The sequence below is a fragment of the Thunnus albacares genome, chromosome 2 (assembly GCF_914725855.1).
Source record: "Thunnus albacares chromosome 2, fThuAlb1.1, whole genome shotgun sequence".
In the NCBI taxonomy this organism is placed as follows: domain Eukaryota; kingdom Metazoa; phylum Chordata; class Actinopteri; order Scombriformes; family Scombridae; genus Thunnus; species Thunnus albacares.
Genome location: NC_058107.1, coordinates 32438877 through 32583055, shown reverse-complemented (window position 1 = coordinate 32583055; position 144179 = coordinate 32438877). Strand labels below are relative to the sequence as shown.

Here is a 144179-nt window from a genome sequence, read left to right as displayed (position 1 = left end):
AGAAAAGACATTCACTGTCATTTATTATTATCACAGAAAAAAAGTCACTGAAAAATATGTTGACATATGTCATGATGTTTATAAATATCATAAAGGTGAATCAGAAATTAACAAATATGGAGAAACTGTGCAACCTGCAACCAGCTCAATTCATCTGATGTGACTGACTTTATTCTGTTATTTAAAACAACAGCATGAAACTGGGAGTCTTACTGACACTCTGCTCTCTGGTGGAAGATTTAAGAATAGAAAGTTAAAGAGACAGAAGATTCAACCGTCTCTAAATCTCTGTTTCTTCATATCTTCTGTTTAACTATTTTAACAATGAACTTCAAACTGTTGATATTAGCAAATCTACAATTAACATTAAAACCTTCCTGATCACAGTATTATATTTAAAGTCATCCTGTTAAAGTTGCACCTCTTCCTTGTTTTTATGGTTCCAGCTTCACTTCAGAGATGATCCAGTTGAGACTGGTGACACTGGCTGCACTGTTCTGCTCTCTTCTTAGTGCTGATGGAGGGAAAGTCCTTGTTTTCCCTGTGGATGGAAGCCACTGGGTCAACATGAAAGTCCTCATCCAAGAGCTCCACTCCAGAGGTCACAACATCACAGTGATCCGGCCTGAAAACAGCTGGTATATCAAAGCAGAGTCCCATCACTACCAGTCAATCACCCTCGATGTTGCTCCTGGATTTGATGTGAACAACATGAATAATTTTACAGCAAGAATGCTGCAACTCCGGCGTGAGGTCCATAGTTCAACTTCAGCTTTCATCAAAGCTGGAGAGGAATTTATGGTGATGATGGATCGTGTTCACAAAGCCGTGGTTGATAAATTGCAGAAGATTTTTGAGGATGCTAAATTGATGCAGTTCTTCCAAGAGGCCAAGTACGATGTTGTTCTGACTGACCCCTTCCTTGGCGGAGGGGTTCTTCTGGCTCATCGGTTGGGTCTGCCTCTGGTCTTCAATGTACGATGGACAGTCATGGAAGACGGACATCACACAGTTGCTCCCTCACCGCTCTCATACGTTCCCATACCAGGCAGTGAACTGACTGATAGGATGAGTTTTTGGCAAAGGGTGAAAAATGTTTTCTTCTCATTAATGGTACTTCATGTCCGGGTGATAATAGAAGACTCTCACTACACACCATTTGTCCACCGTCACTTCGGTCCTGACGTCCACTATGATGAGCTTGTTCAGGCAGCAGATGTTTGGCTGATGAGAACTGACTTCACCTTTGAGTTCCCTCGTCCCACCATGCCCAATGTTGTCTACATGGGCGGGTTTCAGTGTAAACCCTCCAAAGCGCTTTCTCAAGATCTGGAGGACTTTGTCCAGAGCTCTGCAGAGCACGGTGTCATTATTATGAGCTTGGGGACCTTGGTGGGGAATCTCCCTGAGGATATAGCAGAACATGTGGCTGCTGCTTTTGCACAGTTGCCTCAGAAGGTCATCTGGAGGCATACCGGGAAGAGACCGTCCACCCTGGGAAACAACACCCTGCTGCTGGACTGGCTGCCCCAAAATGACCTCTTAGGACATCCAAAGACCAGAGTGTTTGTGGCTCATGGAGGCACCAATGGACTTCAAGAGGCCATCTACCACGGAGTTCCCATCGTCGGCATTCCTCTGATGTTTGACCAGGATGATAACCTGTTCAGGATGAGAGCGAGGGGCGTTGCCAAAGTGCTGGACATCAACACGTTACACAAAGACAACTTCCTGGAGGCGGTGAAGGAGGTGCTTCACCAGCCGTCCTACAGGGAGAACATGCAGGAGCTCTCCAGGCTGCACAGAGACCAGCCCCTGAAACCTCTGGACCGAGCCATGTTCTGGATCGAGTTTGTCATGAGACACAAGGGAGCAGCTCACTTAAAGACTGACTCCTACAAGATGTCTTGGATTCAGTACCACTCCATCGATGTAATCACACTGTTGCTAGTGTCAGTCACGCTGATGTCCCTGATTTGCATTTTAATAGTGAAATGTTTGTGGTGTAAAGTGTTTGGTAGGAAGAAAAAAAACCCCAAATAATATAGATACACTATCCTCTCAGTTGAGTGGAGGTTTTCTGCAACACAGGGAGAAAGATGATGAAGATGTATTAAACTCAGTACTAATCTGTGTCTTGGACAACTGAGTTTTAACAATAATATGCATTGAAAAAAGTGACAAACTGGAAATAAAATATCCAGTGTTCAAAATGACTGTGAACAAAACGTGTAATTTGTCTCCATCTTGTGGCGTTCACAAGAAGAACAATTTGCAGAACAATTTAGGCTCTTCTTGATGTTTACTAGACACCACTACTAGTTTATTCTGTCTTTTTTCTGTCTCAGATGATACAAAGTTCTGTCTCCCAGCAAAGGAGTCAGCTAACTGCAGTGCAAAGTCCACTCTTGGATAATTCTTTTAGGATTTTCTTTTACAAATGGGACATTATTTCTTTGTAGCTAATTCCCTGAATTTATGCAGGCAGCTTGAACAGAAACTATGGTTGCAGCTCAGAGACACAGAATCTCTGAAAGTCTCTCAACATAAACTGTAAAAAAGGATTTTAGCTACTCCAGAGGTTTTACCCTTTATGGCAGCTTTTGCTGCACTACTAACAGTCACAATTAACCTAGGAACATTGTTCCTCAATATAACCACTTAGACTCAAATATTTTACACAAAGTGTGCAGGAAGTGTAGTATTTTATAATATTATATTTAGCAATTTTAGTCTTTGAAAAGATACTTATGAAGTTGTGTGAAGGCATTTTTTTCAGCTGTGACAAGGTCATCTCATGTTATCTTTCTTTTATCCCACACATTGAAGTTTACAGTGGTTGCATCAATGTGACTGTTGCTGTAGCAGATAATGTCATATTCTGATGTCTGCCTATAACCTGCAAACAGAGAAGTTTTAAAGGACAAGTATTTTTAATATGTCTACTGTAATATCATGTATTAAAATGTTTTAAATATTTTAATTATCTAATATTTTATTATTACCACTACTACAATTGTTACTCCTACTTGTACGTATGTCATCAGTATGTCTTCCTTGGACACATGAATTGGATGTTAATAATGTGCTTTTCCTGCTATGACAAGGGTAAAATTTTACTTTAAGTCCCCCTATTTAACTTTTATAAGCAGTTTGATTGATTGAAGTTATGGGAAGACAAACAATATTAACAGCTTCTTAACTTACATGATAAAATATGAATAAAATGTACACTAATAAATGTGAATCAATACAATGAAACAATAACATTATTTCTGTTGTGATTTATTTTTTATCATCATCATTATCAGGCATCATTACAGTCATAAACATCATGAGGCAAGTTGCTCTGGTGCAGTGCTGTGATAGAGGTTGACCAGGATACTCAGAGACAGGTGGGTGTTTTTCACTCTTCTCAGCAGGTAGAGCTCCTGTCGTGCCTTCTTGGAGGAGTTGCATGTCCGGGAGAGGTCTTCTGAGATTTAGACACCCAGAAACCCGATGAAGACGGGGTTGTGTCTGCAGCATTCATTGTCTTCTGGGTGTTTTGGGTCAGGTTGCTGCTCTCTGCAGGCCATCTTGTATTTGTTGCTGATGAGGACTTTCACTGCAGTGTCACCTGTAAACTTGATAATGGCTTTCGAACACCTGATTTTACAAACTTTTGAGACAAAGTTAGCTCACTTAAAGAAAAACATTTTTCACTTCCAATGTGTTGAATATCAGAAAACTGTCTTGTGAAGCCGTTTCATGAAAAATGGACAATCTTCAGCCATCGTATTAGGTAAGAAAATAATGTAACTGACATTCAGATACTAGTTCTAAATAGTGTAACTAAAAATCTTTGCCTACGAGGTAAGCTTGATTTAATATACCACATATCAACATAACAAAACTTAAGCTCGAGGGCTAACGTGAAATTTTGGCTCTGGCAGTGGGCATTAAGGTGGTCACAGCAAAACATTAACATTTCTGAGACGAGGCTTCAATGTACTGACAGCATGGAGGAAAAGAGCAATAGATCATCTGGGTTTTTCACAGTTAGTTAAGGCCATGCTTTGGTTATGGTTTCAGCAGGAAACAGGGACAACAGGTTTTTAGAGATGGAGCGGAGCTTAAGGATGCCACAGTCAATCAAAAGACTGATGAACAGCAGTGGAGCAGTGGAGACACAGGACTACTTCTTAAATATTATTTGTTTGTTTAACTCATAGTTTTCAGAAACGGCCTGCTTGATATAAACTAGAGCTTTGCTACATGGTTTCAGCAGGATAGACAGAGTGCAGCCTTTGCTGGGTTTAGGAGGAGTTCAAGTAGGCTACAGCTAGTTAGAATACATGAGAGCAAGAGGCAGGGCTTTGTTGAACATGTTTTCAGCAGAAGAGGAGAACTACTAACAGACAGGCACTGTATGAGCAGACCAGAAAGACTGCAGCTTCTTTTGAATAGGCAAAGCTGGAGGACTCAGTTGGAGTTTTGGAGGTAGTCAGTGCAAAATTAACATTTCTGCAGATATAATTAAGCAGTGGAAGGAACATTTGAATAATTAAGATGCAATCAGTGAAAAAGGCAGAGCTGGAGAGCTCAGAGGTAGTACAAAGTGGCAAGGCAACAGGAATATTTATGCCTATTTTTGGATTTTTATTGTTTTTTTTTTGCTTAAAAACATTTTCAGGAATTGCCTACTTGATATAAACCATAGAGGAGGTTTTTCTATGGTGATAGTAGGTTGGAAGGACTGCAGCTTCTGTAATTGCAAAAACAAAAGGTGCGGTGTTGGAGGAGCTTGGGGAGGCTACACTCAGGATCAGGTCATCTGTCAAATGACTGAGTGGGAGGCAGGGCTTAGTTGGTGTAAAAGAAAAACTGAATGACAACATGCCTTCTTTGGAATAGGCAGAAGTGGAGGACTCAGTCTCAGTTTTGGCTCTGGCAGTGGCCGTTAAGGTAGTTAGTGCAAAATATCAACATTGCTCAGGGGAGCCTTCACTGTACTAACAGGAAGGAGGAACAGAGCAATAGATGATCAGGGTTTTCACAGCTAGTTAAGGCCATGCTTTAATGATGGTTTCAGCAGGGAACAAGGTAAACAGCTTTTGGTGAGTTTGGGAGGAACTTGAGGATACCAAAGTCAGTCAGAAGACTGATTTACAAGAGGCAGGGCTTTGTCTCGGCTGTACTGTACAGAGGAATAGAACTAGCAACGGACAAATATCAGCAGAACAGAAGAACTATAGCTTCTGTCGTTGCCGGAGTGAAAGCTGGATTGCAAGAGGAGCTCAAGGAGGACACTAACAGGTTCTGGTGAATGACTGAGGAGTAGGAGACAGGGTCATGTTGAGGCTAAGCTCAGTAGGGGAGGAAAACCACTGACATCAACTACAGATATGGACAAGGAAGAACTATGTCTAATGAGCAGGATGATGATTTCATGTCAGAAGTGGTCAGCATAAGATTTGGTAAGAATTGCATAGTCACCAGGAATACAGAGAGTAAATCATTTAATTTGCTCACAAAGTTATGCAGAAAATCTTAACATTTCTCAGTGGAGGCTTCAAGGTAGTGACAGCAGGGAAGGAGATAATCAGGTCTTTACAACGACACAGTTTTGTCAGCACTCTTTGCTGATAGATAAAATCATTTTTCAGAGGCAATGGAGACACAGGGATATTTATTAAACATTTTTTGTTTGTTTAACCCCTTTTTTCAGAAATAGCCTGCTCGATCTAAATTGGAGAAGACCTTTTCTGTGCTTTCAGCAGGCTACAGCTTTTTCTGGCTTCGGGAGGAGTTTGAGATTGCTACAGTCAGCCAGAATACATAAGAACAAGTGTCAAGGTTTTGTCTAGGATGCTTTTAGCAGAAGAGAACTACTATATTTTTAAAGATTCACCTGCTAAACCAGAGCAGAGTTTTGCTATGGTTTCAGTGTGAGGAATGCAGCTTTTGTTAGGGTTTAGAGGAGTTTGAGGAGGCTACAGTCAGTCAGAATACTTAAGAACAAGAGACGGGGCTTTATCGAGGATGTTTTCAGCGGAAGAGAAGAACTACAGATAGTTATTGGCAGACTACAGGGACTACAGCTGGGAAGAGGAGGACAGTTTGGCAGAAGCTTGACTTGATTCAAGCAGGTTGTTAAATCACCTCTCAGAAGACTGAGAAAGGACAGGCAGGGCTTTGTCTAGGCTGTACTCAACAGAGGAGGAGAGCTATTGGCTTTAACTGCAGATATAATCGAGCAGTGGAAGGAACATTTCAAAGGCCAACATGCCGTCAGTGGACAAGGCAGAGGTGGAGGGCTCAGAGGTAGTGCACAGTGACAACATTTTAAAAAATCCTTTTCAGGAATGGCCTTCTTGATCTAAGCCATAAGAGAGGTTTACTATGGTCATAGCAGGTTAGAAGGACAGCAGCTCCTGTGGTTGAAGAACCAAAAGGTTAGACAATAGAGGAGCTTTGGGAGGCTACAAACAGGATCAGGTAAACTCTCAAATGACTGGGTAGTGGGAGGCACGGCTTGGTTGGTCCAAGGAAAAACTGAAGGACAACATGCCTTCTTTGGAAAAGGCAAAGCTGGAGGACTCAGTCTCATTTTTGGCTCTGGTAGTGGTCATTAAGGTAATCAGTGCAAAATTATCATTTCTCAGAGGAGGCTTCAATGTACTGACAGGAGGGAGGAACAGAGCAATAGATAATCAGGACTTTTACAGTTAGTTAAGGCCATGTTTTGGTTATGATATCAGTCAGAGGACTGATGAACAAGAGGCAGGGCTTTGTCCAGGCTGTTCTCAACAGAGCAGGAGAACTGGCAACACGCAAGGATCAGCAGAATTGGAGGACTGATAGGTAAAATCAATTCTGAGAGGCCATGCAGTCACATAGCTATTTCTTAAATATTTTTTGTGTGTTTAACACATATTTTTGACAAATGGCCTGATTGATCTAAATTGGAGCAGACCTTTTCATAAGGCTACAGCTTTTTGCTGGATTTCGGAGGAGTTAGAGGAGGTTACGGTTTGTCAAGAACAAGAGGCAGGGCTTTGTCGAGGATGTTTTCAGCAGAAGAGGAGAACTACTAACAGACAGGTATGAGCAGACCAGAAGGACTGCAGCTGGGAAGAGGAGGTAGAAGCTTGACTTGATTCAAGCTGGTTGTGTCAAATCACCTCTCAGAAGACTGAGAAAGGACAGGCAGGGCTGTCTAGGCTGTACTCAACAGAGGAGGAGAGCTACTGGCTTTAACTGCAGATATAATCGAGCAGTGGAAGGAACATTTCAAAGGCCAACATGCCGTCAGTGGACAAGGCAGAGGTGGAGGGCTCAGAGGTAGTACACAGTGACAACATTTTAAAAAATCCTTTTCAGGAATGGCCTTCTTGATCTAAGCCATAAGAGAGGTTTACTATGGTCATAGCAGGTTAGAAGGACAGCAGCTCCTGTGGTTGAAGAACCACAAGGTTAGACAATAGAGGAGCTTGGGGAGGCTACAAACAGGATCAGGTAAACTCTCAAACGACTGGGTAGTGGGAGGCAGGGCTTGGTTGGTCCAAGGAAAAACTGAAGGACAACATGCCTTCTTTGGAAAATGCAAAGCTGGAGGATTCTAGGCTGCACAGAGGAGGAGAACTTTTGGCTGCAACTGCAGATATAATAAGGCAGCCAAAGGAACATTTGAATGACTGAAATTACATCAGTGGACAAGGAAAAGGCTGGAGGGCTCAGAGGTAGTACACAGTGACAAGGCACCAGGGATGTTGATACCTGATTTTTGGCCTTATTTTGTTTGTCAGGAATTGTGTGCTCGATCTAAACCATAGGGTTGTTTTTCTATGGTGATCGCAAGTTGTAGCTGGTTGCAGAAGCAAATGCTGGGAGGACAAACGGGAACAGGTAAACCGTCAAATGACTGAGGAGTGGGAGACAGGGCTTTGTTGAGGCTGAGCTCAGATGGTGAGGAGAACTACTGACCTCAACCACAGATATAGTCAGGCAAGAACTATGTCTAATGAGCAGGATGATGATTTCATATCAGAGGTGGTATTTTCTAAAGTGAGCCTGAACTCAGTGGAGACTTCAATGTACTGACAGGAGGGATGGAGAGAGCAAAAGATAATCAGGGGTTTTACAGTTGGTTAAGGCCATGCTTTGGTTATGACATCAGCAGGCAACAAGGACTACAGCTTCTGTTGATGTGGAGAGGAGCTTGAGGATGCCACAGTCAATCAGAAGACTGATGAACAAGAGGCAGGGCTTTGTCCAGGGTGTTCTCAACAGAGGAGAAGTGGCAACAGACAAGCATCAGAAAAACAGGACTGAAGCTTCTGTTTCCAAAGTAAAAGCTGTGGCATAACAGGAGTTCAAGGAGGACACAAACAAGTTCTAGGGGATGACTGAGGAGAGGGAGACAGGGCTTTGTTGAGGCTGAGCTCAGATGGTGAGGAGAACTACTGACCTCAACCACAGATATAGTCAGGCAAGAACTATGTCTAATGAGCAGGATGATGATTTCATATCAGAGGTGGTATTTTCTGAAGTGAGCCTGAACTCAGTGGAGACTTCAATGTACTGACAGGAGGGATGGAGAGAGCAAAAGATAATCAGGGGTTTTACAGTTGGTTAAGGCCATGCTTTGGTTATGACATCAGCAGGCAACAAGGACTACAGCTTCTGTTGATGTGGAGAGGAGCTTGAGGATGCCACAGTCAATCAGAAGACTGATGAACAAGAGGCAGGGCTTTGTCCAGGGTGTTCTCAACAGAGGAGAAGTGGCAACAGACAAGCATCAGAAAAACAGGACTGAAGCTTCTGTTTTCAAAGTAAAAGCTGTGGCATAACAGGAGTTCAAGGAGGACACAAACAAGTTCTAGGAGATGACTGAGGAGAGGGAGACAGGGTTTTGTCGAGGCTGAACTCAGTAGTGGAGGAGAACTACTGACCTCAACCACAGATATAGTCAAGCAAGAACTATGTCTAATGAGCAGGATGATGATTTCATATCAGAGGTGGTATTTTCTGAAGTGAGCCTGAACTCAGTGGAGACTTCAATGTACTGACAGGAGGGATGGAGAGAGCAAAAGATAATCAGGGGTTTTACAGTTAGTTAAGGCCATGCTTTCCGCTCGATTTTCAGGAGCAGTGGAAATACAGGGCTGTTTCTTGAATAGTGTTTGTTGGTTTAACACGTGTTTAAGGAATGGCCTGCTTGATCTAAATCAGAGCAGAGTTTCCCTATGTTTTCAGCAGATTAGGAGGAATGCAGTTTTTGCTGAATTTAGGAAGAGTTCGAGGAGGCTACAGTTAGTTAAAATACATAAGGGCTTTGTCAGGTCTGTTCGCAGCAGGTGAGAACTACAAACATACAGGTATGAGGAGACCAGAAGGACTGCAGCTGGGAAGAGGAGCACAGTGTGGCAGAAGCTTGACTTTACTCAAGCAGGTTGTGGCAACCAATCATAAGACTGAGAAAGGAGGATCAGCAGTGAGCCGTAGAGGAGGCTGCTCAGAGATTTGACTAAAAGATAATTATGGCAGATAGTTATGGCAGCAACTCAAGAACATGATGGTTGACACCAGCATTGGAGGAGGCCTTGAGGTTGAGGAGGGAGGTCTATTGAGCAAAGTTAGTCGAGAGGACTAATCAATCAGGCTCAAGGAACGTTGTTTCTTTGTTTTTAGAGGCAAAAGGTTCAGTATGGGAGGAGGCTGAGAAGGCCTGAGAAGGCCTGAAGAAAGTAAACCATCACAAGATTGAGGAAGGAGAGGCAAACGAGAAGCAGAAGAGAACGACTGACATGTATCAGCAAACAGGAAGAACTGCAGCTTCTGAGAAGTAAAAGCTGCTGTGTAGCAGAAGTTCAAGGAGGCCACGAACAGGTTCTGTCAAGACTGACTTCAGATGTAGTCAGTCGGTAGAAGTAAGATTTGAATAATCCTTTTTTCTTCTGTGGAGGAGGCAGTGCTGGAGGGCTCAGAGGAAGCTTTGCCCACTGTCCGGTGAAGGTCACTCAGATAGTACAAAGTGACAAGGCATCGCTTGTGCCTTGCAACCAACCCCATTTAGCAACCACCTACCTTACAAACCACCCAAAACAGTGTAACAAACCCGAGCAACAAGCAACTCTTGTTGTGTCAGCATACACACATAAAATGCCAATTGGTCAGTTATTTTAGTTAGTGTTAGCAGAGATAATACAGACATTACTAGACTGCAATTTTGAGTGAGAGCACCGAGCATAATAATTAAACATTTCCCATTTAAATTGCCCTATTCATCATCACAACCACCTATTACTGCTTTGACAACCACCTGAAACCCCCTGGCAACACAGTTTCTAGTTAGTTAACTACTTTTCTGATGAGTTCTCACAATTTGTGTCCTACCAACCGTCTGGTTTCTTTTAGCCTTGACTGCAAACCTTCCCTAACCTTAACCTGCAATTTTCGGGGATCCTTTCCTAACCTGTTGGTTATACTGAACCAAACCCGCCTTACCTATAGAAGTGGGAGATCTGAAAATGTTCAGACAGTATGAATAATTTTTGAAGCACTACTATCTGTCTTCTTAGGAGTCACTGACAAACAACCTGTTTTGACATGTATGAGAAGTTGTTGGGCATATGCTGCTGACCGGGTTGCCAGATCAGAAAATGCATTATCATATTGGTCTATTTTTTATTTAACTGAATCTAATTCAAAATTGTTTTCCTTTTCATTTCTTTTGCTCAATTTTTCATCTTTATTCCTCCTTTTTCTCATTCTGTTTTATTTTTTTTTAATGTTTTGTGTTTTTTATTTCTTTTATGTTTTTAAAAAAAATGTTTTTATGTTTTTTAAAAAAAATGTTTTTATGTTTTTATTTTCTTTTTTTATATATTTTTCTCTTTCCTCTCTTGGTGGGGGTTGTTTTACTTCTAGTAGTTATGTACCGTTTCAGAAAAATCCATCTGTATACAGTATGTTCCTCTCTTATCTGTGATAGAGTGTTCACTCAGTGTGCCTTAATCCTTTGCAGCATTGCCTGCATGTGCATCTGGAGCACCTGGTTTGTGTCACATCACCAGTTTATATTGTTCACTTTTGGAAGTTTTGTGAGTGGCTGCAATGTACTACTACTAAATAATATATATTATCATATAAATGATTGTCAGGTGTCTGCCTTGATGGTCTGCATGTTGTGAAAATTTGGAAAATTGAATTGAAATTGTTTTTTAAAAGCTTACCTTTCACTGAGATTTTTAACATTTATTTATTTCAGTACGGTAAAGGGCAGCTAGTATCACTTCAATATATATAGTATACCAGTGGTAGTATCAGAAGTAGCAATAATAATGGCAACAAATAATTAGAATAAGTTGCAGTTGTGATCAGGATCGATAAAGAACAATGTAAAGACGGATATGACTAATTATGAGATAGCAGGTTACACCCATGAGGAGGATGTGCATGTCAGATATTCAGATGTGGTTACGTCTGGTCTAAGTGGTGTATTTACATGTAACTATACTTTTTTTTAGAGGTGTCATGGTGTTCAGTCTCAGGTCTGTCCATTTATCTCTGTTTTCCTACTTTTGGGGAGGCATCAGACCCTGAAGATAGTGTATTAGAGGTCAGTGATGGGGTGTCTCTCTGAGTCCCATGTATCAATAAACATGCACCACCCAAGCGTAGAGCACAGCTCATCCTCTTCAAAACTGTATCATTGTGCTCTTCAGGATTTTATCAGTATTAATTCTTGTGTTCTTGCACACTCTACAAGAACTCAAGTTAGGGTTTTCCTGCACACTGTGCCTGCTCACAGTGACATCAAGGTCAAGTACTCGTGACTGTGCCTGCCTTAGGTTGTCCCAAGGTTTTGCAGGGGGATCTTACCCGTCATAGGCGAACCAGTCTTCCATACTTGCCTGTTTGTTTTTTAAAATGTTTTTCCTAATGTTTTTCTGCATCTTTCTATTTCCCGTGTTCTTGCACTCTGTACAAAAACACCATTCACGATGGTCTCGCTCACTGTGCCTGCTCACAATGGCGTTTAGGTCAAGTACTCGTGGCTGTACCTGTCTTAGGTTGTCCCTAGGTTTTGCAGGGGGATCTTACCCGTCATCGGTTAAACAGTCTTCCATACTTGACCCTTTCTTATATGTGACATGACTTTATCAATTGGGAACATATAAACACCAGTCCAGCTTGAAGGTGAATCTCAGTGTGCCTGACTTGATCGGTGCAGAATCAATACTTATGGGACTCAGGATTCTCCCCAGTGGCCTCATTTACTTTCTTCAGGTCAGGTATGTGCATTGTTTTGTTTAATCTTTAGCTTCTTATAGGACCATGTGTGTGTATATCATGTTGAGAGTTACAGTAGGTCTAGTGTACTGCTCAAAGACACTTCAACATGTGGAAAAGGATAAAACTACCAAATCAGCTGCAGCCGCTCTTTAACAGAATAGATAAACTTTACATTGGAATTAGACCTGGACAGGTAAAGAGGATGAAAGAAGAGGAAATGACTCCTAACTGAAACATGATACTGACATGCAAATCTCCCAGCAGGATTAGAACTGGCTCTTTTCAGTAGAGTCGTTGTGGTTAGTCATATTTTCTTTGCATGTATTCTTTTACTTCTGATCCAAGATGTTACTGCAACTCTAATCTATCTCTAATCTAATCTAAGTAACGTTACTACTGATACTACCAAGGTCCGAATAACTTTTTTTTGTACTAGCATCAAAATGAACTCAACTTAGTTTTAAAAACTGAAATATAAATTTTAAAGTCAGCATTTACAGCTGAGGAACAACCACAGTGTTTCACGAGAGTGTGCAAATAACTCACTCCCAGATTAAGATGGTGAGGAATAATAATCTGTAATTGCAACAACCTCATTGGGCCATTAGACCATGTTAGGTGAATTTCAGTTCTGTTCTATTTCCTTTGATGTAATTGATACCTGAACACTTTATCCAGCTGTGTGACAGATCGAAACATCTGTCTCAATTATGTTGGGTGGTGTTGTATGACTGCACAGTAGGTTGTAGAGAAATGTGTCTGATTGTCTTTAGCTGTGCTGCTCAGTCAGTTTAGTGTAGTGTAGTGTAGTGTAGTTTAGTTTAGTTTAGTTTAGTTTAGTTTAGTTTAGTTTAGTTTAGGTCAGGTCAGTATATTGTAGTGTAGTTTAGTTTAAGTTAGTTTAGTTTAGGTCAGGTCAGTGTAGTGTAGTGTAGTGTAGTGTAGTGTAGTGTAGTGTAGTGTAGTTTAGTGTAGTGTAGTTTAGTTTAAGTTAGTTTAGTTTAGGTCAGGTCAGTATATTGTAGTGTAGTTTAGTTTAAGTTAGTTTAGTTTAGGTCAGGTCAGTATATTGTAGTGTAGATTAGTTTAAGTTAGTTTAGTTTAGGTCAGGTCAGTATATTGTAGTGTAGTTTAGTTTAAGTTAGTTTAGTTTAGTTCAGGTCAGGTTAGTTCAGTGTAGTGTAGTTTAAGTTAGTTTAGTTTAGTGTAGTGTAGTGTAGTTTAGTTTAAGTTAGTTTAGTTTAGGTCAGGTCAGTATATTGTAGTGTAGTTTAGTTTAAGTTAGTTTAGTTTAAGTTAGTTTAGTTTAGGTCAGGTCAGTATATTGTAGTGTAGTTTAGTTTAAGTTAGTTTAGGTCAGGTCAGTGTAGTTTAGTCTAGTTTAGTTTAAGTTAGTTTAGTTCAGGTCAGGTTAGTTTAGTGTAGTGTAGTGTAGTGTAGTGTAGTGTAGTGTAGTGTAGTGCAGTGTAGTGTAGTGTAGTTTAGTGTAGTTTAGTCTAGTTAAGATTAGTTAAGGTTAGGGTGGAGTTAGTTAGGTTAGGGGACTGTAAATACCAATAGGTATCTGGAAAAGCTCTGGCTCAAGTCATCTTCTGGGAGAAACCCATAAAACCAGAAAAAAAACAAAGAAAAAAACAAGTCAAACTGAAAAATACAATGAAAAAGAAAACTAATTTGGGCTTAGAATATCTCTCCTGGTGGCAGAGTGGTGCCACCTCTGGGCCAAGGACCAGGAGAACCCCGGCTCAAATCCCAGGGGGGACAGCCCAACAACACCCCCAAACAAATAAAACTGAAATTTAGCCTCCACTCTTTTTAGTGTTAGGGCTAGGTTAGGGGACAAAAAATTAGGTTAGGTCAGGTCAGGTTAGGTTAGGTTAGGTTTAGGTTTAGGTTAGGTCAGGCTAGGTTATGTTAGGTCAGGTTAGGTTTAGGTTAGGTCAGGTTAGGTTTAGGTTAGGTCAGGTTAGGGTTAGGTTAGGTTAGGTTAGATTAGGTTAGGTTAGGTCAGGCTAGGTTAGGTCAGGTCAGGTTAGGTTTTGTTTAGGTTAGGTCAGGTTAGGTTTAGGTTAGGTTAGGTCAGGTCAGGTTAGGTTAGGTTAGGTCAGGTTAGGTTAGGTTTAGGTTAGGTCAGGCTAGGTTATGTTAGGTCAGGTTAGGTTTAGGTTAGGTCAGGTCAGGTTAGGTTTAGGTTAGGTCAGGCTAGGTTAGGTTAGGTCAGGTTAGGTTAGGTTTAGGTTAAGTTAGGTTAGGTAAGGTTAGGTTAGGTTAGGTCAGGTTAGGTTAGGTTACGTTAGGTTAGGTTAGGTTAGGTCAGGTTAGGTTAGGTCAGGTTAGGTTTAGGTTAGGTTAGGTTAGGTCAGGTTAGATTTAGGTTAGGTTAGGTTAGGTTAGGTTAGGTTAGGTTAGGTTAGGTTAGGTTAGGTCAGGCTAGGTTAGGTTAGACCAGCGGTTTTCAAAGTGTGAGGCATGCCTCCCCTGAGGGGGGGCCAGAGGACTTCAGGGGATGTGCAGCGTGACAAAAAATAAACAACTGATAACACCCTTGATGCTGATTTAACAATTCAATTAAATAATAGCATTATGCATTGTCCTACACTAAGATAACCTTAACTAATGTAAGGCTATAGTGTAACCCAGGGGTTTTCAAAGTCTGGGAAAGTGAGACTCCCCTCAGAGAACATAATGGTAATAAAAGTGTCCTACTGACTTTGATGTGTTCAAAAATTCTTTGACAGGTAAAATTGCACAAATAAGCCTTAAAATATATTTGAGGTTATTTTAGTAGGGCTATTGTTGAGTCTATTTTCAATTTAGTTATTGGACTGTGGAGGATTAATTGTTAAATAATTTTATGTAAGGGTTGCCTGCAATTTAAGCATGAATGTGGGAGAAAATCAAAAGATGTAAAAAAAAAGATAGATGTTTAAAATGTTTAAAAAAGATGTTGAAAAAATAAAGATGTTTCCAACATTTGTTGTTATTATGCTCAAGTAGAATATATAGCATAGCAAGAGCAATAATAGTAATAATACCAATAATAATTACTGTGTGTGTGTAATTAATTGAATTAAAATTTTTAAAGCCAGCATCAAGGGTGTTATGAGATGGCTGCTGGGGCATTACTAGGTGGTTGCTCAGGTGATGTTAATAATTTGATATTCATCTATGTCTGTGTATATTTGTTTCCGTGACCTGAACACCTTTTGTATCCTGGTCCATACTGACTTGTTGCTTTGTTTGTGGCTTACTTTTAAGTTGTTCTTCATCTCCCTCTTCCGTCTTTGTTTCTCCTCTTCCTGTGCCTTCTCATTTTCCAGTGTTCGTTTTAACCTGAGCAGCTCGCTCCTCCTACGCCACTCCCTCAATATCTTAATCTCCTGTTGTCTGACCGTGTCGCCTGAAACTAAAAATATATGAAAGGTAAGTCTGGAGTTCAGATGTACACCTGCACCCCTCCCCACAGAAAAGAGTCAACAGGTCACATTTATATATTTTTGTTTTGTTGAAGCTTGTTACAGTGACACTGTCTCACTAAGTGAGATCCAGTAGTCTGAATTGGAAAACCCAGACTTAACTGAACAAGTTAACTGAACTGAACAGCTGCACCAGCTGTTCCTAAGTTAACACTTTAATTTCAATGTCAGTGTTATTTATACTACAGGAAAGAGCAATAAGAATGATAAATGGCAGTAAGTATCGACTGATACTGACATTCCCACGTTGTCGATTATAATTTTGGACTGATTATGTTCAGAGCCTATAAAACTCACTACTAGAAAAGATACAAAACATGTTTGCTACCAGAGTAAGTCGTTACAACCTCAAAGGAAGCTGCATGTTCAAGAAACCAAAAATCAGAACAGATATAAAAGGGAGACGGTAAAAGGAGTTAATTTATGGAATAACTTGCAAACTGAAATAAAACTGTGTAATACAATCATAAAATTAAAAAATGTATAAAAAGAATGTGAAAGGAAATAACATATTTAAATCTTGTGTTATGAATATGATCATTGTATTCTGATCTTCTTCATGCGCTACATGTACAGGGGCAATGACATTTTTTATTTCATTTCTTTTTCTGTGAAAATGTTTATATGAGTCTAAAAGGGTAGACGTAATAAGTTTAGGTTTCAGCCTATACTTTTCTGCCATTTAAAGACACTGTTTCTGGAGTTAATCATTATAAGAACTTATGCATTGAATGTTTTCTTCTATGTATGTTAAGCATAATATTTTGTATATGTGTAAATGGTGTAAATATGGTTTGGTATGTTTTATATGTTTTCTTATGGACTGGAATAAACACATGAAATGAAATGAGAACAAAACCTGAAGTAGAAACTGTCTCTTCACTAAATAACTAGTTATTACATGAAGATCAGATGCTACTAAACTTTATGTGACAGAATGTAAATGGACTTACGACTAAGTGCGATGAACCACTCCCTCTCATAGGTCCTGTTGATGGCCCTGGTGATGTTCCTTCTCCCGGAGTTGATACACCAGATGTTCAGTCTGGAGAGGAGGCCACCTTTTGGAGCCGTTCTTTGTGTTTCCTCCTCTTCTTGTCCTTTCCACCCTTGGCTTTCTATTTCCTCTTCCCCCCTTTCTCGTTCCTTCTCCACACCTGTCACCCCCATCTCTTCCCCCTTTCTTTTTTCTTTCTCTGCCTGCTTTTGTCTTTTTCTCTCCTCCCCTGCCTGCTTTTCTAACTCTTCCCTCTCCCTTTTCCCTCGTTTTCTCTCCTCCCTCACCTGCTTTTTTAACTCCTCTCTCTCCCTTTTCCCTCGTTTTCTCTCCTCCCTCACCTGCTTTTTTAACTCCTCTCTCTCCCTTTTCTCTCGTTTTCTCTCCTCCCTCGCCTGCTTTTCTAACTCTTCCCTCTCCCTTTTCTCTCGTTTTCTTTCCTTCTTCTCCTGCCTTTCCCTCTCTTTTCTTTCCCTTTTCTCTCGTTTTCTATCCTCCTTCTCCTGCCTTTCCCTCTCCTTCCTCTCCCTTTTCTCTTGTTCCCTCACCTTCCTCTCCTGTCTATCTCTCTCTTTTTTCTCCCTCCTCTGTTTTTCTTTTTCCATCATCTCCTGTCTTTTTCTCTCCTCTTTCTTCCTCTTCTGCATTTCTTTCTCCTCCCTTTTCTTTCTTTCTCTCTCCCACCTCTCCTGTCTTATTCTTTCCTTCCTCTCCCACCACTCCTGTCTTGCTCTTTCCCTCCTCTCCCACTTCTCCTGTATTTCACTCTCCTCCTTTGTCAAGGTCCATGCCTTGACCGCTCTCCCCTTACCTTTCTCCTCCATCCCACTGACACTCTCCCCCTGCTCCTCTATTTCTATCTGTTTATCTGCCTGTCTTTCCCTCTCCTCCTTTCTCCTGGCCCACTCCTGGAACTGCGCCATCGTCCTCTTCCTTCGCTCCTCTGGCTCCTCTGGCTCCTCTGGCTCTTCTGGCTCCTCTGGCTCCTCTGGCTCCTCTGGCTCCTCTGGCTCTTCTGGCTCCTCTGGCTCCTCTGGCTCCTCTAGCTCCTCTAGCTCCACTAGCTCCTCTAGCTCCACTAGCTCCACTAGCTCCTCTAGCTCCCCCGGCTCCTCTCTTCCTTTCTGTTTATCCACCTGTGTTTCCTTCTCCTTCTTTGCAAAGATCCATGGCTTGACCACTATCCTCTTCACTCTCTCCATCCCACTGTCATTCTTCTCCTGCTCCTCTCTTTCTTTCTGTTCATCCACCTGTCTCTCCCTCTCCTCCTTTCTCCTGCCCCTCTCCTGGAACTGGGCCATCGTCCTCTTCCTTCGCTCCTCTGGCTCCTGTCTTCCTCTGTCCGTGTCGATATCTCCTGGAGACCAAAGTCTCGTAAAGGAGTCTTCAAAGTCTCCACGACTGGATTTATTCATACTCTCAATGACAATGACTCAATGATGTGTGTCGACGTTGTTGAACTGCAGAGACAAACACACGGAGCGATTATTTCACTGACAGATTATTTTTTTTAAAACAGCACATTGAACACATTTTTCTTACTAAACTGACTTTCTTAAAAGAAAAGCAAGAGAGATTTCAAGACTGCAATGACGTTCAAATCAAGTATTAATGTGTGTCAGACATATAATACATCCAAAATTATTATATTCATTGAAAATGTATTGCAGTATTGTTGTATTGAAACATTTAATTAAGACAGTTATCTAAAGAATGAGGGAAATAAACTTTTAGGGTAAACTTTAGGCTTGTAGCATTTCTTTTCTCTCTCTTTTTTAAAAAGAATTTCCTTTTATCAAGTGCAGTCATACAGTACAGTTACATGTTCAGAGACATAACACAGGTATAAATGTCTTAGGGGGCAGTCCATGGATTTCAGCATCCCCTCAATGTCCATATATAGTTCCCATTCTCAGAAAAAAAGGGGGATGGATAGTGACATTTGTCCACAAACACAGAGAAAACAAATAAATAATGAAAAAACATATAGTGTTCACGTTTAAATGATGAGAAAAGAAATCTCCAGCAATGTATGTATGTTTTAATCTTTGATATATCTTGTAATGCCATATGAAATTGGCCAATTTTTGACATGACATGGAAATAAACAATAATAATATATTAACAACAAATGATACTAAACTTTCACTGCCACCAAACATGGTAAAATACTACTACTACTACTACTACTACTACTACTACTACTACTACTACTACTACTACTACTACTACTAATAATAATAATAATAATAATAATAGTAATGATAATGATAATAATAATAAGAATAAAACTACTATTGGTAATAATGATAAAAAAACATAATTGAAACAGAGCAAGCACTCAGTGCAACAATGAAAGCAAAGCGTATGATTAGCTCATGATGAGTCTTTTCTGTAACATGATAAAAAAACTTTAAGATCAACAACAAGTGCACAGAATTTAACAAAAATATTTTAAAAAAGGAATTAGGAGTCATATTTACTAAAATGCCTTGTAAATAATCTTTAATTAAAATGGCATTTTTGAAAAAAATGCAAAAGTGCATGTAATTACAAATGCAACCCACACATGCAATTTGCACACATGCAATTAAGGCAACATAAAAAAAGTTTACAAAATATAATATATGATTATATAATTTTACATGATATAAAATATAATTATGTTATGCAACACAAAAAGTAGACTTGCACTTAAAGATTACAGGAAAAGATGCAAATCTTAGTGTTATTATTTTGCATGTAACTAATGAGAAAAATAATTTTCTTGACAGAATAATGCAATGAAAATTAATTTACTTTTTTCTCAACACAAAACATAATTATCAAATAGAAATAGCTATTTTTAAAAGCTGGTTTTTCCCTGCTAAAAAGCGGTCTTACCTCTTCAAAGGTTGGATTGGAAATGACTGTAGAATTCTTAGAACCTGCATTTATGCAAATGTTGTGGAACTCTTCCATTATGATGTTGGTGTTCTCACATAGAACAGAACATCAGCATTGTGATCCACATGACCAAAACCAAAAGAAAACACTGATCATAACAATATATATACATCTATGTAGTTTAGGTAACATGTTTTTATGGTCAAAATTTCACATAAATTGTGCACCAATTATCAAAGGAGAGAAAATAAATGCTACAAGCCTAAAGTTTATCCTAAAAGTGGATTTTGTTCCTCAGGCTTTAGGCAACTGGCTAAATTAAATGTTTCATTCAGTCTTTGTGCTTCATCCATGTTTAAAAAATCGATTTGTTTATATGTCTATATGTTTGTATATTGCTTAAGTATTGTATTAAAAGGACAAAGAAAGCTCATTTTATGCATTACTGAGACTGTATGAGAAAGTTTCTCATAACTATCTATCTATAAATATCGTTCTCATGAGAGAAGAACACTTTGGTGCTGTCTGTCTAGTAAAACTGGACTAAAATTCATTTGTAAATAAAATTGTAAGTGCATTATGAAGGGATCTTCTAATGGCCAGTATGAGGAGGAATGATTACAGCAAGAAAAACCAATTTCAATGTTCATTTGGGCTCCTGACTGTTGTTTTAAGACAGACTTGGACATTTGTGAACCCGTCCATTACATTTTTTATTGATTCATGCATTTAAAAGAGAGGTTCACAATTTTTCAGATCTGTCTTAAAACAACAGTCAGGTGCCCAAATTAACATTGAAATAGTTTTTTTCTTGCCGTAATCATTCTTCCTGTTCATACTGGCCATTAGAAGATCCCTTCATAATGCACTTACAATGTAAGTGATTGGGGACAAAAATATATTTAAAAGTTTATCTGAAGCTAATATGAAGCTTCAGCATTTAAATGTGTCAAATCAAGTAGATATCTTTCAACACTACAGTCTTTTTAGTGCCAAAGTCCCTCTTTTTGTTACTATTCTTCCACTACAGCTCAACAGGGAAACACAAAGAGGGAATTTGATGCTAAAAAGACTGTAAATGTGGCAGATATCCACTTGATGTGACTAACTTAGACTGCTGAAGCCTCATATAAGCTTCATATCAACTTTTGCACACACACACACACACACACACACACACACACACACACACACACACACACACACACACACACACGGTACACTAGCACCTCTTAAAATCATGGTGAGAAGAGTACAGTTTTAGTTTTGCAATATGTAGAAGGACACTTCCACCTGTCATAGTCCAGCTGGAGTGTGATCCTCTGGAGACTCTTCTTCTCTGTGACAGTCTCACCAAAACCATTATTGTATTTTCCACAGCCATGCTGTAAGCATCAGTGTCCGTTTTGCGTGGCATATAAATATCTCTTCCTGTCAGCTGACCCTGTAGCCAAACCCATGTTCCCATAAAAGCCATAAAACACTTGTTTCCAAAGAATAAAACAACAGATTCACAACTGAAATAACTCATCAAAAGACCCAAAAATATAAAAATCTAAATCTGATGACTGAAACTGTCACAAAACAGAATCAATCAAAGCATTCAGTACAGTGGATATATACTACTGTACAATGTTGTTTGACTGAAAACAAGATGCTGATAACCAGGATAATTAACAGCTTTGATTTGTAAAGTTTGTCTCTTGATGATGTGAAACAGTTTCAGCATTTTGTATCCATATTTTCTTGTGAATTCATCTTTATTTTAAGAGGCGACAAAACTAACTTACACACTAAATCTATTTTTTGAAAGCCAAGAAAGCAGAATCAGAGTATTTAACAACATAAGTAAATATTCTGTTCAAATCCATTTAACAGTAAACATAATATCAACAGCAGGAGTTCAAATCATTATGACATTTTGTCCAAACAGAAAATAACTAAATCCTGAACGGCTCAACATCTTTCAAAAATTCAGATGAGAACAATGGTTTATGTTTTCATGTTGTTGCATGAAAACAAGAAAAAACAATATCTGTGACCCTCAACAACAAATCAGTTCTGTTGAAGAACAAAAGAACAAGTAATAATAAATCAGAGCCAGAATGATTTTTGATACACTGAACCACTGAGACTCTGAGTTTAAAGTGTAAAAAACTGAAATTAAAACATGATCAAACATAAAATAACTTTAATTACTATGAAAGTTTAAAAAGCTCATAAACTGTAGTATTTTGTACAGTCATTACAGTGTTTATTATATCTATATTATATTGTGGTCTGATTAAAAACAAGATGCTACTAACCAGAATAAAAAGTTATAATAAAAACAGCTTTGATTTGTATCTGTATAAAAATTCACCTCAGATGATGATATAATACAGTCTCAGTATTTTGTTGATTTTTTTTCTGGATCAAACTTTATTTACCTTGATTTTTTTTGTGTATTATTTTTATTGTAACATTATACATAGCAACATATAAACCACATAGAACTCAATACCCAAAACCCAACTTAAACCTGAGGAATACAAGTAAAGTAAATAAGAAAAGTTCATCCTTGCCACATGTTGAGGACACAAAAGCACATAACAACACATATCATCCACAAGTGACTTTCAATTACAGCCCCACAAAATTAAAAAAAAAAAAAACAAATACAAATACATACAAATAAGGTTAAATTGAGTCCAGATATTGCAAAAAACAGACCCCAAGATTCTTCCCATTTATGTAGACCTTTTAGATTTTTAAATCGCAGCTTCTCCATGTGGATAACCAAAGCAAGCTCATGCAGCCAGTTTCTAAAACATGGTGGAGTTGGTGTCTTCCAGTCTTTGAGAATAAGTTTTTTCTGCTAATACTGTGCCCATCAATAAAGCTGTTTGAATGTGTAAAGGGAGAGTCAATGAGTCCTCTGAGCATCCAAAGAGAACCAAGTCCCTGTCAGGTGAGAGGGTTCTGTGGTAAACCTCAGAAAAAAAAGAAAAAACTCTTGACCAAAATGGATAAATTAACGGATAGTCCCAAAATAAATGCAACAATGTACCGTCATTCAATTTACATTTATCACAAATTGTGGAAACAGAGAGGTAATATTTATGTAACATGACCTTAGAGTAATGAAAATGGTGTATCACTTTGAACTGAATTAACCTGTATCTGCTGTTTATTGAATATGAACTACTGATATGGAAAAGTGCAGTCCTCCATACTTTGTCAGTCAACACAACACTGAGTTCCCTCTCCCAAGCCCTCTTGATAGAGTTGACAGATACAGAGTCCAACTCACAAATTTAGTTATAAGTTTCTCACTTCCCGGTGAAAGAGAAAGCAATTCCAAAATAGTATGTGAGTAGTAGAGTGAGGTAGATTGTACTTTAAGCTTAACTGAGCAAAAGATGCAAACGTGTTGTCTAAATAGAAGTCCTTTATGCTCTTAAGCCCTTTTACACACCATGTAGCAAAAGTGTTATCTAGCAAAGCTGGAGTAAAGGCATGGTTATGGTGTATATATCAAAATATTAGGGACTTTGTACATATGTTTGATTTGAGTAAGAATCTTCAGTGAATTTCTGACAACAAAACTGTGACTTACTGATTTAATAGCACATATATGATTCTTAAAAAGTTAGGAAGACAATGAAGCATACGGTTTTATTAAGGACCTCAGCTCTAATTTTAGCCTCAAGGGGGCAAATTTGAGTAATTCATGATATGGAGAACCCCATTTCCAGTATACCAGTGCCCTACCATTAGCTGCCCAATAGTAATATTTAAATACTGGAAGACCCAGACCTCCATCCAAAGTAGGCCTAAATAAATGTTGTTTTGATAATCTATGTTTTTTATGACCCTAAATAAATTCTAAAATAATGGTGTCTAACTTTTTAAAAAGAGTCAGCTGAAATCCATATAAGCAGGTTTTGAAAAAGCTATAAAAACTTTGGTAAAGATACCATCTTAATGGCATTTACTCTGCCAATCATAGATAGGGGTAAAGCCCTCCAGTATTCTATGCTGCGTTTTAATTTATCAATACCTTCTAACAAATTTAATTTGAGCAAAGGTTTCAGATTTTGGGGGATTTTAAGTCCTAAATATGTGATATACTCATCCACAACCTTAACGGGGCAATCCTGTAAAATTGTATGTTCTCCAATAAACATGAGCTCACTTTTAGCCGAGTTTATTGTATAATCAGAAATATTACTGAATGATTTAATACATTGAAAAAGATGAGAAATACTCACTTCAGGATTGATTAAGGTAACAAAAGTATTTACCTTGATAATGTGATCTAAATATATATTGAAGTCAGAATATATACATAAAAGTTTTAAAAGTAAAGTAAATTATTTATTGAAAACAATTATTGAGGTGTACATGTGTCTGTTTTGTACATGTTTTGTACATGAAAACCACTTTGGATCGTTTGTTTCAATGAGCAAAAAAAAATTCAGTGACCCTTAACACAAAATCCAATCTGCTTAAGATAAAAGAAAAAATAATAGAAAAGTAAAACCAAAATGCTGAAAACAGTTTGACAGATTTTGATATCAGTGGTTTTAGCATCACCAGCTGGTCCAATATGAAAATAAGGGAAGAGTTTCTCAGTGAAAGTGTCTCTGTGAGTGCAGATGTGAGTCCTGTCTTCAGGGTCATAGAAGGACACCTCCCCTCTGTCATAGTCCAGCTGGACTCTGATCCTTTGGAGACTCTTCTTCACACTGACAGTCTTACCAAGACCATTAGTGTATTTGCGATACACCAAACACCAGATTCCACATTTTGGTGAGACAGATCTCACTCCCTTCCTGTCAACTGAGCAGACTTCAGTGGACGTTTTAGTTTCATCATACATGAGAAATAAAAGGTGAAATGGCTACATTCTATCATCTTTTTCTTCCTTAATAATAAAAATAAAAACATTACAGCTCATATAATTTCTACAAACCTGAAACTTTAGTCCTCCAGTGAGGAGTGAACACTTCAGCTTTCACATAGCATGTTGGTACAGGGTGAACTTATCTTATTTAGCCTTCATTTGACCTTTTCTGTCTTGTACAGCTTGCTGCTGCCGTCTATTGCACAACTCAAATGTTACCCTGCAATAAAGGAATAGAAGTGGAATAACAAGTGACAGTTTATATGTTTATGTGTGTCCAACTGGCAAAAAGTACTTAACATGAGTAATTTTTAAACAAAATGAAGCAAAATTCTGTACTATTTGGTTCATTTTCATCCTTTTACCAACAGTATATGTTCAAACAACACTAGTGATACACAAACAGAATTTAGAAAATATAACATGTGGAGGCTGCTTTTCTCAATCATGATGATATCACTGATTTGTATTTTTACAGTGAAATATTTGTGGCATAAAGTGTTTGGCAGGAGGCAAAATATATTTGTGACTAATTTTTGATCTCTTCTGTTTCTGTTTCAACAGCTCAGAAAAATCCTATAAACATGAAACAAGGAGAGGTTGGTGCTTTCGTCTTCCAGTGAGGAGTGAACATTTCAAAAGGCTGACTGACACTAAAACCGTTTTTCAACGTTTTTATTTTATGTAACTGCGACAGGAAACATGTTCTGCTAACATGTCTGTATGATTGGGTTTATTTCATCCAGCTTCATTAAATATTTGGCATTGATCGACAATGTAGGTACGAGGTCCAAATTATTAATGAAACCCACATTTGACCTTTCTGATCTTGTACAAAACAAAAGTTTAATTTTTCATATTTCATTCCCCACGTATTATCTATATATTAACAACTGTTAAAAAACAAAGCAAATAAAGATTTTTAGCTGAAAACAACACATAAATGTTCTGTCAATGTCTTTTACAATCTTTTGAATCTAAAAATATAATAACTTAAAGAGAAATTAGAGGTCTGTGGTCTGTTTTATGAGTGTGTTATGAGAGAAAGTCACTTCTGAACAATGAACTTTGATCAGGATATTACACAACATTCAATGTAAGACTTTTCAGTCACAAAGCAGTGAAAAGTGTAGATCTGCTGTCGACTCTGAGACAAACTGACTGTTAATCTGCTGTACAACACCTCTCCACTGTAAGTAAAACATGAATTATTGTCTTTGAATCAAGACGTTGTCACTCAGATTGCATCACATATTCACAACAAGGTGCAAACTGAACTTGTTGCTAAGTGTTAAACCTTCAGCCTTTCAGACTGCAGGTATCCCAACATGTACAGACACACAAACTGATGTTTGACTTATTTATCTCTCTGCAGAAGAAATAGAAGAGTTGTGAGGAACGTGTGCATGTAGGTGTGGATTCATTTCATATCAGAGTACTGGAGCAAACATGTCAGATATGACAGATGTTCAGTCCAGTAAAATGTAATTTGAAGTCAATAGATATAAGAGTTTTTTATTGGAATGAACTGAACTAAGTGAAGCGATTTCTCATCTTGTTAACATTTATTGTGTCTGATAGTTTAAAGTTCCTTTAAATGAAAATCTGTTGATGTGATTGAAAAAATAAAGCAATTGTTGAGGCATCCAAGAATTTCAAAATGTGATCAAATGTTCAAGAAAAGACATTCACTGTTATGTGATCATTATCAGTGTTGGGCAATTTACTGAAACTTAGCAATTAGTTACAGTTACCAGTTACTTCTCCCAAAAAGTAATTGAATTACTTAACCAATTACAGAAAATAAAGTAATTAGTTACTAGGGAAAGTTACTTTCGCATTACTTTTAATGCAAAAGTGTAACTTTTCTCCAAAACCCCAAATCAGTTCAGTTCAATCCAGTTTCACAAACATAAGAGAGTTTTACCGCAGATCCAAAACTCAAACCAGAAACAGCAGCAGCAGTTCAGTAACAGATATTATTTACAATATATAAAAGTAACAAGTAACAAGCCCATATAAATTTCAATAATTGTAATTGCGTCATTTTATTTTGAAAGTATTGTATTGTTTTGAAGTAATCAGTTACGTTACCGCAAAAAGTAGTAGAATTACAACACTGATCATTATCACAGTTAAATATGTTGACTGTTTCATTCTCAGATGACATGATGTTTATAAATATCATAAACGTGAAGCAGAAATCAACAAACATAGAGAAACTGTGCAACCTGCAACCATCTCACTTCATCTGATGTGACTGACTTTATTCTGTTATTTAAAACAACAGCATGAAACTGGGAGTCTTACTGACACTCTGCTGTCTGGTGGAAGATTTATGAATAGAAAGTTAAAGAGACAGAGGGTTCAACCAAAAAGGTTCTTCAAATCTCTGTTTTTTCTTACTATTGACTGACTGTAACTATTTTAACAATGAACTCTAAACTGTGTTGGATCAGAAAACTGTTAAAAAGAACATTAGCAAATCTATAGTGAACATTAAAACCTTCCTGACACAGTATTATATATGAAGTCATCCTATTAATTTTGCACCTCTTCTCTGTTTTTATGGTTCCAGCTTCACTTCAGAGATGATCCAGTTGAGACTGGTGACACTGGCTGCACTGCTCTGCGCTCTTCTCAGTGCTGATGGAGGGAAAGTCCTTGTTTTTCCTGTGGATGGAAGCCACTGGATCAACATGAATGTCCTCATCCAAGAGCTCCACTCTAGAGGTCACAACATCACAGTGATCCGGCCCGAAAAAAGCTGGTACATCAAAGCAGAGTCCCATCACTACCAGTCAATCACCCTCAACGTTCTCCCTGGATTTGATGTGAACAACATGAATTATTTTACAACAAGAATGCTGCAGCTTAGGCATGAGGCCCACACTTCGACTTTAGCTTATTTGAAAGGTGGAGAGGAGTTAATGAAGATGGTGGATCATGTTCACAAAGTCGAGGTTGATAAAATTCAGAAGATTTTTGAGGATGCTAAACTGATGCAGTTCTTCCAAGAGGCCGAGTACGATGTTGTTCTGACTGACCCCTCCTTCGGCGGAGGGGTTCTTCTGGCTCATCGGTTGGGTCTGCCTATGGTCTTCAATGTACGATGGACAATCATGGAAGACGGACATCACACAGTTGCCCCCTCACCGCTCTCATACGTTCCCATACCAGGCACTGAACTGACTGATCGGATGAGTTTTTGGCAAAGGGTGAAAAATGTTTTCTTCTCGTTAATGGTACGTAATATCCGGGTGATGATAAAAGACTCTCACTACACACCATTTGTCCAACGTCACTTCGGTCCTGACGTCCACTATGATGAGCTTGTTCAGGCAGCAGATATTTGGCTGATGAGAACTGACTTCACCTTTGAGTTCCCTCGTCCCACCATGCCCAACGTTGTCTACATGGGCGGGTTTCAGTGTAAACCCTCCAAAGCGCTTCCTCAAGATCTGGAGGACTTTGTCCAGAGCTCTGCAGAGCACGGTGTCATTATTATGAGCTTGGGGACCTTGGTGGGGAATCTCCCTGAGGATATAGCAGAACATGTGGCTGCCGCTTTTGCACAGTTGCCTCAGAAGGTCATCTGGAGGCATACTGGGAAGAGACCGTCCACCCTGGGAAACAACACCCTGCTGCTGGACTGGTTGCCTCAAAATGACCTCTTAGGACACCCAAAGACCAGAGTGTTTGTGGCTCACGGAGGCACCAACGGACTTCAAGAGGCCATCTACCACGGAGTTCCCATCGTTGGCATTCCTCTGATGTTTGACCAGGATGATAACCTGTTCAGGATGAGAGCGAGGGGCATTGCCAAAGTGCTGGACATTGGCATATTAAACAAAGACAACTTCCTGGAGGCGGTGAAGGAGGTGCTTCACCAGCCATCCTACAGGGAGAACATGCAGGAGCTCTCCAGGCTGCACAGAGACCAGCCCATGAAGCCTCTGGACCGAGCCGTGTTCTGGATCGAGTTTGTCATGAGACACAAGGGAGCAGCTCACTTAAAGACCGACTCCTACAAGATGTCTTGGATTCAGTACCACTCCATCGATGTAATCACACTGTTGCTAGTGTCAGTCACGCTGATGTCACTGATTTGCATTTTAACAGTGAAATGTTTGTGGCGTAAAGTGTTTGGTGGGAAGAAAAAAACCTCAAAATAATATAGATACTATCCTCTCAGTTGAGTGGAGTTTTTCTGCAACACAGAGAGAAAGATGATGAAGATGTATTAAACTCAGTACTAATCTGTATCTTGGACAACTGAGTTTTAATGATGATGGTACAACAGCACAGAGGATGTGAGCCTCTTCAGAGCAGAAAAGACTTGTGTCAGAGATATAATCCAGTCTGAAGATTTGTTTTTATTTAAAATTGAAATTGATGCTTTATTGAACAAACCATGTAGATGGCAGTTTATCAATCCATGTTTTCAAGATTTTGTTACAGAGTTGATACTATTGATTAAACAATAATGTGCATGGAAAAAAGTGACAAAGTGGAAATAAAATATCTAGTGTTCAAAATGACCAGAATGTGTTGTTGTGGGAAATCTTTAGATGGGCCAATAAATCTTCAGGTCACCCACAACTTAGTATTAAACTTAAAACTTATAAGAGAAAGACTCAAAGAAATACACCACAGTGTATTTTGTTTCCATCTTGTGGCGTTCACAGGAAGAACAATATATCCATGTTATTACATTCTGTACTCACGGTACAGTGCTGACTGACTAAACCTGCTTAAAGAATCAAATCTTCAGTGAAAATCTTAATTCTGCTGAAGAGTAGAATAATTTTAGAGTCCAATCACTTCAGCTCTTCCTACACAAACCCTCAGTGCTTCCTCTCTCCAATGAGTCGGTCTATAACAGACTGTTACAATACTTCACAACAGCAGCAATATTTTTTGTTTGTTTGTTTACAAAATAAAAACTGTAATATTTAACTGTCCCTTGGAGCATTTAATCATGCAGTTGGTTAAGTTAAGTTAAGTCAGAGGGAAACATTTTACTATCTCTGGATTTAATTCTCATTTCTAATGCTCAGAACACACTGATTTGTATTTTTACAGTGAAATATTTGTGGTATAAAGTGTTTGGCAGGAGGCAAATATATTTGTGACTCATTTTTAAAGATTCACATCTCTAGCAGGAACCAATGTGTTTGGGACTGAGTGTCAGACAGGCTGGGGACAGGAAGTGTTGAAGGACAGACATTTGATCTGTTCATGACATTTGATGACAGTAAGAAAAATAGAAGATCTCCAGCCTCATCCTTTAATTTAAAGTGAACATTGTTCAACAGAACATCAAGTGATGAGGAACCAGCAGGATTATAAAGTGTTTTACTTTTGACATCATGTCACAGAACAAAGTCTTCTCATCATGAGTGAACTGCTGCTACTTACTGCTGAACCAGACTGAATGAAAAAATACACAACGTCAAGTTTTTCAGTTGAATCTTTCAAGTTAAAATGATGAACGCCGACATACAAATAACCTTTACACAACACTTAAATCACAATCCTTATCAACACCTTAAATGAAGAAATACAAAGTCTCAAACTGAAAATAGATATATTTCTGGAGGAAACTGTTGTAAATGATTTCTTTTAAATTGAACAGCCTCTTTTAGAGTTTATGTTCATGTCTTGAAGTAGTGGAGGGTAAACACACATACATTCAGTTTTATCATCTGAGGATTTGTTTAATAAAGTTTTCCCTCCTTTTCTGACTATTTCAATATTTGACACACACAGCGAGGTGCAGACCAACGTGAGAATTAACACGACTCCATTAAAATAAACAGGTTGCACAACTATTCTCTAATATGTCACGCTTTATTACTCACATGTTTTGTCTATTTAGCATCATCAGGGTGGTATGAGGTTGTTTCAGGTTTCTTTCTATACAATCAGTTAATTTGTCATGTGACTTTACAAAAGGAAACATTAACTAAATAAGTTCAGACTGTCCATAAATGTTGAAGAGGTGACACAAAGATTATGAGACTGTGTTCTGAAAACTGAAGTTGAAACAGTTTCAGTAAGAAATTTGTTGTTTTGAAAATAAGAAATTGAGATTTAAACCATTAATAAAATAAAATATTGCATTTTGCATAAACTGGTTGTATAATTGTTTTGTGAGATTTCACCTTTTGTAAAGTCACATGACTATTTGATAGATGTTTGTAAAGAAAGTGAAACAACCTGTATCTCCTTTTCTGACTGACACACATTTGGAATAAAAACTGCTGGTGATTTAATTACACATCATGACAAGCAGCATCCATCAGATAAACATTTTATAAAATATAGTTGATTCAGAAAAATTAAACCGAATTGTTTTGGTCGGTTTTGTTTATTTTATGCTGATCATCATCTCAACATTGCAGTTCATCAATCCATGTATACACCACCAAAATGACACACACAGTATGCAGAAGCACTGTCAGAATTAAACACTGAATTAAAATAAAACTATATTAAAACACTTGTTTCCAAAGAATAAAACAACAGATTCACAACTGAAATAACTCATCAAAAGACCCCAAAATATAAAAATCTAAATCTGACGACTAAAACTGTCACCAAACTGAATCAATCAAAGCATTCGGTACAGTGGATATATACTACTATACAATGTTGTTTGACTAAAAACAAGATGCTGATAACCAGGATAATTAACAGCTTTGATTTGTAAAGTTTGTCTCTTGATGATGTGAAACAGTTTCAGCATTTTGTATCCATATTTTCTTGTGAATTCAACTTTATTTTAAGAGGCGACAAAACTAACTTACACACTGAATCTATCTTTGAAAGCCAAGAAAGCAGAATCAGAGTATTTAACAACATAAGTAAATATTCTGTTGAAATACATAAACATAACGGAGTTACCATCTTTAATAAATTCATTCTAAATATAAAACAACTAAATCCTGAACGGCTCAACGTCTTTCAAAAATTCAGATGAGAACAACGGTTTAGGTTTTCATGTTGTTGCATGAAAACAAGAAAAAAACAATATCTGTGACCCTCAACAACAAATCAGTTCTGTTGAAGAACAAAAGAACAAATAATAATCAATCAGAGCCAGAATGATTTTTGATACACTGAACCACTGAGACTCTGAGTTTAAAGTGAAATCAAATCTGAAATAAATCATCGGAAGATCCAGAAATCTTACAAACTAAAATTGATGAAGATTAAAAAATAGAATCACTTAACTTGAACAAAAACTGAGATCTAACAAACAGCCTTAATTATCTGTTTAAATGTTCATCACTTGATGACGTGAAATATATGTATGATGTGTACCCCTTAAACACACACACACACATACACATACACGCACACATGCACACACACACACACATATACACACACACACACATACACGCACACATGCACACACACACACATACACGCACACACACACACACACACACATACACGCACACACGCACACACACACACACACATGCACACACACACACACACACACACACACACACACACACACGCACGCACACACACACACACACACACACACACACACACACACACACACACACACACAAACCTTCCTGAACATCACAGAAAAATCTCAGTTGAACAGATTTTGATATCAGTGGTTTTAGCTTCACCAGCTGGACAAATACAGAAATAAGGGAAGAGTTTCTCAGTGAAAGTGTCTCTGTGAGTGCAGATGTGAGTCATGTCTTCAGGGTCGTAGAAGGACACCTCCCCCCTGTCATAGTCCAGCTGGACTCTGATTCTCTGGGGACTCTTCTTCACACTGACAGTCTTACCAAGACCATTATCGTATTTTCCACTGCGATGCAGTAAACACCAGATTCCATATTCTGCTGTAGCAAATAACTTTCCCTTCCTGTCAACTGACTCTTTAGCTAAACCCACATTCCAGCGAGGATGGTCTCCCACCTCCACCTCCCAGCTGTGTTTCCCTGAGCTGAAGCCCTCAGAGCCCAGAACATCTGCAGAATAAGTGTTTCTCTCTGGATTATCAGGGAGCTGCTGCTCTGTGTTTCCACATCTCACACTGGTCAGATCATCAGACAGATAGAGCCAGGGGTTTGCAGTGTTTGGGTCCAGAATGACAGGACTGAAGTGGACCTTCTCCTTCATCTTCCCCCAGACTCTGAAGGACAGGTTGCCCAGGTGTTTGGCCACATCTATCAGTGCTCCTGAGACCAGCTGTGGATCTGACAGTGAGCACTGGTCTCTGGCTCTGGTCTGAGTGGGTTTATAACTGCTGAGGAATGACACGTTGTGTTTCTGCAGGTCTTCTTCAACAGCAGAGATACTGTCTGACAGAGAGGAGATCTGCTCCTGAATCCTCTTCATCTCTCTGCTGATAGTCTTCCCCTTCTGCTCCTCTTCCTCCCTCAGAGCTGCCAGTCTGGACTCCTCTTCCTCTTTCAGGAACTGGTGAAGCTTGTTGAACTCTGCTCTGATCTGCTCCTCTGTGGACAACAGCTGCTTCTCGGAGTGTTGAATCACTTCATTGTATGTTTTCTCCACTTGTTTGTATTTGTTCCTCTTGTCCTGTAGAGACTTTAAGTCAGATTTCAGCTGGTCCTTCAGGTCACTGACTGCTTGTTCTACAGGAACCACCTTGTGACTCTGGTGGAGAGAAAACTCACAGACAGAACACACAGCTCTCTGTTCATCCTCACAGAACAGTTTAGTCTCATCTTGATGTTTGCCACACACCACCTCCTCTTTCTTTCCTCCTTTTTCTGTCTCAGATGATCCAGCTTTCTGTCTCCCAGCAAAAGAGTCAGCTAGTTCCTTCAGTGCAAAGTCCACTACTGGAAATTCTTTTGAGGATTTTCTTTTACAAATGGGACAGTTTTTGTTTTTAGCTTGTTCCCAGAATTTTTGCAGACAGCTTGAACAAAATCTGTGGTTGCAGCTCAAAGACACAGGATCTCTGAAAGTGTCTGAACACACATGGCAACTCAAATAACATTCAAGAACAGCTCTCTCAGCCATTTGCTTTGATGTCTAAATGATCTTTCAGTAGTCTTACTTTTCCTTCACTTGATCACTTGAAATCCTTCAAATGAGTGTTTTCCAGCAGAGATCTCTCACCCTGTAATGGCGTCTCAGCTCTGATCCACAATGTCAAAATTCACTTTCAATTTTACTTACAACTGTCACATGGTAAATTATTAACAGCAGGAAATGCTGTAATGTAGTTTTGTCATCAGCAGATGGTGATGTCAGGACGTCTTTCAGAGGTACATTTTTAACTCTTCATCCATTACAGTAAAAAGTCCTTATACAGGCATCTGTAGACTAAATAAATTAAACTGTTCATGTCTTAACGTTTTGATCTCTTTTGTTTCTTTTTCTGCAGCTCAGAAAAATCTTATAAACATGAAACAAGGAGACGTTGGTGCTTTCATCTTCCAGTGAGGAGTGAACATTTCAAAAGACTGACTGACACTGAAACAGTTTTTCAACATTTTTAATTTATATAACTGCAACAGGAAACATGTTCTGCTGACACATCAATATGATTGTGTTTATGTCATCCAGCTTCATTAAATATTTGGCATTCACAGAAAATGTGAAACTTATTAATTAAACCCCCATTTGACCTTTCTAGTCTTGTACAAAATGCCTAAAATTAAGGTTTGCAAAGTTTAATTTTTCATTTTTCTTTTCTCCACTTGTTCTCTTTTGTAGCTGTTTCTTCATTCACCCACTCACAATCTTTAACCTCTTATTTCTGTTCAAAGTGTCACATCATACCTGGACTTTCTGTTTGTTTTTTGGACTCTTTGTGTTTTTGTTCGTTTGGGTTTTCTGTGTTGCACTTATGTTGCCTGGATTTGGATTTTTCTGGTTTCCCTGTGTTTTCTCCTCCTGTGTTCATGTGCTCCTCCTCTCACCTGCCCTGCATCACCTCATTGGCCCTGCCCTACTTCCTGTGTTTCCCTTAGCCAATCACTCCCAGCCTGCCCATGTGTCTTGTCACCTGTTCCCTGATTATTATCATAAGATTACCAACTGCAAAAAAACCCAACAAATAAATATTCTTAGTTGAAAACAACATATAAATGTTCTTACAATGTCTTTACTTTCTTTTGAATGTAAAAATATAATAACTTCAAGGTTTAGATATTAATTTGCTTCTTTTTTTGTAGCAGATTTTTTTTTTCAAACAATCCAGACTAAACATTGAAATAACATAAGAGACCCATATAAATACAAAAACACACAATACGAGTAAGAGAAATATAGTTCAGGCCAAAGTTCTTTAATAGTAAAATATTTATAAACTTTCTAATCACACACTACATGATTATGATATGTCTATAACAGAGAAACTTGAGGTGTGAACATTACAGTCTTTGAGCTCTCTGGTTTGTTGTAACTCCTCCAACATGGCAGCATGTCTCTTATAACCATCAGGAAATGTTCTTCAAATTCTCACTAACATTTCTCTGTTTGATCATTTGTTTCAATAAACGCTCTGAAATGTAAAAACTGCAGTGACAGTGATCTGTTTCATGAGTCTGTTCAGAGAGAAAGTCACTTCTGAACCACAAACTTTGATCAGGATATTACACAACATTCAATGTAAGACTTTTCAGTCGCACAACAATAAAAAGTGTAGATCTGCTGTTGACTCTGAGACAAACAGACTGTTAATCTGCTGTACAACACCTTTCCACTGTAAGTAAAACATGAATTATTGTCTTTGAATCAAGACGTTGTCACTCAGGTTGCATCACATATTCACAACAAGGTGCAAACTGAGCTTGTTGATAAATGTTAAACCTTCAGCCTTTCAGACTGCAGGTATCCCAACATGTACAGAAGCACAAACTGATGTTAGACTTATTTATCTCTCTGCGGAAGAAATAGAAGAGTTGTGAGGAACGTGTGCATGTAGGAGTGGATTCATTTCATATCAGAGTACTGGAGCAAATATGTCAGATATGACAGATGTTCAGTCCAGTAAAATGTCATTTGAAGTCAATAGATACAAGAGTTTTTTATTGGAATGAACTGAACTAAGTGAAGTGATTTCTCATCTTGTTAACATTTATTGTGTCTGATAGTTTAAAGTTCCTTTAAATGAAAATCTGTTGATGTGATTGAAAAAATAAAGCAATTGTTGAGGCATCCAAGAATTTCAAAATGTGATCAAATGTTCAAGAAAAGACATTCACTGTTATGTAATCATTATCAGTGTTGGACAAGTTATTGAAAGTAGTAATTGAATTACTTAATCAATTACTGCATATAAAGTGATTAGTTACTAGGGAAAGTAACTTTTGCGTTTGTTTTAATGCAAAAGTATAACTCGTCCCAAAATCTCAGAGTTCAATCCACTCGGTAAAGAATCCGTTTTGTTTTCCCCAAAACTCCAAATCAGTTCAGTTCAATCCAGTTTAACAAACATAAGAGAAAGACAATTAAAAATCCGCTCCGCGTTTTACCGCAGATCCAAAACTCAAACCAGAAACAGCAGCAGCAGAAGTTCAGTAACAGATATTATTTACAATATATAACGTTATAACTCCAGAGACAAAGCTTATGTTTTACTACGAGTTGAATACAATGACGTGACTTTACAACGCTGCTCTGAGACACGGTAAAGGTCAGATGATGTGTTTGTGTTGTGTTGTGTGTGCGTTTGTCTGCTATCCTCTGCAGTTGTCCACTATTTTCACGTAAGACAAAAGTAACAAGTAACGAGCCCATATCAATTTCAATAATTGTAATTGCGTTATTTTATTTTGAAAGCATTGTATTGTTTTGAAGTAATAAGTTACGTTACCGCAAAAAGTAGTAGAATTACAACACTGATCATTATCACAGTTAAATATGTTGACTGTTTCATTCTCAGATGACATGATGTTTATAAATATCATAAACGTGAAGCAGAAATTAACAAACATAGAGAAACTGTGCAACCTGCAACCATCTCACTTCATCTGATGTGACTGACTTTATTCTGTTATTTAAAACAACAGCATGAAACTGGGAGTCTTACTGACACTCTGCTCTCTGATTGAAGATTTATGAATAGAAAGTTAAAGAGACAGAAGGTTCAACCGTCTCCAAATCTCTGTTTTTTCTTACTATTGACTGTCTGCAACTATTTTAACAATGAACTCCAAACTGTGTTGGATCAGAAAACCGTTCAAAAGAATATTAGCAAATCTATAGTGAACATTAAAACCTTCCTGACACAGTATTATATATGAAGTCATCCTGTTAAAGTTGCACCTCTTCTTTGTTTTTATGATTCCAGCTTCACTTCAGAGATGATCCAGTTGAGACTGGTGACACTGGCTGCACTGCTCTGCTCTCTTCTCAGTGCTGATGGAGGGAAAGTCCTTGTTTTCCCTGCGGAGGGAAGCCACTGGATCAACATGAAGGTCCTCATCCAAGAGCTCCACTCCAGAGGTCACAACATCACAGTGATCCGGCCTGAAAAAAGCTGGTACATCAAAGCAGAGTCCCATCACTACCAGTCAATCACCCTCGATGTTGTTCCTGGATTTGATGTGAACAACATGAATTATTTTACAACAAGACTGCTGCAGCTCCGGCGTGAGCTCCACACTTCACCTTCAGCTTTAATCAAAGCTTGGGAGGAGTTTATGAAGATGATGCATCATGTTCACAAAGCTGTGGTTGATAAAATGCAGAAGATTTTTGAGGATGCTAAACTGATGCAGTTCTTCCAAGAGGCCGAGTACGATGTTGTTCTGACTGACCCCTGCTTCGGCGGAGGGGTTCTTCTGGCTCATCGGTTGGGTCTGCCTCTGGTCCTCAATGTACGATGGGCAATCATGGAAGACGGACATCACACAGTTGCCCCCTCACCGCTCTCATACGTTCCCATACCAGGCACTGAACTGACCGATCGGATGAGTTTTTGGCAAAGGGTGAAAAATGTTATCTTCTCATTAATGGTACTTAATGTCCGGGTGATAATAAAAGACTCTCACTACACACCATTTGTCCACCGTCACTTCGGTCCAGACGTCCACTATGATGAGCTTGTTCAGGCAGCAGATATTTGGCTGATGAGAACTGACTTCACCTTTGAGTTCCCTCGTCCCACCATGCCCAACGTTGTCTACATGGGCGGGTTTCAGTGTAAACCCTCCAAAGCGCTTCCTCAAGATCTGGAGGACTTTGTCCAGAGCTCTGCAGAGCACGGTGTCATTATTATGAGCTTGGGGACCTTGGTGGGGAATTTCCCTGAGGATATAACAGAACATGTGGCTGCCGCTTTTGCACAGTTGCCTCAGAAGGTCATCTGGAGGCATACCGGGAAGAGACCGTCCACCCTGGGAAACAACACCCTGCTGCTGGACTGGTTGCCTCAAAATGACCTCTTAGGACACCCAAAGACCAGAGTTTTTGTGACCCACGGAGGCACCAACGGACTTCACAAGGCCATCTACCACGGAGTTCCCATCGTTGGCCTTCCTCTGATGTTTGACCAGGATGATAACCTGTTCAAGATGAGAGTGAGGAGCGTTGCCAAAGTGCTGGACATCGGCACATTAAACAAAGACAACTTCCTGGAGGCGGTGAAGGAGGTGCTTCACCAGCCGTCCTACAGGGAGAACATGCAGGAGCTCTCCAGGCTGCACAGAGACCAGCCCATGAAACCTCTGGACCGAGCCGTGTTCTGGATCGAGTTTGTCATGAGACACAAGGGAGCAGCTCACTTAAAGACCGACTCCTACAAGATGTCTTGGATTCAGTACCACTCCATCGATGTAATCACACTGTTGCTGGTGTCAGTCACGCTGATGTCACTGATTTGCATTTTAACAGTGAAATGTTTGTGGCGTAAAGTGTTTGGTGGGAAGAAAAAAACCTCAAAATAATATAGATACTATCCTCTCAGTTGAGTGGAGTTTTTCTGCAACACAGGGAGAAAGATGAAGATGTATTAAACTCAGTACTAATCTGTATCTTGGACAACTGAGTTTTAATGATGATGGTACAAGAGCACAGAGGATGTGAGCCTCTTCAGAGCAGAAAAGACTTGTGTCAGAGATATAATCCAGTCTGAAGATTTGTTTTTATTTAAAATTGAAATTGATGCTTTATTGAACAAACCATGTAGATGGCAGTTTATCAATCCATGTTTTCAAGATTTTGTTACAGAGTTGATACTATTGATTAAACAATAATGTGCATGGAGAAAAGTGACAAAGTGTAAATAAAATATCTAGTGTTCAAAATGACCAGAATGTGTTGTTGTGGGAAATCTTTAGATGGGCCAATAAATCTTCAGGTCACCCACAACTTAGTATTAAACTTAAAACTTATAAGAGAAAGACTCAAAGAAATACACCACAGTGTATTTTGTTTCCATCTTGTGGCGTTCACAGGAAGAACAATATATCCATGTTATTACATTCTGTACTCACGGTACAGTGCTGACTGACTAAACCTGCTTAAAGAATCAAATCTTGAGTGAAAATCTTAATTCTGCTGAAGAGTAGAATAATTTTAGAGTCCAATCACTTCAGCTCTTCCTACACAAACCCTCAGTGCTTCCTCTCTCCAATGAGTCGGTCTATAACAGACTGTTACAATACTTCACAGCAGCAGCAATATTTTTTGTTTGTTTTTTACAAAATAAAAACTGTAATATTTAACTGTCCCTTTGAGCATTTAATCATGCAGTTGGTTAAGTTAAGTTAAGTTAAGTCAGAGGGAAATATTTGTGGCATAAAGTGTTTGGCAGGAGGCAAATATATTTGTGACTCATTTTTAAAGATTCACATCTCCAGTAGGAACCAATGTGTTTGGGACTGAGTGTCAGACAGGCTGGGGACAGGAAGTGTTGAAGGACAGACATTTGATCTGTTCATGAAATCTAATGACTGTAAGAAAAATAGAAGATCTCCAGCCTCATCCTTTAATTTAAAGTGAATATTGTTCAACAGAACATCAAGTGATGAGGAACCAGCAGGATTATAAAGTGTTTTACCTTTGACATCATGTCACAGAACAAAGTCTTCTCATCATGAGTGAACTGCTGCTACTTACTGCTGAACCAGACTGAATGAAAAAATACACAACTTCAAGTTTTTCAGTTTAATCTTTCAAGTTAAAATGATGAACGCCAACATACAAATAACCTTTACACAACACTTAAATCACAATCATTATCAACACCTTAAATGAAGAAATACAAAGTCTCAAACTGAAAATAGATATATTTCTGGAGGAAACTGTTGTAAATGATTTCTTTGAAATTGAACAGCCTCTTTTAGAGTTTATGTTCATGTCTTGAAGTAGTGGAGGGTAAACACACACACATTCAGTTTTATCATCTGAGGATTTGTTTAATAAAGTTTTCCCTCCTTTTCTGACTGTTTCAATATTTGACACACACAGCGAGGTGCAGACCAGTGTGAGAATTAACACGACTCCATTAAAATAAACAGGTTGCACAACTATTTTCTAATATGTCACGCTTTATTACTCACATGTTTTGTCTATTTAGCATCATCAGGGTGGTATGAGGTTGTTTCAGGTTTCTTTCTCTACAATCAGTTAATTTGTCATGTGACTTTACAAAAGGAAATATTAACTAAATAAGTTCAGACTGTCCATAAATGTTGAAGAGGTGACACAAAGATTATGAGACTGTGTTCTGAAAACTGAAGTTAAAACAGTTTCAGTAAAAAATGTGTTGTTTTGAAAATAAGAAATTGAGATTTGAACCATTAATGGGTTTAAATGAAAATATTGTATTTTGCATAAACTGGTTGTATAATTCTTTTGTGAGATTTTACCTTTTGAAAAGTCACATGACTATTTGATAAATGTTTGTAAAGAAAGTGAAACAACCTGTATCTCCTTTTCTGACTGACATACATTTGGAATAAAAACTGCTGATGATTTAATTACACATCATGACAAGCAGCATCCATCAGATGTACATTTTATAAAATATAGTTGACTCAGAAAACACGAATTGAACTCAATTGTTTTGGTGTTTGTTTTTTTTATGCTGATCATCATCTCAACATTGCAGTTCATCAATCCATGTATACACCACCAAAATGACACACACAGTATGCAGAAGCACTGTCAGAATTAAACACTGAATTAAAATAAAACTATATTAAAACACTTGTTTCCAAAGAATAAAATAACAGATTCACAACTGAAATAACTCACCAAAAGACCCAAAAATATAAAAATCTAAATCTGACAACTGAAACAAAACTGAATCAATCAGAGCATTCGATACAGTGGATATATACTACTATACAATGTTGTTTGACTGAAAACAAGATGCTGATAACCAGGATAATTAACAGCTTTGATTTGTAAAGTTTGTCTCTTGATGATGTGAAACAGTTTCAGCATTTTGTATCCATATTTTCTCTGAGACTCTGAGTTTAAAGTGTAAAAACTGAAATTAAAACATGATCAACACTGAAATAACTTAATTGTGAATTAATTTAACTATGATGAAAGTTTAAAAATCTCCCCAACTGTAGTATTTTGTACAGTCGTTACAGTGTTTATTATATCTATATTATATTGTGGTCTGATTAAAAACAAGATGCTACTAACCAGGATAAAAAGTTATAATAAAAACAGCTTTGATTTGTATTTGTATAAAAGTTCACCTCAGATGACAGATCAACATTTATTTTTCCTTGATAATGTGATCTAAATAGATATCGAAGTCAGAATATATATGTAAAAGTTTTACGGTGAATTCTCTGTTAAAAACAATTATTGAGGTGAACATGTGTCTGTTTTGTACGTGAAAACCACTTTGGATAATTTGTTTCAATGAGCAAAAACATCAATTGACCCTCAACACCAAATCAAATTTGCTTCAGATAAAAGAAAAAATAATAGAAAAGTAAAACCAAAATGCTGAAAACACAAACCTTCCTGAACATCACAGAGAAATCTCAGTTTGACAGATTTTGATATCAGTGGTTTTAGCATCACCAGCTGGACAAATACAGAAATAAGGGAAGAGTTTCTCAGTGAAAGTGTCTCTGTGAGTGTAGATGTGAGTCATGTCTTCAGGGTCGTAGAAGGACACCTCCCCCCTGTCATAGTCCAGCTGGACTCTGATCCTCTGGAGACTCTTCTTCACACTGACAGTCTCACCACGACCATTATTGTACTTTCCATTCTCATGCAGTAAACACCAGATTCCATATTCTGGTGAAGCATGTCGCTTTCCCTTCCTGTCAACTGACTCTTTAGCCAAACCCACATTCCAGCGAGGATGGTCTCCCACCTCCACCTCCCAGCTGTGTTTCCCTGAGCTGAAGCCCTCAGAGCCCAGAATATTGGTATAATTAGTGTGTCTCTCTGGATTATCAGGCAGCTGTTGCTTTGTGTCTCCACGTCTCACACTGGTCAGATCATCAGACAGATAGAGACGGGGGTCTGCAGTGTTTGGGTCCAGAATGACAGGACTGAAGTGGACCTTCTCCTTCATCTTCTCCCAGACTCTGAAGGACAGGTTGCCCAGGTGTTTGGCCACATCTATCAGCGCTCCTGAGACCAGCTGTGGATCTGACAGTGAGCACTGGTCTCTGGCTCTGGTCTGAGTGGGTTTATAACTGCTGAGGAATGACACCTTGTGTTTCTGCAGGTCTTCTTCAACAGCAGAGATACTGTCTGACAGAGAGGAGATCTGCTCCTGAATCCTCTTCATCTCTCTGCTGATAGTCTTCCCCTTCTGCTCCTCTTCCTCCCTCAGAGCTGCCAGTCTGGACTCCTCTTCCTCTTTCAGGAACTGGTGGAGCTTGTTGAACTCTGCTCTGATCTTCCTCTCTGTGGACAACAGCTGCTTCTTGGAGTGTTGAATCACTTCATTGTATGTTTTCTCCACTTGTTTGTATTTGTTCCTCTTGTCCTGTAGAGACTTTAAGTCAGATTTCAGCTGGTCCTTCAGGTCACTGACTGCTTGTTCTATAGGAACCAACTTGTGACCTTGATGGAGAGAAAACTCACAGACAGGACACACAGCTCTCTGTTCATCCTCACAGAACAATTTAGGCTCTTCTTGATGTTTGCTACACACCACCTCCTTTTCTCCTTTTTCTGTCTCAGATGATCCAGCTTTCTGTCTTCCTGCAAATGAGTCAGCTAGTTCCCTCAGTGCAAAGTTCACATGTAGCTGATCCTTTGAGGATTTTCTTTTACAAATGGGACAGTTTTTGTTTTCAGCTTGTTCCCAGAATTTTTGCAGACAGCTTGAACAGAAGCTGTGGTTGCAGGTCAGAGACACAGGATCTCTGAAAGTCTCTGAACAAACATGGCAACTCAGGAAACTTTCAACAAGAGCAATTTTCTCAGCCATTTGCTTTGGTGTCTAAATGATCTTTCAATAGTCAGACTCACCAAGTTACTTTTCCTTCACTTGATCACTTAAAATCCTTCAAATTAGTGTTTTCCAGCAGAGATCTCACACCCTGTAATGGCGTCTCAGCTCTGATCCACAATGTCAAAATTTACTTCCACTTCTACTTACAACTGTCACAGGAAAAAATATTAACAGAAGGAAACGCTGACACTTAGTTTTGTCATCAGCAGATGGTGATGTCAGGACGTCTTTCAAAGTTACATTTTTAGTTCCTCATTCTAAACAAAGTAAAGTGCTCATGTCTTAACATTTTGATCTCTTTTGTTTCTATTTCTACAGCTCAGAAAAATCCTATAAACATGAAACAAGGAGAGGTTGGTGCTTTCATCTTCCAGTGAGGAGTGAACATTTCAAAAGACTGACTGACACTAAAACCGTTTTTCAACATTTTTACTTTATGTAACTTTAACAGGAAACATGTTCTGCTGACACGTCGGTATGATTGTGTTTATTTCATCCAGTTTCATTGAATATTTGGTATATCCTGAAAATACAGGTACAAGGATAAAATTATTAATTAAATCCCAATTTGACCTGTCTAATCTTGTACAAAAAGCCTAAAATTAAGGCTTGCAAAGTATAATTTTTCATATTTTTTCCCCCTCACTTATTCTCTTTTATATAGGTGTTTATTCATTCACCCACTCATAATCTTTAACCTTTTATTCTTGTTCATAGTATTAGGATGAGTTGTGTCTATCCCATCATACATTGGTTGGAATGATTATCATATCAATTAAAGACTTAGTTGAAAACAACACATAAATGTTCTGTCAATGTCTTTACAATCTTTTGAATGTAAAAAATATAATAACTTCAAGGTTTACATCTTCATTTGCTTCTTTTTTGTAGCAGTTTTTTTTTTTTTATAAAATCAATCCAGACTAAACATTAAAATAACAAGAGATCCATTTAAATACAAAAACACACAGAGTGAGAAAAATGTAATTCAGGCCAAAGTTGTTTAATAGTAAAATATTTATAAACTTTCTAATCACACACTACAGGATTATGATATGTCTATAACAGAGAAACTAGAGGTGTCAACATTACAGTCTTTGAGCTCTCTGGTTTTGTTGTAACTCCTCCAACATGGAAGCATGTCTCTTATAACCATCAGGAAATGTTCTTCAAACTCTCACTAACATTTCTCTGTTTGGTTCAATAAATGCTCTGAAATGTAAAAACTGAAGTGACAGTGATCTGTTTCATGAGTCTGTTCAGAGAGAAAGTCACTTCTGAACGATGAACTTTGATCAGGATATTACACAACATTCAATGTAAGACTTTTCAGTCGCACAACAATAAAAAGTGTAGATCTGCTGTCGACTCTGAGACAAACAGACTGTTAATCTGCTGTACAACACCTTTCCACTGTAAGTAAAACATGAATTATTGTCATTGAATCAAGATGTTGTCACTCAGGTTGCATCACATATTCACAACAAGGTGCAAACTGAGCTTGTTGATAAGTGTTAAACCTTCAGCCTTTCAGACTGCAGGTATCCCAACATGTACAGAAGCACAAACTGATGTTTGACTTATTTATCTCTCTGCAGAAGAAATAGAAGAGTTGTGAGGAACGTGTGCATGTAGGAGTGGATTCATTTCATATCAGAATACTGGAGCAAATATGTCAGATATGACAGATGTTCAGTCCAGTAAAATGTAATTTGAAGTCAATAGATTCAAGAGTTTTTTATTGGAATGAACTGAACTAAGTGAAGTGATTTCTCATCTTGTTAACATGATTTGTGTCTGATAGTTTAAAGTTCCTTTAAATGAAAATCTGTTTATGTGAAAATAAAGCAATTGTTAAGGCATCCAAGAATTTCAAAATGTGATCAAATGTTCAAGAAAAGACATTCACTGTTATTTAATCATTATCAGTGTTGGGCAAGTTATTGAAAGTAGTAATTGAATCACTTAACCAATCACTGCATATAAAGTGATTAGTTACTAGGGAAAGTAACTTTTGCGTTTGTTTTATTGCAAAAGTATAACTCGTCCCAAAATCTCAGAGTTCAATCCACTCGGTAAAGAATCCGTTTTGTTTTCCCCAAAACTCCAAATCAGTTCAGTTCAATCCAGTTTGACAAACATAAGAGAAAGACAATTAAAACTCCGCTCCGCGTTTTACCGCAGATCCAAAACTCAAACCAGGAACAGCAGAAGTTCAGTAACAGATATTATTTACAATATATAACGTTATAACTCCAGAGACAAAGCTTATGTTTTACCATGAGTTGACTTTGACGTGACATTACAACGCTGCTCTGAGACACGGTAAAGGTCAGATGATGTGTTTGTGTTGTGTTGTGTGTGCGTTTGTCTGCTATCCTCTGCAGTTGTCCACTATTTTCACGTAAGAGAAAAGTAACAAGTAACGAGCCCATATAAATTTCAATAATTGTAATTGCGTTATTTTATTTTGAAAGCATTGGATTTGTTTTGAAGTAATAAGTTACGTTACCGCAAAAAGTAGTAGAATTACAACACTGATCATTATCACAGTTAAATATGTTGACTGTTTCATTCTCAGATGACATGATGTTTATAAATATCATAAACGTGAAGCAGAAATTAACAAACATAGAGAAACTGTGCAACCTGCAACCATCTCACTTCATCTGATGTGACTGACTTTATTCTGTTATTTAAAACAACAGCATGAAACTGGGAGTCTTACTGACACTCTGCTCTCTGATTGAAGATTTATGAATAGAAAGTTAAAGAGACAGAAGGTTCAACCGTCTCCAAATCTCTGTTTTTTCTTACTATTGACTGTCTGCAACTATTTTAACAATGAACTCCAAACTGTGTTGAATCAGAAAACCGTTCAAAAGAATATTAGCAAATCTATAGTGAACATTAAAACCTTCCTGACACAGTATTATATATGAAGTCATCCTGTTAAAGTTGAACCTCTTCTTTGTTTTTATGGTTCCAGCTTCACTTCAGAGATGATCCAGTTGAGACTGGTGACACTGGCCGCACTGCTCTGCTCTCTTCTCAGTGCTGATGGAGGGAAAGTCCTTGTTTTCCCTGCGGAGGGAAGCCACTGGATCAACATGAAGGTCCTCATCCAAGAGCTCCACTCCAGAGGTCACAACATCACAGTAATCCGGCCTGAAAAAAGCTGGTACATCAAAGCAGAGTCCCATCACTACCAGTCAATCACCCTCGATGTTGTTCCTGGATTTGATGTGAACAACATGAATTATTTTACAACAAGACTGCTGCAGCTCCGGCGTGAGCTCCACACTTCACCTTCAGCTTTAATCAAAGCTTGGGAGGAGTTTATGAAGATGATGCATCATGTTCACAAAGCTGTGGTTGATAAAATGCAGAAGATTTTTGAGGATGCTAAACTGATGCAGTTCTTCCAAGAGGCCGAGTACGATGTTGTTCTGACTGACCCCTGCTTCGGCGGAGGGGTTCTTCTGGCTCATCGGTTGGGTCTGCCTCTGGTCCTCAATGTACGATGGGCAATCATGGAAGACGGACATCACACAGTTGCCCCCTCACCGCTCTCATACGTTCCCATACCAGGCACTGAATTGACTGATAGGATGAGTTTTTGGCAAAGGGTGAAAAATGTTATCTTCTCATTAATGGTACTTAATGTCCGGGTGATAATAAAAGACTCTCACTACACACCATTTGTCCACCGTCACTTCGGTCCTGACGTCCACTATGATGAGCTTGTTCAGGCAGCAGATGTTTGGCTGATGAGAACTGACTTCACCTTTGAGTTCCCTCGTCCCACCATGCCCAACGTTGTCTACATGGGCGGGTTTCAGTGTAAACCCTCCAAAGCGCTTCCTCAAGATCTGGAGGACTTTGTCCAGAGCTCTGCAGAGCACGGTGTCATTATTATGAGCTTGGGGACCTTGGTGGGGAATTTCCCTGAGGATATAACAGAACATGTGGCTGCCGCTTTTGCACAGTTGCCTCAGAAGGTCATCTGGAGGCATACCGGGAAGAGACCGTCCACCCTGGGAAACAACACCCTGCTGCTGGACTGGTTGCCTCAAAATGACCTCTTAGGACAGCCAAAGACCAGAGTTTTTGTGACCCACGGAGGCACCAACGGACTTCACGAGGCCATCTACCACGGAGTTCCCATCGTTGGCCTTCCTCTGATGTTTGACCAGGATGATAACCTGTTCAAGATGAGAGTGAGGGGCGTTGCCAAAGTGCTGGACATCGGCACATTAAACAAAGACAACTTCCTGGAGGCGGTGAAGGAGGTGCTTCACCAGCCGTCCTACAGGGAGAACATGCAGGAGCTCTCCAGGCTGCACAGAGACCAGCCCATGAAGCCTCTGGACCGAGCCGTGTTCTGGATCGAGTTTGTCATGAGACACAAGGGAGCAGCTCACTTAAAGACCGACTCCTACAAGATGTCTTGGATTCAGTACCACTCCATCGATGTAATCACACTGTTGCTGGTGTCAGTCACGCTGATGTCACTGATTTGCATTTTAACAGTGAAATGTTTGTGGCGTAAAGTGTTTGGTAGGAAGAAAAAAACCCCAAAATAATATAGATACACTATCCTCTCAGTTGAGTGGAGTTTTTCTGCAACACAGGGAGAAAGATGATGAAGATGTATTAAACTCAGTACTAATCTGTATCTTGGTATCTTGAGTTTTAATGATGATGGTACAACAGCACAGAGGATGTGAGCCTCTTCAGAGCAGAAAAGACTTGTGTCAGAGATATAATCCAGTCTGAAGATTTGTTTTTATTTAAAATTGAAATTGATGCTTTATTGAACAAACCATGTAGATGGCAGTTTATCAATCCATGTTTTCAAGATTTTGTTACAGAGTTGATACTATTGATTAAACAATAATGTGCATGGAAAAAAGTGACAAAGTGGAAATAAAATATCTAGTGTTCAAAATGAGCAGAATGTGTTGTTGTGGGAAATCTTCAGATGGGCCAATAAATCTTCAGGTCACCCACAACTTAGTATTAAACTTAAAACTTATAAGAGAAAGACTCAAAGAAATACACCACAGTGTATTTTGTTTCCATCTTGTGGCGTTCACAGGAAGAACAATATATCCATGTTATTACATTCTGTACTCATGGTATAGTGCTGACTGACTAAACCTGCTTAAAGAATCAAATCTTGAGTGAAAATCTTAATTCTGCTGAAGAGTAGAATAATTTTAGAGTCCAATCACTTCAGCTCTTCCTACACAAACCCTCAGTGCTTCCTCTCTCCAATGAGTTGGTCTATAACAGACTGTTACAATACTTCACAACAGCAGCAGCAATATTTTTTGTTTGTTTTTTACAAAATAAAAACTGTAATATTTAACTGTCCCTTGGAGCATTTAATCATGCAGTTGGTTAAGTTAAGTTAAGTCAGAGGGAAACATTTTACTATCTCTTGATTTAATTCTCATTTCTAATGCTCAGAACACACTGATTTTTATTTTTACAGTGAAATATTTGTGGCACAAAGTGTTTGGCAGAAGGCAAAATATATTTGTGACTCATTTTTAAAGATTCACATCTCCTGTAGGAACCAATGTGTTTGGGACTGAGTGTCAGACAGGCTGGGGACAGGAAGTGTTGAAGGACAGACATTTGATCTGTTCATGACATTTGATGACAATAAGAAAAATAGAAGATCTCCAGCCTCATCCTTTAATTTTAAGTGAACGTTGTTCAACAGAACATCAAGTGATGAGGAACCAGCAGGATTATAAAGTGTTTTACCTTTGACATCATGTCACAGAACAAAGTCTTCTCATCATGAGTGAACTGCTGCTACTTACTGCTGAACCAGACTGAATGAAAAAACACACAACTTCAAGTTTTTCACTTTAATCTTTCAAGTTAAAACGACGAACGCCGACATACAAATAACCTTTACACGACACTTAAATCACAATCCTTATCAACACCTTAAATGAAGAAATACAAAGTGTCAAAGTGAAAATAGATATATTTCTGGAGGAAACTGTTGTAAATGATTTCTTTTAAATTGAACAGCCTCTTTTAGAGTTTATGTTCATGTCTTGAAGTAGCGGAGGGTAAACACACACACATTCAGTTTTATCATCTGAGGATTTGTTTAATAAAGTTTTCCCTCCTTTTCTGACTGTTTCAATATCTGACACACACAGCGAGGTGCAGACCAGTGTGAGAATTAACACGACTCCATTAAAATAAACAGGCTGCACAACTATTCTCTAATATGTCATGCTTTATTACTCACATGTTTTGTCTATTTAGCATCATCAGGGTGGTATGAGGTTGTTTCAGGTTTCTTTATATACAATCAGTTAATTTGTCATGTGACTTTACAAAAGGAAATATTAACTAAATAAGTTCAGACTGTCCATAAATGTTGAAGAGGTGACACAAAGATTATGAGACTAACTGGTCCTAACTGGTTGTATAATTGTTTTGTAAGATTTTACCTTTTGTAAAGTCACATGACTATTTGATAGATGTTTGTAAAGAAAGTGAAACAACCTGTATCTCCTTTTCTGACTGACACACATTTAGAATAAAAACTGCTGGTGATTTAATTACACATCATGACAAGCAGCATCCATCAGATGTACATTTTATAAAATATAGTTGATTCAGAAAAAAACGAATTAAACTAAATTGTTTTGGTGTTTGTTTATTTTATGTTGATCATCATCTCAACATTGCAGTTTATCAATCCATGTATACACCACCAAAATGACACACACAGTATGCAGAAGCACTGTCAGAATTAAACACTGAATTAAAATAAAACTATATTAAAACACTTGTTTCCAAAGAATAAAACAACAGATTCACAACTGAAATAACTCATCAAAAGACCCCAAAATATAAAAATCTAAATCTGACGACTAAAACTGTCACCAAACTGAATCAATCAAAGCATTCGGTACAGTGGATATATACTACTATACAATGTTGTTTGACTAAAAACAAGATGCTGATAACCAGGATAATTAACAGCTTTGATTTGTAAAGTTTGTCTCTTGATGATGTGAAACAGTTTCAGCATTTTGTATCCATATTTTCTTGTGAATTCATCTTTATTTTAAGAGGTGACACAACTAACTTACACACTGAATCTATCTTTGAAAGCCAAGAAAGCAGAATCAGAGTATTTAACAACATAAGTAAATATTCTGTTGAAATCCATTAAGCAGTAAACATAACGGAGTTACCATCTTTAATAAATTCATTCTAAATATAAAACAACTAAATCCTGAACAGCTCAACGTCTTTCAAAAATTCAGATGACAGCAACGGTTTAGGTTTTCATGTTTTTGCATGAAAACAAGAAAAAACAATATCTGTGACCCTCAACAACAAATCAGTTCTGTTGAAGAACAAAAGAACAAATAATAATCAATCAGAGCCAGAATGATTTTTGATACACTGAACCACTGAGACTCTGAGTTTAAAGTGTAAAAACTGAAATTAAAACATGATCAAAACTGAAATAACTTAACTTAATTATGAATTAACTTAACTATGATGAAAGTTTAAAAAGCTCCCCAACTGTAGTATTTTGTACAGTCATTAGTGTTTATTATATCTATATTATATTGTGGTCTGAGTAAAAACAAGATGCTACTAACCAGGATAAAAAGTTATAATAAAAACAGCTTTGATTTGTATTTGTATAAAAGTTCACCTCAGATGACGGATCAACATTTATTTACCTTGATAATGTGATCTAAATAGATATCGAAGTCAGAATATATACATAATATATTTAATAGTCTTTTAAAAGTGAATTTTCTAATGAAAACAATTATTGAGGTGTACATGTCTCTGTTTTGTACGTGAAAACCACTTTGGATAATTTGTTTCAATGAGCAAAAAAATTCAGTGACCCTCAACACCAAATCAAATCTGCTTCAGATAAAAGAAAAAAAATAATAGAAAAGTAAAACCAAAATGCTGAAAACACAAACCTCCCTGAACATCACAGAGAAATCTGAGTTTGACAGATTTTGATATCAGTGGTTTTAGCTTCACCAGCTGACCAAATATTGAAATAAGGGAAGAGTTTCTCAGTGAAAGTGTATCTGTAAGTGTAGATGTGAGTCATGTCTTCAGGGTCGTAGAAGGACACCTCCCCCCTGTCATAGTCCAGCTGGACTCTGATCCTCTGGAGACTCTTCACACTGACAGTCTTACCAGCTCCATTAGTGTATTTTCCACTGTGATGCTTTAAACACCAGATTCCATATTCTGGTGTAGCAAATATCTTTCCCTTCCTGTCAACTGACTCTTTAGCCAAACCCACAATCCAGTCAGGATGGTCTCCCACCTCCACCTCCCAGCTGTGTTTCCCTGAGCTGAAGCCCTCAGATCCCAGAACATTGGCATAATTAGTGTTTCTCTCTGGATTATCAGGGAGCTGCTGCTTTGTGTCTCCCTGTCTCACACTGGTCAGATCATCAGACAGATAGAGATAGGGGTTTGCAGTGTTTGGGTCCAGAATGACAGGACTGAAGTGGACGTTCTCCTTCATCTTCTCCCAGACTCTGAAGGACAGGTTGCCCAGGTGTTTGGCCACATCTATCAGCGCTCCTGAGACCAGCTGTGGATCTGACAGTGAGCACTGGTCTCTGGCTCTGGTCTGAGTGGGTTTATAACTGCTGAGGAATGACACCTTGTGTTTCTGCAGGTCTTCTTCAACAGCAGAGATACTGTCTGACAGAGAGGAGATCTGCTCCTGAATACTCTTCATCTCTCTGCTGATAGTCTTCCCCTTCTGCTCCTCTTCCTCCTTCAGAGCTGCCAGTCTGGACTCCTCTTCCTCTTTCAGGAACTGGTGGAGCTTGTTGAACTCTGCTCTGATCTGCTTCTCTGTGGACAACAGCTGCTTCTTGGAGTATTGAATCACTTCATTGTATGTTTTCTCCACTTGTTTGTATTTGTTCCTCTTGTCCTGCAGAGACTTTAAGTCAGATTTCAGCTGGTCCTTCAGGTCACTGACTGCTTGTTCTACAGGAACCACCTTGTGACTCTGGTGGAGAGAAAACTCACAGACAGGACACACAGCTCTCTGCTCATCCTCACAGAACAATTTAGGCTCTTCTTGATGTTTGCTACACACCACCTCCACCTTCTTTTCTCCTTTTTCTGTCTCAGATGATCCAGCTTTCTGTCTCCCAGCAAATGAGTCAGCGAGTTCCTTCAGTGTAAAGTTCACCAAAGGATAATCTTTTGAGGATTTTCTTTTACAAATGGGACAGTTTTTGTTTTTAGCTTGTTCCCAGAATTTTTGCAGACAGCTTGAACAGAAACTGTGGTTGCAGGTCAGAGACACAGGATCTCTGAAAGTCTCTGAACACACATGGCAACTCAGGAAACCTTCAAGAAGAGCAATTTTCTCAGCCATTTGCTTTGATGTCTAAATGATCTTTCAATAGTCAGACTCACCAAGTTACTTTTCCTTCACTTGATCACTTAAAATCCTTCAACTGAGTGTTTTCCAGCAGAGATCTCACACCCTGTAATGGCGTCTCAGCTCTGAACCACAATGTCAAAATTTACTTTCTCTTTTACTTACAACTGTCACATGGTAAATTATCAACAGCAGGAAATGCTGCTGTGTAGTTTTATCACCAGCAGATGGTGATGTCAGGACATCTTTCAGGGGTACATTTTTAATTCTTCATTCATTACAGTAAAAATTCCTTGTGCAGGCATCTGTAGACTAAACAAAATAAAGTGCTCATGTCTTAACATTTTGATCTCTTTGGTTGCTATTTCTACAGCTCAGAAAAATCTTATAAACATGAAACAAGGAGAGGTTGGTGCTTTCGTCTTCCAGTGAGGAGTGAACATTTCAAAAGACTGACTGGTTAAATGTGCACTGCAAACAAAACAACATAATGTCTCCAATATAACATGTCACATTTCAATTCTCTTTCACTGTCAAAGTTTTTTTTAATTTTTTAATTTTAAAGGTTTTGACAGATGAATGTTTTATACCATAATACTTAACTTACTCCAACTTAAATCATCACAAGTCACTTGTCTTATTTTACTCTCAGTTTATTATGGCTCTGTTTGCAGTGTGACTAGCTGTCATTCTCCACCAGTCCACCAGGGACCCTCAGCTTTTTCCCTGTGATGATAAGTCTGGACTGAGTGGAAGATGGACTGATAAGTTAGTGCTGTATTGAAGGACCCTTGAGATATTATTGCTTATTGTAGTTAACCTTTGTCCTGACATTTAAGTTTGTATACATGTGAGCATACAGAGCTGAAATAATACTTTTGCCTTCACATGATTCAGAATGAGTTTGTTTGTTTTACTACCTGAGGATGTGTTCTGGGCTGGTTTCTCTGTACTTCCAGGTTTTGGTGGTTGGTAAGTAGTGAATCAGTTTTTGGGTTGTGGAAGTGATCTATGTTTTGGACTCTTTGGAGTTTGCATGTCTTAATTTATCTTGCAGCCTATTTAGCTCTGTACAGTAGCACAGTGTGTTTCATTTGCATTTGTCCTGCTGGCATTTGGGGCCTTCTTGAGCCTAATTGTGTTTTCTGGATTTTGGTTTTCTCTTTGCTCTGTTTTCCTCATGTGTTCCTGCACTCCTCCCCAGCCCCCTTTTTCCCTCCACACCTACCCTGCATCATGTTTGTTAGCTCTGCCCTGCTCCCAGTGCCTTCCTAACCCACCAACTCCCAGCCTGCCCCTGTGTCTTGTCACCTGTTCCTTGTTGTCTGATTAGTTAAGTTTGTATTTAAGTCCTGGTTTTCAGTTCAGTCTTGTTGGATTATTTGTTCAGTTTAGTTACTTGTCTTCAGTTCCTGTGTTAATCAATATTCTTCGGTTCCTTGTGCCTGCCGAGTCTCTGCATTTCATGTCACAGATAAATTAACTAAAATTTGTGTTCTGTACCTACTATAAAGCCTCACTTACATATGAGCTTGAATAACACAACAACAGGTTTTTTTTCCATTATGTGAGGTTTTACCCTTAATGGCAGCTTTTGCTGTACTGCTAACAGTCACAATGAACCTGGGAACATTGTTCCTCAATATAACCACTTAGAATCAAATACTTGACACAAAAAGTGTGCAGGAAGTGTCTGAGGTGGAAAGCTTCATGATGGTTTGCAGTGTTTTAAGTTTGATATGACAGAAGACCATCTGACTCCTCTGAGTATATAAAGACACATAACGATCTCCATCATGTAACTGGGTTCATATCAGAAACATTTATCCATGTGTGTGAATAAACTAACAATGTTTCACAATAACTTAATTTGATGAGTTAGGTAAACGATCCATTGGACATTTAGTCAACTGTACTCATGACTTTAAATTCTGAAAGCAACAATTTAACAATATAAACTTGAAATTGACAAACTTAATTAATGATAAAAGATGTTTATTTAATTTAACAGAACTTGTTAACTGGTTTTCCAATGAATCACAGATTAGGATTTGCCAGTTATTTATCAGTTATTTGCACAATATCCATTTTTACTTTAAATACTGATAATTTAGATGTCTAATAACTTGTAATTGTTGTAAAGGAATATAAGTCTGTGTTTTTACAGTGTAGCTCAAACTTCCAAACAGTGTATAAAGTAGTTAGGCCTAAAATGAGCTCCACATTGACCAGCTACAATGTCAAAATGCTGCTCACATGTTTAACTGGATAGCATCTTTCACCATTTTCAACCCATCAGTGTGCACTGTCTGTAATTTGACCACAAGATGGAGCTCTGTCCTAAATATAGAGATTTACATACACAGCTGCAAAAGGAAACCAGTGGACTCAGAATATAATCACTGCAGTCTCGCTCCTGTGATTCATCATTTTTTAAATCTTTTAAATCTAAAATTCTCAACTACTTTCTTAAAACAATACAGGGACTCTGTCACACTTTCCTGCTTCTCAGGAAAGGTTGACGACCCAGGAGTCCCTCGGCACCATCCTTCCTTTTAATATCCTTTTGTCTAAAGGTCAGATTCAGCAACATAATGGAGCCAGTGGGTATTCAATGTTCAGTAAAAGTTTTGCAGAGTGAATGGATGATGATATAAGGCTTGAACTCATATTGTTAAGTTGACCTGTTGTCCCAGGTATCATCCTCCAGCTTCCAATGTTCAGTCTTGGTTAGTGAAATATGGGTGTAACGATGTTCCCGACAGTGCACAGGTCACAGAGGAGGGACGACAGACACCACGACCAATAATAGGAGGCTGTTTCCTCCCTACCTGCTGGTGTGTGCCTCTGCTTTCTAGAGTTTGCATTACATGTAACTCAAGTACTCTACCTTGTCTTAGATCTGTCAAAAATTCTGGCCACAATCCTGATGTTACAGCTTAAAAATGAATATATTTACAAAAGTGTAAATGGATGAAAATTAAAAAGAATTTCAGTGAAATTTAAAAACTTTTAGGCAGTCGACCTTAAAAGTAAAAATTATCAGTCGACCTTAAAAGTTATAACTGAGGGGGCTCGGTCAAGTTCTTCAAGTTACGTCTCGGCCGCTGATTGGCTGAGTCTTCGGGATATGTAAATGAGGGGGTGGGGGCTTTTTGGAAACGAGTAGGTGACGTCAGTTCCCCCGTTCGCAGAGAGCGAAACAAACATGGCGATAGACTCGAGTGGACGGAGGTTTACGCTAACTTTATTCGTCTTTTCTTGTGTTTTTGCGGGCAGGCAGGCCGAGGCGGCGGTTTCGGAGTCGAGAGGCGTCACTCGGATACTCGGCATGAGGCTGGAGAAGAGCGACACACCAGCCGAGACCACCGAGAGAGGGGTTATTCAGGTGACCGAGGGCAGCGACATCCTCTTCAGGTTCTACGGGCTCCACTTGTTCCCCAACAGCTCGGCGCTCATCACGTTCACGGAACTTTACTCAAGTGATAAAGAGGATGACGCTGCCGGCGCAATAATGGTCTCCTCCAATAGGACTTGTCCCGAACACACGAAGGATATAGTGGTGAGGGGGCCCATGGACGTCGGCAACCAAAATACCTCCGGGGTGGTCAGCCTCAAGATCAAGCAGCTCCGCAAGAGCGAGGCGGTGAAGGTGTTCGGCTTGTGCATCCGCGACACCCAGGACGAGGAGGAGAAGTGGTACCTGCTGGACGACAAAGACGGCAGACTGCGGGTGGTGGAGGAGAAGAAGTCGCTGCTGCCCATCTGGCTTCAGGTGATCCTCATCTCCTTCCTGCTGGTGCTGTCCGGTATGTTCAGCGGGCTCAACCTGGGGCTGATGGCGCTGGACCCGATGGAGCTCCGCATCGTGCAGAGCTGCGGCACCGAGAAGGAGAAGAAGTACGCGCGGAAGATCGAGCCCATCCGCAGGAAGGGCAACTATCTGCTGTGCTCCCTGCTCCTCGGCAACGTCCTGGTGAACACCACCCTCACCATCCTCCTGGACGACCTCACCAAGTCCGGGATCGGTGCTGTGGTCGCATCCACCATCGGCATCGTTATTTTCGGCGAGATCGTCCCCCAGGCGTTGTGTTCTCGGCACGGCCTGGCAGTCGGAGCGAACACCATCATGGTCACCAAGTTGTTCATGCTGTTAACTTTCCCTCTGTCGTGGCCCATCAGCAAGATCCTGGACTGCGTCCTGGGTCAGGAGATCGGCACGGTGTACAACCGGGAGAAGCTGGTGGAGATGCTGAAAGTCACCGAGCCGTACAACGACCTGGTGAAAGAGGAGCTCAACATGATCCAAGGTGCGTTGGAGCTCAGGACCAAAACGGTGGAGGATGTTATGACGCCGATCAACAACTGCTTCATGATCCACAGCGACGCCGTACTGGACTTCAACACCATGTCCGAGATCATGGAGAGCGGATACACGAGGATACCTGTGTACGAGGACGAGCGGTCCAACATCGTGGACATCCTGTTCGTCAAGGACCTGGCCTTCGTCGACCCGGACGACTGCACTACCCTGAAGACCATCACCAAGTTCTACAACCACCCGGTCCACTTCGTCTTCCATGACACCAAGTTGGACTCCATGCTGGAGGAGTTCAAGAAAGGTTTGTGGTGGATGTGTGGTTTTCATTGACCAAATCTGCAAGCAAGACTTTTGTCTCCTCAAGTCAGGTGTCACTAGATTCCCCTCAAAAGTGTGTGAAGCTTTAATGAGTAAAAAAAAAACATCTTATACATAAAACTTCATACAGCAGTTGTGCAGTAAATTTGGATTGAAGCTCATGGTGTTGTGAAACCGTGGAAGCTTCTGACTAAACCTTACTCTCATTTTTGAGGCTTTACTTTTTAGTAGAACGTGTTGTGAAGTGACCTCTGTTCCCCTTTCTTACAATTTTGACTTTCTCGGTATTCTGCAACGATTGTGACTGATGCACCGAGTGATTCAGGGAAAAAAAAACAAACAAAACACCTTGTGCAGATAGTCGGTGTCACCTGTGTGTTCAGTCTAGTTTAGTGAGCAGTCAGCCTGTGTTTAAACAAGGAGATTATTGCCGAGTTTGACCTTTGACCTCTCCGCGGAGTGGGGCAGACATTAAAAGAAATTTTTAGCTCGGCGGATCAGCGATGTAAGGATTTATCCTGCATGTAACTAAAGCGGGGAACTGATGTTTGATCAGTGATAGAATACTGTGGAAGTATTTTTCTATTTCAGTCTTCTCGGCGATCCGGGTTTTCCTTTGATGTCTTGCTCGGTGAAACCGACCTGACATTGCATCTACTATGTGGATCAAACCTTAGATCAGGAGAGTCTGTCTGCCAGATGCACTCATGTCTTGAGCATTAATTATTAAACGTGTATTAGTTTTACTTTTGGAGTCACACTGGTAGTGTTTTCTCCTAAGTGCAGGAGGGATACTGAGTCTAGTTGCTGTCTTAATCGTTTACTATCTTCAGCCCAAAGAGATTCTTGGTAGGAATACTCAATGATAATAATATAGTAGTAATAATAATATGTAATCTTGCAGGATTAGAATAAGGAAACACAGTAAGACTAAACAAATAAGAAAACAACTACAATGATAGAGAAAGGAGTTTTATTCATTACAGTTGCTGATCTGTAAACTCAAATCAAATGTAACTTCAGTCAGGATCATGCTCGGTGATATCAAAACACTTCCCTGTTTCACTTCTCACTCGCCTCGCTGCTTTTCCTCTTTCGACAAACACACACACACACACACGTACGTACACACAAACGCAAATACTCACACTTGCGCACACTCCCTCTCTCTCTCAGGGGGGGGGCGTGCACACACTGACGCCATCCCCCGCAGGGATATATTTTTCCTTTCTCAGGCATCTCGTCTCAAGGTCACAGACAGTAGAAACACACACACACACACACTCACACGCGCTTGCTGTGTCTATATCCCAGCACTGTGAGGAATGAACGATTGTGTCTCTGTGTGTCTGTAGTAGCATCAGTATCCGACTGCGTGACATCGTAACGAAGAATTCACTGAGCTTTCCCGGCGCCATGTTTATACCAGTATGATTTCATCTCACTAAACCTACCCTAAAATACCATCCGTCTCTTAATTCACATCTTTTTGCGATCACTTTGTTCATATCTCCGATCAGCTGGCTGGTGTAGATCGGCTTTTTAGTTGCTTTAGCGGCAGCACGCGGTGCGATGTGACATTTAGCCAAGAAAAGACTTTGCGGCTCATCTTGGTAGGTTCGACTGGTGAGGTGGGAGGGTTTGGCAAGCAAGCTGCAGCGCCTACACACACACAAACACACACACACACACACACACACACAATCCGGCCACAAAGAGAGTGGCTCAAAGCGTGGCAAAGAGATTTAAGTAGTTATGAGAGAACACTCAGTTGCTGTGTACAAACTCTGGAGTTTAGGACTCTTCTGTTTATTGAAATGCATTTTATACAAATCAACACATGAATGAGAATAAGAGCTTTTGCTGCTTTTTGAGAAGCATCGGGCAAAACAACTCCTCGATGTTAAAGAGCAGCTTGAAACATTACGGCGAATATTGCAAGTACAGAGTCATAACAAAAGCCAAAAGGCAAGACGAGCGGGTGGAGTCGGAGGTTGAATTCTGCAGATGATATCTGATGTTGTGACAAGGACAAGGATCCCTAAATTAGACCACAGACCCCCATCTGATAAGATTCCTGCTTTTAGGTGATTTATTACAGAAAACGTATGAAACCCTTGACCCCCCGGCTTAAAGTAATAGTCAGATTATTGCAGTCCATCTGAATGTAGTCACTGATTGAACTTATAGCCAATTCATGACACAATGTCTGGTTAGTACAGTACATTAGTATAAATAACAAGGATATAAAGTTAATACCATATGTTCTGTATAATTTAAGCTATTGTGCCTGCTGTAGTGTTTATGTGAGGATCATTGCATGGAGGTAAATAGTCTAGGAAGGGTGACCAACCATCATTTTCTTTTAAAACAGCAGATATTCAGGTATCTTTGATCCAGTTTTACAAAATATATGTATATAAAGCTCATAGTGTGATTAGGTGAGACAAGGAGGAATCTTGAACATCAGTTTAAACTCTTAAAAATAATGGATATACATAGTTCTAGGTTGAAGTGGTTTGTGAAGACGGTGCGATGTTGTTTTTGTTTTATAGTTACAGGGATGATTCACAGCGGCGGTGAGTCTTGTTATTTGTGAGTCTTCCTCAGCCGCTTGCGTGTGTGAGAGAGCAGATCTTATCTGTTTCCTGCCATTCACCTTCTAAAGATTCATCGAGTGTCACATTTTATTTTATTTATTTATTTATTTTTTTAACTCGATCGGTTGCTACGCGAGGAAGAACGGCAAGCTTGAAACATGTCGCAATCCGGACTTAGCTGCTGATCCAAGCCTTTTCTGTGTTCTTCAGACACATATTGAGCATTTTACCGTATTGACCTGAATATAAGGCCACCCTGATGAAAGGGTGACACCACCACCCTTTTCAAACACCTGTTTTTTTTGGAAAATATACATCATAATATAGTCGCATACACACACACACGCTCCTTTCAGACTCTTGGAAGTGGTCAAAATTTCCAGCAGTTAACATTTTCAGACTGATTGTCTTTTTCAGCTCCTTATCAGCTGTGACAGTGGTAATTGGCAGCTTGACAGATTATTCAGTTCATGGTCTGTTAGTACAGTAAAGACGTCAGAAGATGCTTTGGACTTGTTTTCACTCGTGGCAGAATAACAAGTTACACGAGCCTTCAGAAACTTAGTTAAACTGAGTTAATGAAACACTGACCGACTCCAACAGACTCACTATACACAGACTTTAAGACACTTTCTAGCAACATGAAGGCTATTCTCTCTCTTAATTCTCTCACTCTTTTTGCATTTCACATCTCCCTTCCCTTTTTCTTAGATATTAACTTGAGAAATCATTTGACTACGCAGGGAGTTATGCATTTCAATTCTTGGTAAAGTAACTGACACAACCAGTAAAAGCCAAAACAGCTGAACAGACAAAGAGAAGAATACGTCGACTTCATCCCCGTGAAGTCACTCTGCTCACGCTGTTTGACTGACGGGTCTTATCGGTCTTGCAAAGTAGTGTAAAAACACAGCGAGGAGTGCTTTGTGCCAAAGAAGTTGCAAAACTTTTACCACGTCAGCCTCCACGCTGTGACTGAGCGGCCTGTGGCCCCCTTCGCGGTGGACCGCGTTGACATGGTAACGAACGTGCAGGCTTGATTTCCCGTTGGCTCCCTGCCTCTCCTCTGACCTGACTCCCCGCTTATATCTCAAGTTCCACTCGCTTGCAGCTTGGCTTCAGTTACCACGGTGATGGCATCTTACAGCGTCAGTGTGTGTGTGTGTGTGTGTGTGTGTGTGTGTGTGTGTGTGTGTGTGTGTGTACACCTATATTATCAGTTCTTCTCACTCAGTCCAGGATTTGAACCGTTTAGTTTTTTTGGCCATGAGCTCTGAGTTGAAAAGCGATAAAGACAGCCATCAATACTGGATGTTCTGACATTTATTCTTCAACGTGTGTGTGTGTGTGTGTACTCATCACCCTTCTCAGTCAACATGATATGACCTTTTAGATGGACTATGAAGCGCCCCCTATTAGATGAGATGAAATTTTAATGATGCTTCGTCATTGCAGGAAATAGCAACAGGAGTCATCAAAGAAAAAAGGAAAAATATGTAAGCAAGCACATTTTTATTTTCATACAGTTTTAACATAACAGGATGTGGATTATTGAAAACATACTGAGCTTTATTAAAACCATCTTCTTATTTCTATATGAGTATAATGGATTAACAAGCACCAGTTTGTACCTCTCGTGTGCCGTTATTAATGTTCAAATTCATGCACATTGGACACAACAGGCATAATTTTGAAAACACACAAACACAAGTCAACCATGAAGTCACTGGAGGCACATTGCACTCTGTCAACAGACCGTCACGTGTTAAACCCTCGGGGTAGTGTGTAGCCTACATCTATCCCTGGAGGGGGGGGTCAGCCTCCTTTTTAAATTGTAAATTCTATCAAGTAAAAAGCATGCAAGAAAATGTATGATCCTTTTAATAAGTTCTTATCTTTTTATGCCAGTATTGACCTTTTTTTTTTTTTTTATTGTTGACGGTGATAACAAGGAAGGTACAGCCCAAACACACTGCTATTGTAGTTTAAAAAGACAGCAGTCATCATTTTCAATAATAACTTTATACTTTAAAGGTGCAGCGTGTAGGATTTAGCGCCATCTAGCGGTGAGATAGCAGATCGCAAACCTCCCCTTCCAAGTGTGTAGAGAACATACGGTTCAAAAAAACAAACACGAAACGCCCTCTCTAGAGCCAGAAAGATATAAAGGGCTTAATCTAACGTAACGAGAACACAATTTTTCTTATTTTCAAGTGATTATACACTAATTAAAACATATTTGCGAATATTATATTTCTATTTCTGCCAAGTCTGTTGCACTAGACGCCACTAAATCTTACACGTTGCACCTTTAATGTGACCGATTTCAATGAAAATGTGTAAAAATAACACCAAATTGAATTAAAAGCCAGCAGATATCTGCAAGCTTTCCCTTGAAACAAATCATTTATGCGCAAACATATTTGGGTTTAGCATTTCACCAAGATATTTTGGACTTTTTTTGGACAATTTTATACACAAAATATAGAGTGCAATCTGCTTATTGTATACGTTATCATGAATTTAGGAACAAAATTAACGTATTGCATCTAGCGGTTCGTCCGTGCTGTTGGACTGTTCTTCTCATTTGTAAAAGTACTTGTATTGGATGTGAGAAGGTGGGCAGGTTTAGGACTTAAAGACTAAACACAACATTCCAGTTGAACACTCACCACTTTGTGCCTCTCAGGAAATGGAGCAGCTTGTGTTTTGTTTTGTGGTTGTCAAGACCGTCTGCATTGTCTGCTCTTTATCAGTGTTTGGGCACTTATCAAACCACCCCACCCAGGTCTTAAGGATCCCGCTGTGTGTGTGCTACGACGGTTTAATGACGGTTTGGTTCGGTTAGGTAGCAACATATCTCAAAAACATCCAAACAGATTTTAATGAAATTTTCACGGGCAAACAAGTGGGTAGATTTTTGGTATAGATTTTTATAAATAGATCACAACATCCCGTTCAGATTCTGACACTGAGAGATAAGAACTAGTTGCTAAAATTTTGATAATTCAGTCATTGTTTACTGTGAGTTATTTATCAAGGAAAAGATCCAAACATTCACTGGTTTCAGCTGCTTAAAACTTTTAAGTTTTAATCTTTAATCGCCTTTAAACTATTTTGAGAATCGATTAATCGTTTTGAGTCATTTTTTTAAGAACAAATGTTTAAATTCTCTGCTTCCAGCCTCATTAATGTCAGTATTTTTTTGGTTTTCTTTAATCTTCTATGATAGTAAACTTCTTCTTTGGGTTGTGGACTACTGGTTGGGACAAAATAAGAAATCTTTATCCTGGGCTTTGGTAAACGGTAATCAACATTTTTCAACATTTTCTGACATTTTTTAGGCCAAACGACTAACTAATCAATTGAGAAAATAATCAACAGATTAATTGATTAGTTGCAGCCCTAGTTTCCCTGCATTGATCTTTTTTTATACCAGTGTAATTTAATATCTATTTGTTTTTGGACTGTCTGTTGGACAGAACAAGTAAACATGACATTTACATAAACGAATCGATTAAGAAAATAACTGACAGATTCATCGAAAATGAACCAGGTGCATTTTCTTATTGTTAATATAAGAAACTTAGAGGATTGTGCAGTTGGTGATGCTTTCTTGTTTTTCTTCCTACCCTCCCCTCCCTCATTTTTTAAAATTTTTTATTCAATCACTTCTTAACTGTTCTCTTTGTCGTGTGTCCTGACAGACTGGCCTCCATTACCTTCGTATCCTGCCATGCACACACACACACTCAGACACACGTACTTTAAAGGATCAGCGTGTAAGATTTAGTGTCATCTAGCAGCGAGGTTGCAGATTCGCGTGTGTGTCGGAGAACTTAGGGTGGCTGAGAAACTTGCATAAACATGGCGGTGCAACATAGCGCTCCTAGAGCACACAGGGCCTCCGTGGAAGACGACCCGCTCCCTATGTCGATATAAAGGTAACGAAAATGCAGTGATTCTTAATTTCACGGGCAGAAATGGAATATAATATTCATAAGTATGTTTTAATTAGTGATTATACACTAATTAAAACGTACTTATGTTCCATCTCTATGTATGTTTCCATTCTAGTATGTTTTAATTAGTGTATAATCACTAATTAAAACATACTCATGAATATTATATTCCATTTCTGCCAAGTCTATTCCGCTAGATGCCACTAAATTCTACACACTGCACCTTTAACACACCTCTCTTCCCACCCTTAATGACACTTGTGACACTCCCTGCACACACAAACACACAGCATTCATTGACTACATTCCCTTCTTCAACCCCTCAATCTGAACTGAACCTAATCTCAATCTAATCTCAACCTTTAACCGTAATCCTAAACATGAACCTGACTCTTTGTTGAGGTTGGGCAGCAGCAATATTTACTATGTCTCCCTCTCTCGTTTTAAGTATAAAGGAGAACACAGAGTTTTATGACTTTTGAGTAAAAGATTACCCAACCCCGAGCTGATAAGGCAGACCTGAATCTCTGTTCCTCATTTTGTATAACGGGTGTGTCTGTAACTCTCCGTCTCTACCTCCCATTAATTGTCTCTGTGTTGTTTTTTCTTTCTCTGCCCATCTGTCCTTGTTTTTTTTGTTTGTTTTTGTTTCGACTGTCATAGGGAAGAACGGTTTCGTCTAATCTTTGGCAGCGATCGAATGTGTTAAAATACTAATAGCCTTTATTGATGCAACAAAAAACCCTAACAGGATTTAGTAGAAGGCAGTTACAAGGTTATGTAACAATGGCGATGTTCACATTGTAGCTGGAGATGTGCCAGTAAAATGAAAACATGGGGAGGACAAGCAAAACAAGAAGCTTCCAATATTTCAGGAAACCATTTATTCACTGAAACCTCAGGTAGTTTATTTATGTGATGAAGGCTGCAACTAAACGCTCATTTCCTGTTGATTATTTTCACAATAAGGCTAATCGATTGTGAAAAATGTCTGTTTCTCAAAGTTTAAGATGACAAGCAGTCTGCAAGATATTCAGTTTATTATCATAGAAGACTAAAGAAACCAGAAAATATTCACATTTAAGAAGCTGCGTTTTGTTTTTCCTTCTTAAAAATGACTCAAAGAAAGTAATAGATTATCAAAATTTTTGTGTGAAAAAGGCTTTATTTTATGTTTGAAGAGTATTTTTGTGTAGTTTTTAACAGTTTTCAGGGGTTTTGGGGAGTCAGTGGGTTATTTCATGATCAATAAGTTTGCTCTTTGTGCCAATATGTATCCGACTCAACAAAACGAACCAGACTTTTCCTCCTGTGTGATGTAATCTTGCCCATCTGCCCACAAAATTCTTGTTTTTTTCCATCAACTCGGGGCATAAATCAAGAATGTTTTTGTTGTTGTTTATTTGTTGCTCTTTGTTCTGAACCTCATCATCATGTCGACCACTTCGACTGTTATTTGTCTGTTTTGTGGAGGAAGATGTCGTAATTTCGGCATCTACAGTACTGCGTTTGTTGCCTGGCTATGGTGGGTCTGGTGTTCCCCCGGTTGGATAAAGGAGGGATTCACACACACAGTATCTACCTAACTATATTTATGAAAATCGCGACAGAAAAATGGCGGCGAGCGTGAAAACGACACAGCCTTACAAGTTGTGTAAATTTTTTGGTGATGTCCCAGAAACCACCACCAAAGCTTGTGTGTTGACTGACCCACTACTGATTGGTTCGGGCAAAACAAAACAGAAAAGCTCCCCTCCCAACAAGAAATCGGCGAACGTTGACACATAAATAATCAGGCTATATTGTCTGAGCCATGTGTCAGCATGTGTTAGACACAGAGTCGTCTTTTTATCATCGTATTTAGCTCACTAGGGCGTAAGACGGGTGTTACGTCCTGGTAGCAAAACCAAAAAGATGACAGATGTTGGATGTATAGTGTTTTCGTGTTATAAAGGTTGACAGAAGTAGCTGCAGCCTCTGAAGGTGGAACGTATGAGCAGCTTTTTTTTAACAGCATACTTACTCACCGAAATACCAACCAGGCAGCCATCTAGCTCTCCAAAATATTTCCAACCATTGTCACCTGCAAGTTTTCACTGGTGTGTCCGCTGAGTCACAAAGTAAACACATACACACACACACATAGAAGGAAACACATGTTTACCTACGTCACTTTTGGGGACATTACGGAGACTTGCATTCATTTCCTGGTGAATTACCCCAACCATAACCGCAACCTAACCCTTTACCTTAACCACTGATCCAAAAATCACCTTTTTACCAAATAGGGGATAAGTCTTTTGTTCCCAGTTGGATAAGCCCTCCCCCCAGTTAACTGGTCAACTTGAGTCAGACCACAGTTAACATTCACTCGCTCACACTATTGTCAGCTGACATCCCAGTCTGTTGTGCTCTGATTTTTATTCGTGCGAGATAAAAAACCTGTGTGATCGACTTATGTCTGCAACCAACATTTTCTTCCCACTGTTACAACAGCTTACACACACAAAAAAAATCTCTTTCCTTAAAAAATAGTATAAAGTAAAAGACAGTCGGTTATATGGACAGATAATTATTTTATCTGTAAAACCGCTTCAGTGGCAACGAGGGAAATATACTCTCACATTGTCTGTCGCTATTTATAGGCTGTAAAGCATTTTTTCCCACTGATGTCATATGACAGTCCTCTTCAATCAATTGATTATTGAAAATAATGATTACTCGCAGCGCTAAATGCTACACAAGGTTCATACGATCAGCCGCTGGAAATCAGTAGCGGCAACGTTTCTCTCTGATTCTCTCTCTGCGTTCTTATCAGCCGCCTGCTCCTTTTCTCTCTCTTCCTGTCTTGTCAGTGTAACTTGAAGTGCTGATGGTGCGGCTGCAGTCCTCTCAATTCCAACTTCGTGTATGTGTGTGTGTGTGTGTGTGTGTCACATCAACACGCAGACTGTGTGCCATAATGATATCAGTCAGCACCAAGAAAAGGCAGCTCAGCAGAAATGACTCAATGTCCCAAACACACACACACACACACACACACACACACACACACACATATACACACAGCTGCTGTCTTGTCTATTTGCTTAAACTGCGACTTTACTACACATCATATTACATAACACTGGGGCTGGAGGTATTTTAGTTGTAGATTATATTGGTTTATTGGCAACAGGGCTGAGTGTTATCTGAAATAATCAGACGCCGCCGCCAATTTGGTACCAGAGTTTGTCCAAAATTAACAACAGGATTAAAATCAAGCCGTGTCTGATCAGAAAGTAACAAAAGTGAGAATCTGTCGGAGCTTTCAGTAGATGAAAGTGTTTTTTGATTCGCTTGCTGTGGACACAATTTGATCCATTTCAAAGTTGAGGTTTGATTCTCAGCTGTAGTGGTCAGTACCGTGGCTGCACTAGACAGAAGAAACCAACTTAGCCTCTAGGGCTGCAACTAATGGATTATCTGAATTATTGATCAATCAGATAAGTATTCTTACTAGTAACAGATTAATGGTTTGTCCTAGAAAACGCTCTCTCGCTCAACAAATTGACTTAAATGATTAAATGACTATCAGAGTGGTTGCAGACTCTTTATTCTTTCTATAAGATCACTGTGTTGGTACCACAGAGAGGCAAAATAAATGTAAGGTCACTTGACACAAACAGTCTGTCCTGCCTGCATGTTTTGACCCAGCATCATCCGGCAGCGCACCATGCAAGCGCACGTACAAGGAAGAATATCTCTTCGCTCCTACCGTCACGTAGCATGGCGCTGATTCTGCTTTGTATTCTGCAAGTGGCAAGACAGGGGAGAAACTAATCACTGCTGTAATATCACACCGGAGTCGTAAAATCCTACCTCAACGGTGAATAATCTATCTTGGCATTTAAAGCCTTCAAAGCGGACTGATTTATAGTTCATCCTATCGGGGATAGGCTGATATTCTTGAGCAACGCAGCCACACCAACACGGCCCCTTCTGTTTATTTCATCCTAAGCGTCTCACTGCTTGTGCTGCATGTTTACATGAGATGCAGTAAAAGTAGTTTTGCTTCTAAAACGAATCTAAATCGATTTAGCGAAACATTTCAGCCATTACTCTCCTGCCCTGCTGTCCCTTAAGATCAGAGTAGCTCTTATCTGCATAGGGCTTCAGTTTTAGCTGGAAAAACAGGTTATAAGAGCTTGACCTGTCCCGCACAACAAGCTTTTGTGTAAACGTTACTCATGCAAGTATGTGTGTATGAGCGCGCACATGCATATTTGCAGGCATGCGTTTTTGTTTCATCCCCTCACAGCGTACTATGTTTTTGGAGTCGGTAGCCGCGGTCAGTGCCGCTGATATGTGGTCGGACGGTTGTGTTTGTGCGTGGGAGGTATGCGTGTGGCATTCCTTTCCCATACAGACTCATCACTCCCCCCCACCCCCCACCCCCTTCCCCCCTCCCTTGTCCTTTTGTCGCCGATGTTTCATGTCAACAAACAGGCAGGCTCACAAGCTGGTGACGGAAGAGCCAGAGGGCAGAGAAACAGACTGGTAGGTCACCTGACCCGCTGGGAATATCTGTAATGTGTGCAATACGTGCTGATGGACACACTCAGTTAAATTAATGATGATATGAAAAAGGCTGATCAGGTAATCTATGAACGGGACAGACTTGACACAAAACTCATCCTTAAACGACTGCTTCATTCAGAAAATTAAACCCCCCCCCCGAAATTTCAATCGTCAGTTAGTTGTTTATGTTGACTCGTGTGTTTTCAGTCAAAGAAAGAGAAGCTGAGCAGGGTTTGGCGTTTGTGGAAAAAAGGTCAACGTGTTTCTCGGTTCCTGTTTTGTCGGATTGTTCTTCTCTGCTGTCACGTAATTTGCTGCTGCGTCTTCTTTTTGGAGAAAATCTGTGGTCATTTTTCTTTTTTTTTTCTCTTAAGCGCAAAATACCTGCGATGATCACAATAAACAAAACAATAATCCTATGTACAATACAACTTTCACCCTTCTTAACTGAACTGGTCATCTTCAAATGACTGGGATTATAATGACGGTATGCCGATGATAATAAAAAGATAAAAAATCCATAACATCCACACATAAAACCAGACATTAATATGTGCTTGAAGTGCGAATAAATCCGCTTAACACAGTAAAAGGACATTTCTTTTGTCCCCTTTTATAAGACTAGGACTAATCTCTTACTACAAATAGATGCTGAATATGCACAGTACAGTGATACATTGATAGTGTCTGGTAATACATGTAGGTGATGCATTGGTATTACATAGATCAGCATAAAATCAACTGCACTTTAAATATATTATTCTACTTGTTTGCAGTTTCAGTAACTGTATTCAGTGTGAAATTCCTTGATCGTTTTCTGCTTTCAGTTTCAAGTTCAATCTCTTGAAAACATGCACACATTTCAAGAGGTTGACAACAATAAAGGAAAAAAAAAAGACCGACCAGTTTAAGCTTTTTACAAAGCAGAAGGAGCACCGATGGTAATCACCGTTAGCTCAGCTCACAGCCTGTAAAAAGGACGAGCGACGGACGGAGGGATGGATTTCACCAAAAAAAAAAAAACACTGCCCCCGTCATGTCAGATTCTCAGTTTGATAAGTAACAGCTGTGTGTGTTTCTGTTTGGACCCGAGGTGAACGTGCTGAGCTGATTCGGGTCACCTTATCTCATGTTTTGTGACAAACACACATCTTGCCTGAAAATCAGTAGCTACAGATGCAGTCTCAGCTGACACAGGTCAGACACTGAATGCATGAAGCAGCCTGTACTTGGCTGAACCTCTTTATGCACTGTGTGTGTGTGTGTGTGTGTGTTAGCGTGTGTGTGCTCGCGTGTGTGTGCTCTGACGGAGTCAATAGACTCTCAACTGACTCTCCAGTAACTCGGGGTAAGTATGTCCCCTGGGGTCCTACTTCCTCTGAAATATTGACTCAGCACCACAGAGAGAGGACACACACACACACGCACACACACACACACACACAGTGCCTTTTCCATTACACGATGTCTCTATTTTCGTTGCTACAGTGATCTAGTGTGGAATGAACAACTATCAGCTAATGAACATACTCAAAGGCTTTTTTTTACCGTGGGACACTCTTGACTAATATTCTCCGTCCTATGAAAATAACACTTTAAAGCTCCCACGAAATAGCAACATTACGTCATGTCATTTCTGAAGAAACGGATATTTTGGGATTACAAATTGAGAGATCATTAAGTCAGTCCATTCAAGACAATTCAGTTTGATAGAATAGGCAGATTTGTGATGATTGTATTGGTTGGAAGTTTAGTTACACCCACCAGTGTTGCATAAAGGCCATAAAGGCTGGTGGCGTATGATACGGGTCAAAATGCTGCACCTATTGTTTGCATCAGGAGGAGCTGATGTCCTGGTGTCGGCATACATCAGTGCTCCAGAAAAGCAGCAATTTTACCATGTTCATGTCCTGGATTTACCTTGCGAGCCAGCTGGATTTGCGCAGGAATCCATCTCGTCAGGGTTCAAGTTATGCACTTGTGGCCAATCAGCATCCTAGAGCTACTGGAAGTACTTCGGGTGTTGTTTAGGTGTGACGACAGTGATAGCTGGTGATAGACGGTGATTTTTTTCCCAAAAAGTTTCTAAGGACAACTTCTCAGATGGTTCTGTGGCATCAGGCTAGCTCTCGATTGGCACATATCTCCTACTGTACCTTGGCTATTCCTTCTGTCATGCGGTGCATCTGGTGTGTGCTTTAGGCATCACTTGCCATGTGTCCAATGACAGATGCTGCATGTGACCTTTGGATGTTGCACTTAAGGTCACCACTGAAGATGCACTGATGTTTTCCTGGAAGTTCAAGTACTTCTTTCATGCGTTCTTTAAGGAACCTGCACATCTGGCTATTTGGATGCTACTGCTTGTTACTATGGATACAAGTCACAATATATAACATTGTGCTCAATAGGAATAGAGATCTATTTTTAAGCGTGAAAGCTGATAACTAGAAAGTGAAAGGCAGTCGTAATCTTTTTACCAAATCTCTTTTGTCATATGATGCCAAAATATGTTTGAAACTAAGCTGGTTACGTTGGTGGCATCTGGTCAAATGTGTGAAAATGGACATTGTGTTGGGTAGAGCTGCAACGATTAGCTGATTAGGCAATCAACAGAAAATTAATCAGCAACAATTTAGGCATTTTTAAATAAAAAAAAAAGCCAAACGATCCTCTTAAATGTGCTGGTTTCTTCTGTTTTATGCCTCAGCTACACATTCAAAGGTGTCATCTTGGACTCTGGAAGAATATGATGGACATTTTTCACTGTTTTCTGACATTTTATAGATTAATCGATTACTTGAGAAAATAATCTGCAGATTAATTGATGATAGAAATCATTGTTGCAGCTCAAGCGTTGGGGTTCGCGACTCAGAATGTGAACCGACGACTCAATTTACATGACGCCACTTCGCTCAACGGGATGCGTGGTGACAGGAAGTGAGCTCTGGGGAAACTAAGAATTCAAATTCAAGCTGCTTAGTGCAGCTTTAATGCCACGTGGGGCAGCTGTGGCTGGGAGTGGGTCGGACATTCGTTGTAGGGTCGGTGATTTGATCCCCGACTCCTCTTCTCCACGTGTTGAAGTGTCCTTCAGCAAAACGCTGAACCCCAAATTGCTCTCAATAGCCGGGGCGGCATTGTAAAGCATTTTGTCCTGCTCAGATGAAAAAGTGCTCTATAAATGCAGTCAGTTTATCAAACATGGCAGGAACATTGCGTCGGTTAATCAATGAGTCATTTATCGAACTTTTGCTTTTCACAACTTTTCAGTCTCAAAGATTGGCTTGTTTCTCTTCTTTTTCTTCTAAATAACTGTTTTATCAGACAAAATAAGCCATTTGAAAACATCACTTGGTGCTGGGAACTTGTGAAAAGGCACTTGACATTATGTTAGATATTTTTTAGGCTAAATGACGAATACATTTACCAAAAAAATCACAGATAAATGATAATCAGCCGTAGCTGAAACAACTAATTGATTAATGGACAGAAAATTAATCAGTATTAATCAATCATTTAATTTTTTCTGGCAAAAATGCCAAACATTGATTGTTTCCAGCTTCTTTATTATTAGGATTTGCTGCTGTTCTTTGTCATACATGATAGTAAAATGAATATTGTTGGGTTTTGGACTGTTGGTCGGACAAAATAAGCAATGTAAAGACATCACCTTTGGCTTTAGGACAGTAGTAAGCATGTTTTCAATATTTTATGACGTTTAGTAAACCAAAAGACGAACCGAGTAATTGACAAAATGATCAACAGATTAATCAATAATGAAAATAAGTGTTGCAGCCCTGCATTCAACTCTAATGTCATGACAAGAATCGTTTGGACTGTTGATAACTTCTTTCATGGCCAGCGATAAACGTCCTGCCCCGTTGTTCCTCTGGAGACTCGAGCGTCCAGACTAAATATACAGTACATCATCCGCCCCTGCTCTTCCACATCTCGTGTTGTGACATCACAGACTCCCGCAGTAAGGCCGGCTCGGTGGGAAATGGATTCTTCAAAGTATCTCTCCTCTATTCATGTAGTAAAACCAAGCAAGGTCAAAGCTGAGAATGTGCGGAGTGTGTTTGTGTCGTCGTGCCAACAGCGCCCACTTTGCCAGGACACGCGGGGGGGGGGGGGGCAGACATCAAGGACACACACGCACACACACACAAAGAAGAATCACTTACAGCCTTTTGGTCTTCATTTAATTGCTGGTCATACGAGCTCTTTGTAAATCCCATTGATCTGCTGCTCTCTTTTTTTGGAAACAAAGACAGCCTGTCGATCTTTTGATGGGCCTCTGTGATTTCTCTCTTCCTCTAGTAAGTAAGTAAAGTTTATTCAGTAAAGCACTTTTCACACAGCAAAGTCACAAATCACTAGAGTAAAATTATTCAAAATAAGACCATAAAAAACAATAAAGAAAGAAAGCAAACAATAAAATATAAGCAACAGAAAGACATTAAAAACACACAAAATTACAAACACCAGACAGCACGAGGCAAGGTGGGAATACTGCGCCTTTATTCCTTTATTCGCTGGTCTGTATAAAAGGTACAGGCAGGGAGTGGTGGGGGGGCAGAGTTGCTCCACCAATAAGCATAAAGGCCGGGTCGACTGTGTTGTGTTACCCGTCACGCCTCTGAATCTGGAACGCCGGCGGGCTGTGTAAAAGCACACACGAGGGCGGCGTTATGTCGACTTTTGTTTTGTTCAGTGTAAACAAGCAAAGGCAGCTAAATGATGGATGTTCTTCGCGGTTGTAATGTGGGATCTCTGTATAAAAGAGCCTAGTGTTTGAGCCACAACTCCAAAGCCACGATCACCGTTTGTTTCTAGTCGAGAACGAGGGACGACCAGTAACGACCTACTGGTGATATAAGGATGGAGCACGTCTCAGATGTACACATGAGCCTGACCATGCAGAGCTCTGTTTGTGACAACAAGAACCTTATTATAACTTGACTGCTTGTGATTTCAGGAGAATAAGAATAAAACGTGTGTCTGTGTAGTACAACAGTTGCTGTTTTGACTTCCTCCTATATTTAGGAATCAAATCGTTACATTTGTCGTCACCCATCCTGCTGTTCAAATCCAATCTCATAATGGTTCTGTGTGTGCATGAATGTGTGATACGGTAGAGTTTAGACCAGTTGCTCGCATGCGTATCCCCGTATGTGCGCTGTGTGTTTGTCAGGAGGGGAAGAAATCATCCACCCGGGGACTAAACCCCCCTGTTATCCTCTTGAGTGCTTCACTCCGGCAGCGTCATTAATAATTCAGAGCAATCGCCGGGGCCAACTCAACACTCGTTTGGCTCTGCAGCCGGCCAGCGTTCCATCTAAAGTCTGTCCTGCTAAGAGTTCAGCATAGCATGTGTGTGCGTGTGTGTCTCTTGTGTACATGTGTGTTTTTGTGTTGTACAGTAACGCTCGTGGCCAAAGTCCAGAAACCAGCCCCAGACTGTAACGACATGTACACATTAACAGGCTATTTGTGGTGCAAGCAGAGGGATGGGCAGATGGGTTAATGTTAGAACAGAGCTGTTATCAGATTGTAATCCATAATGATATAAACGTTTGTCATGGGGCTCAGTGTTACAATCCTGTTGCTATGACCAGCAGTTCGGTTACACGATGAGAATGAATGTAAATTGTTCAAATATAGCACAATATGATTAAATAAATGGTAAATTGAAGATATGAAATTATATTTTCACTCTCTTAACAGTTACAGTTCTGCTTCACATTATCTGACTTTAAAGCATGAGCAACATTAGGGCTCATCATGTCGCATGCTGCTTTGTTTTGAGGGGAGATGTGAGACGAAGATAAGACCGTGAAAGCACGCGACTGGATCGTGATCGGGGTGTTGAAGTATTTTTTTAGGGAATAAAAAAAAAAAATGAGGGAAAATGCAAACCTATTCTGGTGAAGTGCTGGGCTTGTAAGCAGATGTAAGAATACTAGAAAAGCTGCAACACTTGATCAACAGAATTTTGATAATCGAGTAATTGTTTTTTTGGGGCAGGTTTTTTAGCAAAAAAGCCAAACATTTGCTGGTTGTAGCTTCTCAAATATGGGGATTTGAGAACTTTCTGTGTCATGTGTTGCATTTTGGACTGTTGATTGAACAAAACAAGACATCACCATGAGCTCTACGAGACTATAATGGCCATTTTTTCCTTGTTTTCTGACATTTTATAGACAAAAATATGAATTGAGAAAATAATCGGCACATTGATGGATTATAAAGATGATTGCTACTATGGTATAAATGGTATGGCAAAGTCTTGATAGACTGTAGTCAGTTTATCTTGTCTGCCTTTTCCTCTTTCATGGCTTACTTCTTACTGTTATTACTTCCACCATCAGTTGCAACTGTTGTCCAGCTGTACATGAATGCTTTCTGTTTTGGCAGAAATGTGAATCTGGTGTTCATCTGCATCTGTGGTCTATCAAAACAGTTCAAATGCTGATATAAATTCCTAAAGTTGGGAACTTTTTTTTTGCTTTTTTTTTTTTTGTCCTGATCATAAAAGCCAGAAAAAATAAAGAGGGTTATCAGTAGTATCAGAGTAAATAGATCCGCAGATAATGTATCTAACGCTTCTTTTTGCCCCACATAGGAAAATCCCACCTGGCAATTGTGCAGAAGGTGAACAACGAAGGGGAAGGAGATCCTTTCTACGAGGTGTTGGGGTTGGTCACCCTTGAAGACGTGATCGAGGAGATAATTAAATCAGAGATTCTGGATGAATCGGATCTTTACAGTGAGTTCAGCTTTTCTTTGTCACATGTCTTATCATTTATCCTTAAGCTTGTCTTTGCTGCCAGTGCAGATGAGGCTGTTTTCTTCCTCCTAATCTTAGTCTAGTTATTTAATTACTTTATTACTCATATCTCAATTGCTGTTTTATCTTTGATGGATTTTTACATTGATACGTATGAACTATTTTTAAATACATAAACACAGGAACAGGTTTGCTGCTGATTGCCTAAACAGTTGGATGTTATAAATGTTCCATCTATAATAAATAACTATCTGCTCTGTGTGTATCTCCTCAGCTGATAACCGCACCAGGAAAAAGGTGGCGCCAAATAAGAATAAGAGAGACTTTTCTGCCTTCAAACATGAGAGTGAATCAAAAGTCAAGATCTCCCCTCAGCTGCTGCTGGCCGCTCATCGCTTCCTGGCTACAGGTGGGTAATGGATTAATAAAAGCATACACACAGTTACTCTTATCTCATTTATAACTCGTAAGCCAACTCTATATTTGAACATATGTGTCCAGCATGTAGCCCACGACATGATTATCCTGGTCATCCTGCCATCTGACAGGCAAAACAGGTGCATACATTCAGTGAGGAGGTTTAAATGTGTTTATTTACTTGGGAAATCTATTTAAGATCCAAGCAGTACAACTGCCTCTGCCTACCATCACAAAAAGACTCTGGACTTCGGCCAGCTGGATGCGATGCCTCGCCACTGCTACAAATCACTTGAATGTGTTGCAATCGGCCTGGTTAGCGAGCGCTAGCTGACATGCTCTGCCAGAAGCAGTTAGCACCAGCCGCTGCTAGCATGACGTAGCACTTCCGTGCCTCACAGACGCTGCTGTGGTGTAGGAGCATGCCAGAGTCTGCCTCTGCAGGCATAACGTCTGTCTGTGGACACAGTATCTGTTTTATTTCTCAAGTTGTTAGTTTTGTTTTCCTGTCTTGATTCATGACACAGGAACTGAACGTTTTAAGTTTGTCTAGAGCTTCTATTTTTATTTGTCATACATTACAGTCCAGGAGGTTTCTGTTTTCTTTCCTTCTTTTTTGTTCCTGTTGATATCAATGATTATTACCCAGCTGTTGTCAGATTTTGTCTGGTCTGTCATGATATATCTGGAATATGAGAGATGCATTCCAGACAGGGAAAGTCATGGAATCTCATTGAATCTTCCTGATGTATTAGTACACTCGCACGTACAGTAATGTGTCATTGAATGAACCAGAGGACGTCAGCTTCACTGTTTCGCAACAGCAAGCTCCACTGTGTGGAAACCAGTATGTAGAACTTTTCTGAGCTGGAAAACTATATAAATATGAAACCAAGTGGAAGATATTAAATTCAAAAGCCAGTGTAGTGTGATTAATTATTGAAAAATCATTTAAAATTTAACCCGAGCCACAGCAGATACACTGTCACTCAGTTTTTTTTGAGTTTACCAGATGAACTTGTTGACTTAATATGTAAACCAGAAAGAAAAGAGTTTGTTTGACTTTTAGATGATGGATTCCAACACCGGTCATATATGCCTCACCCCTCACTGTGTATTACACAGGGTTTTGTTTGCAGGGTGGACTGTTTCTTTGTTCTCAGTATGGGTGGGGACGAAGGCACTTATGGCTGAGCTCTGATTGCAACAGTCTGGCTCACAGCTGTTGAGAAATACATGTAAATCAAATCTTGGTGATCAATGAATTTTAGAAATTTTAGTCAATATGCCATTCAACCTTTATTTACAGAAAAAAACACAATGTACATAATACAGAGATCCTGTCAGTTTTAGCATTAAAAATGAAACAAAAAAGGAGTAAATAACATTAAAACAAAGGCCACAAAAGATGAAGAAAATACAAAAGGTGCACCGAAACATAAAGATATAAAAATGAATGTAAAATAAAGTAATTTCTTTTGGTTGTTCCACTTCCCTTGAACTACAATGGCTTGTATCAAATCAAATCAGTCAATCAATTTTATTTTTGTTGCACCTTTCTTACAGGTTAGTGCATTCGTACTGTTTTACCAGTGACAAGACATAATAATAAGACAGTACAAATGAAAATAGTAGAACAATTTGAGACTAATGAACACAAGAAATAAAAAATGATGGAAATGAAAACAAAGGCAAATAGTTAAGTGACATGTTTGCATTTGAAATGAGTTAGGAAGTTATTTGTTTAAACAGTGGTTGCATCAGTATCTTATCAGGTGAAACCACTAATATACTATTATGTAATTTAAAATATGAGGAGCTTGGTTTAGGATGTTTGATTAGGGATATCAGGGACAGCTGATAGCAGGTTCCTGTTCATAAAAATATCCGGATTTGTTAAGTGCCGATGCTAACAAATCTCTTATCAAACCTTTTATCTCCTCTCACTTTGTTTTTATAGCAAAGTATAAAGGGAACCATCACCAGCAGCAGGTTAAATCAGCTGTAGTTTATTATTAATATTAATTCAGTATCAGCTAAAATAAAAAGTTTGGCTGTTCTCTGATTAATGTAAAGACTGATTTTTAGTCAACAGACACCTCACTCTGCAACACAAGTAGTGAGTGGACTGTTTTTGTAGTTTAACCCTGTGCCTAGACAGCAAGTGTATCAGACACGTTTTCACACGCACGTCACACGCAACAGATGCGCTCCCGTTGTAATCTATGCAGCTGCCTGCACCGGCTCCGTGCAGGCTCACGTCTCAGCTGCGTCTCACGGGCGTAAACCGCGACCTGAAGCATTCATTTATACTTTTTAAATGTATTTTCACCCGATTCGCACCCGTTACCTACAGTCGTGTGTATCGGGCTCTGAGTACTTTAAACACACAGGTGACCTAAACTCATCACTGCACCTGAACGCCTCTGGTGTAGACGCACAGACGGAGCAGACGCTGCTGCTGCTGCTCTGCTGACGTGCTGCTCACGCTACGCTTGCTGTCTAAACACGGCGTAACAGGCGGCTATTTTCTAGAGAAATGACCAGCTGATCACCTCATGTATCAAATCATAAATAATCAGGTTTGATATTGTATTTGAATTCACTAAAATGCTACTGAACCCTTCCCAATGCTCAATGTAATTTTTTAATCTCCTTTAATCATGTTAAGTATTTCAATGTGTTGGTGCTTGAGGCTTTGAGTGTGTTGTTCCACATTGTTAAGTATAGTTGCACCTGCTGTGTGAACAAATGTAGCAGACACACCCACTTATGTAACTGATAAATTTCATGTTGTACTACTGACATCATCATAAGTGATTAATTTTTTTTTAAACTACAGGGATTAGTGTTGGGTACCAGCCAATCATTTCACTGTAATTAAGTGTTTGTATCTTTTCTGATATTGGCATTGTAAGACCTGGATATCTATATTGTGCTTCATCAGTGTTATCAACCATCACAGATATTTCATGGTCAATTTGTATTATGGGGCCGTAAAAATATTTTAATTAAATCGCTTTTAAAGTAAAAAAAAAGCTTCTTCTCTCTCTCTCTCTCTCTCTCTTCCTGCAGAAGTGAGCTTGTTCAGCCCGTCTCAGATCTCAGACAAGGTGCTTCTGCGAATCCTGCGCCATCCCGACGTGATCCAGGAGATCAAGTTCAACGAAAGTGAGAAGCGTTCTCCCCATCACTACGTCTACCAGAGGGGCAAACCTGTCGACTACTTCGTTCTCATCTTACAGGTAAACAATGATTCAGGGGAGGAGAGGAGAGGAGAGGGTGAAGCAGGACTTGGGTTTGCGGCTTCTTTTTTGCTTCGGTGCATGATTTATCATCTGGTTGGGCGTGGGTGAGATAAACCGCAGGTTAGAAGTCAGGAGTTGCTCATGCTGCTGTCAAAAGCAGATAGAAAGAAGGATCTTACTTATGTTGGGATTGGAATTCTTATATAATCTTTTCTCTGCACTTACACCCAAACAGATAGATTGAAACACACATTCCTGCATACTCCGACACAGTCACGTGCAAAGAGAATATCTAGTTTTATCTCAACTTTTAACTCTCACATAACCTTTACAGTCTCTTCACTGCTTTGCATCTTTGTTTGTTTTGTTGTTGCGTCTCCGGCGTGCGAATATGAACCGTCATGGATGCTGAACGCACGCTACACGCATCATTAAGGTGTCATTCTTGACCTTGGAAATAGCAGCTGACAACACAATCTGGACACCAGCTCCATTAGTGGAGCTTTCAATCACATCACCTCATCTTTGCCCAGTTGTCATGGAAATGTAGATATTCAAATATACTGTATGTCGTCACTTAGCGCTTTAAACACTTCTTGTTGGCTTAACAGTTTAAGTTTGATATGTTAAGGTTTCGTCTCTTTTCATCCAATGAGAAAAAGGAATTTGACACAGTCTTGTGGCAGGCGAGTCGTAACAATAATAATAGTGATTATTAAAAACATATAAAGAAGTAATTGCATGCCCACGGTATGCTAATTACAGTCACAAAAGACGCATGACAACTGTTTGCCAGGACAGGTGTGGACTTACAATGACGTCATCTTGTAAAATATCATCTTGAAAATCAAGTTTAGATAAACTCGCCCGCCTGATGCCAGAACACTTTTTTTTTTTTTTTTTAAACACCACGTACATATAAGTGCAACAACCTTCTGACTCATTGCGATGAACACATCCCGCCCTACAGTCTTTTTTTAAATGTCATATTTCCATTTGCCTCAGCCTGGATAAAAGCCGTGCAGCTCGGATTATGAGACTAACCTTCTACAAACACTCTCTCCCTGTTTCTTTTCTTTGACCCTTATCTCCACCTCCTCCTCCTCCTCCTCTCTCCTCTCCACCTGTCAAGTCACCCCCTCACCAAGTGTATCTGGAGCATAGCGGCACTGAGTGATCCGCCCGTTTATTGAACGTGGCTCTAAGCTGCAGCCTGCGACAGATGGCAGAAGGCGTTATACACAGCGCCCGACCCGACATGGGGTCCCGGAAACTGTTGATAAAGCAAAGCGTGTTGTTGTTTGCCTCGGTTTGTGTCTGTGTCTGGAGATTTGTCCGAGCATTTAAAATTAAGTTGAGTCACTGAACAGTGGTTGGCAAATAAAACTAAATTATCTTCAGAAAGTCATTTTAACTGTACGTAATGATCAATACGTTAAGTAGAATTAGATACGCTCTCAAAACCAAAGTAGCTCAGTCAACATTAATGCGTCATGTTTGCGACAAAAGTTTAAGAAAGCATTTTAGGGTCAAATTTTTAGGAACATGGACGGATTCTTTTAATATTTTCCTCTGAGCTGTGTTTGCCATCGTCGACCACAGCCAGCACACGTTACTGTTAGATAAGATGTTGTATTATACATAATATACAGTAGATAATTTACGCTTTAATCCCAGTTTGTCAAGATACAGTATGCTGATCACACCGATAACGCAAAAGAAAGAACACTGCAGGGAGGAAATCTTCATTAAAATATATTCTACTGAGAGAAATTAAGACCTGGCGATCAAGAAAAGGTAAAAAAAAAATCTGTGTTGTTATATCAACGACAACAACAGTTGAGAGGTCAGAGCTGAGCCAAAGTCAATCAACTCTACAAGGAGATTAACCGGCTACTTGGAGTCTCTATAGAGAGCCAGATTTGGTGGAGTGCCAAACGCTCGTCGTCTCTAGACTTCATCGGTGGTTTTTAGTTCTGTCCATGATGGAGCAACTGTCACTAAAATGATAGATAAAAAAAAAAACTGATTTTGAGTGAAGCATTCCTTTAAAAATGGGTTAACGTTCTTACACAAAAATCTGTACTACTACAGGGATGATAATCATGATATCTGTTTCACCACATGATCACTATTTATGTTTTATAAAGAAAACATAATTTATTCACACTCAAGACATAAAAATGCAGAAGACGTAGTCAGGAGGTGAGCGTGGGATGCAGCTCGTAGCTCTCGGAGGAGCGAGGCAAACTTCTAGTATGTGGTTGACATCAGGAAACTTTGAAAAACTGTTGTTATCAGTTCATTGCCGCTAAAATCAAAAATAGGGAAGTCGAATTGATAACTGAAGAATCAGTGGCGTTATTCAAATCACTTTAGTATGAAAGCAGAAACGTTAACGAAGCAACTTCCCATTTAAGTGAAGCTTTTTTTTTTTCAGGGCGCTGTTTTACATTTTTTACGATATCAGTAGTGCATCAGGAGGAAGAGCGGGTAGCAGATGTCCATTCATGTTTAATAACATCTACACGGACCGGTGCAAGTTCACAGCCCGACTCTTATAGTGATCTATCTTACATCCAATTCACATTCGATTAAAACAATACCACAGAAAAAACAGCCCACATACCAAACACCCTGCACACGTCTGGTCCAATCATGTCATATGCAATACTGACAGAAGATAAAGTCAGCCGCACCGACCAGTGTAGTTTTAATATATCATTCATGAAATTCTGTAAGATAATCTTTCACTTTATGAGACTCCTCCAAACTTGAACTTTGTCATTTTCAGGGGAGCTCAAGTCTCTTTTGGAGAAACTGAAAACTGTAAAATCTTCACAACAGATTTAACACATTTTTAGATCAATTTCAACAACTTTTCACTTAAATGATATGTCCCAGTGCACCAAAAACAGGTGGTGTTTCCTACTGAAAGTAAACTGAAAAAACGATATAAAGTATTTTTGAAATATGCAATACTCAAAGTTTGACTGTGATGAAGACACAGTAATGTCTTTTGTGCTATTTAAGGCTGCAAATCTATTAGTTTCCTCCAGTTTTTTCTATCTGAAGATTCAATATTCAGAATAAAAAGCAGCAAATTCAGTCTTAATTATCTTTAATGTCAGCATACAACAAAACAAATAAAGAAGACAAGGGACATTTTTTCGGTTACTTGACTTCCTATATTGTCATCACTTCACCTGTCTTTCCAGTCCTGAGTGACTCCTCCAAATTAATGACAGGTGAAGGTAAAAAGTAAAAGTGGGAGAAAGGTCATACGAGGTTTCCCACAGCTGTGACCTTGGACAGAGAGATGAAGATGTGAGGAGGACACACTCTTCATTAATTGATCCCCGTTATATAAGATGTTATCAGAGCGGGGAGGACACGGCATCGGCCTGCTGTCAGTCAGCTTCGATACTCTAATGCCAAACACACACATACACACACCCACTACAACCTGAGAACCTCCCTCTTTATGTTAACACACTGTAAACATACAAAATCACTACACCGCCTCCGCTGTATCCACTCTGTGTACATATACACGTGCACTCAAATCCCACAGGCTGGGAAATTACGCTTCATTGTCTTAATCTCTTTTCACACACATTTATTTTCCCACACGTCGGTTATGTCACCGTCCCCAAAAACAGTCATTAGCAGTGGGTCCAGTGATCCGGGGATCATTTTTTGGTTTTCTCCCCCCCGCCGCTCGTCTCGGTGAGATCTTCCCTGTGGGAGGCCGGATATCAAGGATGTTGTGTAGACCCCACATGTGGAATAATCCTCTGAGACCTTTTTTTAGAGGGGGGCGGCATTTAGTGTCAGCATGCCAGGAAGGGAATTTTCCACCGTTGCTGTGGAGTGAATGTTACCGCTGAAACCAGTAGTTGTGAATAGTGCTGGGTACTGTGTGGAAAATCCTGAGTTTTAGTCAAGATTTTCAAAGTAGAGGAGCAAGGCATAGATGAAGCAACAGCTCTCACTACTAACTACTTCTATCATTAAAGGCTTTTTTTGCTTCCCTTTCTGACAATGAGTGTTTAAACCACTTTCCATTGTTTTTTTTTTTTTTTAATGTAACCTGGATTTCTGTAAAGTTGTTCACCTCACAGTAAATGTTTACATAAGATTCCCTTCTCGATCAATATTTAATTTCAGTAATTACAGATACACCGCTGACTACTCGATGAATTATGAATTTCCTCTCTCAAGAGTCTCGGACGAGCCTGTGTGTGTAGACAACTTGTGGAAAATTGCAAGTTTGTGTGCTAGTTATGTTTGTCCTGTAAACAAAATTAGACTCTCACATTCCAGGTTTGCTTGTTTGGAAACAGAGAAAGAGGGGGAGAGAGAGAGAGAGAGAGAGAGAGAGAGAGATGCACAGAGATCGTTTTAATTTGACACTGGTTATTTTGGACGTGTGACAACAGCTTATTGATTTTTTTAAATATCCATGTAACTATTAGCGCGGAGCAGGTACTCGAATCCTCTCTGCTCGCTGCGTGTTAACTCAACCTCCTGTAATCACCTGCTATGTGCATAATCTTTACTATTTTGCTTTGCTTTTTAGCATTTACTGGCAAATAGTAGAGATAGAAAAAAAAACATTGAAAGAGAGAAGGATTGTGAGGCGATTTTTGGCTCAGGGTTTACGGTTGGCCGCGTTCACTATCGCAGGATCATGTGACTGGCCCATAAAGCTTTTTGCAAACACCCTGAAATGACTCTTTGTATTATCAGAAAGTCTTGAGGAGCCATATCAATAAATTATTTCATCCTATCCATGTGTGCGGGGGGGGGGGGGGGCCAACAGGAAGTCAGCCAGCCCCAGCTGGTGAAATTAACGTGCACACTTTTAATCGGCTCAGGCAGAGAAAGACTCACCATGCTCTATGGGCCTCAAAATGTGGAAACCTGAAGGCTGCGTATGTTCGTATGTCGAGTACAGAAGGAAAACAGCCTCTTGTACACCTTTTTTACCTGTGCATGGGTCCGTTCTTTCCTTGTTATCACTCACAAACCAAAACTGCTAAAGTGCATCATTCATTGGTAGTGCATTCAAGTCACAATGCTATGGTGTAGGGGTGTGCCCGAATACAAATACATTATTCAGCAAAGCACAAATAATGGGTTTTTTTTTTACAAATATTTGTTTCATACAAATATTTTAAAAAGTAATTGTTAGTTAGAGGTCTGTCTGCAACGAGGCAACAGGTTTTAGCTCAGTAGTCAGCGCAGTGGTCTATGATCTGGGAGACTCCAGTTCAAGACCCGGTGTGGGGACCTCCTTCATAAGGTAGTTTATTTATGAACACTTATTGTAAACTTTAATTTTCTAAAATTAAAAGCGTAATAAAAACAAAAACAGGATCTTTTATTCGAATACAAATACAAATAATTTTGCTGCCTCAACAAATACAGATACAAATACAAATACTGGGATCTCTGCACATCCCCACCATCCACCAGCCCTCCTCCTCCTAATAGGAAAGATCAGCTCATATTGATCGCATGTTAACTACATCACTTTAGAAATGTTGAGATGATACGTATTTTACGTGTTGTAACGTAGATATTCAACAACACAGATACAAATAATTTTGCTGCCTCAACAAATACAAATACATTATTCAGCAAAGCACAAATAATGTTGTTTTTTTTTTTACAACTATTTGTCTATTTGTTAGTTAGAGGTCTGTCTGCAACGAGGCAACAAGTTTTAGCTCAGTAGTCAGCGCAGTGGTCTATGATCTGGGAGACTCCAGTTCAAGACCCGGTGTGGGGACCTCCTTCATAAGGTAGTTTATTTATGAACACTTATTCTTATTGTAACACTTTAATTTTCTAAAATTAAAAGCGTAATAAAATTTAAAATAAAAAATTTTTAAGCCTCTTTCCACTTTTATTCGAATACAGATACAAATAATTTTCCTGCCTCAACAAATACAGATACAAATACAAATACTGGGCTTTCTGCACATCCCTACTATGGTGCTATAAGTTCATCGTTAATAAGATGTTATTTTCATCTTCCTTATTTGAACTGCCCTCCTTAATCCCGCTTTGTCAAGGATCTAATTGAATGTATTTCTCTCTTGTTCCAAACCAAAAGTCTTGTAAAATGTATAAACCTTATTTGAAAAACTTTGTCCAGCCAACTTTTGATTACATTTGCTAACCTCTCTGACATTGTCAACACTCCTCGAGATGGCTTCCCGGTAAATATCACCCACTACCTTCACCTGAAGTGTTGAATTAGTATCAACAGTAACATTAGTTTACTGCAGCAAACGACAGCGTCCAGGCTGTGAAGGTGCTGTAAGAGTAACAGAGTGACTGCTGGCAGAATAAATAAATACCCAGAGGATTGCTGTGGCACTTAAAAATCAGACCTGGCAGACCGACAGAGGTGAATGAATGATGAATGTAGCTGAAACTCTGGACTGTGTGTGTGTGTGTGTGTGTGTGTGTGTGTGTGTGTGTGTGTGTGTGCATTTACATGCTCGGCTGTATTCTTGGCGTAATGAGTGCATGTATATCGGATGTGTGGGAGGCTGGTTGACTCATGAGAACCCGAAAACCTCAGTTACAGATAATTCATTGTCCTTGTTGCGCTCCTTTTATAGTGTGTGTGCATGTTTGTGTGTGTGTGTGTGTGTGTTTTCCTGGTAGTGATCCTCACTGTCAGCGGACAGGCTGTTTGTTTATGACCAGCATGATTCATGTGCCTCTATAAGGATGCTTTCTGATTCTCACAGGACAGAGTTAGATCACTGAGTAGCGTTCATGAGGTTCCTTCAACCTCTGGAAGAATGTGATGTTGTGATTAGATCAGAGTGTTGATGAGAGGAGGGAATGATGTTCAGCCCATATACTGAATTAGCTCTACTGTAGTTATTCCAAATGTTTGGATACCAGGAGTCTTGTATGTTACTACTGAGGCTAATAACCCGTCATCATCCCTTTTTGGATATCTTTATTTATGTCATTTCACTGTCCAGCTGCTGTTTTATCATCAGGGAGTTTTTTTTAGTGATGTGTTTTTAAAACAATCATTTTCATTATAAATATATTTATCAGTTATTGCTTTGAGCTATATATTTTTTAGCCATGCTAGCGGTATGATGGTCCAACATTTTACCTCCAGTATCCATAACAGCACTTTTTTGTAATAACTTTAATGAATCCTAAATGTTTAATCTAGCGCAAACATCTGGCCATAATTTCACTTTTGTCCAATAATTTTATGACTAAATACTTGCTCCTAATTAACACACTGAACTAAGACAGTGAACACGGTAAACATCAGTATGTTAGCTTCCTGACGTTAGCACCGCTAACGGCCTCACAGAGCTGCTAGCATGGATTTAGACTTAGTTAGAATGTGAAGAACAATGACAAAATTATGCAACGATGACGCAAGAAAATGAATCAGCAACTGTTTTGATAATTACTTTGATTAATGATTAATCGCTCCAGTCGTTAAAGCAAATATGCCAAAAATTCACTGCTTCCAGCCTCTAAAATGTGAGGATTCATTGTCTTTCTTTATCACGTATGACACTAAATTGAATATGTTTTGGTCTGTTATTCAGACAAAACAAGAAAACTGAAGACATCACCGTGGCCTCTGAGAAATTGTGAATGCCACATTGTGAATCTATTACTATACTATTATTTTGCTGAGTAAATAATTAATCGATTCATCAAGAAAATAATCATCAGATTAATCTATAATGAATAATAATACTAAAATGATGTCTTTAGACAGACAAAACAACAAAAAGTTTCTATATTTATGACTGACACTATGACTGAGAAACACAGACAAATACTTGTGTTTGAGAAGCCGTAGCCAACATCTGATAAATCGTCAACATTGTAACCATTAATTTTCTTTAACTGGTTGATGAACATCGTTCGTCATTAGTATTTAAACACTATTGTTGTAGTTACATTCCAGGATGATCACGTCAGAACATATTTGTGAGCAACTCTTCCTGTTGTGGACGAGCACTGGAAAAATGGAGTCCTTGGAGAATAAGAAATATTCCTGGACTTAAAAGGCGGCCTGTGTCTGTGTGTGTGTGTGTGTGTGCCTGTGTGTGTGTGTGTGACACAGCGTAAATGACTCAGTGACTTTGCACAAACTGTTGGAGGAAAACCGTTTAGTTTGACATCAACCATTAACTGAAGTCAGCAGACAAACATGTGGTTACAAACCACTAAACGCTGAGGCTGGTAACATGCACACAACAGACACTCACATGCACTCTCAGTCGAATGTGTGTGTGTGTGTGTGTGTGTGTGTGTGGTTTCAGGTGGGGCCTCCTACTGGTTTTGGTATAAGTTATTAACAAACCTGTGACAGCGATTCCTCAGACCTCTGCAGGGGTTCATCACAGCTACACAAACACACTCTCCCACACACACACACACACACACACACACACACACACACACACACACACACACACACACTGATTGACCTTTACCGGCACTCACAGGGAGGCTGCATCTTCCCTCCTTGCGTAGTGTCTGTGAGTGCCTGCTTTTTCCCAATCGATACTCCCTCGTTTAGTGACCAGAAAACTCAATTCTGTGCTTTTACGAACTGTCCTTAAACTTTCTTTACTTTTCTCAGAGTTTGGTTGATGTTATTATTGAAAACAGTCTGGAAATTTATTGGCATATATTTTGAAAATCAGATACAAGGTTAAAAATGTATTAATTCATTTATTTTATTTGTAAGGGACCGTTCACACTAGTAAACATAAAGGTTACCATTTAATGTACCGTGTGCCAGTTTGCTTACAGCTAATTTCCATACATATTCCAACATATAACAAAACAATATGACACATGATACAAAAGTTACACACAGTAGCACATCACACACACACCCACAACGTCAACTCGACAAACGTGTGCTTCATAAAATTAAAAGTAAAATTGTTTTGAGAAGACCAATAAAATGTCAGTGGTTACAGAGTCGAGTAGCTTTTTAGCAGACTTTCAGTACCGCAGCACGTGTCGAGCACTTTTGGGATTTTCCCCTTACTTTTTCACTTCAGTTTGTGCTACCACATGTATATTCTGAGCTTACTGAGTTCGCTGTTAACCGCAGTTTTTTTTTTTTTTTTTTACTGTGTACAATATAATCATAACAGAGAGAAACTATGGTCAGAACTATAAAAACAAAACTCAAGTTGTGATAAACTGGAATCATCCTTCATCAGCGTTGGATGTTGGGTACGACTTGTTTGTTGTCTTAGTTAGTTTGATGGAGGGGCCGATCCGGTACATTCTGGCTTGGTGTGGGTGACCAAAAGAGGGGGAATGTGATTCCTGATAACTCTAAATTTGTCTTATTTACTGGTAGCTAACATTCAGGAATCAGCTGATGAGTTGGAGCTGGCATGAGAAAAATGCAGCTTCACTGAGAGGACGTGACTTCATGTAGCAGTCACTGCGGCTAACTTTTAAGCTAGCCTGATGATAGTCATTAAATACCTCCAAACTGTAGGCTTACTGCTTGTCAAACCGTATTACGTTCCTTTCTTCTTCTACACGTGTTAAGCAGAGAAGATGTAACGTGTGTGTGTGGAGGCTTTAAAGTTGGTTTAAAGGAAGCTTTGACTGAGCTGGGCTGAGTCACAAAAGGGAATATGTAATATGTAAATGATTTTTTATTTACATTCTCTTCCTCTGCTGTTAATAAAACCCAATTAAACCTCTACTTTTCTGACCTCGAGGCCTCATTTCAACACTTCAACAGGCGGCCGTCTCTTCCCTCGAGGCTCCACCGGAGTGTTTTCACTGACTCCACCTTATTCTTAACTTTACCTTTCTGCCCTCACTCATCTGAAATGGGAAAACTCCTCCGTAGCAGTGGCAGTCCGGTATAAATGATCACAACAAGGTCACAAAAAAAGGGTTTGAGTTTGAAAGCTGTCGACAGCGACATACATCAGAGCCGTGATGTATGTCAGTTTGATGAATAGAGAGACTCCGGCAAGGACACAAAGTTCTCGCTCACGTTGTCGATGAGTCATAAAACACTGACTTGAACTTTGGCCAAGACCCACCTACAGTGCAGGTCCCGCACATGTCTTAGCAAAAACACACACACACACACACAACCAGAAACACAGACACACTCCTAGTTGAACTTTAAGTTGAAATACAGCACAAAGTAAAAACTGGTAATGATGTCAAAGTACCATGTCTTCACAGGTTTATTGCCACACTTTATCATAAAACTCACCTGCATGTGTGACTCTCGTTAAAAGCTAGTGGGTTTAGGTCAAGAAAAGGTTGCTTTTTCAGATAGAGATGTACGACAATGTCAACAAAAACTGCTTCCGGCTCTTCATTCGTGGTCGTCATGGCTGCAGCATTTCATCAAATGGAAATATTTCAGACTATTAACTTCATTTTAGACACACAACCCCAAAATCCAGCCTGACACATTGTTACCTTTTAAAAAAGTAGAATTTTAAATGAAGTCCTAAAGAGTGTGAGCATCAATTTTTAATAATTGATCCATCAGCAAGTGAAGGAGTTCAAATCCTGACTCATTAAATGGTTTATGCCCCATGTGATGATGACCAAAATTTTAAATAATACAAATTTACTTTAAGGTTTTACTAGTGTTGACTCCTTCAGGATATCAGGAATCATTTAGCTTAACTTACCCTTCAGTTTTCTCAGTATTCTGCAAAGTATTTGATGCAAAATTGTGGTTCTTCTCAGGAAGATTGTGTGTAGTCTTCAGTTTTTTAAAAATGAACAGAAATAATAAAATAAACGTTCTCACAGTTCTTGCATGTGTTTGTCAATTTGCTGTTCTCTGCAACAACGAGGCAGCTCACTCCTGTTTATTGTCTAACATCATCAAAATTGTGACAGTTTCCGCCACATTAAGTTTGAAGCAGTTTATGCTGCAGATTTTTTATAGTATGACACTGCAGAGGCTGGGAAGTAAAGTTCACCTCCATACTTGAGAGTTATTTATTATATAGAAATTATTATTATTATTATTATTATATAGAAATAAAAAAAAAAGATAAAAGCTTGCGACCAGGGTTGAATCTCTGACCACACTGCTGCAGTATATTGGTCGAAGCAAACTGTCAGGCTGCGCTGTCAGTGCAGATCTAGGAAAACAGGTCTGACCGGAGCACCGGCAGGCTTTTACACCTCTCTCTCTCTCCTGTCATCCGCCTCCCTCTGTTTCTATTCTTTCTCTTCTCCCTCCCTCCCCCCGAGCCTCCCTTTTAAAATTAAACACCAGCCGTGCGGCGGCGCGGACGGCCCGCAGATCTCCCCAGGAGTCAGCCCTCCCGCATGCTTGCGAGGCACGGGGGAGAGTCATGTATGAGTTTATTGTGTATGCGCACGTGTTACAGGTTAAGTATTCGACCCCCAGCCGATGACACACATACACAAAGAGGTGACCATATGTCGAGAGATTAGCATCTTTCCAAATCTGCTGATATACTTTAAGAGACAGAAAGCTGGAGGTTTAACCTTCGTCATAAGGGTCAGATGAAGAAGTCACGCTGCGGTAAACCTCGCATGCTAACTATAAGTTGAAGAAATGTAGGATTATGAAAGAAACATCAGGCGGCCAGAAAAGGTTTGCAGGGAATGTTCGCCCTTCTTTTCAGCAGCGAGTCGTCCTTGAGCAAGGCATTCGACCTCTGATTACTCAGTGGCCGAAGGTAGAGGCCCGTAGCTGTACCGAGGCAGGTGTAAAACGTGTGTAACGGGATAAGTTTGGACCAGCAAAGTCATATGTGCAGAGTGAATTTACCTTTCTTTTTATATGAAGATGAAAAAATAAGAATCTTCTCACATAAGGAGCTGAGTGTTGACAGATGGGAAGATCGTCCTCATTAAAAAAATATGGTTTCACAGTTTTAACAAAAAAAAACAACTGAATAATCAAAGCTGTTCTTCAACCTCAAAGCTGAATCATGAGAAAAGGAAAAAAAACAGAAAGCAGAAGCCTTCAAGAGAACGCTAGGTGTGATGAGAGTTGTTTATCTCACGTGCTAACGTTAGTAGGGCAGCTAATGAGCTTCTGGCTGTGAGTATGTGGACTAAGTACGAGCCTAAAGACATGACATGGCACATTTTTGACCCCGGACGCTACATACACCAACCACCGAAACATCTGAAGTATTCAAAACATGTCACAGACTTGAGTATATTTCCTTTTTAGGGAAATAATAACAACATTCCTTGATTATTTTGCTCCACAGGTTGCTGCCTTTTAGACAGAAAATGGTTCATGTTGAAACTATAGGTTGATCAATCGATCGAAAAGAAGTGTTTTGATAATCGATTAGTCATGTAAGCAAGCAAAAATGCCAAATATTGACTGAGGAATTGCTGTGTTTCTCTGTCTTATATCATAGAAAATAAAATATCTTTTAGATGGACTGTTAATCTGACAAAATAAGCAGATCTTTTGATTGGCTTTGTTTTACCCATTTAAAGATATAACTGGCAGATTAGTCAGCAATATAAATAATTGTTAGTTGCAGCTCAAGAAAGGGTAAGTAAGGAAGTGCTACGGCCAGTAAGCACCAAAATGTTAGATGAAAAGTGTCCCTTCAGATCATTTTTATTGACATTTTTGCACTGCTGTGTCATCCCAAAACGAGCAGTCAGTGCGCTGAAAAACCTGCTTCAGATTATTTTTTTGAGAATTTACTCGGTTGTCAGGATTTGGAGGGATGTTACCAAGCAAACAAGACTGAATAGAGTCAGAATTGATGGTTATGAGAAAAATAAAACCAGCTAAATAGTCGGATTTGCGCTTTAAATGTAGATGCTGTGTCAGAGAAGTAGCGGCGGCAACGGCGTCTAGACGGGTTTAGCTCTGATCGGTGTTGACATCGGTTGTGAAGCTCTCGCTGCGGAGCCGCGGGGAGACGTTGTGAGTTGTTTAGTGACAGAGACGCTCGTCACCCTCCCACTTCCCCCCCCTGCCTCTCCTGTAATATCCAAGCCAGGTTTCAACACCGGCATGAACCTTAAAATAGCAGGAGTTTATGTTTGTAAATGCTTGCTCTGTCATAACAGTTCATTCCGGGAGGTCTTAAAGATAAACTTGCGTAGAAGTGAATAATGAGAGTCTGATTTGATTGACCAGTTAATGTAAAATAAGTCCAATCGGCTGTTTTTTTTACAAACAGTTGAGTTGTACAAATGCAGCCTTTTTAACCTCATAATCATTTTTACCTTCAACTTTAATACAAATTTAGAAAAACAAGCTTGCATTTTAGGACATAACATAACATGTATCCTGTTTCTGCTTGTTCCAACACTGTATTGATGTTTCCTGAAGCTAGACTGAGTGAAATATTAACCCAAGATGCCATGGGATTAAACGGTTGCACCATAACCTATCGTATTTGATAAGCTTGGAAACCTTAAAATCCTGACTATAATTTAAATTTGTGTTGCATAGATTTAAGAAAGACTTTGCAGCACAACGTTACTTTGTACAAAAGGTCCAGCAGAGTTTATTCTCTACAAATCTAACTTCTGCAGAGTAAAGACTCTTATTTGAAAGAAGAATGAAAAGGGACCCTGTAATTAAAAATCTTTTAAAAACGCCCCAATTTAATCATCGCCGGTAGACGTAGCGAGCTCCTCTGCAATGTCTTATTCGCCCCTTCTGTTTGGTTTCTCTTTTATTTTACCACCTGCTCTGCTTTCATCAGCCCAGTCCATGTGAAGGGGGATGGGAGGATGGAGGGATGGAGGGAAGGAGGGACGACAGTGTGGATTAACTGTGCTGTGTTGTTGCTGCAGTTCACACATTCCAGCGGGCCGATTCGGGCCAACTCTCTGTACCAACACAGAGGCCTCCTTCTGTCCTCTCTTCTGTCCTGGCATCGCTCTATCTCCATCCCTGTCTCTAATTTCTCCATTTGTGTGTGTTCTGCACCCTTGAATTAAGTTTTTACAAAGAGCCTCTATTAAGTCCGGTCACCCCCCCCCCCCCCCTCTGCATTAGCATCACACCGTCCATCTGCACTCGCACTACTCGGCAGATTTAGGAATCCTGATTTATAGAGTGCTTTACTGGTGTCTAAACGAGGACAAAGTGAACATGTTTCCTTCCCCAAATGATTTAGAGCCTTTCCAATAATCACTAATAAATACTGTAGGCCACCTTGTTTTGAGCTGTGATTGTGCTGCCCTCTACTGGCCAGACAGTGCAACTCCAAAAACCCAAAGTCAGGGTTACTAGGCAATATTAGTCTTTCTAAAAAAGTTGATATCGACAAGTCATTGTTACCTGGTTCTGCTGTAATAAAGATGAGGGTTTGACGTGATTTTTCGACATATTTTGGACACTAACGGAGCCGATGAGCTGCTTAAAAATGTAATTCACGTGACTTTAAATAGAGATTTTTGTGTCACATGATGTTTCAGTGGCCTTTCATCTTCAGATAAAGCAACATTCCAGGGGAAACGCTGAATTTTTGCACCTTTCTTTGCACTTTTTTTCAAATTAAAATTGATCAATTTAAAAAAAGTACCGAAACATTGGCTTCAGATTGAACCTCAGCTACAATCCAGTGAAACAAAGCGTCTCAACGTGTCTCACAGTTTTTGATGGATACACTGGAGCCTGTCATCCATTCCTTTATTTCATCTGGGTTGGCAATAAAGGGATATAAAGATGTTGAATGATGATGAATGTATATGTATTGTACTGATGGCTAAATTGTTCAAATAGATGAATATTAGAAAATATATTCTTGATGTTTATCAAGTGAGAATCATATTGTAAAATAAATACTTTGGGTGTTTGCTTGCATTACATTTGTCATTAGTTCAGATATTATGTCATAGAACTAATTGATAAGGAAAAACATAACTGCTGGCCTAATATTATGTTACTGTGTTTATGCTAATACAGAAATATCGAGTGAATCTCATCTGTCATAAAGCTGTAATCTCTCACACATCATCTGTGTTTGTCTCTGTTGTTTCTGTTGTCTCTGTCAGGGACGAGTGGAAGTGGAGGCCGGCAATGAAAACATGAAGTTTGAGACTGGACCCTTCTCCTACTACGGTGTCATGGCGCTCAGTGCTCCCACATTGGGTGAGTCGACTACCCCGTCTCTCCCCCATCCTCCTCCTCTCCTCCCTCTCTTCTCTTCTCCTTGGATTAGTTAGTATCATTTGTTCAATATTAGTGCACAACTAATTAGTCTACTATAAGGAATCTAGTAACTAGTATTTGCAGTGTAATGGTTCAGGTTTAAAGGGTTCTGCTGCCACCTAGTGGTAAAATTTTAGAAGATAACAGCCTCCTCTGCAATCAGTAAAATATTACGTTGAATAAAAGAGAAAGACTTAAACATAGTGAATAAATATAATTTAGGTACTTAAGTATTCCATTCATTTAAATAGATAAACGTAGGTAATATTTTTCCAGTATTCTGTACTATTATAAATTGAGATGCACCATTTCGAACCTCTGGATAGTTATCCGCACCGAAACTGATTTTTCGATCCACATTAAATACAGTTTCTTTGTCAATGTCATTATAAAGTGATTATGTTATTAGTTACATTCATACAGCCACTTTCTTTTTACTTTACTTCTCACTTTTTACCACAACAACGTCTGACCTCACGTTACTGTCCATTAAAATAATTCCAATGAGTTTCACCAAGTGAGGAATACAAATTTTATATTCAGGGAAAAGAGGGCATTAATACTGGATCACTTCTTGGTTTTGGTGGATACCCTGAGTTGAGGTATTAAAGTTAAAAAAAAAAAAAAAAATTGTGTATCCCTGCTATAAATTGTATTAGATGAGAAATGCACATTTTACATAATGCAAGAGGCAATATATGTTCTGAATGCAGGCTTCAAGAAAGGGTTTTCACCTATTATAATGTTTGTTTAACCCACCATCTACCACAGTGTGAAAGCACAGAACAGTTTTTGTTTACATGTCGGTTAAAATTTGATGGACAGATACGGTAGATGCTACAAATGTCAATGCAACACAGTACAGACAATTTTCACACTATTACTCATAAAAATAAAATACAGAATAAGCTAAAAGACATATTTCAAAAAGAGATTGAAAAAACTAGAAAATGCATTTCCTGTAAAAAAAAAAAAAAAAAAATGTGTGTGATTGCTGAAAGCTGAAATTTGTCACGCTGCATTGCTGAAAAAACCAGAAGCTGATGTGTAATAGCAGCAGAGTCGGAAGCTGAAGTGTGCCGCCTGAAGAAGCTAAGAACTGAAATGTTTTGCCGGATTAAAGTTGCAATACTATCAAAGCTGAAAGCTGAAATGAATTGCCTGGAAATGCTGAAAGTATAAACGTTTTGCATGGAAAGCAGGAAGATGAACCTACAATGCATTGCCTTAAAACCTGAGAGCTGAAATGTTTTGCCTGAAAAGCAAAAAGCTCAACAACATCGCCAGAAAGAGTAAAAGTAAGATGAAATACACAGATTACCAGCATGTCCAGATAAAGAAAAGAATTGAAGAATGATGTAAGATAAAGCGCTGAAACTGTAGTTGGATTATAAGTACAGATGTGACCTGGAGTTAACTGAAAGGGATTGAAGCACAAGCTCTGAAAGGAGAGTAAAAATGTGTAACATATACAATTGCTGCTTTACAGCAATCACACAATAATAACAGAATTATACAGATTAAAAACAAATTATTAAATAAAAATGCCCTTGAATACACGCGGGAGCTCTCCTTAGAGGAGAGATGTGCAAATCGTGCCTTGCTGAGTAACGATGAGACGTGCAAAATAAGAGGCCGCATCATTTACATGGAATTCAGAAGTCTGACATCACTTCCTTCTTGCTTTTTGAGAACACAACAGCTTCACAAGATTTGCCTGTTTAAGCAAGTTTATATAGAATTTAGTTAAGATGTTATGAGTCAGTGTGTAATTAAAACTGAAAGACAGTTTACTGCCGTTACAAAACTCTATTGAAACTACAATTCACCTATGTGGTTGTCACTAATTGATGCTGAACACAGAGGTAGCCGACACATAACAACAATACAGGGACAGTAAATGGTAATAATAGCCAGAGGTCAACTACAGTATTTACATCCAGATACTGTACAATTAATCTCAGGAGGATAAACAGCTCCACCTAGTGGACAATGTAATCATTACATAAAAAGAAAGTAGTGCAACCTCATAGGACCCAAAATAAAACATATAATTTTATGATTAACCTTTGCTGGTGTAAATGTTTATAACAATATGTCACTTATATTATAGTCATTAAACATTATTGAGACTTTAACTTTAGTAAAACTTCCACATCACACCATTTTACATGAAACTGTGTGGAATTTGCTTGTTGAATAAAGTCTTGCCAGTTATTTAGTCACACGTTTACACACGCTGCAGTTCAGATATTTTCATGTAATTCACAACATTTGTTCTAAGCGAGAAACTTAAATTTGAGAAAACCTGAAAAGTGTTTTTCTTTTTTTAAATACATGTTATATCACGCGATGTTGTTTAATCAAATGTGAAGCAACTGTCCACGTACCTTAACAAATGCTGGGATTTGTTTTCGAGTTAAACAAATACATGCAAACACAATTCTCTGGTGCAACGTGTCCTCGTTCACCTCCTCCTCTTCTATGACCTCAATGACTTGCTTATGAACATCTGACGGCAGTGAACAGATGATTCATAGAAGATGTGTTCATTAAATCAAATTAGATAATTTTTTTAAAAAAAAGCCCAGCAGGAAAAAAATGTGTGTTAGATGAAAACATCCAGTTTAATGTTGGAGGAGAAAAAGGATTCGAACTCATTGAGATGTGTGACAGAGAGAGAGAGAGTTCACTGAGGGCACTGGGAGCGTTCATGTGTTGGATGGAGGAAATGAGTAACTGGTTGGTGAAATATCTTCTGCTGATGACTTTTGAACTCCTGACCTCCCTCTCTCTCTCTCTCCCACTCTCTCAATGTCACTCCTTTAAATACAAAATAATCCCTCCTGTCTTACTCCTGTCTGCCAGTTGTGTCAGTTTGATTTTTCCTTTCTTTGTTTGCATTGTTTGCTTCTTGTAGGCTGTGCTCAGACCAACATTTTACCTTGCAGCAGTCACCTCATTTATTCCAATGACCATTGTGTTAGTGACTCTAGTGGCAAAACCCCCCCCCAAAAAAACAGGGCCATCCGGCAAAAAAGTTGAACTTCACTCAACTTTTGAGGCGTCATCCCGCAACACAATACGCTAGCCAATCAAATACGTGCACGCATACATTCCTGGTAGATTACTTTGCAAAAGAACATTATATTACTGCTGTTTACCCAGCAGTCGTTTTTACAGAGTATAAAATGATCTTTCGAAGTCTTGCTGTGCAACATTTTGGTTTTTAATAAGACAAACTAATGGATGTATTACTCAAACTGACCTTCTTGGATAATACTTTATTGTCTGAAAAGTACCCGTTACAACACACAGCTGACAATGCACCCATACATTTATTTTAATGCACTGCTGTTTTTGGCCTGAACATCTGGTCATTCCAAGATCAGACAACACAATATCGACCCGATAATGGCCCGATCTGACAAATATGAAGAGTTGAGAATAGAGAGGACAATCTGAGAGACAGTTTGTCAATTTACCTTGAATCTTGAGTCATAGTAGACAATGCTTAAGCCCTATTTCAATGTCGTGTTCTTTTAACACTGACCCGAAACAGCAAGAGTGCACAAGTAGTGAAGCAAAAGCTTACTTTGCATGTCATGCAGTTTGAGGAAGAACACAAGCTGTGATGGAGATCAAACGTCAAACCTACAAACTCAGGATGTGCCACATCATGCACACTACATTTTATCAGGTTTTCTCACGCTTGCCGCCACATAACAAGCAGTACACCGGCATGGCCAAATGGAGCGCGGTCTTCAAGTAAGTCTTAGCAACAATTTAAGGTGTCATTTAGGGCAACGATGGCCAATTGTGTGTCATTTATGGCAAACAGTCTATATGTTTTCATTTCAACTGATCTCAGCAGGTGATTGCACTAATGTGTTCCTCCCCTTTACCTGAAGGAGCTAATTAGTGGGTTGGAATTAAAACCCTTCTTAGCACACAAGTAGCCATACCAGCCTTAAAATGTTGATGCCAGCCTTTCTCCTCTTTCTATTCTCTCTTCCTCACTCTCTCAGGAACTTAAGGTGCAGATTGTGATGTATGAAACATATTTTTTTTTCATTTCCAAGGCTCCTTCCCCCAATTCATCCAACTATTAGTTGATGTAACAAGAGCAGTTTTTGCTTCTGAGAAGTTTTATTTCTCAGAAACTGTGCAAAACATCTCAAGGAAAATACCTGACAAGACGTTCCCAGAGCAGAATTTCTCCACAGTTTTGCATGTCCTCACCCAGTCTGGAAGCAGACCTGTCTCTCTCTGTCTCCCATTGTCTCACTGACTCTCCCTCCCCCTTCCCCTTCATCCCCCTCCCTCCTCTGTCCCATCGATCACCTCCTCCTTTTCTCCTCTCAGTGGCTGCACCTCGTCCTCGCCACCTCTCCTTTAAGAGGTTTTCTCTGTTCTCTCGGTTGCCAGGTAACCTCCGGCATGTCTGGGTCCTTTAACACCAAGGATGGGCGGGGGTTTGGGGGGGGGGTGGGTGGGCGGGTTAGAGTTCAGTTGCCTGGCTCTTGATTCGCCAGGTGTGGCTTAGAAAATTTTGTAGACGTTGTCTTAGAAATCTGTTAAAGGGTAAATTAACGCCCGATCACAGAGGGCAGAAGATTTCTCCAGCACTGCTTTCTATGGGCTAAAAGAAAAGATTACGAGTTGCACTTGTGAGCACGCTCTCATCAATGATGCTCGAAATACCTGCTATGACATCACTGATTGTGCTGTGGCCAAAGGTGCAACAGGTTCAAAGACGGCAGTGCGGCAGCAGTTCTCTTCCCCGTGTGTCACTGTCAGTTTACCCTTTAAGGACAGCAAAGAGTTACAAATAACAGCTACTTCTTGGCAAATAAGCTCTTTTTTTTCAATCAAGTCGACCTCATTTACACCTGGTTTTATCGAGCCAACATTTCATTTGCATTTAATTTTATCTGCATCTGGTGTAGATCAGCATATGTTACTGTCTAACATGGATATTTCCTGCAGTGGTGTCAATAACTCTCTCTTAGACAGTGCAGTGATGAAGATCTACTTTTGGTAACGTTTCTATCTGCTGTAAAATAATTTGTATCCACAGTGATTAAAATCCTGCCCACAGAGGTGATGTTTCTATTTATGGTGACAGATTTTCTACAATGTACACACTGTATGAATCACCAAACATCTGGATACCTCTGTAATCTGTCTGTGGATCACAATGTCCATAGTGTTTTTCTTATCCAGATAGAATATTTAGATATCTAATCATATATTATTACCAGGTGTAAACAGGGTTTGGAAGTAGTTTCACCACTGTGCCTTCTTTAGCCTCTTCTTTAGCCTTAGTACTCAAAACTAATCATTTTATTTATCTCACTTGATCATTTTGGGGAATTAGCAAATGTTGTACATGCAGAACAGTTTCGAACAGCTAAATAAATTTCGGGTCTTTGAAAATTGCAAGCTACGTACGTTTGCAAGGGGGTCAGGGCCAAGGTTCTGTGTTCATGGCTGAGATACGCTGAGGAGAGTAAATTAGGAAAATAGAATTGATACTTTTTGCGTGAGGGCATTTTAGACTAATTCAATGACAAGAGAAACTGGTGAAGACATGATATGGTTCTGTGAAAACAAGTTAAGATTTTACCCTTATCTTCTGAATTATTAAATGAGAAATTCTGCCTGGATTTGAAAATACAGGAGAAGAAGAGTCATGCAGGTCGACTTCATTTAGAGATGATGCCAACACTAACCTTACAGTGCGCTACAGTATTAGCGTAACGCGAGGGAGACCAGGAATACACTGGAGATGAAGGTGTGAAACAGGCACAGGTTCTTTGGATCTTGCACGACAAGAAAGTTGATCAAAGAGCGTATCTGCCAAAATGTCAGCACGAATCTTAAACTGTGAGGGCGCTTGGGGACAGAAAACGATCACATGACACCTCTAAGATGGAGAAGAATAGGACAACATCACGAGACACCCAGATGAGACTCGAAGCCCCTCGAGGGGTTAAGCTGTCTGCTCTCTGCAGCGTCAACTCTGGATGCATCCCAATAGCTTCAGATGGTTTCTTCCTGTTTGTTTAAGTTTCAGATTTTAAATCAATAAAAAATAATGAAGGAGAATGCACGGAGCTATTGAGATACAACCTGGGATTTTTAATTTCTGATGTTTTTTTTTTCCCTCTCCCTCACTATCATGATGTAGTATCAACCCTAGTTTTCATGACCAAATCGCAGCTTAAATAGTTTGTAGTTTGGTAGAGCACAAAAAATAATTTCTACTCCATTTAAACACAAACGCCCAGTTCTAAATTAAATCCCAGTACCTACTCAGTCCTGCTTCTTGTGAATATGAATCAGGATTTTAGTTCAACTGTCTTGTACCAGATAAGCACATTTTTTCTTTTTTTGCCTCTGATACTTTTCATTAGAAGATGTTGGATATGGGTAGGAGTGAGGATTGTTGTTTGGAATTGGGTCCATCACTTGTCCACCTTTAATTTTAAAAACACTAATCACTCTGCGAGCACCAGGTCACAACCAGAAGTTGGTTGTTTTAAAACCTCCTTGATTATTATTCTTGAAGATCCAGTAGGCAACCTTTTTTCTCTTAAGTTTTAACACTAAATGAATTACAGCCAAGGCAGAAAAGTTTTTAAAAGGAAAGCCTCACGTAAGGTTGCAGAGACATGTATCTAAATATCTGACAGTCTAGTTTCATGTTTTGGTTTAACTGTAAGTTTGTGATGTGTAATGTGACTGAAGCTGAGAAAAAGTAAGATAAAGAAACCAAATGTTAGGTTTTGGCAAAAAAACAGGACTTTGTTACTCTGTCACATGCTAAAAGGCTTCAAGAGTCTATCAAAGCTAGTGCTGTGGCAAGGCATAGTTTTTCAAAGGATATCTCTGGCGATTTTCTATATTTTTCTTATTGTCAAAAAAATCTCATGTGCAGAGCCAAACCAATAATGAATTGATCCTACTTAGAAGTGTTGTGTGTGCATCTAAAGTCTGATATATTGTATTTCTCTGTGCCATAGTGTCCAAAAACTATTTAAAACACATCAATGAGCCACACCGTTACCTGGGTTCCTTTGCCACAAAGGTTACAGTCATAGTAGTTTGGTTTGAAACGGCTTCAATGACTTATAAAATCACTGTTATTAGTCTTCGTAGCCGTTTCTAAACAAACTAACGTGCCAAAACTGTTTGTGGTGAAGGAACCTGTCACCAAATGCAACAGTGTGACTCACTGATGCTTTTTTAATAGTTTTTGGACAACAACAGAGGTCTACAGCACAGAGGAATACAATATATCAGACTTTGGATGCACACACAACACTTTTAAGTAGGATCAGTTCACTGTTGGTTTGTCTCTGCACATGAGATTTGTTGACAATAAGAAAAATATAGAAAAACATGAGTTAACATGATCTAAATAAAGAAAAGTTCCCTACTGGATCTTAAAGGTTCTCGTCTTTAATATCAACATAATAAAAAATTGTTTCATGACTAAGTAAAGTCTAACCACTAACTAGAATGTAGTTGTAGATATCCAGGATTAACTAGCTACATTAATTCCATGAAAGCTAACGCAGTTGACATGTCCAGGTAAAACAGTTTCCTATGACTCACTGAGGCCCCCTGCTGGAAGACTCACACCTACTGGTAATAATACACCGCTGGTGGTGAGCTTGCGTGTGGAGTGTGCGCGTGTCTGTGTGTGTGCGTGTGTGTGTGTGTGATACATTCAACAGTATGGTTTTGTTTGGATGACATCAGCATGCCACAATACAGACTTCAGGAAACCATCAGCTGGATGATGCACATGAATGTTAGTCATTGTGGTTTCAGTATGTTTGAGCAGAGGTGGAAAATAACTAGGTCAGGGTACACTTTTAGGCCCGGAGCCAATTCGTACGTGTTCTTGTTATTAAAGTCATACTATGCAGGATTCAAAGTTGACCCCTCCTTCCCAGCTCTCGACAACACCGGAGAGAGAGCAGCGGCGGTCGAGCGAGCTAGAGAGCGGATGAAGAGAGGGAGCTTCTGATCGTTTCATGGTGGTTACGTTCTAAAGCGCAAATAAACACGGCAAGACCCCGCACAACCCTGCGGGAAGGTGCCGCATCGGCAGATTTTGTGTGAATGCAGAACTTCATCCTGTCCGCTGTGGCCTCTCTGCTCTGTCCCTCAGTCAAACAGAAACAGAAACAGACCAGTTCTCTTTACACATCCATGACACAGACAGAGAGCAGGAGAGAGAGACGGAGGCAGCGTTGCTACCCTATGAGTCCCAATCTCACACCCTGCATGCTGTCATTATCTGGGTGCTACACACCCACGTCCCAAAAGCTGACTCCCAGAAACGTCCTGAAACACAGCAGCAGAGGGCAGGGTATCTGCAGATAAATACACTGTCATGTGCTCCTAGTGGGTCATAGGTGATGATTGAGAGGGATTATTTTTGTATAAGTCTATACATATTGTTTTTTAGGAAAATCCTAAAAAAGAAACTATTCACAACTATGACTCAGAGTACCAGACAAAACCTGTTGGAATCAGTCCCAACTTCTGATGTAAAAGTGAACCATTTTTGAACCTTGACTTCCTTTAAAATCCTCAAAAAAAAGCTCAGTGTAAATGGACTAAAAAAGTTGCATTTATTTTCAAATTAGGCACTTTTAACCCTTTAACACCCAACCTCCTAGGACACCATATCTGTAAAGTGTCCGCTGTATACTCTAGAGCTGTAATGATTAGTCCAGTAATTCATCAAGTCAGTCAACAGAAAATTAATAAGCAACTATTCTAATTACTGATTAATCATTTCAGACAATTTTCAAACAAAAATGCTAAACATTTGCATTCGCAGTCTCCTTAAAAGTGAGTTTTTTCTGCTTTTCTCTGTTTTATATTATTGTATATTCAGCTCTGAGATATTGGGATGATTATTTTTATGACATTTTATAGATAAAATGATAAATCAAGAACATTCTTAATATACTCTGCCGTGACATAAGTGTTATTTATAAATACACTTTTTTATATGTTTATATTAATTGAAGTTTTCATAGCACTAGCAATCCTTGCGCCACATAGTGTCCTGATTGTGAACAGCGGGTGTTAAAAGGTTAAAGCTTTAGACAGTCTATGCTCCTCTTTGTGCCAAATAAACTCCTCATGTAGCTTGAATAAAACAAATGTACTTTTGAAGGATTACGGCGTCTGGGCTCGGCAGTATATCGATATATTATTATCGATATCGTGATATGAGACTAGATATCATCTTAGCGTCTCCTTGTTTTGAAGGCTGCAACTTAACCACTTAGTCATTATTTCCACATTACTGATGAGTGTTTATCAAAATCTCATTGTGTAAATATTCTGTGGAAGCGCCAACAATATTGTCGCAATATTGATATCAAGATATTTGGTCAGAAGTATAATGATATTTGATTTTTTTTTTCCATATCGCCCCTTTATTATAGTTGTTTCCACCTCTGTTAATGAGCCGTGTGTTATCTTGCATCCTGCACTTCACACTGTTATCTTAAATCTGTGAGTAGATTGCAAGTCATGTTCGTGTAAAGCATCCGTGTAAACACAAGCTGACTCACTGTTTATCATGCTATTAGGAAATTTTTTGTGTGTCACTGCCGGTCACGCAGCTAAAATAGTGAAACAAAGAGTTGGTTACGATTTTGTGTGTTGAGTGGATGAAATAAATTAACCTCCTTTTTCTGGCCCCTCCTCTGTGTCTCCCTGCTCTCACAGATTTTATACAACATTTGTTTAGATTGTATTGTGTGTCACTAATTAGTCATATCCCTTCATATCATTACTATTAACCTGCATTTGAACTTACACTGCATCTTGTGCTCACAGTGTCTCCCATTGATCTGTGTTTGCATCATAAAGACGTAAATTCATGAACGGCTTTGAAACAGAACATCAAAAGCAACGCCGCAGCTTTCTGTACCGATAAACATCGTCTCCTGTTTTATTTATGTAGGCAGGACGGCCTGTTAGATCTTCAACACACAGTTCTGTCTTATGATCGCCGAGAGCAGATGTTAATAATCTTTTTTTATCTTGTGTGTGTGTGTGTGTGTGTGTGTGTGTGTGTGCACATGTGTCCGCAGAGTTTCGTTCGCCGTCGCACCTCAGCGGGTTGAACCGCACGGCCTCTCTGAGCGGAGCAGACCGGACTGAATCTCTGTCTGTCAGCGGCAGCAACAGCCAGCTCAACAACAGCATCCCGTCGCAGCAGTACACGCCCGACTTCTACGTCCGAGCCCTCACCGACCTGCAGTTCGTCAAGGTTAGTCATCAGTGTTGTTAGAATCTGTGAGTTTGAAGCAGCTACAGCAGGGGGGGAATCACTTACAAATATGTACAGTAGCTGTGATTTCAACATGAAGATAGACCTGACACAGTTAGATGAATCATAAACATCTAAATGTTCACAGAACCAATGACTACTGGTGTACTGTGCAGTGACATAGTGTGTGGTATTCGTATTTGTCTTCAGGGATGAAGGAACATGTCATGTAGTGCGACGGTGTGACTCATTGATGTCTTTCTACTAGTTTTTGGACAACAACATTTGTCTACAGCACAGAGGAATAAGTTATATCAGGCTGTGGATACCTACTAGCCGTATCCTGCAAGTTTTGTTTTAAAAGTTGTAGGCGAGGTGCACATTCTCAGCTTTATCGCCCCCCCCCCTTTCTCTCTCCTTCAGATCACACGGTCCCAGTACCAGAACGGCCTAATGGCGTCCCGTCTGGACAGCACGCCCCAGTCCCCAGAGAGCGGCCACAACACGGCTCGCGTGGATCAGAACACGCCCCCCGCCACCGCCAACACCACCATCACGGACCTGGGCGCGGACTCCACCCCGACGGAGAACGGGCCCGACGAGACGACGCTCCTCCTCCTCAATGAGCAGAACTCGCCGCACACAGCCAACCACCACAGCCAACTGGAAAACAGCATTTGACCCCCCCCCCCCCCATCTCCATCCCCCACTCCACCCCCGCCCCCCCACACCGCCCCCCATCCTCCTACGTTTGTACGCATGCACTACTACGCTGAGGACGGGAGGAGTCTGTGTGTGCGCGTGTGTGTGTGTATCAGAGAGAGACAGGCTTATTGTGTACATATGCAAGGATTAAACAAAACACACACACACACACACACAGACATGCCAAAGTGTATTGTGGGAACTTGCGTCATCCATTTACCATCATAAAGAGACTCACAACAAACCCAACACTCATCTATGGTAGTTCATTCACATCAAGGAGTATCTGTATGTATGTCCCTGTGTATGTGTGTGTGTATGTGTGTGTGTGTGTGTGTGTGTGTGTATACATGCTGCCTAATGTATTAACTGACTGCAGAGATGTGAAGGACCTGCTCATCTGGACCAGAACACTCCTCCCCTTCTCGCCTATCAACGTCATCAGCGTTCAGAGGCCTCGCCGATGTGCGACGTCCTTCCTCTCTCTGTGTATGTGTGTGTGTGTGTGTGTGTGTGTGTTTTTAAATGTGTGTGTGTGTGTGTGTGTTGGTTCCAATTCACTGTCCCTAAACAACGAGACTCAGGGAGAATCCGCCCTCCTCCCCCCCCCCCCCTCCCCATCTCTCTCTCTCTCTCTCTCTCTCTCTCTTTCTCTCGGCGTACATACACGTTAAGCATGGTTGAAAGTCGCACTTTGCTCACCAAAACCAACCCGCCGCCGCATGTGTAGCAACCTGCTTCCCCCCCACCCCCACCCCCACCCCCACCCCCACCCGCCTCATCCATACAGCTAGAAGACAAAGAGCATGTCAGCAGAGTTCAAACAAAGTAATATATGTTCCATAGAAATTTATAGAGAGAGATATTTATTGATGAATTCTGAGTGTGAGACGGACACACAAGACTCTTTTTTTTTTTTTTTTTTTTTTTTTTTGAGGGGGGGGAGGATTTGGGGTGGATTTCTATATATATATATATTTTTTTTTCCTTCTTGTTTCCTAGATAGAAGCAGTAAAGTAGCCCAGGGCCTTTATATCCCAGAGTTGTTAAAGAGATTCAGCACCGATAGGCAGTCAGTCTGTATCGTGATTAAGACAATCAATATGATTATGAATGTGTTCAGTTAAATGTGTAGGGTACGTTAACCGTGGCCATCCCGCTCTCAAACAGCTCCTCTTCTCTGAGAAACCTTTTTGTTTTTCTTTTCTTCCCGCCTTGATTTTATCAAGTCGTGAAGAAAGAAATCCGTTTTCAAAAAAAAAAAGCCACAGAGGTGAAGGTGTTTGAGAGCGATGAGACGGATCCTCGTAGAAACTTTGCGAGTCCTTTCCTACTTTGTAAAGAGAGGGTGTGTAGTCTGATTGTGTCTGTTTGTGTCTGTGTGTGTGTGTGTGTGTGTGTGTGTGTGTGTGTTGAGTGTGTATGTGACCAAAAATGGCCATCACCTGAGTTGGTGGGAACAGAAACCAAACAAAGAGGGAAACTTAATGACCTCCTGAGTAGAAAATACTTTAAGAAATCTGAAACTTTATTTATTTTGCTTACAGTTTTGTTCTGTGTGTGTGTGTGTGTGTGTACATTTTTGTCGACGGGAGGAGGGTGAGAAATGTGATTTTTTAAATTTTTGCCTCATTGTGAGATTTTTTTTTACGTGTTAAATGTTCCTTTGCATTCAATGGTTATGTTTTGGGTTTCCTGTTTTTAATCAGATCTGGGGGATGAGGGTAACTCTAGCTTACTGAACGGCAAACTTATTTTTTTTTGTCGCTGTCGTTTGCATTTCTTCTTTAGCCAAACACGCCGCTCAGCCCTGACATCAGCCAAATAGTCACCGTTTTTTTTGAGGGGGGGGGGGGAACAATGTCGTATATTTTATGATTATCACAATGCATGTTTTTCACAGATCTTCACACACTCATACACACACTCCAGCTATATTTTTACTGTACCTTCCGATAAGATTTTAACAGAAAATTTTACCTTAAAACCTCAGATATAAACACAGCTACCGTCAGAGGTGCTTTGTTTTTGTTCTGGGCCAAATTTTGTGTCTTATGACGGTTGTTTTTTTTTTTTTTTTTAAGTCTGATTTCTAGCAGAACTACAGCGGTGTTTCATAGGTGTTTTTATTAATATAAAACATGAACAGTAAAACGCACAACGGGTTTGTTTTTGTGTTTAAAATCAAAGCTTTTCAGTTTTGTTATTTTAGGCGCAAATGTTTAGTATTGACGGGACATCCACGGCAGAAGAAGCAGAGATTGATTTCTACACTTAACAGCAGCCTCAGTATACCAGAATGCATTGCAACCATACGAAAAGTTGAGATTTCTTTGCCTTTTGCTCTGCATTCAGTATCGCAATATTTTTTTAAACTTTCACTTAACACATACAGTATAACTCACAGGTGAATCCAACAGGTTAGGACATGGTAGACAACACAGGGTGACGGGGAAGTGGGTACACACCAAAACAATTTTAATTTGAACACTTAATCTCAAAGTCACAACACACAATCTGACATTTTTCTGAGTATTCATATCACTAAGTTATAGTCGCTCAAAGGTGAGGAAGTGTTTTGGTTAACTATTTGGACAACTGGTCATTAGGCCTCTATTCTCTTCTGTAGTAAATAATAATTCAACTGAAATAAACTCTCTTCCTGTAAGGAATTATTATGAATCACTTATTTCTGCTTTTCAGTGCAGACTGAAAATGTCATTTCTGTTTTCTAATGAATTGGAATGACTTGATATTTTGACAGTCTTGTGGTTTCACATTCGGTTAAGCCTAAATTTTATAAGTGTTTTAGAAAAGACCCAAGAAAATTAACTTGACGTGCATTAAAAATGTTTTGTTCTTAGTATCTATTTTCATACATTTGAGCCAGTCAAATTAACACATAAATAACCTCTGACGCAGGCAGCAAGTGACCTGAAGTAGTCATGGATAGTTGACTTATTTTTGCAGAAACAAGTAGAAATCTTTTATTATGTCATGCGTTCGACATTTTTGCCAAAGACACGAGTTGTGATAATCAAAATAATAATTCTGTGTTTCGGTTTATGGGGCTGATGCATCGTGGGTCTGAGCTGTCCTGATGTTTTGTCTTTTTCAACAGTATACCAATAATTTTATCTACAAGTTGAAAATAATTTGAATTGATCTTGATGTTTTGTCAGTTAACATAAGGATTTGAATATTGAACACCAGTCACGGTCAGTTTATCCGATCAGAACCTCGGAGGTCGTTATGATGGAGCGTACGGGAGCTGCTGAGCTTGTTTCATGGTGTAACACAGTGTTGCCTCACACTGCCTTAAAAACACTTGTCCTTTCTTACACATTGGTACTGTCTTTTCTTTTTAAACTGGAAAATGTTCACAGTTACACTAATCTTATTTCAATGTGTTTCACGACACTAAAATCACAAAAGACTGGAATTTTAGTAATCTCACTGGTTGAGTTGAACCTCAGTGGGTGAAAGGCAAAAATTACCTTATTAGCAAAGAGGGGGAAATATGATCTAAATATAAATATTATTAAAATCTAAAATGCGTATTTTATGCACTGCTGATTGTGGTTTTCATGATAGTTCAGGATGTTGTGACATAATAATGATTGGGGAGGGTTTGGGGGGTGTCAATATTTGAACTGTTATGTATAGGTTGTTTTATGATGGATCCAAACCAAAACTAATGTAAAAAAAAATGGAATTCTTCACAATTGGCCAGCTACTGCTCACATTATTGACAAGTGGTTTGTAATGAGCCGGTCCTCACAAGAACGACGACAGTGTAGGTAGGCCTATAAAATTCAGCCGGCAAAAACAACCTATAGTTACGTTTATGCCATCTAGCAGCCGTAGTAATTATGACCCAGAGAAGTGACACATTTCAGATGACGTATGTATATAATGTAAGGTGGCTTGATAAGTTGAGTTTGCCTCGTTAGGAGGGGGCAGGTTGGGTCACTGCCAGATGGATAGTGGACCTCTGAAGGAGACCAGTGTTTGCTTCCCATTTTCAACTGTGAGCGTCATGTTTCCGACTGCAAGTCAGGACATTTTTAAAAAAAAAAAAAGTGTTGCCATGATGATGAGGTTGCATAACTTTAAGGAAGTATAAACCACATTTCAAGTGACCCTTTTGACCCAAACCATGATCTTTCCCTGACTCTACCCAAGTGGTTTTTATGCCTAAACCACACCAGACCTTAAAGGTATACCATGCAGGATTTTCCCCAAAACAACAACAACAACAACAACAAACCAGTGTATAGACTCATACAAAAGTAATCCTTCTCAATCATCACTTATGACCCATTCAAGTGTGTGGCGTTGTATTTATCTACGGAAACTCAGCCCTCTGCCTGTATTTTGCCTTGTTTTCTTATTATTGTTGCTGTGTTCGGGATGCTTCTGGGCGCCAACCTTTGGGCAGCGGGTGTGTAGCCCCCAGTGCAAGTGTGAGGTCGGGACTCGTAGCGTAGCAACCAGGTTACATCACTGTCTCCGTCTCTCTGCCACAGTGGACAGGATGAAGCTCTGCATTCACACAAAATCCGGCAATGTGGCTCCTTCCCACAGGGTTGTGCTGAGGTGTGGGTGTGTTTATTTGTGCTTTACAACGTAACCGCTGTGAAACAATCAGAAAATAAAGTTTTATTTATCTGAATGCAAACACCAACACAAACGACAAATCCTGCATAGTATATCTTTAACCACAGAGTAGTCACACCACAAATCCATAATTATTTTTTAACAGTGATTTGTAACAGTTTTGGAAAGGCAGAGTGCATTTCTATGGCTGCTAGATGGCGTAAACGTAACTATAGTAACTAAATGTAACTATACTGTCTTTTTTTTTTATGAGGATGTGTTGATTTTAGCAGCTGATTACTTCTTGTTTTAAGACTAGTCACTGATATTTGAAGGTTGGGGAGGAAAACTTGTCTTCAAAAGTAAAGGTTGAACTGAAAGCTGAAGTCCCCAAAACTCAGGAAGTTCCCTATAGAGGCTTAAAATACATGGTATCCACTGCAGTGGGTAGTAAAACCATGTCATTTTAGAATAAAACATGACTTTGTTGTTAGCATTTAAACACTACAGCATCTATAAAGCTTTGACAACATGCCAATGACTTATTTACTCTGTGATTTGGTTACATCCAGCAGCAGGTTGTATTTTTGTAACCTAATAAAATGTTTTCTTGGGGTAAAAGCAACGTTTAAATCCAATATTTTCCCTAGACTCCTCTCTTCTAGTTTGCTGAACATAAGTCTGCTGTGCCAGCTTACAGAAGGCAGGCGCACAGTCTGTGGAAATATTGGATTTAAGGGTTGGTTTCTTAGGATATTGCATCATTGTGGGCAGATAGTATACATCTTTGGGATTACAATACCCTCTGAAAATACAACCTGCTGCTGGACAACAGGTTGAAAAAAAAGTTTTGACTTTTCCACTAAGGCTAACAATCATGATATATTGTTGAATCCAAGCAAAATATTTTTGATCTTTGTTGAAATGACTGTTCAATTTTTACGAACTAGTAGGCCTACAATAGTAGATACGTGGTAAATGTGGTGTGAGCTTTTGAGGAACAACATATGAAAGAAAATCTCAGTGACTAAATGCTAGAGGAACATGAGTTATCGCCACCTCAATGATGTAAAATTCAACTAATGCGGTTAATGTAGTTCTGAGAAATGCTTCTGTTAATGACTACGTAACAAGAACTTCCCATTGTTCTTCATTTGGGGGGTTAAGAAAATTCAAACAGCCCAGACTTGAAACTGGAAGCACTTTAGCAAGGAAGCAGTATTTTCCCAAAAGCCACAAAATTTGCCAAAGTTGCCAGCTCCGCAGCTCTTTCAAAATACTGTTACTGACCAAGATTTCGTAATCCTCGCTTCACAGACTCCTTAACATGACTCTGCTTTTTTTTTTTTTTGCTGTCATGTGTCTTGTCTGTACAGACACGAAAAGCTTAATGGACTCATTGACTGTTGCCTTCTCTCTCTTTCAGTGACTGTACTGGATTTAGTTTTTGTGTTCATTCCTGACACACACTCCCATTTCAACGGCCTGTTTTTTGTTAATTTTTGTAGATTTTTATCAGATGAGGCTGAAATTGTTCAAATGTTTTTTGTTGGTGTTTTTGTTCATGTGTGTGTGCGCCTGTGTATGTGTTGAGTTAGAGTACCCCGCCCCCCCCCCCCCTCCCCCACCTGCTTTAAATTGTACTGGGTTTGGGTTCAGTGTGCGTGCGTGCGTGTTTGTGTGTGTGAATCAAGTCTGGTTATGTTTTTGTACCTCAAAACACTGTCAATAATCGTGGTAAACAATAATCTTTTTTTTTATTGTCATGGAATTTAATTTGGGAACAGAGCGAATGGAGCGACTGGCGTTGGGGGGAGGGAGTGTGTGTGTGGGGGGGGGGAAATAAACTGATTGTCCTTCATTCTCTCCGGCATGCTTTAACTTAAAAAAAACAAAACAAAACAAAGAAACAAGGTGTAAATACTGTTTTATAATTTCTGTCTTAATGAGTTTTGAAGATGAAGAAAGTTATTAATAAACCTGAGATATATTTCTCTATGGATATTTGTGATGGTCTCATTTTTCCTGAAGAAGCATGAGGATAACTGGGAATTGATAAAATGATTTTATTTATGTATTATTACAATTGTTTTCATTATCGATGAATCTGTCCGTTATTTTCTCAATTAAACAGTTAGTCGTTTGATCTATAAAATGGTCACTGTTTCCTAAAACCAAAGGTGCAGCCTCAAATGTTTTGACCCAACCAACAGTCCATAAATCAAATATATTCATTTTATCATAGAAGACTAAAGAAACCAAAGGATAGTCACATTGAAGAAAAATAGTATTTTTTCTTAAGAAATGCCTCAAAACAATTAATCGATTCTCAAAATAATTTTGTTGCAGCTCTGGATTAAACATGTGCCAAGACACAAAAGATGGGAAAACTGAGGAGCTGAAAAATAAAAGTCAAACTGAAATTAAAATGTATTTTTCCTAAGAAAATTCGTATAAACACTCACTGGCCACTTTATTGGGTACACCTGGACAATCTAATGCAATGTTTCTAATATTTTGCCCCCCTCATGTATGTTATATATATATATTTATACTTCCAATATAATGCAGTCCAGTACAACACAACCACCAGCTATGACCTCAATAATAAACATAAAAAAGAATTATCACATTTCTGATAATGTCAACAAAAACTGATCATCAATAAGCTTCATAAAAGTAGAATTTGTGGAGAATTTGTGGCAGAGTTTTTGCAGGTGTACCTAATAAAGTGGCCAGTGAGTGTATGCCCTTGGTGTTTGGTTTGTGTTCTTATTTGGTCAGTTTTGGGCTTCCATAAGACTTGGTGTTGTTATTAATTATCGTAATGTTGTGCCATCTGTAATATTTAAACACTTGATTTTGATATAACCATTTCTAAAAACTTTCCGTGCTAAATACGGTAAGGAATTCATTTTCCTTCCTTTTTCCTTCTTGATGTAAGTTTTCTTTGAAGCAGTATTCAGTGTCGGTAAGAGCAGATAATGTTAACTGTTTTTCAGTCATGTATGAAGTCCCATGAATGACACATGATGACAAAACATCCACTTATTGTTTGTTCTAGACAATGTTGCAGTCTGTCCCACATTCGTCATTGGTGGCTCGGAAGTTAGCGCTGTTGCCTCACAACAATTAGGTCCTGGGTCCTGCAAACCCTGGATTTTTACATCACTGGGAATTTTGCTTGTCAAACCGGCTCTGCAGGATAGACCGAGCCACCCACAGAGGAGAAATAATGGCTGAGGAGTTACAGTTTATACTTCAATACAGCATCAGATTACACATGATCTAATGAAACTGCCTTTTGTCTGTTGATCTAGGGAAAGTACACAGAAACCTGCTGTTAGAAGACAGAAATAAGAGAGGGCATCTCCCATCACATTGTTCTCATTGTATTAAATTACATCCACCACAACTCCTCCACCACAACTCCTCCAGAGATCTCAACAGAGATTTTCGAGTGACAGAGAGCCACTGCTCAGCTCACCTACACTGAGGCAATATCTGGCCAGAGGATCCCAAAAGTTTTACTGTGAATACTTCATATGGTCACAGCTGACACATGTTGTCATGTTGACAAGCGTCACAGTCAGATTTGTCACACACTAACATTTTCTCAGAGCTGGTTTTTCATTTGACACAAAGAACTTAAAGCTTCAGCCTCTGCTCTTGTTGTGAGAGTCAGTACAAAGACAACATATCAGGCTGTTGTCTATGACTCTGATACATTGTAAGTGTGCTGGGACTAAATTCAGTACCTCCATCATGGTTAACATTGTTTTCATTATTATTAAAATAAACAACCATGACTTCTCTTAACATGTATTAATGACACACAACAAGTTTCCGTCATGTATGTTTTCTTCAAACTACAAAAAAGAAGCATCTCTGGAGAGTTTTAACTCTCTGACAATGCATGCTCGGAAGTCTGCAAATATGCTAATCATGTTTCTTTAAAAACCTGATTTAGATCATCTGTTCAGGGTCATTTCTTGGCATCTGTTCTATTTATGGGGTAAATACAAAGCACTGGTCATCTAGTTGTTGCACGTTCAGAAACCAACTTTAAAATAAAACAGGGCAAAGTGAATTGAACTTCCGCCATTTAAATTAAAATAGAGTCAAACAGGATGCGAAAGTGCTGCTCCAACACTGCTAGAAGCTCGGTGCTCCGACTGCTAACAGGAGAGAAAATTTTCGTCAGCAGTAATGTGTAAAGTGATTCACATTTGGGAAGTTAAACAATGTGTCAGTGTTGAAAAAGCACACCCTTGAATTATAATTACTAAGGGCACGCACTTCACGTCCAGACAATTCAAATCTTTCCACTGATGTTCTGTTGGCTGATCAATCTGCACTGGATGATCAAAAAAAAAAAAACAGTGTTGATCAAAACAAGACTGTGCTGATTTTCAAGCTTTTGCCCCGACGTCCCAGATAAGTTTGATAGTGAAAATGAATATTTTTAAAATATAAAATTGAGAATTATTGCTTTGATGTGTGTCTGATCTCTAATCTAATCTCTAATTACAAGGCAAGCGCTGTTTTGACATAAAAAGAACCCCCATTAAGACAAGTTATAAAAGAAACACAAGGACTAATAAAAATACATATATATAGGTTATAATAAAATAGAAGATTAAAATAAGCTAAATTCATTCAAAACTACAGTGTAGTTACAGTACAGTGACAGATAAAAGTAATTCACCGGAAGGTTTTCTTAATCTTCTTCCAATTTTGTGACAGATTTTCAAACAAGCAGCCTTGTTTAATTCATTGCTTGTTTATGTTTCACCAATTTCAATTTTGAATTAATTGAGGTTGTTGTGAACTTGTTAATATTGTCTTTTGTTTCCCGTTTTACACCCTCAACACTGTGAAGACATCTTTTGAGAATGAACATATCTAAGAATATTTGGATTTTGTAGTAATGTGTCATACAATCTATTTGTAGTGTTTTGGTAAGTGATAGAAATGACCAAGGCCAGCATGTAGGTTTTGGGGGTCATCTGCCATTTGGGTAATGGATATATATTTTTTGTGATTTTTCTCTTTCTTTAACCTTCTTCAAATGTAAATGTTTTTGCATTTTGGGTTGAATTATGGAGCTCTAATTTGTACCAAACCATTAAAGCATTTGGGTCTCTGCTCATGTTTACTCCCTTTAATTTACTCTATGTTACGTGAGGACATCTAATTATACCAGGTCTGAATACTTCTTGAAAATAATAGTTATATCATGTAAATAGTTATATTATGGCTCATGGGAGACTTAGAGGTGTGAAGTTCATCATCATAGTTACAAGTTGAACGTTATTTTTCATTATTTATTCCCAAACAATGTCTAACAAAATGTCTATTCTAGCTAATACTATTCACAAAGTTTATGAATTGCTCTACAGTCTGAGAGTTGAAGTGTCTGTGTATTTTCCAACAACTAATCTACAATCAAACATCTAAATAAAATCAACTCTGGATCACCTATCTGTTCACCTATTAAAGTGTTCAAATCAATCATTTTAATTCACAATTATTGAAGGTTACTTGTGGGGTTCCCCAAGATTCAGTGTTAGGCCCATTATTGTTTATTTTTGGGTGGCTGTGGCTCAGAAGGTAGAGCAGGTCGTCCACCAAGCAGAAGGTTGGTGGTTCGATCCCTGGCTCCTCTAGTCCGCATGTTGCAGTGTCCTTGGGCAAGATACTGAACCCACAATTGTTCCCAATGGCTGTGCCATCAGTATGTGAACGTGTGTGTGAATGGTTGAGTATAGAAACATTGTGGGGCACTTTAGGAAGTTTTGTATTGCTCCTGATGAGCAGGTTGGCACTCTGCATGGCAGCCTCTTCAAGTGTGTGAATGGGTGAATGTTGGCATGTAGTGTAAAGTGCTTTGAGTGGTCGGTAAGACAAGAAAAGCACCATATAAATGCAGTCCATTTACCATTTGACATTAATTTATTTTGTTGGGGTAAGGACATGAAATGACTTGTGGTTAGAATGGAAAAGGAATTGAAATTTCTAAAGCATTTAGCTAGATGGAATTTATAATCTTTGGTAGCAAATTCACAGAGCAAACTCATGATCAATGATGTTGAAATTGAAAGTACGTCTAAAGTTAAATTTCTGGGTGTGATAATAGATAGTAAATTACGCATGAAAGCGCATATAAATGACATCAAAGCAAACATTTCAAGTCAATTGCAAAACAAGGGATTTTCTAAATCAAGTTTCATAATATACCTTATACCACCTCCATGGAGTTCTATAAATAACTTATTGTGTGAAAGTGTCAGGAAATACATATAAAACAAATACAAAATACTCTCTTTTGAAGTTAATACTTCAAAAGAGAGCCAATAGAATTGTTAACAAAACTATATCAACAAATTAAATTAAATTAAATTAAACTAAATTAAATTAAAGACTCTATAAAATTTCGTGGTTCAAAATCATGTAAAGAGTTAAAAAGAAATTATTACCTGAAAGCGTCCAAAAGTAGTTTAAAGTGAGACAAAGTCGATTTGATTTGAGAGGAATTTGCAGGTTTATAAACATATTGTAAGGAGTAATGTAAGAAATTATTGTAAAGGGGTGAATTCATGGAACAGCTAGTGAAGAATTTACTGAAAAAATATAAAAATGTATGATCTGAACGACACATTTGCATAGTACGATATTGGAAATAATAGATGGATATTGATACTGAATATTGTAAAATTGTTGCTTGATGTCAAAAACAATACTTTTTCAGACAGAAGAAATATTTATGTTTTCAGATTTGATAATTGAGTAATTGCCTTTTAAAAAAAATAAATAAATAATTCACACGTTTCTCTGTTATTGATTGCAGACTGAAATTAATTCCTAATTTCACAGTTTGGAAGGAAAATGTTTTGGTATTGCTCTTTGATTTCTGTAATGATTGTATAAGTTGCAAATACATTCTTTTTTTGTTATGGCAATAGTGGGTTTTTTTGTTGTTGTTTTTTGTTTTTGCTTTTTACATAAAGTCCACTATGTTTATAATATACTGTAAATAGCATCAACAGTATGTATTATTGCACATTGTCTCCCTCCTTATGATGTGAATGATCTGCCTGATCTCCCAGTCATAGCGATACAACCTGAAAGTACAGATGACTTACCCCGCCATTACACTATATAGGGAAGTGGTGAAATACTAGATTGCCCTTGTTGTGTAACTCTAAACAACAAGCAAGTCTACTATAGTGGATGGAATTTCTTTTCACTTCAAAAGAGCTGCAAAGCCCAGAAATGTTTTGCTAAAGACGTGAGAAGCTTATGAAATCACACTTTCATATGATTTCATTTAATGAGCATCCACCCATTTGTGTGTATTTCTCTGAAACTCAATGGTCCTTCAAGATATTATTATTATTATTATTATTATTATTATTATTATTATTATTATTATTATTATTATTATTATTATTATTATTATTATTATTATTATTATTATTGTTATTATTATTATTAGATCTTTTGCAGTTAAAATACAGAGTTGGTGGAGTTGGAAGGATGCTTCCTGTACACTGTTTAAACATCTTAGACTGTGGCAAATGCCAAACTTTTCCCATACAGCTTAAAACTACCCAGCCACATCTTTTTGCTACATTACATTCTTCTTTTTATAATCTTTGACTGAAATCTGATTAGCTGGATAGCAGACTTTTTAACTCATTGGAGTTTGAGCTGGATTTTGTTGCCTTTGTTTCCAGTCTTAGTTTAGTGCTAAGCTAAACTAATCAGCTGCTGGCTGTAGCTTCATATTCACAAAAAACACATTAAAGTGATCTCAGCTCTCCACCACAAAGCGAATAAGCCTGTCTCCCAAAACATTGATCGATGGCCAGAGTGTGGCCATCGAATCAGCACATTGTGAAATTTGCAATGGTTTTCAGCCTCAAACAGGAGCAGGAACTGTCTTCGTGAACTTTGTTCAACTGTTATAAAGTACAAGCCTCTAAACATTAGATTCCAAACATAGTTTTCTGTCTATAATTGTTTTGAGATATTTGAAATTGCCTACTTGTGTGATTTCAATTTGCTTATAGGAAAGCAAACAACAACTTTATTTTCTTTTAATATTTGTCGCTCCATGATGACAGATAACTGCTTTTTTATTGAATCTGTTTGCATTATGGTGTGGAATGGAAACTTCTGCCTGTTTAGTCAAGTAAAATTATTGGAGTAAGTGAGGTCAAGCTCTTTGACATTTTAACACGCGTGTCCTTAGGAAGGCTATTATTATTGTTGTTGTTGCTGTTGTGCACAATGTCAGCAAGAAAATGTATTTTTTAGGGTAGTGGATAGAAACACTACTGATAATATTGTCCTTTATGAAATGTATCTTAAATGTTATGTTTCTTATGTAATGTTGTGTAATTGTGTTTTTCATGATTCCAAAATAAAAATATTCTTTAGAAGACAATACATGTATAACCAATGCATGAAATGATTTGCATAGTATATATCAAATCTCGTTCCTAAACAGTATATTTAACACTGATATTAACTTGAATTTCAGTGTACCTGAGCCTGTGCATGGTGGCATTGTGTAAGTACAGGATTTCGTCACAACGTATTGTGAGCGTAACAATGAAGGCCGTCCCACTTCCTTTTTTTGGAAGGAAAATTCCTTTGACGAATGGCAAGTGTGTATAAAAGCTCTACAAGTCAGAGCAAGTAGACAGTACAATAGTGACAGAACAACTGCTGGGATAACCAACCAAACTAACAGAACTTCTTTTCTACTGACTTGAACAGGTAAATTGACTTTTCTTGTCATTGTTATTTTTGATTTTGACAGTCTTAATATGGAGGAAATTACAGTTTCTTTAACACACTCAGATGCCCGTTGTGGCATTATACGCTGATAGAGGATTCATTCTGTTGCTGTCATATGAAAATCTTTGTATTATATCTAAAAATGTCAGTTATTCTACACCATGCTGCGTTTCCAAAGTCGTCCAACATTTGTAAGCTGTAGATCTTTCTACAGCTTACAAATGATTTTTTAAAACTGATTTTTTAAATTATATCAAATGACATAAAATTAATTTCCAAGTGATAAATGCATCACAGTATTACTGTATAAGCTTCTTGTAGTCAAGTGTTGATGCAGTAGTGATAAATCACTGCAACAACAGACATTGATGTACTGTAACCTTTACACCAGAGAGGAAACAATTATTATTTACATAAAAATATAGTGGCATGCTAGTAAAAAGGCAGAAATAAAACTTCTGCTATATTTTCCTAAATGTTAAATGATTCATGGACACTGGAAATTTCTTTGTCTTCCTGCAGATCTTCCTAAATTCACAAAAAGATGGAATCTGAAATGAGATGCAACGTGAGCGAGATGTGGAGCCACAAGATAACCAAGGGACTGGACTTGGAGATTTCCCATCATCCACTGACAATGAAACGCGTAGCCAACCTCATCATCGCTGTAGAGAAGATAAAGGCCAGCACGTCAGAGTCAGTGCTGAGCACCGAGTTCAGAGATGAAAACCTGCTCAACATCTTGCTGGACAGCATTGTAGAGGGTAATTGCACAAATTACAACTTATTTCAACACTATTGCATGAAAAAGACTTACTGAACTGTTTAGGCGGTTAACATAACATACCTGAATTGAGTTATAAAATTATTTGCAGTGGTCATTGCATGAACCTGCTTATAATTTCCAAAAAAGCTGATTGAAACTGAAAATTTAAAAACAAAAATGAGTGCTGAGTTTAAAGTTTGTTGTTGGCCTCTTTTCCCCTCAGAGCAAATTGTGTTCGAGAGTGAGTCAGCTCCACCAGTTGAGTTCTGCAGTACGGGCGTGCACCCGTGCAGTGTGACTGACAGCCAGAAGAGGAGCTTGGTTTTCTTTCAGGACACCATGGAGCTCCAAGCTGTGATGCTGCAGGGAGGCAGTGAAAACCGCAAAGGTAATTGCGTGTGACAGTTAGATCTGATGGTTAGGATCTGACTGTGCCTGCAGCCTCTCCAAGCAGACTTCATCACAACTGTAACAGACTGTCATTCCTGATTGGATGATATCTGATATTGCTTTTAATGAACCTGTATCCTCTGTTCAATCCTCAGTTCACTTGAACATGTCGACGTATGTGCACCCTGCACCTATCACTGTGGCCAGACCTGTGGCTCTAGGCATCAAGGACACAGATTTCTACCTGTCGTGTCACAAGGATGGTGATGAGCCAACCCTGCATCTGGAGGTAAAACTCTTAATAAATCTCACAAAAAAGACAACACACTTTGAAGTACTGTACAGTAGTCTCTATCGCATGCGCCACATTTCTCAAAGCTGTAACAGTGACCGAATGATCATCATCTGAAAGGGACACTGCACATTTATAAATAAATTTACATGTGATTTGAGCCACTAATTTTTTCCAGTATGATGGTCAAACTTTCTGACATTTATCTTTTCTCACCTCAGCGAGTGGACGACAAAAACAGCCTGACGAGTATCAGCTCGGAGAGCGACAAAGTACGGTTTCTCTTCTACAAACAGGACACTGGGAAGAATATTAGCACCCTCATGTCTGCCCGTTTTCCTGACTGGTACATCAGCACTGCAGGGCAAGACAACAAGCCATTGGAAATGTGCCAGGCGACCGCCAACCGCTACCGAACCTTCAACATCCAACGTCAGAGTTAAAAGCTCCCAATTATACACAAAGTGGAGAGTGGATCTGCATCTGGGGGGCAAATCTGGTCCCTTTTTAACATAACATTTTTGTATTGAACATATATACTATGATTCAGCTATTTTAATTCAAACAATCATCAACAAAGTCGTGATTTTAAAAAGTATTGCCACTGTTTGCTAAAAAGACTCCTGTAGGTTTTACAGACTGTCCATTCACTGTATGTACTAAGTACAGAAAGTGAAATACTAAGTGTATTGACATTGTCAAGTTTCACCACAAGGTGACATCCTTACGCTGTGTGAGTGTGTATTTAATATGCTGAATGCCATCATACTGTTAATGCATTTATTTATTTATATATTTTTATAATATTTATTTATCTATTTACAAAACTATTTAACATGTTATAAATAATTATTCAAATGATGTGCAGAGAATCTTCAATAAATTCTATTAATTTAATCAAATTTGTGTATCCAGGTGTTTAATATGCTCTCTCAGGATTTGGTCACAACTCAAACAGGGATATATGACCACAGACGTATCACAACAGACATTAGCTGTTCTTAAGACAGCATTCTTAAGATGATTTTTGAGTCTGTAGTAATCTCCTCCAACTCTTATTATTTCCAGTGCACACAGAAGATTACCAATGGCGGCTTAGTTATGGTCCGAACAGTATTCCTAAATTTTACAAAAGCATTGAACAAGTGAAACAGATTTACTTTGAATGTTCAACACTAAACCCAAAATATCTTAACTACACAGCCACATGCTGCTTTTAAGACAAGATTTTGGAATGTCTAACCTCTACTCTAGAACTAACCCAGTTCCTATCTATCTGCAACTCAAAATCAAACAGCTACTGAGGCACCTAAGGAATGAATCTTACACAGGGAAAATATGTCCATTGTTCAGGCAACCATGATGTTTTGTGCGGTTTATTTTATCATTTCAGCAAGCAAACAGACAAACAACAATGGTGTCTGCAGCCTCTCTTGCTGGGGTTATATACTACATGATGAGGGATGTACCATACTTTTCCACCATCTTGTTCCAGCTGATAGGTGGATACTATTTCACCATAGCCTTGGACCAACATATCACTGAGAAATGAAGTACTTCTCCTTATACTTGACAGTCCTATCAAATTTCCTCTTCAGGCCTTGGAGCGGCTGTTCTGCCACACAGCAATTATTTGGTAAGACCGGGTCTTCTTCTCTGAAAGGTAAGTCAATGCAATAATGGCCATTTTTCAGTTCTGCTGTACTGCTCACAGTCTTCATAAATTTAATGTCATCTCTCAACATTTCCAAGTGCTCCTCTGATATATTTTCATTAAAATCATGATTATATTGTTTGATGAGCATCTCTTCCAGACATTTCATAGAAATATGATTGGTTGTAACAACAGAGCAGCCAGTCTTGACTCTATTGCTGTCCCATCACGAAGTGGTCCATGAATTACCCAGCCGATTCTTGTTTGGACTGCATATGGTCCTTTACCTTGGCTATTAATCTTTATGTTTCTCTTTATGTTGCTTTATGTTCCTCAGGTAAGTCCTTTTTGCAACATCGTCATGCCTTGTGATGTTCAATCTTGACACTGGCATAGTCCTTTGAGTTAAAATATTAGGCAACTCAGTAAAATCATTCATATCCATGCCAGACATTTCCAAAGTACAATGGTGCCCACAATCTTCTTCTGAAGCATCGTTCTCAAAAAAATGTTGGCTGTTTTGCCTCTCAAGCCAAGTCTCTTTGCCAAATTGACAGTGCAGAATGTCCCTGAGCTTCCAGGATAAAAAAAATGCATATGTCTACACAACTTTTATACTCATCTGGCTTTTAACCTGAAGTTCAACAATGGAGAAGACAGCATTGTCCTTGTCACCAGCCCCTATGTGACCACATGTCTCAGACTGTCCAGGTGAAAGACTCAGTGGAGGCCTCACAGATTCCTGTGCTAATTTGATGTACTTATGTCCTTTTCCTCAGTGTGAATGACTGATGGATGCTTCTGGTGACACCCACTACAATCCAAATGACTCCTACAGTCTTTGCTTGTGTGACCAACCTTTGAGCAACCAAAACAAATTCCATTTTCCTTTATGAAATTTATCTTGTCCTGTTGCATCTTCAACTTAAGAGTGACTGTTTTGTTGGCAAAATAAACAGTATTTTAGGTTGCTTTGGGCAGAAGAGGATTCGATCCTATTGTCTGTGTAGATTTTATTTCTTTCTTTGATTGCAGTGATACTAGTGGTTAGTGGTTTCTAGTGAAACTAATGGTTTCCATTTCTCTTTTTCTTTGTGTGAGTAGCATTGGAGGCTTTACTGTGGCTGGTAGATTGTAAATCCTGAATATTACCAAAAAGCGGGTCAGAGGCCATTTTGACTTGACTTGACTCAACAAAGGTCACAAGGTCAGTGAACACCGCTCTGCATCCCCTTTGTTCCTGCAGATCATATGCAACATTTCTCCACTTATCCCTTAGCTTTTAATGAAGTTTTATCCCAATGTTTCTGACGTAGGGTGGCATTTCCAATTCCCTCATCATGATTGCTGTGTTAAATTGGAGCAACCTCAAAGGAACAGAGAAGATAATTGCAGTGCTTTAGCATCCTCTGCTTTAATGAGGGGCCAGTTAAGAATTTTTCCATGTAAGCAGAAGCAATTTTGTACTCATTGCCAAAATGTTCAGCGAGAAGGGATTTAGGTCTCTAGTATCCCTGACCAGGGGATAGATGCTGACAACTCTTCAAAAGGTCTCTTGGCTGACCCCTGGTGTAATGTTCCAAGAATGTGATTACATAATCACAAGTTGCTCTTCTACACAGTTTTCAAAAGTTCTAATGATGGATTGAAACTAAGGAGGGAAACTAAGGAGGGTGATAAATTTTGCTGAACCAACAATGCAGTGATGTCATTCTGTTACTGCATGATGTTCACAGTATCATTCCAGGTGTTATCATTACATGCAAGGTTCAGATAGTATTCACATCCTGTTTGTTGAGCATCATGAACCACTTGTGTCATTTGTGCTTGGGTTTTTACTTATTACTGGTCTGATGTTTTGCCTTTCAACATCATCCTCTGGCAAATTCAGATTTAAGATTGATTCATGTATGTCATTAACTTCCTCATAATACATATAAATGAATTTACCCAACTGAGATTGTACTGATTTCACATTGTCAGTGTATTTGTATTCCATCAAGACACGCACTTGTTCCATGTTCCTCTTGGCTTGTTTGCATTTCAAAAACTTCTTTTCTTGGCACGTTTTTACATAAAATGCCAAGCCTTTCATAGTAAACTTGATGGTCCATTTTACAGAGGGCACAGACAGGGCATCACTCTTGGCTTTTGATGCGATGTCGGACATTGTCTCCTTTGTCTCAAACACTTTTATGTCTCATTTAATTTCCACTCTCCATTTGCAGTACTCGGTAAATACAGGGAAACATTTGTTGCATAGGTATCAGATTTTATGAACAGATGAATATCTCCAGTGAGGTCCAACAAACTTTTAAAACTGCCAATATTCAGCAAGTGAAACAATGACTAAAACATTCCACTAAATAAATTATATCCCCAAGAAGACTAAAGTAAATATTTGCCACATACCGATACCGTTTAGTGATTTTGGGTGAGATCCATAGGCCACTGGCTCTCCAAAAACACAATCCAAACTTCCACAAAGTCCACCCATAAAAATGTGCGCTTTAAAGGAGCTATTTAACTTGTGACAGAATAATAACAATCATAACAATAACAACAGAGAGTAGCAATTTATCCTCAACTAAATAATAAAAAATAAAGAAATAAAACAAACTCAAAATCTAACGGCCACTGAGACACATAAGAAATGGATCTTATGCAGGGAGAATAAGCCCATTGTCTAGGCAAGCATGATGTTTTGCGTGGTTTATTTTACCATTTCAGCAAGCAAACAGACAAACAACAATGGTGTCTGCAGCCTCTCTTGCCCTGATAAAACCATAAACCCTTCCTGGTGGCTGCTGGTCCTATACCGGCCTACTGATATATGTAGATTCACCTTGTGTGCCCAAGCTGCCCAGTACCTTCAAGACAAAAGCATTAACAAGTAATCAAATTAACAAAAATAATAATGTAAATGTTATAATCAAATTAATTTAGCCATATACTTCAAAAGAAAAAAAAACAACAAAATAAATAAATAAATGTTCAATTACTAAATATTACAAAAACAATGAATCGCTCCAACAGAACACAATACCAGAAGAGAAGTTTACTGCATGTCAATTTAATTAAATGAATGAATGTACAACTGAAAACCAGGTACCTAGCACCACAAAGGTGCTGCTACAGCAGGGTGAAGAGAGAGAGAGCTGAACAAAGGCCCGGCCTGTATAGACCCACTAGTGAGCTCAAGTGCCTGCCAAGCAGATGATCAACCTAGAGGAGTCAACAGGAAACACCAAAATAAAACAGGACGCAACAAGTGACAGGAAGTTATTTGATTAAACACAATATTAGGGAATATGCATGATGAAAGCACAATACAAACCAAAATAATAAAGCTCTCAAGACTAAATTTTGGCCCAGGGCTTGTCTAAAACACAGGAAATATTGTCCTTATTACTCCACTACATTTACTTGACAGATGTAGTTACTTGGCAGAATACAAAATTTATGATCATCCAACTAGCTATAATACTAAAATGCTGCCTACATGTGGATGCATTTAGTATAATGATTTGGTATATAACTGACAATAATATAGCACTCTGAAAGTGGCTATGAGTGCTCTTACTTTTGATACTTCTGTATCGAAGCAAGTATCAAAGTAAACACACAATGAATATCACACAATATCAATCAATATTTCTGAAAACTGTGACAGAATTTTTCCCTGATTAACAGCTGGTAGTCATAATTAACCTTGTATTCATTTACCAATGCATCAGTGACCATGTAATGATAATTATAATTTGATTTGTGTAGCACTTTTCAAAACAGTAGTTACAAAATGCTTCAGAGCAATGGAACATGGAAAGATGATAGAATGTATATATATCTGATATACTTTAGCACTTGTATGCTGAACAAACCTACATCAAATTGCCTACATTTTCTCATCTCAACTTTATTGAAAACAGCCAATTTAAAAAAACACAGTAACATATAAAAAAGTATGGAGAACAAAAAGAGGAAAGTACAGTGCCAGTTAATTCAATTATGACATAATAAAATAAAAAAATATTGGGTAAAAGGATTGTGCTATAAGCTTTTCACATTCAATAAAAACAAAAGAAGAGAAAAAAAGAGGGTAGAGAGTTGTAACGGAGCTCAGTACATCAGCATTAGTATTATTGGCTAGCATACAACCTGTACATACTTTTTGTTTACAAACTGCTCCAATCAGCGCAAGGTTTTCGCGCATGCGTGTTGGGTTGGAAATTTCAAATTGTCCAATCAGAGCAGAGAAGGCGTTCACTCCCGGCAATTTCAAACCGCATGCGCGAGTTCTGTTGTTGTAATATAGTTTAACGTACCGTAAATTGCCGGAATCAGTCTATCGAGGCGTTTTTATAAGTTATCTGGACAAAGGCGAGAGAAGAAATTCAATTCTGATAGATATGGAGGAAGAAGAGACCGTACCGATACTTCCCAGAAAAGGTTAGCTTGTTAAGTTGCTTAAAACGAGCTAAGTTACCGTTAGCTACCATTGTTTGCCTAGCTAGCTAACGCTCCATAGCGACCGTTACAAATTGGTAACGTCAAATCTGAGGAAACTGAAACGTTTTCATTTCTAACCATATAACGGGGAATCAACGTTATAGTACTGATTTAGTAGCGTACTTTGTGTCAGACAGACCACCGTGAAGATGCTTTAGCTTGCATCCTTATTATTGTTGAATCTCTGATGTTTAACGTTGACATACGTTACCAGTAATGGACTTCTAAGAAAGATCAACTCTGGAGGGGGATAAACACTACCATACTTGGTTTCGGCTGCCATTTCTATAAGCTGTTTCATCATTCTTAATGATAACGTTATATTATTAATAAACATTACAAACCCAGCGTGTTTGGTGACGGTAGAAGTGGTTCATCAGAGTTGAAAGCTGGACTGCCAATTTGCAGCTGCAGTGGACAGAGGATGAATTATATTTATAATCGATTAATTGTTTTGACTGTTTTTAGGATGTCTTTGGGTTGTGGACTGTTGGTTTGGACAAAATAACATTTTAGGTTACATCTTGGGCTTTGGGAAACGGTGATTAATCGAGAAAATAACTGATTGATTGACTGATCGATAATGAAAATAATGGTTAGTTGAACATGAATTCAGGCGTAAAACAGATTGAATATTCAACATAATTTGCCAAGACTGTAGGCTTGCCATATAAATAAAGAACAGTGCTGGACAGAGCCAGATATTGTGGCCAAACGAACGAGACAAGTGCTAATTGGGTTGCAAATAACAATAATCCTCATAATAGATTTTTCTGCCAGTTATTTTATATATTAATTGTTTTCTCTTCAAACTGCCAGAAAGGTTTACAGAGCCCAAGGTGATTTCTTACATTAAAAAAATATATTTAAACTCAAAGATATTAAATAGGCTATTTTAATTAGACAAAAGTAAGACTAAAATTAGAAACACTTGTTCCTCTGAGGGACGAAGTTTTAGGTAAAGTTTTACTAGGTGATAATTCTTCACAATGTTTGTGATTTTTTTTTTTTTTTTTTTAAAGTAGTGTGTCTGCGAGTGTGTATGATAATTGTGACGTGAATGAAGCATTTTATTGTGATCCTGTGGATATGTTACTTGTTCTCAGGTCTGTCGTGCAAAAGGGATCTTGATCTCAATGAGATTTCCTGAATAAATAAAACTTAGTAAATAATAAAGATAAAAATAAAAGTAGCAGATATTTATTATTGCAGAAGCTTGAACCAGTGGAAATTTTGCTTTAGTTTAAAGGTTTCTGTTAAAAGAAAACTTATCAGTGATCAAAATTATTTATAGATTAATTGTCTGTCAATCAATAAATCAATTAACCGATTAAAAATTTCAGCTATAGTATGCAGTCTCTTTTCCAAATTTAGATTTTTCACAGGTATAGAAATGTATCACTGGACTGCATCCAGGTGGCAGTAAATGTCTATGAAGTTTTTATCAGTTATTCATACATTTATCGTATGTAGTCACCTGCATTAGTTAAGAGGTCTTATTTTATCAGTTAAGGTGTCAGTTTTGTCTGCCTCATTCAATAAGAGGAACTGAACTGTAGGTTTTCTTCACTGTAATCATTCCTCCTGTTCAAACTTGCTATTAAGCTTTATATTAGCTTCAGATAAACGTTTAAATACTTTTTTGCACAGGAGGCTTATGGATTTGTGGCCTCCATCACTTACATCCTAAGTGTCCTATTAAGGGATCTTATAATAGCCAAAATGAACAGGAAGAACAATTATGGCAAGAAAAACCTATTTCAATGTTAATTTGGGCACCTGACTGTTTTAAGACTTGAAAAAATGTGAACTTGTCCTTTAAGTGTTGGTTGTAATAAAAATGCTGTAATAATCAATTATAGTTAAGTGTAATGGAGAGTCAGTCTTGGAGCCAGTGCTAAATTCTTATGTTACTTTCGGTCACAGAGCTGCGTAGGCAGAAGTTGATGGAATACTTGGCAGCAAAGGCAAAGCTGAAAGTGTCCAACCCCAAGTAAGAAATAAACTCTCTGCATGATAACTCACACATAATGTTTGACTAAATGTTGTTTATCACATCATTGGTAAAATACTTTACTCCTTTTAGGAGTGTCAACAGCTGTGACAACTGCCAGGTTAAGAAACCTGTGATGTCTGCACTAAAGGTGGGTGTACAGGATATACAGTCTATATAGTGTGTATACACATCTTGTCAGGGAAATACCAGAATTCACACCACATCTCCACCTTGTTTTCCCCCTGTTTGTTTTCACAGATTGTCAAGGGGAAAGAGAACAATCCTCCAGCTGACAGTCTGAGATATGAAGCCAGAAAAGCTCATACTCTGGCTCCTCAATCCACTGAACATCAAGCTAAAAGAGGATTTGGTGTTTTTAACAAAGTTATTGTAAAAAGCAGCAGCCTGACTGCACAGCAGAATGCCAATCGTTCATCTGCAACCAGTGGCCCAGTACAGCCAAAACTTAATCAAAATCGAGTGTTTACAAATACATACAGTGTGTCTTCCAAATCTAACCTGTATGTAGCCAGCCATCTAAAAAAGCAGCCAAAAACAGGAATGCAATCTTCAGCCAAAGCCTCTTCCAATGCCTCTTGTATAGCTGTAGCAAAATCCAATAGCAGAATCAAAAAAAGTATCTCAAATGTTACCAGGTCAGGTCCAATGACATCAGTCAACACCAGGATAAGTCTCGGCCCCATTGTCAAAACAAGAACAGGACTTGTTCCTGCTGTGATCCAGCCAAGGAATACAGAATCAAACTTAACACGCACCTCTGCCACAGCAACTGATAACACTGTGAGCATTAATACTTCTGTTGCCAACAAGGTGCGGCCCAGAACCTCATCATCACTTTCTGTTTCCAAGAGTTCTTCCGTGGTTCAGAGGAAAACTTTTCCTCGTGCTGCTCTAAAGAACTCTGCTCATGAGAGAACCACTGTTTCTCTCAATGCAAGAGCTGTGATTAAAACTCAAGATCAGAAAAAGTCTAATTCCAAACCACTTTTGGGTAAACATTCTCAGCCATCTTGTAAGAGTCAACAATTAAGTGGAGTGAAATCAACATCCACCTCCTCCAAGTGCAGAGCAGCACTTGTCAAGCCAGAGGGAAGAGTAGGAGTGCCAAAAACGATTGAATCAGCTGGGCAGCCCACACACAGATCCACAAAGCAGAGGTCTCAGGCTGAAGGGGAGAAAAATGGCCAACCATGCAAAGTTGCCCCCCGAACCACCTCGGGGCCAGAGAGCAGGTGCAGTTTCAGGGCGGTCAGTGGAGTTACGCGGGCTACTGTGGCTGAGCTGGGAGGGAAAACCAAGATATGTGAAAAGACAGAAAACAAGAAGGGATGCAGTTCAGCAAAAGCCCCTCCGCTACAGACAGGTGCAAAAAGAACAAGTGCTCCAGTAATGTCACAGACAGTGCCACGGCCTGCCAGGACCACCAGCTATTCAGGCAAGAACACAGACATGAAGACACCAAAGGTCCCAGTCAGGGTCATTCCCCAGACGGAGGGAAAGAAACTGACCGCTGCCCAGGAGGAGAGAATGTAAGTAGTATATTTAAGAACAGTACAGCTACTGATAATTGTATAGCATGAAACCATAATATGTCACCATTGATTCATTGAATTTCCAGCATTCATTGATGGTGGGTTAAGGTTTGGTTTGTGACTTTTGCACTTTACTGACAAGGAAAGTTAGTGTCAGGGCCGAGCAACAAAGACTTTGGTCTGATGTGATACATAACAGTATAACATGGTCAGTTGCTTTAAACATCGGTTTGATTATTTTTGTTATTTTAAGAGCATAGACACATTGTGATATATTTGTTGAAATATATGTTAATATGTCAGAAAATGTATCCTAATTATCATGATAATGATTTAAATAGTATTGCCCAGCCCTACTCGACATATTGTATTGTCTTCCTTGGGTTGTGTTTGGTAACTACAGTCGCCAAACTGCTGGATCCATACCCAGGCCTTTGTTATATATTTGAATTTTACTATATTGGTGCCAATATGATACCTGTGTTTCAGTATCGTTATCAAAAGTGATAAATTCTGCTTCAGTTTGACCAGGAATCTGACGAAGCATTTATAGGAGTATAAATACTTTATTAATGAATAATTACCTTGTTATTGTGGGCACCAACCCCCATGGATTTAGCCTTGTTAGTGTCGGGAGGTAACACTAATGCTAGTACTCAATTATACCAATTAATCAGTCTCATAATCATAAGTTCTTGTCCAAGTCATTGACCATTGTCTTACCATTATTCAGAAGAGTGCAAACAACTTCTTGATTAAGACAGACATTTATTATATAGTTAAATGCCTGAAGAATACATGATCCACATAGAATAACACAAAAAAGAATAAGAAGGCCTTTAATAAATTTTAACAAGAGTTAAAGCAGCAATTCTGTGAGGTTAAACACAACCTGCAGAAACAGATATAAATTCAATGTAGTTATTTCATTACTTTCGTAATTTCAAGAATTCAAGGTGACTTCCTATCTAACGTGCTTATCCACATCTGACTAAAGTGAACACTTATGTGATTAGATTAAACCCTCAGAAACATATTCAAATATAAATTCAACACAACTCTTACATCATAAGATAAAAAACATTCAATATGACTATTGTTTAATAATAGAAGAAAACTTCAACCTGAAATCCTTCAAACATTATATCTTTACATTTCTATTACTACAGAAAAGTCACTCTTTCAATACAACTACTTATCTAATTTAATTACTAAAATATGATTGTCTATGAGGTTGGTAGATGAGAAGTTAAACACTTAGGTGATTTTGAAATAACATTGCATAGTTACTGAACATTCATTAACTCTTAACATAAGGGAATTTAACTCTAAAGGGCAGTAATGTTAAATGTAGTAAAAAGGTAATAAAGTAAGAAGTTTAATATATCCTTAGTAGATAGTCACACAACTATGAAAGTTATACCGTTCTTCTTGTATTTACATGACAAATAACATTAAATAACTTGCTAATGATTAGACATTTAATCTACATGAAATTTAGGTTTGGCTAAGATTTGCAGGGAGGCTTCACAAAAAGTCCTCAGGAATGTGGGTCTGGTACGATAAAGTTGTTTGGTTTTTCTCCATAGCCTCAGGATCAGTTTTATGCCGTAACTTTTTGGTTGTTTGGTCAGAAATGCTCTCTTGGGAGGGTTATGAAAGTCAGTTCTGCAAGCCAGGAGTCTGTTCTCACCGACTTTGGAATCTAGGCAAGTCTCTCTCTTCTTCTTAGGAATCGAAGATTATTTGTCCTCTGACACACTCGATGCCAAGGTTTGAGACAAATAGTGGAGACTCATTCCCAGCTGAAAATGTCTTGAGGAAGTCAGAGACTTGAAATGTACAGTTTATTGTATCATTAGATTAGAAAAAATAAAAATGAAAAAACAAATCAGTATTGGGTGGAAAGCAACTTGTTTTCCAACAAGTGCTGTAATTTTTCCCATGAAGTTATAAAAAAGATATAAACAAAGATTCAAACATGTCTCAGTTGGATTGGCTTTTATGACGTTGTTGCTGTGCAGCTGTCGGAAGATCTAAATTGCAGATTGGAAATTGGTATCGGGAGATGCTCGTTATTAGAGGAGTCACAAACCATTTATTTCTGCATCACCATTGTAGATAATTGATGGAGATTTACAGCACATATGGTCGATGGATCATGTGGACAGTGTTGTGGAAGCTTATCACACAGAAATGAACAGTGACAAATGGACTAGTTATTTGAAAAAACAAAACACAAAAGTAAGACAAACAGACAGAAGTATACTCAGCCTTTGAGATTTAAATTCCACCAGAATGTGCAATGGTTGGTTTAACAAAATGATTTCCAAGAAGTTGGTCTGTCCCTTTTTAATTATCAAGTAGAAACCAGGGCTCGCTTGTCCAAAACAACTAGGTATTTCCTGTTTCTCTTTGCTGTATGTCCAATTAAAACTAAAATTTTAAAAAGTACTATAAAGCATTAAGTTTTGAATTGTATTCTCTGTTCTGTTATTTGGTGTCAAGGAGTAAACTACAGGCATGGCGAGAAGCCAAAGGCATTTCCTACAAGCGTCCTCCAATGCCAGCTAAACCTCTGGTCAGGCACACTGTGTCCTTGCCTCATCCTTTCTGGGTAAACATGAAGGAGGAGGATGAGGCCCACTCCCTTATCTATGCAGTGGATCGATCCCTGGCTGACTGCTTAAAATTGCTGGGTGAGGTAAGTGTTGTTTTATTATGTTTTTCTCTTGTTTCAGCCTCTCTAATCTCCCACTGGATGTTGCATCTTACTGAAAGTTATGTGGTGGACATATTTTGTAGGGTGCACATAAGCATTGACATTGTTTGATGGTTCTATATAAACCTGTTCTGAGTCACCAAACTTAATAGTGGTACCTACTTTCATAGAGAGTTATGAGTTGCAATTATTGTTTACATATGGGGATAGCAGTGCACACCTTTTAGACAATCTCTCCTTGAAGGTGTTCATAGTGTTGCACTTTTGTTCATATGAAATATGACAAATATATTTGCATTCCTAGTCAATGGCAGCGTGAAGTGGGCATGATTGTTGGAAATTAAAATGCAGACACCAAATCTGTTAACACAAGTTGATGGATCCCATTCGTTTTCCATGGAAAGCAGCTGACCGGAGCATCCTGATGTGTTCCCGCCAGAGTCTGTCTCTGCACCATTAGACTACATTCAGAGCAAAAGCTGCCATGCATTAAAACAACGCAAGGGGCTGCATTGCAATGCGTGGGGGCATGTTGTTTAAATACCGATGAGACAATGAAAAATGTTGCATGACTTTCAGTTGGAGCCACAGATTAATGTGATTAAAAGGCTTATCAGACACCAAAACACCACACAGCAATTTGTAGTACTCGCGGACAAGGATTTTACAACTGTGGAACGTTATCACGGCAGCAACTATTTCATCTTAAACAGCCGAAATACAGCGTTCACATTACAAACTAATCCACCAAGCACTTTGGTTTGGAGCATACTGATGCCCTTACTTTCAGTGAATGAGTTTGATGTGAGCGTTCCTTGCATGTACAGGATTGCCCCCCAGACCAGGTGAAAGAGGTTCTCTCACGGCTGCCACCAGTGTCCCACAAGTTTGCCAAATACTGGATGTGTCAGGCCCGCCTGATGGAGCGAGAGGGTAACCTGGATGTCCTGCCCATGTTTGAAGAAGCTGTTCGTGTAGTGTTGGAGGTAAGACATCAATGATATTCAAACATCAGAGATATTTTGGGTAAAGTTTTTGTACACTACTTAATTCGGGTTTTCATTTGCATTAGTGTGACACAATACTTCAATTCACTAGATTAGCCAAAAACAGGACATCCATTGGGTTATTTAATCCAACAATTTACTGTTCTATAGGGTCCAGCAATATAACAACACACAATACACCATGAGACATTTATTAACCAGTATACAGCACAGACAGTATATCAGTATTGCATATATATCAGTTGATAAGTAAAATAAAATTTCAGCCATGATAGGTTTGAGGTCATTGAGAAACAGGGATGCCATTACATAGTTTGTCCTCTAGAGAGCGCTGACAAGATTATTTGTCAAATGTTAAATGTCCTGTTCAGTGCATAACTAAGTCTCAACAAATTTGGGGGATTCTTATTAAAAAAAAAGTCTGCAGTCTTGTTAACTCTCAAATATCTATTAGCCTCAAAACTTTTAACTGGCCAGGCTATGATTTCCAGGGCTTGACATTAACTTTTTGAGGCAAGTAAATTAAAAGCATCCAAACAGTGTCAACATATAAATGATTGAATTTATTAATTTTATTAAAGCTATAACTTTTCTGTTAATGATCTTTTCATTTGATCCTGAATTGTGAAGCACTTTGTAAAGTCTGTTTCAATATGAGCTCTATAGATTAATCATTGATCATCCTTCTGACGTTTAATAATGATGATTGACAGTGTTTTCCTTAGGGATTTCTTCAGGGGGGGGGGGGGGGGGGGGGGGGTAGAAGGCCCCCTGAAACTATTAGTTTTGTCATGGAGTGGGCGTGTCACGTGGTTTATTTCTTTACACTGAGCTGAAATGAAAGAAAGCGCACTAAAAATGAGGTAAATAAATATTAACAATATTTACCTAATTTTTAAAAAATATTAACAATACTTATTAACACATAAATAAACGTAGGCCTTATAGATGATAGATGGACCAATCAATCAGTTTTCACACTGATTTATGGGGAATTAATTAGGTCAAACTAGAAGCCAAGTCAAGATAACAGTTTGACTCATAGATGAATCAGTCAGATGAATGATGAATCAGCATTTTGTGTTTCGTAATAACTGACACTGTGCTGTCTGTACAACATTTACTGAGGTCAACAACTTTCTAACTGCGTGAGAAAACATGTTGATAGACTTGTTGTGTAGTGTTAGTATCTGTATTAAAATATCTGTAAATCCTTTTACAGCAGGTTTTAATGTCGTGCTTTGACTTTTGTTTGTTGGTTAGTCCTTTAGTTTACATTTGGATAACAGATTATGTTTTTAAAAATATTTACCAGAATAGTAATTCATCTACATACAGGTATAAGTCAGACCGTACCAGTTGTTTCTGCCTCCTGCTTTAAATGTGTTCCCGTCTCTCCATCACCTGACGCCTGGGTTGCTTCTATGTGTTTCTCTTTCCTCCTTTAAATCTTGAATCAGTTGCACCTTCTTCTTTTTTTGAATCAGGTGTTTACTTAATCCTTGTTTTTTTTCTTTCAACACCATTAACGTTACATCCTGCTTCCTCATTTCTGTCTCCTCTCTCCTGATTCCTTCACTCACTGTGAAAATATAAAAAAAAACATTCCTTTTTAAAAATATGACAGAGCATGGCGCAGAACTTTAACTTGTATGGTGTTAATTATAGTAAATGTGGACAAATGACACATGGTGTGAATGCATCAGCAGTCAAACTATCCAAACTATCTCCCAGTGCCTCATCAGGTAACATTACTGTTACCTGATGAGGTAACATTACTGTTACCTGATGAGCTGGACGGTAAAAACAACACTAATGTCAGTTTTAATGTCTTTTCTCTGACATTATTATTTCATGCTGCACAGTTGATATGTAGTATATGATCCTCTGATTCATTCGTCCGTCTCATAAAAGCGGCTCCAGTCTGCCCACTTGCTTCAGCACGGGGGAGTTTGTTTGTTTTAAACACCTGTGTAGCAGGAGCCGGTGGTGGTTTGTTGGTTAACAGTAACCTTCGTCTCTGTGTCTCAGACGAGGATACAGTGTTCAAACAGAACTGCTAGTATTAGTTACATTTGTTTTTATTTGTTTCTTTCAGGAGGGTTAGGGTTAGGCAGGCAGTGGTTGGGGAAACCCTGCATATAACATGAAGACACGTTTGTTTTTTTTTATATGACTTTTAACTTGTCCGGTGGGTAAATTTCTCTTCCACTTGTCCTATTAAGAAAATCCACTTGTCCTGGACGAGCAGACAAGCCTTAATGTCGAGCACTGATATCTACTCTTTAATAATTCTGGTTAGGATGGAGGTTATTAGGCCATTGTTTGTAATGTTACAAATCACTGAGCAGGACTGCTTCATGGTAATATTGAATTTACAGGATTTTTGCATTAATGTGATGAAGAACCTTTACTTCTCAGTAAAGGATTAGGATTCCCTGGATTAGCCAAAAAATTATTTCAACACTTTCACACTTGATTTTCTTGATATTTTTGCTATATTACAATGTGTTTATGTATACATCAATAACTCAATATAAAATCATATATTTCGATTTTGTCAATATTGACCACTCCAAATGTTATGATACAGACAGTTAATATTTAGGGCTACAACAAACAATTATTTTCATTATTGGTTAATCTGTTGATTAGTTCACAGTTAGTTCTCAAGATATTCAGTTTACTGTCATAGACGACTAAAGAAACTGGATAATATTCACATTTTAGAGAATTTGAAATTCTTCAAGTCATCAAAATAGTTGATGATTAATTTAATAGTTGGCAACTAATTGATTAATAGTTGCAGCTCTAATTGTATTGCTGTCACAATGTTATTTTGGCCAGTATTATTATTAACTCATATCAGCACTTTTTTGAATTAAACTGCCAGTCATATACAAATTCTCACTTTTGTTATTGAAACATTTGCTTTGTAATTGTAAGCGACAGAATCCAAAAAAGACTTGACCGACTTCAAAACAAATACTGGTGTTTTGCTTCTCCCAGTGCCTGAGAGTTGAGTATTCACTATCACTGCCAGCAGAGAATTTGGCTGTTCAAACTGGAGCCCAATAAATATATTAGTCAGCCGTTAAATGGGGCTCAGACTTGTCAACTTGTCAACGCAGATACCTCTGATGTCAGAAGATGTGCAATATCCAGTCATCATAACAGGAAATATCCTCAAGATTTAAACCGTAACTCTAGTCTCACAAGTATGTGTTGTTATTTAATATGGTACAATCACTGCCTCATTATGCAATCCCAGCCACAGCTATTGTAACAGGCTTTTTTTTCTTTTTAGTTATTTTTCTATTTTTATTGTCGGACATTTAGTAGACTAAACGATTAATGAATTAATCAAGAAAGTAACCAACAGATTGATCGATAATGAAAATAATCGTTGCCCAAGCTGACGCTCGCCATTTATCTTGTAGTCAGACTCATCATATGTCTGTTCAGAACAACAAATTGTAATGTATCTACATCAATGTTGCCACAAATTCCCTGCCACACTCATTGTTATGTATGTTTATGTTGTTTATGTTCTTTATTTAAGCCGGTGGACGAGCTGCGGACTGTGGTGTTTGAGATTCTGAAGAAAAAGGATGAGATCCAAGGTATTTGATCTTCGCGCCTTGCCATTAAGATTACTCACAGCATGAACTTACTGTATTACAGTGCTCACATCGCTCAGATATCTGTGTTTGTGACAGCCTCGGTATGTTGAAATCATTTATTTATATTGGTACTGTAAGTAGATGATTTATCATTGTCAATGTAGATGCCAGAAGTTGTTACATTTATCTTGATTTTTTTGATAGTGAAGTTATATGGTTGCTGTAATTTGATAGTAATGGCAGCCAATAGTCAAGCATACAAAACATTAACACAAAACACATACATAAGTGTTTATATCCATTAGGGTAAAGTAGATATTAGAAACACCTCTCTGTATAACATAATACAATTCAGCACCTCAAACATTCTTCAAAACTGACTATATTTGAATCAACACGCCTATTAGCTGTCTTAGCTTAGTTTTTTAGTGTATTTATTTCATGTATTGTAGATTTGTCTTTGTTCTTGTGCTGTTTTTCTAATTTTATTTGTGACGTTCTGCCCCCCCCCCCCCCCCCCCCCCCCTCAGTTTAAAGCTGCAATAATCAGCATTTTTGCATCCTCTAACTCATTGTTGGCAGACAGACAAAGTTGGGGACTTGTTGTTGAACAAAGTAAAGCGTTAGAAGCTTAAAAACTTGACGTTTTTCTTGAACATGAACACGACTCCAAATAAATGCTAATGTTGCTCCGTATCTGCTAGATTTGTCACATCTGCCATGTTTACGTTGCGAGACGATATTTGTCAGTGTTGTGTTCACAGCTCTTTGGACAAAAAAAATCAATTAATACAGCTTTAATATTACATTTATTTTGTAATTAGAAAAGTGAAATATAAATAAAATGCAAATTCTTACAGGGATTAGGTTTTTAAATGACTGTAACTAATTTTCAGCATCCGAAGAGAAAGAGAAAGAGAAAGAGGAGGACGAAATTCCAGGAACGGTGGAAAACACTCCTGAGAGTAGCAACGACCCAATGATGACTCCTAAACCTGTCAGAGCCTTGATCTGCGGAGAGAAAGGAGACTCATCTGTTGTAAAATTCAAGATTACAGCAACTCCTGGGTACGTGTGTGTCTGTCTGACTGATTCAACTTCCAGCAACTAATCATTTCACTTGTCTTAACAGTCAGTTTGTTGTTAGTTGAGTGGAGTAGTTAAAATACTGATAAATAAATAAACTAAATAAGTACATTTACCCTAGTAGTGTTCTTGAGTAGAATTTCGAGTATTTCCATTTGATGCTACTTTATACTTTCTACTCCACTACATTTATTTGACAGCTTTAGTTTCTTCAGATGAAGATTTGACACAATGGATAATATTACAAGCTTCTAAAATACAACACATTGTTTAAGATGAAACCAGTGGTTTCCAACCTTTTTTGGCTTTTGAAGTCTTACAAAAAGCAGTGTGTAGTCGGGGTCACATTTCAGATGTCTGAGTTGTTAACAGCTCTGCCAAATAGTGATTTTTCCCTTTAAACTTCTCACATGTTTTCATTTCAATAAATGGTCAAATGATCCAATATTTCACCGAAAATCAAAGATTAGAGAAAAAGTCCAAACACTGAAGACAGATTTATGTATCGGAACTTTGTTTTTTGTTCTTTCCTCTCCCATTAATCATCTCACAACGCCTCAGATTTATCTAGTGACCCTTTGGAGGGGCCTGACCCCTAAGTTGTGAATCACTGGACTAAACTAGCTAACTGTATATGAAGTAGTTGAAACTAGCTCCACCTCCAGCAGCTGCAACAGTAACATGCTGCTCTAACACTGATGCTTCAGTATTAATAATCTAATGATGTCATATATAATAATATATCAGTCAGAGGAACCAAACCACTACTTTTACTGCAATACTTTAACTACATTTAGCTGATAATACTTATGTACTTTTACTTCAGTAGGATTTTTATGCAGGACTTTTACTTGTAATGGAGTATTTTTACATTGTTGTATTGGTACCTTTACTTAAGTAAAGGATCTGAGTACTTCTTCCACCACTGAAATTAGGAATTTTTGTCTTTCGCTCCTTCCTGCAGTGGCCCTGCACACCAACAGAGAGAACCAGCACGGATAAATGGCCAGGAGTTGCGCTTCTTCACCCCAGTGAGACGCTCAGTGCGAATTGAGAGAGCCTCACTCCAATACCCTACGTCCCTCCAGGACCACGATCTCTGTGTGGCCTCCTACAATGACCTAATTGCCGAGGAGGATAAAGATAAAAGTGAAGAGCAGAAGGATGGGGAAACCAGCCCGTCCGCTAACGACACACCGATGTACGTCTACAGGCAGAACGAAGCACTTAATGACAAGGTGTTGGTCAAGCTTTTCTACGATGAAGATGGTAGTCCTTAGGTGCTTACCTCACCTCCACCAGTTTGTAATTGAGGGAAAAAATTCATACATTTTTCATTGTTCACATGACAGGGAGAAAAATGTGCATATTTTGGTGTTATTGGATTTATAACTGTTGAGTTTGTTGACTTTTATCCTTGTAAAAACTGAACCTGACTGTTTTTAGGCAATGAACTGTTTTGTAAAGGTCACTGCAAGTAATGTCCTGTATATAGTATTGTAAAATAAAAGGCCTTTTTAAAAAAAAACCTATACATGTACAGTGTATACAGTATATATTTTACGCTTTATTAATCCATATATGGCATGTGGACACTTTTAGTGCCCTACACAACAGCTAACATCAGTCCATGGATACTCACACCCTTGAAAAGCCAGAGCCTGCACCTGTTTGAGTTGGTAGTAATTCATTGGCTTTTTACATTTAGCTTGCATCATTCTGAGTGAGAATTGGTTAGCAACCAATTCTCACTCAGAATGATGCAAGCATTTCTATGCATTTGGGGAAAAGAAGACTTCTTATGCAATAGAATTTCAAAGGCGTGCTACAAAAAGGGCAGGGCTTTCTGTAAGAATTAAATGGAAATGGAGTTTTATGTCCTGACATGAAATTCAGGAAGGGTTTCGTCACACCTGTAAATGATCTGCAGGGCTGTGCAAGTGACAGACGAGTGACTGAGAAATGATAATAGCGATGACAATCTTGACTGAATTGATTTCAATCACATGCAGGTAGTGTCTCAACATTTTCAGTTCGCATAAAAAGCTGGACTGATAATGCCAAATATCAGCTTCCTTCATATGGAAGGATTTAAGGGCCAAAACTGCATATTTAAATATGTAAATAGTTATATAATTAAATGCTTAAATAAATGAATAAATACTTATATAATTTAATACTTAATTGCCACCATAAATAAATCACAAATGAGACATTAAATACATAAATGTTAAATTTATTTGTGTATTTACTTATTCAATTGAATCAATATTATATATAATTGCACATTTGTGTAATTACGTATTTATTCATATATTCATTTATTTACTTATTCATTTGCTGACTTTTGATGGATGAGGTTGACACATTTATTTATTTCACTGCAGCAAGTTACGCTATGGATGAATGAAAGTATATATAAATAGAATTATGTTGACTATTTATGTATTAAAGATAAAGGTAGTGATTGTAATCCAACACACTTTTTGTGAAATTCAATGAATTCACTCCAACCAATCAGCAGGGGGTGTTTGTGCTCATGCACAGGATGGGGAGGTCATCAGAGCAGCTATCTGTGTGAGGACACAGGTGTCTCCAGCACCTGTAATATGATGGGAGAGGGCTGGGGAACTGGAGAGAGAGAGAGGCTGTGGCCAATTCATATAGAATATATAGTTTCATATATAGTTTTCTCACTGAATAGATGTCATTTTGTTAAATGTATCAATCCACACTGAATCTCAGTCAGTCTCATGGAGACCCACTGCTTTTTTTTTTACACTCCAAGTTTGTTTCTGTTGTGTTTAGTGAAGCGTAATCTGAGCAGGCAGCTGTTTAAATCACACAAATATCCTGCTGTATACGTATGTGTTTTCAGCCTGTTAACCGTATCAGTGAATCAATAAATACAATACAATACAATAGCCTGGCCGCTGTCCTCTCAGTTCCCAAGGAGCTGCAGCTGACAGATGTACTGTTTAGCAGACAGGGAGGCTGAGTGCAGATTGCGCAAGAAGTGGTGAGGCCAGAAAGAGGTGGAGGATGTGGATGGACTGTTGTGATTACATGTGAGAAAATATTTTTTCTGCTCGTGATTAATGTGTGAAAAGCTCTACGGCTGAAGCATCGCTCTGGATTCCGCCATATTTCTCTTTTGGTCGTTGCCTTGGCGATGTGCGTCCATGAATTTTTGTTTGGGTGTTTAGTTCAAATATCAATCTTTCTCCAGAATGACTGACTACACCTTTAATTTATTTATGCATTTTATTATGTATTTATTAAGCATTAAATTATATATTCATTTAACCATTTTATTATATAGTTATTTATTTATTCAATTATTTAAGCATTTAATTAAGTAATTATTTATGTATTTATATATTTAGTTTCGGCCCTTAAAACACTCCATACTCTCACGTACACATCCCAAAAGTATTGTATGAAGAGTTCAGAAATGTTGCATTTTCCACAGTTGCTGCCACCATGAAAAATTACCTCAAAATATTCATACAGTATTCTGTGATCTTTTCTCAGTACAACAAAGTATCTTGTCAGACCATTTTTCACAGGATAATGACGACATTCAGTGTCTGTTTTTAACAGGACACTTTTTATATGAAGTTTCATTTCAGTTGATATATGACAATATTCTGCAGTGACAACGTACAGTAGATGGTATTTTAAGCTATTAAGTTGAACTGTCTTGCTAATGCATCACGTCTTGTTGCACAAATTCAAGGACATGCCAACATTGTAATATTATATCAACTGTAGAGACATTTTAACAACTGACTACAAGTCACTGCTTGGATAAAACTTGAAGGAAGGGTTCACAATTTTTCAAATCTGTCTTAACCTTCCTATTGTGTTAAGGTCAAATTTGACCTGTTTTCAAGTTTAGATGTGTGAAATATACTTTTAATTTTTTCTGATCAAAACAAGGCTTCATTACATCCTCTACAATGGCCCACTGAATACAATAAAACACATTTTGATCATTTTTCTTTTTTTTAATGCCTACTAAAAAAAAAAAGTTACATCTGTTGTGTTATGGGTTATGGGGTGTTAATTTGACCCGGTAGTAATTATGGGTTGTTTATGCACAGAAATACATAGTAAATGTTGCCAAACCATCATGAATAACACAAATTACAACAAAACAAAAATAATAGTAATGAAATCCTATAAAAATAGTATAATAATATTGTGTAATAATATTAAAATGATGTTGCCATGCCAAGAAAGCATATCTACTTGAAATCAATTGTAGAGTGGCACTGTTATGGCTTGGCTAATGAACCCACGAGCAAGACACCGAGGCAGGAGGCAGCGAGTGGGATTGGAAAAGGATTTATTTGCAAGGTGGTAAAACTGGGAGACTGGGGCCAAGGTCTGGACCGGTAGCTGGGGAACCTGGGGGATTGGGCTGGGCGTGAGGCTGGGTATAAGGGATGGAGCGGGGAGCCAGGAAGAGGGATAGGCTGAGCTGGCGAGGCAGGAGGACTGGAGACAGAGCCAGAGTCAGGCTGAGGTCTTCTGCAGGCACAGAGAAAACAAAAGTTAGGCAATTGTTGGATACTGACACAGCAGTAATAAGTAGGTTGCATCCTGTACTTAAGCTGTCCTCCTGATGAATGGCAGCTGTTTACCCGACGCCTACACACGTCTCTACTCCTGCAATTAATACCCAGAGAGAAAGACACACACACACACACACACACACTAGGAGGAGGCAGAAGTGGAGGACATGACAGGCACACAGCTAATATGATCTCATGCACACACCCCCACTCTCTTTTTCACTTGCACCCTATAGACACACACACTCAAACACACACATGTTGACCTAGGTCACTTTTGGGGACATTACGCAGACCTACATGCATTTCCTGGAAACCCCAACCATAACCTTAACCACTGACCTAAAAGTCAGTGGTTTGGGGACGACACAGCTGTCGTCCCTAATTAGACAAGCCATTTCCAGTTAGCTGGTCTTTAGTCTGAAATTTTTTTGACACACACATATGCACGCACACATACGCACACACTGACACAGACACAGACAGCGAAAGCTAAAAACGATTTGTACAATGTAAGTTAAATGTGGTCTAAGGTACATAAAATACCAAAGTAAGTATATATATATGTTGTGGTTATTGATGAATAACAAGTCACTTAGCAGGTAAAACATTTTATTGAATGATAATTAATGTTTTTTTCAGTGCTTGTTAATGAATTCAAACACAGGTCAAATTTGACCTGTGAACACTAAAAGTGTAAACCCTTTTCTAACACATTAGGAGGGTTAAAACAACAGTCAGGAGCCCAAATGGACACTGAAAGAGTTTTCCTCACTGTAATCATTCCTGTTCATACTGGCCATTAAAAGATCCCCTTCAAATGTGCTTTTGGGGGGGGGGGGCAAAATCCACAGTGTGTCCACACAGTCATTATGTGCATTTAAAAGTTGATGTGAAGTTTATGTTTCCCTGTTGAGCTGTGGTGGAGGTATAGTGACAAAAAGAGGGACTTTGGCACTAAAAAGACTTTAACATTGAAAGATATCTAATTGATTTGACTCATTTCGATCGGTGTAGCTTCATATTAGTTTCAGATGAACTTTTTAATCCATTGTAGCACAGAAGGGGGACTGTGTGTTTTGTCCCCTGTCACTTACATTGTAAGTGCATTATGAAGAGATCTTCTAATGGTCAGTATGAACAGGAGGAATGATTACAGCAAGATAAACAGGTCACTGTTCATTTGGGCACCTGACGTATCAACAGTGTAAAATGCTTCAACAATTGTTGATAAGTTTTGTAGATTAGTCAGTAGCTCCAACACACAAACAAATTTTTCTCTGTAAGCTTTGACTAAATCTTTTTCTCAGCATGAATTCATACTCATTAGGCGTCAAAGGCTACATCATACCCTTTCAGTGATTTACTCCTTTGCTTTTTCTCAGCAGGAAACATGACTAAAGCATGCAAGTACGCACATGTTATCACTTAAAATCACTAACAAAGGTATTCATACACTATCAGTGTGCCAAGTCACGACTCGTTTGCAATTTGTCTTTATCATTTATCATTTTTGAGTTTTTAAGTTTTAGTTTTTAAAGTTTAAATTGTTCAGGTTTTTTTTTTTTTTTTTTTTAAAATTGAATATCAATTAAAAATGTATCTACAGTAAACTAAAGCAAACTGCACTGATTTTACATACTGAAAGTCTGTTTACAGGTGTTGAGAAGTACCACTGCTTATGTGAAAAAAGTAGTATAAAGCCTTTTGTGGCTCCAGATGGGGTTGCGCAAAATTTGACAAATCAGCTCAAGTGATGTCACTTGAGTCAGCGTCTGAAGG

General features: G+C 38.8%; 10 protein-coding genes and 2 long non-coding RNA genes across 16 annotated transcripts; 7 read left to right on the top strand and 5 right to left on the bottom strand.

Moving 5' to 3' along the window:
• The first annotated feature begins 434 nt into the window (after positions 1–434).
• LOC122966866 (UDP-glucuronosyltransferase 2A2-like) lies at positions 435–3236 on the top strand. Its single transcript, XM_044331239.1, has one exon. The coding sequence runs from the start codon at positions 460–462 to the stop codon at positions 2041–2043; it is 1584 nt and encodes a 527-aa protein (XP_044187174.1). The 5' UTR covers positions 435–459; the 3' UTR covers positions 2044–3236.
• Positions 3237–27111: 23875 nt separating this feature from the next.
• LOC122966857 (UDP-glucuronosyltransferase 2A2-like) lies at positions 27112–29070 on the top strand. Its single transcript, XM_044331227.1, has one exon. It carries the CDS (start codon positions 27121–27123, stop codon positions 28702–28704), a length of 1584 nt encoding a protein of 527 aa, XP_044187162.1. The 5' UTR covers positions 27112–27120; the 3' UTR covers positions 28705–29070.
• Positions 29071–29984: 914 nt separating this feature from the next.
• On the bottom strand, positions 29985–31904 carry LOC122966914. Its single transcript, XR_006398483.1, has 2 exons — positions 31426–31904; positions 29985–30769 (listed from the first exon to the last, which is right to left on the bottom strand). It is a non-coding gene; the product is annotated as an uncharacterized LOC122966914 (long non-coding RNA).
• Positions 31905–32055: 151 nt separating this feature from the next.
• On the bottom strand, positions 32056–33591 carry LOC122966884 (nuclear factor 7, brain-like). Its single transcript, XM_044331258.1, has one exon. The coding sequence runs from the start codon at positions 33557–33559 to the stop codon at positions 32135–32137; it is 1425 nt and encodes a 474-aa protein (XP_044187193.1). The 5' UTR covers positions 33560–33591; the 3' UTR covers positions 32056–32134.
• A 2502-nt stretch (positions 33592–36093) lies between these two features.
• Positions 36094–38799, top strand: LOC122966849 (UDP-glucuronosyltransferase 2A1-like). Of its 2 annotated transcripts, none has more exons than XM_044331215.1 (2): positions 36094–36176; positions 36840–38799. In XM_044331215.1, exon 2 carries the CDS (start codon positions 36853–36855, stop codon positions 38434–38436), a length of 1584 nt encoding a protein of 527 aa, XP_044187150.1. In that variant the 5' UTR covers positions 36094–36176; positions 36840–36852; the 3' UTR covers positions 38437–38799. The 2 variants fall into 2 exon arrangements, with proteins under 2 accessions (XP_044187150.1, XP_044187139.1); XM_044331204.1 differs by having other exon boundaries at positions 36094–36182.
• A 2519-nt stretch (positions 38800–41318) lies between these two features.
• On the bottom strand, positions 41319–43055 carry LOC122966893 (nuclear factor 7, brain-like). Its single transcript, XM_044331264.1, has one exon. The coding sequence runs from the start codon at positions 42909–42911 to the stop codon at positions 41490–41492; it is 1422 nt and encodes a 473-aa protein (XP_044187199.1). The 5' UTR covers positions 42912–43055; the 3' UTR covers positions 41319–41489.
• Positions 43056–45120: 2065 nt separating this feature from the next.
• On the top strand, positions 45121–47890 carry LOC122966840 (UDP-glucuronosyltransferase 2A1-like). Of its 2 annotated transcripts, none has more exons than XM_044331190.1 (2): positions 45121–45260; positions 45925–47890. In XM_044331190.1, exon 2 carries the CDS (start codon positions 45938–45940, stop codon positions 47519–47521), a length of 1584 nt encoding a protein of 527 aa, XP_044187125.1. In that variant the 5' UTR covers positions 45121–45260; positions 45925–45937; the 3' UTR covers positions 47522–47890. The 2 variants fall into 2 exon arrangements, with proteins under 2 accessions (XP_044187125.1, XP_044187116.1); XM_044331181.1 differs by having other exon boundaries at positions 45121–45266.
• Positions 47891–50923: 3033 nt separating this feature from the next.
• Positions 50924–52598, bottom strand: LOC122966878 (nuclear factor 7, brain-like). Its single transcript, XM_044331244.1, has one exon. The coding sequence runs from the start codon at positions 52363–52365 to the stop codon at positions 50941–50943; it is 1425 nt and encodes a 474-aa protein (XP_044187179.1). The 5' UTR covers positions 52366–52598; the 3' UTR covers positions 50924–50940.
• Positions 52599–55487: 2889 nt separating this feature from the next.
• LOC122966821 (metal transporter CNNM4) lies at positions 55488–104825 on the top strand. Of its 3 annotated transcripts, XM_044331171.1 has the most exons (9): positions 55488–56993; positions 74761–74904; positions 75200–75334; positions 78418–78587; positions 93639–93735; positions 98161–98223; positions 101395–101451; positions 103929–104107; positions 104531–104825. In XM_044331171.1, the coding sequence occupies exons 1-9, from the start codon at positions 55580–55582 to the stop codon at positions 104786–104788; spliced, it is 2517 nt and encodes an 838-aa protein (XP_044187106.1). In that variant the 5' UTR covers positions 55488–55579; the 3' UTR covers positions 104789–104825. The 3 variants fall into 3 exon arrangements, with proteins under 3 accessions (XP_044187106.1, XP_044187092.1, XP_044187100.1); XM_044331157.1 differs by lacking the exon at positions 101395–101451 and having other exon boundaries at positions 55489–56993; XM_044331165.1 differs by lacking the exons at positions 98161–98223; positions 101395–101451 and having other exon boundaries at positions 55492–56993.
• A 13271-nt stretch (positions 104826–118096) lies between these two features.
• Positions 118097–120502, top strand: LOC122971140 (interleukin-1 beta-like). Its single transcript, XM_044337675.1, has 5 exons — positions 118097–118198; positions 118742–118983; positions 119209–119373; positions 119531–119664; positions 119889–120502. The coding sequence occupies exons 2-5, from the start codon at positions 118764–118766 to the stop codon at positions 120108–120110; spliced, it is 741 nt and encodes a 246-aa protein (XP_044193610.1). The 5' UTR covers positions 118097–118198; positions 118742–118763; the 3' UTR covers positions 120111–120502.
• A 3586-nt stretch (positions 120503–124088) lies between these two features.
• LOC122966814 lies at positions 124089–126304 on the bottom strand. The gene is made up of 3 exons (XR_006398470.1): positions 126175–126304; positions 124434–124546; positions 124089–124191 (listed from the first exon to the last, which is right to left on the bottom strand). It is a non-coding gene; the product is annotated as an uncharacterized LOC122966814 (long non-coding RNA).
• ckap2l (cytoskeleton associated protein 2-like) lies at positions 125572–139351 on the top strand. Its single transcript, XM_044331138.1, has 9 exons — positions 125572–125770; positions 127757–127823; positions 127917–127974; positions 128085–129376; positions 131888–132083; positions 132929–133087; positions 136671–136731; positions 137628–137799; positions 138782–139351. Exons 1-9 carry the CDS (start codon positions 125731–125733, stop codon positions 139095–139097), a joined length of 2361 nt encoding a protein of 786 aa, XP_044187073.1. The 5' UTR covers positions 125572–125730; the 3' UTR covers positions 139098–139351.
• The last annotated feature ends 4828 nt before the right edge of the window (positions 139352–144179 follow it).

Excerpts from the sequence above, each read along its gene's own strand:
- LOC122966866 (XM_044331239.1), top strand. The coding sequence starts at position 460 with ATGATCCAGTTGAGACTGGTGACACTGGCTGCACTGTTCTGCTCTCTT.
- LOC122966857 (XM_044331227.1), top strand. The coding sequence starts at position 27,121 with ATGATCCAGTTGAGACTGGTGACACTGGCTGCACTGCTCTGCGCTCTT.
- LOC122966884 (XM_044331258.1), bottom strand. The coding sequence starts at position 33,559 with ATGGCTGAGAGAGCTGTTCTTGAATGTTATTTGAGTTGCCATGTGTGT.
- LOC122966849 (XM_044331215.1), top strand. The coding sequence starts at position 36,853 with ATGATCCAGTTGAGACTGGTGACACTGGCTGCACTGCTCTGCTCTCTT.
- LOC122966893 (XM_044331264.1), bottom strand. The coding sequence starts at position 42,911 with ATGGCTGAGAAAATTGCTCTTGTTGAAAGTTTCCTGAGTTGCCATGTT.
- LOC122966840 (XM_044331190.1), top strand. The coding sequence starts at position 45,938 with ATGATCCAGTTGAGACTGGTGACACTGGCCGCACTGCTCTGCTCTCTT.
- LOC122966878 (XM_044331244.1), bottom strand. The coding sequence starts at position 52,365 with ATGGCTGAGAAAATTGCTCTTCTTGAAGGTTTCCTGAGTTGCCATGTG.
- LOC122966821 (XM_044331171.1), top strand. The coding sequence starts at position 55,580 with ATGGCGATAGACTCGAGTGGACGGAGGTTTACGCTAACTTTATTCGTC. Across the intron at positions 75,335-78,417 it reads TCATCGCTTCCTGGCTACAG|AAGTGAGCTTGTTCAGCCCG; the intron begins GTGGGTAATGGA and ends CTCTTCCTGCAG. Across the intron at positions 78,588-93,638 it reads ACTTCGTTCTCATCTTACAG|GGACGAGTGGAAGTGGAGGC; the intron begins GTAAACAATGAT and ends TGTCTCTGTCAG.
- LOC122971140 (XM_044337675.1), top strand. The coding sequence starts at position 118,764 with ATGGAATCTGAAATGAGATGCAACGTGAGCGAGATGTGGAGCCACAAG. Across the intron at positions 118,984-119,208 it reads GCTGGACAGCATTGTAGAGG|AGCAAATTGTGTTCGAGAGT; the intron begins GTAATTGCACAA and ends TTTTCCCCTCAG. Across the intron at positions 119,665-119,888 it reads AGCCAACCCTGCATCTGGAG|CGAGTGGACGACAAAAACAG; the intron begins GTAAAACTCTTA and ends TTCTCACCTCAG.
- ckap2l (XM_044331138.1), top strand. The coding sequence starts at position 125,731 with ATGGAGGAAGAAGAGACCGTACCGATACTTCCCAGAAAAG. Across the intron at positions 129,377-131,887 it reads GCTGCCCAGGAGGAGAGAAT|GAGTAAACTACAGGCATGGC; the intron begins GTAAGTAGTATA and ends TTTGGTGTCAAG. Across the intron at positions 132,084-132,928 it reads GCTTAAAATTGCTGGGTGAG|GATTGCCCCCCAGACCAGGT; the intron begins GTAAGTGTTGTT and ends TTGCATGTACAG.